General features: G+C 35.1%; 2 protein-coding genes across 8 annotated transcripts; both read left to right on the top strand.

Moving 5' to 3' along the window:
- Positions 1–19,930: 19,930 nt before the first annotated feature.
- Positions 19,931–98,837, top strand: LOC124354102. Of its 7 annotated transcripts, XM_046804311.1 has the most exons (9): positions 19,931–20,073; positions 20,475–20,563; positions 36,484–36,557; positions 51,313–51,440; positions 68,577–68,848; positions 69,764–69,946; positions 79,010–79,094; positions 83,100–83,150; positions 94,776–98,837. In XM_046804311.1, exons 5-9 carry the CDS (start codon positions 68,600–68,602, stop codon positions 95,285–95,287), a joined length of 1,080 nt encoding a protein of 359 aa, XP_046660267.1. In that variant the 5' UTR covers positions 19,931–20,073; positions 20,475–20,563; positions 36,484–36,557; positions 51,313–51,440; positions 68,577–68,599; the 3' UTR covers positions 95,288–98,837. The 7 variants fall into 7 exon arrangements, with proteins under 7 accessions (XP_046660267.1, XP_046660268.1, XP_046660271.1 ...); XM_046804312.1 differs by lacking the exon at positions 20,475–20,563; XM_046804315.1 differs by lacking the exon at positions 36,484–36,557 and having other exon boundaries at positions 94,782–98,837.
- Positions 44,291–45,586, top strand: LOC124355664. Its single transcript, XM_046806825.1, has one exon. The coding sequence runs from the start codon at positions 44,291–44,293 to the stop codon at positions 45,584–45,586; it is 1,296 nt and encodes a 431-aa protein (XP_046662781.1).
- Positions 98,838–109,794: the final 10,957 nt, after the last annotated feature.

Here is a 109,794-nt window from a genome sequence, read left to right as displayed (position 1 = left end):
AGTCTAGACATTTAGGCGTGCATGCTTTGACTGTAGAGGCTGGTACATAGCTGCTTCTTCTTCCAAGGAGACATGCCTGAGATTAATGCCCAAAATCCTTACTCCCGGCAGGAGACAGCCTCTACCCCCAACCTTAACCATCCTGTCACTCCGGAAACAGTACAAAGGTCCTTTAAGGACTAGGTGTAATTTCTCAGATTCTTGTCCTAAGAGAACAAAACAATGGTTTGTGGCAGAATGCATGAATCTCCAGCATGTAAAAGAAAACGTATGATAGACTCGAATTCTTGACAAAAGAAAACTAGAGAATTTCCACAATTTCAAAGTGAAGACACTAATGACCCTTCACAGTGTAAAACATTTCTGAAACTAAGTAAAGCTACAGTTACAAATCTTTACTGCAATGAGAGACATATTGCGAGCTTGGCCGTTTGGACAGTCACCGTACCGCATTTCCCACTCACCATGTGGTGTTGCCAATTGTATCAGTTGATTCTCAGTATCAGCCGATGTGATGGTTGTTTACATCCATTTTGTTTTTCTGCGTTAGATTATTCAGCTTTTTTATTAGATTGCTATTTTTTGTTTATGTTGTGTAAACTCTTGTTAATTTAATTCGTGAAGGTAAACTCGGGAAGAAATAAACAGCAGAGATATTATTTTATTATTATTTTAAGTTATTATTTTTTATATCTAAATTAGCATTACATTATATGAAATCTAACTGCTCTTATAGATTGTGTTTGCTACTTTTTGATTGAACCTACCTAGACCTGGATTGGACATATCATTTTATATATTCATTGTAGAAGTGAATAAACGAATAAATGAATTTATTTCCCATAAGTACAAGGCAGCAATAGTATAAGTATATGGTTGTATGATGTATTTTCTTCCATGTTAAATCTCTATAAATGAGTTTATTTTACTAAACATAGGGTTTAGTAGATTGTTCCAAAAAAGTCAACATTCTTGCGCTTTTTAATTAAAATAATCATAAATATTAGAACATCGTGACAGTTCAAAAAGGTCTATGTTGGTGTTTGTGTGTTCACACATTATCTCGAGAACCGTTTCACAAACAGTAGAGAGAATTAGCGCCAATGGTGGTCCATTGGAGATCCTATTCATTATGTCAAAGTAGATTAGAACCCCCAGAATTAATGCTTTTTTGACCAAATGAGGCTTCTACGCATATACAGGGTCAGGCGACCACCTGCCCGCAATTTATAGCAGCCGTACCAAGAAACCTCTCTTCTTCGATTTAGCGAAACCCACCAGTAATCTAAGTTCCCTGAAGGCATCCTTACAAGAATCTCTGAAATTCAATTTCAAATGATTCGGACAGCTTTCTTTTGACTTACCCTTTCGAATTTGTATTTAGAACAGCTGCACCATAACCTCAAGCCATATGTCAGATGGGGATACACAAGGCCAAAGTAGGCTGTTCTTATTATATCTACAGAGCAGAATTTGGCAAGGTTTCGTAAGATATAAATGCTTGAAGAAACCTTAGAACAAATTCTTTCAGTGTGATTGTCCCAGCTCAGCCCTCGATTTAGATGCTTCCCTAGATACTTGATACAATCAGTTTCCTCTAGGAGGCATTATCCAACATCACGGCTACGAGGTTCTCGGGTTCTCGTTGCCGGAGGTAAAAGTAGATTGCTTTTGAATTGGAACTGTTCACTCAGTTTGATTCTGAAAAATACTGAATACATAAATTCAGGGCTAAAAATGAATTGATTTCTAATTTGTGTTATGTTTTGGCTCTAATGTACAGAGTTGTACCATTAGAACATCAAACCATTTATCCTGTAAGGATCGACGAGTTCAACCTGTTGACGTACACAAGGAATAGGACCGGTCCAAGGATAGATCCCTGTGGGAAACTGTAAGTCGTTTGAACCTTCCCTGACAGTACATTCGTACTCTGCACACATTGCCTTCTATTCCTGAGTTAAGACGAGAGCCATTCGAGTGGCAGGCCTCAAACACCATATGTTAACTGGTACAGCAATGTTTCATGGTGTACACAGTCAAATGCTTCAGATAAGTAAATAAAGAGAATTTTCATTTCATTTCATTTTTTTCATTTCATAAGTCGGGAAATATACTTAGCACAATATATTCTCTCTTTTCCAAGCCATCAAAAACTGTATTGATTAGATATGTGACCGCATCAATTGTAGATTTGTTGTTTTTCTAAAACCATATGGTTTAGAACAAGGAATGTTTAAACGATCAAGGAATTGTTCGAATCTAGTCAGAAACATCTTTTCAAAAGCTTTGCTCATGACTGGGAGGATTAAAATAGAACAATAGTTGCTTGCAGAGCAATGATCGTCTTTTTTAAATAACTGCGACTTTTGCTATCTTTAAGAGGGATGGAAAAGTGCTTTGCGAGAAAGACAGGTTGTCAAATTTGTGAGTGGAGTCATAATTTGCTTAAAGCAATGTTTGAGCAGCCACACAGAGATGCCGTTAATGCCACATGATTGTTTTGGTTTGAGTCCTTGTACCACGCGGACCATTTCGTCCTCGCCCACAGGAGACAGCATCTTGGATGAGACCGGTCCATCAATGACACTTCCCTTCGGGTGGGGCCTTTGAAATTTGAATCAGAGGACGCAACAGATGAGAAAAATTTATTGAACTCCGTTGCCACTTCTGACTTGTCTGTCAGTGATCAATTCGTTCTGAATTTTGAGATTTGGAATTTTTTAAATTTATGAACCATTGAGTTGCGTTGTTCCATTTAAATAATGCCTCACACAATTATGGAAACATTATCGCAGTTTTGTAATTTGGTTTCAATTTCATGTACTTTTGAATTGTTCATTCTCAATCCGGACATAAACTGAATGATATAATTTCAACCGTTTTCTTAAGACAATAATTCCCTTGGTCATCCAAGTTTCCAAGTTTTTGGTTTTGCAAGTTTCTGTTCTTTGAAAATTGTGAAAGGATAGGTTACATTTAAGCGAAAAATAAAACTCTCATGAAATGCGGTGAAAGTTTCATCCACACTTTCGAAATGATTAAAAAACAACCATAACTCTTCACTTAAAAATATATGTAAAAGGGCAATGTATTTCGAGCTTTTGTCTCTTTTAATTTTTGGCGGGGAGGTTGTTTTTTTCTGGTGGGAAGTGACTGAGAACGGTCTCTTGCGCAAAGTGATCAGAGATAGCAGCGTCGAGCACAGAGACTGCGGTGTTTGTGATTTTGTTATGACGTTGTCGATGGCTTTGCTCGATGTGGCGGTTACTCTTGTAGGCGTACTTACTTGCCAATTTAGACCGAAAGAATTTAGAATATCGCGAAGCCGCTGGATTAGAGGCTCAGTGTGTGTAAAATAGCAATGTTAAAGTCGCCAGTTATCATAAATATAAATTTAAAAAATTCACGTTTTTCAAAATTTTCAAAGAAAATGTCTACACCCATTTGGAGAACGATATAAGCCAAATATTATACATTTTTTCATGTGAATTTTATTGATTTTTTATTCCATCCACTTGCGAAAAGTAATTCACAACTGAAATCCATCCCAAATGAATGGAATTCTAGATAAGATTTTACACAAATTGCCAAACCGCCCCCTTTGAAACGGGCTCATTCAAAAGGTGTTGCCAATTTGTAGTTATGCAGTCTTTTATGTTTTAACTCAGTTCATCATTGCGTGTACAATATTTCAATTTTTAATGTAAATCCTAAAATATACCATACCCTATGTAGTTACTATAAATTAGTCTGGTGGTCATATGAATAGTATGTTAATAAAAATGGTGAGGACAAAATGGTCTAACAACTCAAGTATAAATTTGCAGCGAAAGTAAACTTAATTTAATACACTTAGGAATGTAAATCTAAACGTTTTTAAACACAAAACAAATTTATTAATTAGAACTATTATTAATAACTTTACTTATAACTATCTAAAAAAGCCAAAATGCCCAAAAATCAGATAACTTAAAAGTAAACTTATTAGTAGTATACTATGGCCGTTTCTGGGACAAAGCACCTGAGACCGGTTCTGGGACAAACTATGTGAGACCGAATCTGGGACAGAATTGTTAGAGAGCGGTTCAGCAACTAAGAGTGTGAGAGTAAGTGGTCACCACCGCGCCGCGCGAATCACCACGCATGTCATCGCTGTCCCGTCACCACCACCGCGCAGACACCACGCGTTGTTACTGTAAGTATACAAGCAATCGGCACGCACCCCGTCATCGCCGCGCCGCGCGACTGCTGAACCGTCACCGCCACTGCGCCGTGTGAGACACCGCGTGTTGTTTCTATAAGTATACAAACAATCGGCACGCGCCTCGTCACTGTCCAGTCACCGCCGCACCGCGCGAGACACCGCACCTTATAAATTACTAGTTTGGTATACTGTAAGTGTATTGTGGATAGTTTCTAGAATTAATGAATCAGAAAAGTCGGAAAGAAATCCTGCTTCGAGCATTAGAGGTTCATAAACCCGTGGTTAAGCGATTCCCTAAGAGAAAATTTGTAACTTTGGGTATTGATGATTTGTGGGTTGCAGACCTTGTTGTAATGATTAGGTTTTCAAAGGAAAATGATGGATTCAGATACATACTTAATGTAATTGATACGTTTTCAAAATATGCGTGGTCAGAACCAGTAAAAACTAAAGGCTCACAAGAGGTTACTAAATCATTTGGTAAAATATTAAGAAGAGCGAAATCGGTTGGTCACAAACCCCCGGACATTCTTCACACGGATAAAGGACGAGAATTTGTTAATAAGGAATTTAGAGAGTTTTTACACAAAAATCAAATAAAGTTATACCATACTGAAAATGAGCGAAAAGTGCCATTATAGAGCGTTTCCATAGAACTCTCAATGAAAAAATGAAAGTGCACTTTGAAATTCAAAACTCTTTTAGATTTTTGTCACATTTACAGAAGCTTCTACGTCAATACAACAGTAAATTTCATAGCACTATAAAGATGAGCCCATCAGAAGTGAATTCAAGCAATGATCAAACTTTAAGAAACATGTACGCAAACACTGGACGATGTCTAGTATTCAGACCCAGACTTTCGGTTGGAGACCGCGTAAGAATTACTATAAAGAAAGATGTATTTGCAAATAAATACCGCAGAAATTGGACAAGAGAAATTTTTCGTGGCTGTCAACAAAACTTGCCCTGTTACCTACAAAATCGCAGACCAGTCTGGTGAGGAAATAATAGGATCGTTTTATGAAAAAGAGTTACAAAAAACTATGTTATAGTTCAGAGTCAAATGTATTAATAATGCTCTCATCCTTCCTTCCATTCATCCCACTCACCCACCCTCTTCCTACTCCTCTTCCTTTTAGAGTCAAATGTATTAATAATGCTCTCATCCTTCCTTCCACTCATCCCACTCACCCACCCTCTTCCTACTCCTCTTCCTATTCTCATCCATCCATACCTCATCCTTTTCCATCGTCAATCGCCCATACAATAAGAGAGTAACCAGCTCTATAATAATGGCGTTTTCTACTGCAAGCAAGCAAACAGCATTTCTCAATGCTACGGATGGTCTTCGAAGATCATCAGTCAAGAAATGTCCGAATTGTGGAGCAGAGGTTACTGCATCTAACCTATCCCGCCACCAAAAAACAAAGAAGTGTATGTCAGCGTCAAATCCACCAGCTCATGCTTCTTCCAACGGGTTCAATGAAATACCTCCTTCGATGAAATAAGTATGTTCAAGGTGTGGTGCTGAAGTCAGGAATTCCTCCATGTCCCGCCACAAAAAAAAAACAAAGAAATGCATGTCCACGTTAGACAGACTAACTCTGGATTTTGATATGTCTATGTTGGATACCTACGCTGAGGCTGTGAGTGACAATCAATTCCAGAACGTGATTGCTGATTTTGATATGTCTATCTTGCCAGAGTCCTATTCAAATATCAGACCTGAAGAACAAAACACGATTGCTGATTTTGATATGTCTATGTTGCCAGAGTCCTATTCAAATCTCAGACCTGAAGAACAAAACGCGATTGCTGATTTTGATTTGTCTATGTTGTCAGAGTCCTATTCAAATCTCAGACCTGAAGAAAAAACCCCGATTGCTGATTTTGATTTGTCTATGTTAGACACTCCAGATTTCTATTCCAAAATTAGAACTATAATTGGTCCATCTACAGCTGACGCTCCAAAGTTTGAACCACCAGTAAAAAGGATACACCCCGATTCATCGAAAATTAAATCAATACTTGGTCCACCACCATTTGAAGTTCCGGATAAGTCAGACTATTCACTGCATATACCATATAGTCCTGTATACAATTCACCACTACATTTCTCAGAGAGTCTAACATACAACGTGCTTAGTCCGACCGATGTACGTGCTCAAAAAAACCCAGAAGAAACCATGTCCAAAATGCAGTAAGGAAATAACGGTTTCCAACATGGCTCGGCACCAAAAATCTCAGAAATGTGCCAGCAACCAGCGTGGTATGACATATAACGAACGTCTGAAAAATATGGAAATCAAACCAGCTCCTAAAAGTAAAATGTGTTGGATTTGTAAAACACCAATAGAGTCATCCAACTGGAACCGTCACAAACAATCGAATCCCCATATCCGTTTGTCAGCACTTCATGAAGGTCCTCGATACAGGAGTGAAATATTACCCATTACGAGATAGACACTAAGACTGCCGGCACCTACTCCAGGCATCAACATGCTGGTAAAGAAATACTCAAAACGCCCAAGGGAAGTCAAACAAGTATCGAAGGTCAATACAAACGACATAGCTCTTGAAGCGATGATTCGAAAACCGACTAGACCACAAAAGATTCCTACAGGTGTGGAAAAGATTATTAGTGAGACACCGACTAGTACAATTAATAGTGAGAATTTGATTAGTCCTACCATGGAAGAGAGACAGCTTCTGTCTGAAACAGAATCACCTTCAACACCTCATCTGATTCCGGTACGTACTCCAGAGGAGTCACAGACAATACTTGATAAAATATCAGAAGTCCAGTCGGCATTCACGGGAAGATTGAAAACGTATGTGATTATGAACAAACGTGGGATCAAAGATCCAAAAATGTTTCTAGAGATATGAAAACCACTCGTTGTTGAAAAACTTCAGGAAGCTGTAAAAGAAAAAAATCTTAAGGTAAACATGGTTTATCATGCTGAATTCAAGAAAATAATAAACGATGTGGAGGTGACTCAAGTCATGAACTTTAAAACAAAAAATGAAATTCTTTACTCGACAACGTCTCTGTCTGACTATTATAACTCAGCAAAACTTAAGATGTTGGTTGAGATGGAGGAGTTTGAGGCAAAAGGTTCTCAATGATCACTAAAAAGCGTGAAAGACTTGGAGATCAGAGTCAACCGATACGTTCCTTTTCACGGATCCAGCTATGTGGTTCTACCAAAACAGATTCAATCCAAAAAGGCTGTTATTAATGTAAAAAAAACGAAGATCAGAAATGTTTATGTGGTCTATTCTGGCAGCTTTACATCCAGTTAAGGTTCATCCAGAAAGAATCAACAATTACCAACCTTTCAAACGAGAGCTGCTACATGCACTAGCAACGTGCGAATGCCCCATGAAACTTGACGATATAGCAAAGTTTGAAAGACGTAGTGGAATTTCTGTTAATGTTTATGCTTATGATGACAAGTTCGATATATTCCCGCTGAGAATAACTGATAACGAGATGGAAAAACATGTTAATCTACTGTTTATCAGAGTAAAAGTAAACACTCACTACTGCTGGATCAAAGATATGTCCCGATTGGTTAGTTCACAGATCTCACGAAAGGGACATAAGATATAGATATGCAATAGGTGTTTGCAACACTTTACGAGAGAGGATTTACTCATCAAGCATAGTGAAGACCATAGGCGTAGCGTGACCTAATAATTTGGGGGGGCACGGGGTCTCCGGGGGGGGGGGGGGTGGTCCCGTGGAAACTTTTTTGAAAAACTACCACTTAAGAACTAAAGTAAAGTATATGTGTATTTTTGTTAAACATTGGTTTTTAATCAATTTTTACTATATTGATGGATTGTAAAAAGACTCAATTTCAAATTATACAAGTTTATTCTATTCTAGACATAACTGCAAGGACATTTATAACACAAAAACAAAATTTGTGTACAAGACAAAGTTTTAAGGTGAACAGAACTACAGTAATGGTTTTTCAACGAACCAACTTTCGTTACTTCTAATGAAGCATTAGCCTCCTATCGGCTAGATTTGAAAAAATAATCTGTCAACTAACAGATCTAGTTTTTTTATCTTTCATGTATTCAGACGTCAATTCTTGCTCAATAGACATCAGGGCAAGCCCACTTAAGCGGTCTTCTGTCATGGTGCTTCGAAGAAATGTCTTTAGCCTTCGTAGTGTAGAAAACGATCTTTTCTGCGCTTGCTGTTGTGATAGGCCACGAAAGTGATATTTCTAGTAGCTGCCAAACATCAGGTGCACTGGCTTGAAGATCATTCTCAATAAAAAAATCAGCCAACTCTTGGAACGTTATTCTTGTGGTTGCTTTGTCTGTTTTGACAAAATTGTTCTTTGCATAACAGTGAAAAAACTTAAGATGTACAGAGAAACTTAAAGACAAGTTAAAAAAATTTTGGATTGCCATAACAGCGTTGTTGTCAATTTCGGTCCAATTAAATAGTAACTGGGCAATGCAGTTGATTTTATCATAATCGTTCTTGGAAAAACGAGATTGCAGGTTTACAATTACTGTGTCTAAAGCAGCAAAGTAAATGCCAGTCTTGAAACATCTGTTCAGGTTCAGGTTCAGGTGATTGATGAAATGCAGCATCTGAAGAGCTACTACTAGCTTCAAGTTTTTTCGGAATCTTCCGTTTGCGTGGTAGTAAAGGCCTTTCAACTGACAAACCTTTCATACCATATTTGTTACACTGTTTTTTCTGACTCATTCCACATCTGAATAAAGCCATCATCATTTCTGTCCAGATTTAAACAGTCAATGACTGATTCAACTTTTGCAAAAACCTTAGAAATGTCAAGAGATTCACTCTGCAGTTCTTTGGAGAGTATATCAGTTCTGACTCAAACGCTGTGCAATAGTTTTAAACTGAATACAAATTCAAATGTGCTGATTTGTTTGGCTAGACCATCAGCTTCGGCTGCAATTTTACGATTTGATACATCGTTTGCAATAACTTCCAAAGTTTTCGTACACTTCAGGGAGCTGCTCTAGAATTACATGGATTGCTTTGTGTCGAACTGTCCATCTAGTTCGAGACAAGCTCACCAGTCTTTTCATTTTTTGTTTCTCCGCTTTGCTTACATATTGATTCAAATATTGAAAACCTGTTAGCTGATGCATTAATTAAGTTATACAGGTGATTTACTATGGATAAGCAATTCCGAAGCTGTCTTATTTCTTCACAAAATCTCTGAACAGCCAGATCAAGCAAGTGGGCATTGGCAGTGTGTGTACAAAGCTTTAGGCTCTTCTTCTTGGAACCTTGAGGCAACACCTTTGAATTTGCCGCTCATGTTACTAGCTCCATCATATGCCTGGCCGTGCATTTTATTTAAGCTTATACCCAACTGCTGCAGATACTGTTTAATAGTGTGATGTAAATTTTCACCAGTAGTGTCTGACACATCAACGAAGCCCAAAAACCTTTCATTGATTTTAATGTGTCCATCTATTTTAGTAATGTATCGAATGCAAATGCTAAGCTGTTCACGGGTTGAAAATATCCGTAGTTTCATCACAAATAATTGAGTAGGCCAAAGCCTCACTCACCTCTTGGACAATTTGTTGAAGCATTTCACTTTTTATGCAATCTATTATCTCATTTTTGTACCTGGGCACTTTTGTATGAATGGACTGGGGATTTCATTAATGTTTGGATTCCTTCCTCCATTTGAGTAGATCTCAGTTGTAGCAGTTCTATAAAGTTCCCCCTGTAAATGAAGCAGTACTCTCATCATGTCCTCTTAAGGCAAGATTCTGTTTTCCAAGGAATAGGATGTTTTCAATTATGAATTTTAAAATACCTCCTATTCATCTCAACCATTTTAGTTATGTGCCGAGGACAACGAATCTGCTACCGTGCTTCCTGCTTTTTTATACTCATTGAGAAACTGTTTAGATTTTTGATGCATTTCACTATTCTCATGTTTCCTGAATTTTTTCCAAAGCTTTCTTCCAATTGTTCATGCCCAGTTTAGTGAATGACTCCTCCCCGCGACCAGACTTATGTTGACAAAATAGTCGGCATGGGTAACAAAAAGCAGCGTCTTTAATGGGGCAATATATTCGACCCAATTAACTTCACTGTACCAGGATTCTTTGAACTGCCTCGATTTGGATTGAATCTTGCTTACCTTAAAAACAATCAACAGGCTGAAATGCTCCTTTTGCAATATCTGCACTTTGTACTCCCAATGAAGGATCTCTACTTTCGCCCTGGAATGTAGCATCACGATCTGGGCGTAAACAAGATGGCGATTCATCACCAACGCTACCTCCAGTGCTACTTCCCGCTAAATGTCTATCTTCATTTACACTTTCACTTGAATTTCCAAGTTTTTTAAAGAATGTTAGTACAGAGGACTGTTTCTTAGACATGATAACAAACGAACATCCGCAAAAATTACACAAACAATAGCAGCTCAGCTAGTAACAATAAGCTTATTGAACGAATAAAACGTGGCGACCACCTACACAACACATCACACGCGCACTGAGCTGGTATGATATCCCTCCGCCAGGCGTCGTCAATGCTCGGAGGCCCTCGGCCGGCGTCGGCTGGGCTCGGGTGCAATTCGATCGGCTGCTCCAGCTCGGGCGCAACCGGCCAGAGTCGGCTCACCGGCACTTGTAAATTTTAGTTGTAACACGCGCATACTTTACACACACAGAATCAAATTAGATGCATACAGAAAAATAGACTAACGGGGGATCTATATTAGTTATTCATTCGTAACTTTTAGTGTATAACATATACGTAATTTAAAGATAATTTAAATTATTTTTTTTCTTTTTTTGCATAATGTTGGGGGGGCACGTGCCCCCCGGCCCCCCGGCCTGACGCCACTGGTTGAAGACTGTAACACACACGATGCTGTGAAATTGGAACTACCAGAGCCAGGAACTGTAATTAGATTTAAAGATTTCAATTGCTCAATGAGAGTGCCCTTTGTGTATTACGCAGACTTTGAATGCTGTCTAGCACCCATTTCAACATGTCAACCATGTAAAGTGGATTCTAATGGTAATCATCAGTCGTTCACTATTAAATATCAGAAACATAATGCCATTTCCTTCTGTATGTATGGGGTGTCAGAGGACGGCTTTTCCAAACCACCAATTAAATACTTTGCAGACGATGCTGCACATGTATTTGTAAAATCATTGATGGAGGAGTCGATAAAGTTTAATGAACTTTACAAGAGTGAAGCAATAGTCCCCATGCAGTTGATTACAAAAGAGCAACAGCAAATGTTTGAATCTACTACTACGTGTCATATCTGTGGAAATTATCTTGGTGATGATCGTGTTAGAGACCATAACCATTTGACGGGTTTGTTTAGAGGAGCAGCTCACAACAAGTGTAACATCAATTTCAAAAAACCTAGGTTCATTCCTGTTTTCATTCATAATTTGGCAGGTTACGACACTGATCTATTCATTAAAGCGTTTGGTAAGGTCAAAAATCGCATATCATTGATACCCAACAACGAGGAGCGGTACATTTCCTCTACGGTCAGTGTGGAAGGTGGAATTGAACTACGATTCATCGATTCATTTAAGTTCATGTCACAAAGTCTTGATAGGTTGGCAAAGAATCTGACTACATCTCAATTCAAACACATCTCAACATATTACAACGGTAAGGACCTCAATTTATTGCTACGAAAAGGAGTGTACCCTTACGACTACATGGACAGTATAGAAAAATATAGTGAAACATCACTACCTAGTCAAGAAGAATTTTACAATAGACTGAATAAACAACACATAACAAATAATGAAGATTACAAATATGCGTGCGATGTATGGACCGCCTTTAACATTCAGAACATGAAAGAATATACAATGCTATATAACGAAACCGATGTCTTGCTGCTTGCAGATGTTATGGAAAACTTCAGGGATGTATGTCTCAATACATACAAATTATATCCTGCATGGTATTTCACAGCACCTGGGTTGGCTTGGAACGCAATGCTAAAAATTACAAAAGTCGAACTGTCCCTATTGACTGACATCGATATGGTACTCATGGTTGAAAAGGGTATTCGTGGTGGTATTTCACAGTGTTCTCATCGATATGCAAAGGCAAACAACCCCTACATGAAAGACTACGACAAATCGAAACCAAACATTTACCTCATGTACTTGGATGCAAACAACCTATATGGGTGGGCAATTTCTGTAAAACTACCGTATGCAAACTTTCAGTGGAGCAGTACAGACATCGATGTAATGAAAGTTAGTGACGATTCACCCACAGGCTACATATTAGAAGTTGATTTGGAATATCCTGAAGAACTACACGACGTAAACTCTGATCTACCTCTCGCTCCAGAACGTAGAGTCCCACCAAGATCGAAAATGGCAAAGCTTCTGACAACTCTCTACAGCAAAGAAAAGTATGTCGCACACTACAAAAATTTAAAGCTTTATTTGAGTCTGGATATGAAAGTGGTACTTTCATCAAAGGACGACAAGCGTTTCGTACTCGAAGACAACATCCGAACCCTAGCATGGGGTCATTATAGAATATGCGAAAACTGTTAAATTTTAAATGTATGTAAGAGAACATACTATGGAAATTCAAGTATATTGCAAAGATAAATTCGAAGACCAATTTTTAGCTAGACCGTTACGGTGTCTTATTGTAGGACCGTCTGGGAGTGATAAAACGAACTTGTTATTGAATTTCATTTACAACAAAGATGGAGTTCCGTTCAAGAATCTATACGTGTTTAGTCGTTCAATAGAACAACCTGCATATGTAGATCTGCGTGAACAATACAGTAGATTAGAAAAACACCTTAGAAGACACATAGCGTTTTTCTATTCGTCCTGTCAAGATCTTATTTTTATCGATGACTGCAAACCAAACTCACTTGTGGTATTCGATGACTGCCTCCTAGAAGAGCAAACTAAAATCAAAGACTATTTCATTAGAGGACGTCATAAAGGGATTTCTTGTGCTGAGTCAGAGCTATGGTCGGGTTGATATGCAGGTCATACGAAACAATGTTAATCTGTTGTGTCTGTTTACAATGAACAAGTACTATATAAAGAGAGTGTTCCAGGACTTTGTAGGTTATGACATGACTTTAAACCAATTTGAGGCTCTCTGCTTTGAGTGCTGGAAAACACCTCATGGATTCATATCTATTAATACAACAGCTAAACCACAAAAAAAGGAAATACATGTGCAATTTAAAAAAGAAACTAAATGTCGAATAATACTTAGTTGTAAAACGTTATAGCAAACGTGATTTGACGTTCTCCAAACGTAATTTGACGTTCTAGTATAAACGTAATTTGACATTCCAGTATAAACGTAATTTGACGTTCCAGTATAAACGTTATTTGACGTTCCAGTGTAAACGTTATTTGACGTTCCAGTATAAACGTTATTTGACGTTCCAGTGTAAACGTGTTTAGAAATTTTTGAAGAATAACTCTGAATCTATTACTATAAGTATACAACATGGCAAACAAACTAGATGCAAAAGAAGCAAGGCGACTTGAAAAAATTCAGAGTGTCTTGGCTGCAAAGTTCAAACGTGCTGAACAGGATGAATTAAAAAACTTCTCAAACAAAAAATACTATATCTTCAAATGCTAATGAGACGTCTGCCAATCGTAACATATCAATAACACATGATCGACCGCTCACTGTTTCTAAAGCTAGAAAGTTGGACGAGTTAAACCGGAAATTACAAAGTGAGTTTGCTCAGACCCATTTCAGAGGGTTAGAAGATGTTCGTGAAAATGAGAAAAAGTACGAACCAATCACCAGGGCCATTAGGGAACAACAACATAGAGAATTGGAAACACAAAAGATACGTAGTCAAAACCGTATGAAACAGTTGGTAAGATTTCAGCCTCAAGCATCAGATCGTCGAACGTTTGAGGATGTAGATTACGATGATGAGCCAGAAGTACAACCTCAAGAGCAATCGATGAAACAGTTGATGGATTCTAAAGTAGTAACACTTGGTTCTCTAGGAGCCCGATACCTTCCAAAATCCAACGACAAACAGTTTGGTATTTGGTACGATGAAAATCTAGAGCAGCCGATGATCGGTTCCGAACCGATTACATTTGATTATGATGATATTATATTAATCAGCTCTCAAAAGAAATACAAAGGGACTAAGGGTCTTTGGAGATTGTTGACGAAAAACAATATAGTAGAGAAGGATCTGTACACCGATGAAGACTGGAACTCTTACAAGGACATATTGTTGAGGACAAACTCGCTTTTCCAAAGAAACAATCCCAAAAGTAGTCGTCCCAAATCAAGTCAAGGACTAAAGTGGAAACATATGATAAAACCTATTTGGGATGAGTTGGTGAATGGAAAAGTGGCAACAATTGGTTCAGGGTTAAAGGTTTACAATGAAAATCCGGTCGAATATAGGTACATCAAGAACTTCAAAGACCTCATTGACACGTTACACTACATTCAAGCTCAGGAAGAAGCTGGAAACAACAACTTTCATAATGAAAAACTGTCTATGGTTGATTTCCTTCACGATGAAATGGAAGACCTAATAGCTACACCTAAAGGGTTGAAGTACCTAGTCAGATGTTTGTCTGTTTTGCCTGGACATGTTATAGAAGGTAAAGGGCTTTTGAACGACATCATCAACAAGTTACCATTCGAGTTACATGCGCCCAAGAACTGGAATCTTGATACGTACAACTACTGTGGACCCGGCACTCTGCTTGACATGAGACTTGCTAGGGGAGATAAGGGAATAAATCCCCTCGATGAAGCTTGTAAGAAGCATGATATATGGTATAGGGATCATAAAAACACAGAAGACAGGTGGGAGGCGGACAAAATATTACAAAAGAAAGCTTGGGAGAGGGTTACCTCAGATGATGCTGACTTGAATGAGCGTATGGTCGGCCTAGCAAAAACAGGAGGAATGTGGTTGAAACGTAAACTCGGTATGGGGTTAGGAACTTCAGGATGTATCTACCCATCAGATATATAAAGCAATGAAAGCAAATATTTTTTACCATATATATAAGAGAGAATATATTAGAGCAGTGATCAGTGGTAAAACCAGTGATGGAGAAACTGTATATTGAATTTTCGAGCGGTATAGCAAGACGTGAGTATAGAACTGTAATGCCAGTTTCAGAGCTCAACTTTAATGCACCTAACAACAATACAACATTCAAACTGGATCATGGAGACGCATTTTATGATTCACGCATAATGTACCACATTCAAGGAAAGTATGTGAAAAAACTGATGGATCTGATTATCAAACTAATTCTACCGTCAAACTGGTAGACAACTTCGCGGCCTTCTTGTTTTCAAGAATAGAGCTGAGGAAACACAATACATTGATCGACACAGTAGAACTCCCCGGCATCACCAGCACTACAAAGGGGATTGTTAGTTACAGTAACACTGAAAAACAAACACTCTCAAGTAGTGGTTTCTCACCATCGTTTACAGGAGGTGGGAAGTTTGAGGCACTTGGTACACTTGGGCATTTAGGATTAGGGATCTTTGACCACCTACGTTACCCGATGTACAAAGGAGGTTTTGAAATCACATTTACTAGGAATGAAGATAATGATGCGTTGTTTCACTGGAAAGGGGCAGGATCCACAGCAACGGATCCTGGCGAGGGGAAAATTGTGATAGAGTCGTTTGTGTTACGAGTCCCCATAGTCGATTATACCAGCACTTCCAAAATCCAGTTAATTGATGGTTTGAAACATTTGAGTGACAAGGATGATGACAAGTCTACAACTTCGGTTCATCGTTCAGCTTCGATATTACAAGTGTTTACAGAAATGTGTACAATCCTAGATTTGTTATAATTGCACTTCACACAAACAGAACAAACACTCAGACAAAAGATCCTAGTAGATTTGACAGCTGCAACATCAAAAATGTGTCTGTGAAAATTAATAGAGAAAGTTACCCTCAGGAATTGCAGAATTTTGATATTACTAATGGTATATACAGGATCATGTACGATCAGTACCTAGAGTTCCGAAAAATAAACTTCGGAGACAATAACGTGTTAGTAAACCTGAAAGAATTTATTGATAACTAACCTTTGGTTGTAATTGACACACATCTACATCAACCAACAACAGACAGATCTCGAAGTGACATTCGGATTGAATTAGATTTTGTAAAGGCTATTGCATCTCCACAGGGGAGCAGCGGCACCACAGCATATGTTGTTGTTGTATCTGAGGCACATTTCTCATATGACATTACTCGAAACATAATCAAATTTCTGTAAAAACAAATAAAAAAAAACAAACAACAACAAAAAAGTAAAATAAAAATGTTTTATTTTTTTCATTAGTAGGGGCAATTATTGTTTTCATGTCAGTGTTTTGTATATAAGAAAGCGTATAGAATGGAAAGTCAGCATAATTATACAGTTCGGCTATCCGAAGCTCAAAAATGTAAGCTTCGTACAGCGTACAAAAGACGGAAATCTACAGTAATCAGATTATCTAATGAACAGCTGTCTCACGGAAGTGATCGTATACTTCTTTCTGGAGAGCAACACAAAGCCGTTTTTAGAGCTGTTAAGAACAAATAAGGTTTACAATTGCTTCTAAGTTACAACCAACTCGTATCTAATAAACAAGGAGGGTTTTTGAAGGAAATTATGGAAATGGTGGATTCGTCAGTTCCTGGAGGTAAACGCTTTATCTCTCCATTAATAAGAAGAAAAATGGCTCCTTTACTGAGAGAAAAATTTATACCTTGGTTAAAGAGTTAGTCGGTGAGGAGTTGGACACCATTATTGAAAAAAACCCTACGGGTAGAGGGTTGAAACGATGTATTGGTCGGAAGCTTGATGCATTGTTGTCTGTGAATAAAAAAAGATCTTCCCGCTGTCTCTTGGTGAAATAGAAAAATTAGCAGATATATTAAACATTAATGGGTTTAAAGGTGTTTTCATGCGACAGTTACTTCCAGACAAACCTACAAATATTGAAAGTGGTATTGTAAATCTTGGTGACCTTTCATCTGGTGGTACTCACTGGACGTGTTATGTGAAACGTGGTGAAAATAAATTCTATTTTGATTCATACGGCGATGTCAATCCTCCAATAGAAGTAGTCAAGTACTTGGGGCCAAAAGGGTTGGTTTATAACTCAGAGCGTATTCAGGGGTTTGACGACCCTCCTATCTGTGGACATATGTGCCTGGAGGTTCTACGACGAGATTCAGCTGGTGAGGACTGGGAACATATTCTTCGTAATATAAGAAACAATAAAAATGCATGGAAACCGTGGTTTTATTTTCAACAGATTTGGAGACGAAATTGAAATTGGGTCAATACCAACTCAACCCAATTCAGACCCTTCTCCTGACGAGATAATTGAGCTTGCAAGTGATGTATCAAAAGTCTCACAAGATTTATCCGAAGTCAAGAAACTATTGGAATCGCATTCTGTAAAATCGGAAAAAATAATAAATGCGACCGAGATTGTCCCCACTAGTACCGTAAATGGTGAAAAGATATGGGGCAGCTTCCTACTGAAAAACCACCAGAGAATTGGTCAAGTGAGCAAAGCAGTGGAGCCATATGATGTGGTTGTCAAAGTTCAATTGAGTGAATTAGAAGGCAAGATATACATCATGCAGAAAAAATTCAACAACGAATTAAAAAATATATGGAAAGAGGTTTTGAAGACTTCCATGATGGAAGTAACTTCATCTAAAACTTGTATAGAATTATAAGTATATAAAAACTGCCACCATGCTATGACTCAAACTAACTGGAACTGAGTCTGTACTGACTCTCCATCTAGAACACCCCATCCACTTGGATCCAAACGCAGAGTATTATATGGCTCTTGTTGGATTTTACTCTGAGAACAACATATACAACTTGTTGCAACATGCAAGTCTATTTTTGGGACTTGGAAATACATTTCATTCCGAAACCACTGATATTTCAATGCGGTTACTGGGCCATTGAACAACTTGAAAAGAGTTTCAGAGATTACATAAAATCGTTGAATCTTAGTGTAAATTCTGACGATTTCAAGATCTTTAAAGATGGTGACAAAATATCAATTAATTCTCCAATTAAATTCTACTTGGATAAAACCGTTAGTGATCTCTTATGGTTTTGAAAAAAACTGATGCAACAAACTTACAAAAAGAATCGTCTTACTTTAACGCAAATGAAAATGTAATTGCATCGAATCCACCGAATCTCAGAGCCGTTGATGTCATCGAGATACACTGCAATATTGTCAACAACAGTCTTGTCAATCATGATGTTCACTCTCACAAACATTTGGAGACAGCAATCCTCTACTCCTTTTCCCCTAATGTACCACACGGCTACAAAATATCTCAATCACCTCAAGAAAAACACTACATAACTCTTCGGAGCGGTTTACGAAAGATTCAACAGATCACAATCACACTTGTAGACCAAAACAACCAACTGCTCCAGAACAACCATGTAAACAACATCGTCTATTTAGATCTGATCAGTAAATCACAAACACATACATACTCACAATTGTGGTAAATAAACACACGCGTGGTGTCTGCGCGGTGGCGGTGACGGGACAGCGATGACATGCGTGGTGATTCGCGCGGCGCGGTGGTGACCACCCACTCTCACACTCTTAGTCGCTGAACCGCTCTCTATATAACAATTCTGTCCCAGACTCGGTCTCACATGGTTTGTCCCAGAACCGGTCTCAGGTGCTTTGTCTCAGAAACGGCCATAGTATACTACTCTTATTTAAGAATAAAAAGAACAGTTGAAAGTAGTTGGAAGTTGACGAAACTTTTAAAACATTCGCCCCAAACATTTTGGCTAGTGTACTAACAAGCGACAACTGACGAATAAGCAATGATCTGAATGTAGACAAATCTCAGCTTGCCCATTGTTGGGCGTTTCCTTTGAAATATACTATTCACCAGTCATTACACCAACTATACAGTCGTACCGTATTTCAACAAAAAGTAGTTATTGTGCTAATACATCTCGTTAGTCGAATTAACAGATAGTTTTGAATAGCCAGCTAAACGACTAAATTTAATTCGATTACTACGTACATCACCAAGTCATAGTGTTGGAAGAATCGATATTAAAAAGAATCGAATACAGTGGATTCAAAAACACCCTTGTATTCGAATTCTTTTTCTAACAGACAAGTCTAGACTTGTCTTACTTCCTTCCCGTATCCATTGTTTCTTGGATATTTAGAATTGACCGGCCAAAAAAGTGGGAAAATCTTTTGCCTTTTTGTGCTTTCTGCAAACATGTTATACCCACGATTTATGAACTCAATAAAAAATATATTTGTTGACTTGCTACTTCAGTCCCGCCTGAAAGATTATTTTGTACTGCAGGATTTGTCACCAATGAACATAGAAATAGGTTGAAGCCAAAAACCTCAATCATATTTTGTTTTTACACAACATCATGATTCATTTTTGTCTTTTTTGCTTACAAATGTTTTATATATATATATATATATATATATATATATATATATATATATATATATATATATAAAACTCTCCAATGAATACTGTAGGTTTGATTTTGATTCTCCCAGAGAAATTGTACTTATTTCAAAAGTATTCGAATTCATTTTCAGGTATTCGAATATGTGAATACTCGGGCTGTATTCGAATACTGTATTCGATTATCCTATCAGCATCACTACTGACAGTCAGTGACAGCGTGAGAACGTAGTTATTGTGAAATGAAAGTATTCTCTTCAGTACAGTGAATTTTGTCTGCAATCTGCATCAGTAGTACTCTCATTAAATCTTCATTTATCTGTTTCATAAAGAAATACAGGTATTTTATAACTTTACGTAGACTACTTTGAAGTGAAATCAAGAGTCTATGAATAAGATCATAAATATATAGGTTATCGTAGATCTAATAATGGATATTTACTATCCACATTACCGAAAACAATTATCAATTTCTAAGTAATATATTTTCATTTCCAGAAAGAATTTTCAGGCTGTCACAAACCATATTTTGTTCAACAGTTGATAACATGTTTTAAATTATGTTAGGGCTGTATACCAAATAGTGGGGTAGGGTAAGATAAGGAGACCCGTTTTTTTTAACAACCGATATTACTTAATTATAACTTTCTATATAACCAACTGATACTGATATTTGATCAATAACTAACTTGTATCAACTATAAACATTTTTTCATTTGCTAAACGTATTTTCTTTTGTAGATAATAACAGAGAGTTGAAAGCTTGTGGAGGACTGTGAAACGAAGTTAAAAAAGTGGCACATCAGCCGACCTGCTTACAGATTATCTCTGTGAGTATTTGTACAGAAGAGAAGTTCAGTTTTTAGAGAAGAGTTTCAACAACTTCTCGAAAGCGGTTAATCATTGCTACCCAGGAGAAAATGGCTTCATTATAATAAGCGGCCACCAACACAATCGAATGATGATTATTGAATGATTCCAATCATTGATATTCATGACCATCAAAGCAACTGAAAGCAAAATGTCAGACCAAATAACATAATAGATATTTCGGTACTTTGGGATTATACCGACCACCCCAGTATGAAGAACACAAAAATATAAATTTATAGAAACAAACATGATAGAATGAAAAAACAACTCTTTAGTTAGAAAATTACAAACTTACAACGATTATCAATCGTTAACGGGTCAGATTCTGTTATATGCCCCCAACGCTTAAACTTTTTTCAATGAACTTAAATCGTTATAAAACGATGTAGTTGAGTAACAGAACTAACATTCCATCAATCAACAAGCATTTTCAGGTATTGTTGTCGCTGTTATCTTATCTTTCTCAAGAATCCCGATTACGGCAGGCCGCGCGGCATCACATAATTATTTAAGTTTTGTTGCAAGGTACATAATTGCCTTTCCATTACAATTCAATTTATATTTCTGATCAGCCCCTCTAGAATTTGATATTTTACTGATAGGTACTATCTCGAGAGATGTTTTTCTTTCATTAACATCAGCGCGGGGCAGCACCAAAGGTGCTGTTGAAGCCCGCGCTAATGGCCGGAGGCACTCGCATTTTGGGTGGCGGAGTGTGATCAAGAATAAAAACAAGTTTTGTGTGTTTTTTTCAATAAAGAGCTTAGTTTTTGTTTGGTAATGTTTGTTTTTGTTGAATTTTGTGTTTGGAGAAATGTAGGGATAAAACACGGAAGTATAACAAAGCGACGCACCAGCTGAAAGGGCGGTGAGACTCGGCAATCACGTTATCTACTAGACCGCTCGACTTTGACCTCTTTCTGAGGATGGGGAGGGGTTTGCGATTACTAAGACAATTCCGGTACTTTGGGATTATACCGACCACACCAGTATGAAGAACACAAAAATATAAATTTATAGAAACAAACATGATAGAACGAAAAAACAACTCTGTAATTACAAACTTACAAGCATTTCCAGGTATTGTTGTCACTGTTATCTTATCTTTCTCGAGAATACCGATTACGGCAGGTCGCGCGGCATCACATGATTTGCACGGTACATAATTGCCTTTCCATTACAATTCAATTTATATTTCTGATCAGCCCCTCTAGAATTTGATATTTTACTGATAGGTACTATCTCGAGGGATGTTTTTCTTTCGTCGACATCAGCGCGGGCTTCAGCAGCACCATCGGTGGCACTCGCATTTTGGGTGGCGGAATGTGATCAAGAATAAAAACCAGTTTTGAGTGTTTTTTCAATAAAGAGTTTAGTTTTAGTTTGGTAATGTTTGTTTTTGTTGAATTTTTGTGTTTGGAGAAATGTAGAGGTATAACACGGAAGTACAACAAAGCGACGCGATTCTGCAATCACGTTATCTACTAGACCGCTCGACTTTGACCTCTGTCTGAGGATGGGGAGGGGTTTGTGATACTAAGACAATTCTTGTTTTATATTGACGAAATATTGTTTTACGCTAATCTAGTAATCAGTAGAAGCAAAATGTCAAATAACGATTCATGTCTGGTTGTGGTCGATATAATCCCAAAATACCGATATTTCAAAGAATAATATGGTTTTGCTAGTTTTAAATCTTAAGAAATTCATGTGTAAATGTTAATATAATTTACAAATTAAAATATGATATACAACAAAACAATAACATTAACTTACCTTATGTATTTTCAAGGATAAATGTGACTGCATGTGAAACAAAGGAGATACGTACGGCACTGTTCTTACCGCCATTAGTTAATAACGAAACACATGATTTTAGTTTTAAATGTACTTCCAAACACAATTTTACTTTGAATAATTTTGAGAGATAATGTGGAACTGAATTAAATGTTATGCCTTTAAAATTGTATTATGGTGAAGCTATACTTTTACATGTAAAATAAATGTATTTGTTTCAGATTGCGTAAAATAACTAATCAATCAATCAGTCAATTAGTTTTATTATCGTAATATATATTTACATGCATAGCATTGTCAAGTTCACATGTTAAAATAACACATGGGTAGGGTACAATAAGCGGACCCGGTTTTTTATATCGAAGAATGTAATCATCGATAACTAATATTCGCATCTCAAATCCTAGACTATCAAGTGATTTAAATGTATCTATAGTTTTCAATAACAATCATACGGTATGTTTTAAATTAAAATATGAATTTAATATTTACAGTAATCAAACAAATTATTATAACCAAAATTAGGCAAACTGAAGACGACCATATTTGCTCCTCTCACAGTTGCAGTTGTTTCTTTCCCACAAATTTCACATAATGGGTTTTTCGATATGAGTCGAACATGTTGAAGCAATGAAAAACACGTCTTACCATCTTTCAAAGCAATGCTGTGTAGTTTCTTTTTTAATTGACTGCCATTTTTAATAACCAAATGTTATTTATGTAAAATTGAAATATTACCCTATGTGTATTATTTAAAATTGTTTACAGATGTTGATAAAGATTATTTAAGTTAAGTGTTCAAAGAATTAATCAGTATCGATTGATAATATCGATGGTTATGATTAAGTAATTTCGTTTGCCAATTTTAGTATAAAAAAACCGGGTCCGCTTATCGTACCCTTCCCCTATTGTATTATGGTGAAGCTATACTTTTACATGTAAAATAAATGTATTTGTTTCAGATTGCGTAAAGTAACTAATCAATCAATTAGTCAATTAGTTTTATTGTCGTAATACATATTTACATGCATGGCATTGTCAAGTTCACATGTTTAAAACAAAACACATCATCTGCCATAGTCTGTATAACTAGGCTATAATACTGAATTTTGGTTGCGGTTGCAATATATTATAAATTCCTTAGTATCGTATATACTTAGTTCTATCAGCACTAATTTTAACTTCCGTTTAAATTTGTTATCATCTAGACATTTTATTTCTTCGGGTAACAAGTTATATATTTTTTTTTTCCCCAATTCAAAAGTTCATTTAATGGTTGTTTGAAAATTACATTGCCTAATTCTTAGAAAGTGCCTCTGTCTGATAAAAGTCATGAACTGAGCTATTTGTGAGAATACAATCTAAACTTGCTCTTATTATACAATAGCAGCTACATTAAGTACAATGAAGGAACAGTCAGAAAACCAAGACTTTTATATAAAGGTTTACAATGAGTTCTATAACTAACATTACAAATAATCCTTAAAACCTTCTTTTGTAAAATTAAAAGTTTTCTTACATTAATATCACAGCCCCAGACAATTGAAGGAAACAGGATTTTTCCGGACATTTGCCATCGTTCAGTGAAACAAGAAAACAGTAACACTACGTTTCGAGATCTGCATTCTGATCTCTTCTTCAGGTAAAGAACTAACCTAATACATAATTACAAACTAGGTTAAAATAAACAAATCTTACTAAAGCGTTGTGGCACGCCTAAGTCAGGAATCACAACCTACATGTTGTTTGTCAACTTCACTAACTCTAAAGACATGCACTTAATATAAAACTATACCAAACACCAATCATTAAAACTAAACTACGGAATACAGGTCACAATACGTCTTCACTCGTCTACTAACCACCTACGACTGACCAGAGGGACTAGCCAATGGTAATCGTGACGGCTGGCTAAAACAAGATTAGTTCTCGTGATTCACCTTGCAGGGAATTGTCTAAAGTCCTCTTGGACATCTTAACGCCATTGGTAGGAAAAACTGACTCTTTCATCAAAAATTCCAGGGATTTCGTAGAGAAGTCAAAATCCCTAAAGTTGACTGAAACTGACAAACTGGTAAGTTTTGATGTCGAAAGTCTATTTACAAATGTACCAGTTCCAGAAACTCTCGGAATTATTAAATCACGTCTCAAAGAAGACCAAACATTAAAGGATAGAACTAAACTTCCCGTGCCAGTAATTATGGAACTGTTAGAACTATGCACTCAATGCAATTATTTTGAGTTAGAGGGTAAAATTTACCGTCAAGATGAGGGGATGGCAATGGGTTCTTCACTGTCTCCTATTTTCGCCAATATCTTTATGGAGGAATTCGAGCGAAAAGCTTTGGCTTCAGCTCAGTTCAAACCGAAGATTTGGTGGAGGTATGTGGATGATACCTTTGTTATTTTTTCTCATGGAGACATTGAATTAAATAATTTTTTGAATCACATTAATAGTATTTCTCCTTCCATCCGCCTCACAATGGAAGTGGAAGTCCAAAACAAGCTTCCCTTTTTGGATGTGTGTGTATTAAGAGATAGTAGGGATGTCCTTAAGACAACTGTTTTTCGAAAGATAACACACACAGGAAAATATTTAAATTATCATTCCAACCATCAAAAATCTGTCAAAGAAGGAGTAGCCTACTCGTTGTTTGATAGAGCAAAGAGCTTGTGCTCAGATAAAGATGGACTAAAAGAAGAATTTAAGAAAATTGAATCGGATCTCAGAAGCAATGGATACCCTCAATTAGTAATTAATAAGTGCAAACGAACCAGAAGAATCATTCCTGAGTCAGAAAAACAGAATTTTGATAAATTTGCGTTTGTCAATCCCTTATGTGCCGGGATTATCGGAGAAAATTAGAAGAGTAGGTAGAAAGTACAACATTAGAACCGCGTTTAAAACACACAACACTCTTAGACAAAGTCTCGTAAAAACAAAACCAAAAAATGGCACACAGGATTCCAAAAACTGTGTTTACAGTATAAAATGTAGCTGCAATAGGGAATACATAGGCGAGACAAAAAGACCACTAAACGTAAGGATAAAAGAACACAAAGAAAACACGAGAAAGGGTTTCACAGAAAAGTAAAAAATTGCACACCATTGTTGGTCCGAAGACCATCATATGAATTGGGATGAAGCCCACATAATACATCGGGAACCAGATTTCTTCAAAAGGAAATTAATTGAAGCAACATACATTAAATTGGCAGACCAACCAATCAGTCAACCATCAGTCGAGATTAGGCCGCTTTGGTTGCCAATTCTAAAAAATGAACTAAAGAGAAAACCAAAAGTATCAAACGGATCGGATATTTGTAATAAACCAATGCGGAGTCACAATATGGTTTTAAGAAGTTCATCTCGCATGAACCAATAATAACGAAAGGGCCCATTCCTGTCCCCCTTCCCTTGTATTTCTGCCATCTTGTTTTAGCCAGCCGTCAAGATTACCATTGGCTAGTCCCTCTGGTCAGTCGTAGGTGGTTAGTAGACGAGTGAAGACGTATTGTGACCTGTATTCCGTAGTTTAGTTTTAATGATTGGTGTTTGGTATAGTTTTGTATTAAGTGCATGTCTTTAGAGTTAGTGAAGTTGACAAACAACATGTAGGTTGTGATTCCTGACTTAGGCGTGCCACAACGCTTTAGTAAGATTTGTTTATTTTAACCTAGTTTGTAATTATGTATTAGGTTAGTTCTTTACCTGAAGAAGAGATCAGATTGCAGATCTCGAAACGTAGTGTTACTGTTTTCTTGTTTCACTGAACGATGGCAAATGTCCGGAAAAATCCTGTTTCCTTCAAAATCCTTCCATCGTCAAAAATAGCCTTCAAACAAAGAGCCCAGACAATTATTCCATTTGATAAACAGCTTTGTATACAAGGTGTCCAAAAAGTCCCGGGTCGGTTAAATATTTTTCAAAATATTTAAAATAGAGCTACAAAACCTTACATAAAGTTACTGGATATAAAAATCTATTTTATCACATATTCAGTGATCCGCTACTTCCTTAGGGGGGCGGCCCACTAGGAGTCAGAAGAAAATCTTAAATGTAAGCATAGGTTGATATGCATATTAACCCTTTGAGTGCCACGGTGACGAAATTTCGTCACCAATGATAAATGCGAGAAATGCCACGGTGACGACTTTTCGCCACACCAGTTGTATATGCGAGAAATGCCATGGTGACGAATCTTCGCCACCAACTATTTTAAGATCCTTTGTTTATATTTTTTCGGTATTTTTATGTTTCGACGTAATAAATTGTATTTCCAATAATATGCCTTTTAATTTTCTGTGGTGTTTGGAAACAAAAAATCCAATCCAGAAGAGAATCTAAAAAAAAACAATGTCCTCCACACAGCGCTGCCGACAGCTGACTAGCTGAGTAGCGTGGCAGACGACGAATGCAGAACCGCGTGCTAGTGTGTTGTTTCTTTTTGAAACATTGTTGCTTGAATTCTAAATAGCGTAATTATTACGTTTTGTGTGCTACAATCGTTTGAATTGTGCGTGTAGTGTTTATTATTAGTGTGTAAAACACTTAAGTAGTTTTCAAATGCTGAATAATGGATCCTGAGAACCTTAGATCAAGTGAGGAGGACAGAGAACTTGATGGTGATGTATCTGATGGTAATTTATTAACCTCAGAAGACGATCTTAGTGATTTATTTAGTGATGATAGTGATGCCGATCCATTGTATGAGCCACAAAAAAATGTACATACAGGTCAATCCTCAGAGAGTGACTTTGATGTTTCTAGACCTAGGCCTAGTACGTCAGGAACACAGGTTAGGCCTAGACCTAACTTAAGTAGAAATCATTGATAGGAGTGTGTTATCCCAGTACCTCTGAATCGGATGATGATGCCGACGGGCCTACAGACAATGATATTTGGCTTAGTATAAAACGAAGAGAGCCGCAGTAACTTCACTCATGATTTTTTTCTTATGTTGAATCTCCAGGACCTAGACATTGCCCACCTGTTGACTCTAAGCCATTGACTATTTTACACTATTTTTTTACAGAAACACTTTTGACTATGTTTTGTGGTTGAAACCAACAGGTATGCTAACCAGACCAATTTCGTCTTTTGCAGACAATGACTCACCTGGTAGTCGTAGGCACAGCTGGATCCCCGTGAACATTTTGGAAATGAAGGCTTTTATTGCTGCTGTTTTAAATATGGGCCTGATTAGGAAACCAACTATCCCCTCTTATTGGTCAACTAGTGACTCACAAGCATGGACCAAACCATGGTTTAGTAAGATGTTCACGACGAAATAGATTTCAAAATTTTGCTTAGTTTTCTTTCACATTGTTGACAATGAAAAACTACCTAAAGCCAACCAACCAGGTTACGACCCCACTCAACAGTTCAAACCCTTAATTGAGCACTGTAATAGGCTATTTAAATTCTTTTATACAGCCCATGAACAGTTGTCAGTCGACGAAATCTCTAATTGGGACGAAAAGTCAAACCGGAATCACACAATACCTCCCCAATAAGCACCACCATAGGTGGGGAATAAAGTTATGGGTGTTGTGTGACTCTGTATCTAATTACTGCATGAGCTTATTTTGCTATCAGGGTAAGAAGAACACATCTCCATCTGATGAGGTAAAGAAAAATGGTCTTGGCTATTCGGTTGTCACTTTTTCTTCTTCTTCGTGCTTGTAATTATTTACAGAAAGGGTTTCATGTTTTTACAGACAATTTTTTTCTAGTATTCCCGCTGGTCAAAAATTGTATGAGGAATAAACCTTTTTTACTGGCACAGTAAGGAAGAATAAAAAAAGGCTTGCCTGATGGAATCAAAGAAAAGTTTCAAGTTGGCCAGAAGAAGTACTACCATCAAGGAAACATAGTGACACTGGCCTATAGACAACAAGCATCACAAAAAAAAACCAGTTTGTTTTGCTGTCCTCAAAAGCTGAGATAAAAGATATTGTACATACCAAAAGGAGGCATGGCAGGGGTAACAGTTGAAAACAAAACCATCCATCATACTAGATTACAATAAGCACATGGGTGGGATAGACACATTCGACATGATCCTCTATTCTTACCTTGACGAAAGACGAACAGTTAAGTATTGGAAAAAGGTTGTTTTTTAATCTTTTTGCAAGAATGGTAATAAATTCCTACATTATATATAGGGAAAAATTGTGTCCAAAACAACAGGAAACCTCTTTCTAGATACCAGTATACTGTGCAAATCATTGAAAGTATTTCTGATGAATGGGTAGCACAGCAAGGTAAAACTGTAAATGTAGAGGGTGACAAAAAGAAAAATGGGATTAGAAAAATTGCCCGGAAAAAAAAAGAAAAAGACTTGTTTTGTATGTACAATGAGGGGGCCTGATTTCAAAACAGGAAGGAAGAGGTCTAGAACAGTTTTGCACCATCATGTGGGGAAGGCTGTCATGGCACCTGCTTCCCAAAGCACAAATGCAAGTGAAGTGAAGACAAACTGTTGTGAATAGTGTATATAAATAATTGTATATAAACATTTAGTGAAGATTTTTGAACTGAAATTTTCATTCTTTCATTCTTGAGCATAAGAAATACTGTATGTGGTGAGTAAATTTTATAAGTTTTCTTTTAGATTACACACAAATGTATATGATGAGGCTATGTGTGTATTTTTTCCAAACTGTTTTGGTCTAAAAATAAAATTTTTTTTTTGTCCCGGTTTTGAACATAACACTATGAAATTTTGCACATTTTTTATTAGTAATATTTCCTTAGAAAAGAAAGTGTTTTCCATAGTAAAAAATTTTTTTATTTGTGAAAACTGCAATAAAAACTTTAAAAAAATGTTAAAAAAGAAAAATTTTTTGTTTTGTGTTGAAAAAATATATATATATATATATATATATATATATATATATATATAAAAATAAACTGTAAGAAAATTTACTAATAAAAGAATAGCCCAATTAAAACCAAGCATTTTGATCTACAGCATGATAAGTTTTCTATTGATATAAAATCCTGTTAAAAAAATGTTTTACTAAGTTGCTACACAACTGGGATTTCCGGGTCTGGCATTTTTAGACATACCCCTGAATATAACATCTGTTGCAAAAGTTCCATAACTCAATATATGGTCTTGGCACTCAAAGGGTTAAATAAAAGGTCTTTATTAGTAGAGTACAGAGCCGCATACCCGACCTCAAACGGATAACTGAGTCAAAAATGACAGCCATTCAAAGATGGCTTGAGTTTGCAACTTAGGTTAATGTAAAAAATACACTGATGAGCTTTTTGATTTTAACTTTACTAACCCAAAACTGTTTACAATTAATTGTTGTTGTAGAATAATAAATTTCATTATTTGCAATGATTTAGGCATTAGAAGATTACTACTTACAGAGAGCCTTTTCACAACAGATGCTCGAAGTGTCCGCCTTCTGTTGTTTGACAGTGAGCTAATCGGTGATAAAAGGCCTCCACAGCGTGTTGTAGTCCTGTTTCCTCATGTTCCAAACAACCACTTTCTTCTAAGATCCTGTTCCTCAATTCTTCCAAATCCCATGGTTTTCTTTTATACACCCTATCTTTAAGATAACCCCAGAAAAAGAAATCCAAAGGAGTTAAGTCGGGGGAACGAGTGGGCCATTCAATCCTTCCGATCCATCTTTGAGGGAACATAACATTTAAGTAATCCCTTACAATATTCCTGTAGTGGGGGGGTGCTTCGTCTTGTTGAAACCAGATTTGAGCCAAGTTTTCACCAACAATATTTCGAAGAGCTGGTATTATACGGTTTCTGAGCATGTCAAGGTAGGAAACTCCGTCTAAATTTCCGTTGATAAAAAACGGCCCCACAATTCTTCCACGTAATATGCCGGCCCAGACATTCAACTTTTGTGGGTGTTGCGTGTGACCTTCTATCATCCAGTGCTTATTACTATCAGTCCAGTAACGGCAGTTGTGTTTGTTTACATTGCCATTTAACATGAATGTAGCCTCGGCTGAAAATACAATGCCATTTAGAAGGATTTGATTTGTATCTAACTTGGTCATCATAATCTCACAAAATTCAAGACGCCTGTCAAAATCGTCTTCGTTTAGTTCTTGATGCAATGTAAATTTGTATGGCTCAAAACCACTTTTATGCAAAGTGTTTTGAACAGAGCTTTTGGACATATCATGATCGCCTGCAGCCGATCTGAGCGTTTCATGAGGATTCTCAATGAATGACTGAAGAACTTCCACACTCGAATCCTGATCGGTTGCACTTGGTGGACGACCACTTCTAGGAAGATCAGAGACAGTTCCATGAGTTACAAAACGGTCTATTGTTCACGTAACTGTTGATTTTGATATTGGGTTTCGGTTTGGAAATGAGTCGTTGAATAGGTGTTGAACTTCACTGTGAGACCGTGTTAAATCCCCCCAACCACGCATCATTAATATGGTAACTCTCTCACGTTCACTAAGTGCCATAAAAAAAGACAATATAAAACTAAGTTGAAACAAATTAAGAGTAAAAAGCTGTTATGGTCTGTCTTTACTAACGAGTAGAATGCCACTAATAACATCTAACTAAAGCAAAGAATGGTTACTGCCTGCGGGAATACCCACTATCAGTCACAAATAACTTTCTCTTTTAGGTTTATCTGGCTCATTAATTTTACTTGTTTGTTTTATTTCCGATCCCTCTCAGAAATAATGAAACTTATTATTCTACAACAACAATTAATTTTAAACAGTTTTGGGTTAGTAAAGTTAAAATCAAAAAGCTCATCAGTGTATTTTATACATTAACCTAAGTTGCAAACTCAAGCCATCTTTGAACGGCTGTCATTTTTGACTCGGTTATCCGTTTGAGGTCGGGTTTGCGGCTCTGTACTCTACTAATAAAAACCTTTTATTTGATATGCATATCAACCTATGCTTACATTATGATTTTCTTCCGACTCCTAGTGGGCCGCCCTCCTGAGGAAGTAGCGGATCACTTAATATGTGATAAAATAGATTTTTATGTCCAGTAACTTTGTGTAAGGTTTTGTAGCTCTATTTTAAATGTTTTGAAAAATATTTAACCGACCCGGGACTTTTTGAACACTTTGTATATGCATAATAAACTGTAATTAATACATCTAAACTAACAGATAATTTAAATCTTCTAATCATAAAGGTACTTTTTGAAATCTTTTTACATACATTCACAATATGAGAATCCCATTTCATATTTGATTGAAATAACACACCCAGAAATGTAACTTCATTGTTACTTAAGCTAAACTATATTTAAACAACGTTTGAGCGACATAGTTCTTACTGTTATTTTAGCCAACCTGTAATGGTATTTCTGCAGGTACAGTTGCCGTCAAAAGTACATTAATTAATTAAATAGTTATAGTTTGTTTGATTTAAACTAAAATAGTACATGATTTTTAATTATATTTATAATACCAAATATAGAATGTTCAATCTTCTCAAGATTGTTTTTAGATACGTCATGTTTGTTCTTAATTTTCATGTGATTTTCACCTTTAATTCTAGTTTTCATCTCATCAATACAAAGTGGACAACTCAGATTTAAAGGAGCAAGGTCATTATGTTGTAACCAATTTAAACATTGCTCAGTGTTTATAAAAACATTTTGAACCAATATCTGCATATTCATCACCATTGTTCTTGTCGTAGTCACTAACCTTCTCCTACATAAACGAAATAACAGCTGGTAATGATGTTACTAGCAACATCTGATAATGACATCACTAGCCTAAATAAAGAAAGCTGTCAATGATTAATTATGAATATCTATAGGTCAAATGTCATATTCGATAGTATTGATACTTTAAATCGGTAATCATAATCCGATTGTGTTGGTTGCCACTTATTATACTGTGTCCGAGAATACATAAATAATTACGCATATTTTTTATTTCCTGTTATAAATTTTTTTAACTTATCATTTTATTATTATTTATGAGTTTTTCCTATTTCCATTCTAATTGTTGGTTTGATCATTAGAGCTCATTTAGTATTCATGAGATTATCACTATGTGCATTATATTAGTTATTTTAATTTAAAAATATGATTGTGATTATGACTATAGATATGTTTATAAATTTGTATTTGGTAAATGAATATTAAGTATCAATGATTATACTAATCAATACAAAAAAAACCGGGTCCGCTTATTGTACTCTACCCCAAATAGTCTGGCTGCAGTATAATAAGCGGCCACCACCGCAATAGGACAGACTTAAGGTGCCCTACACTTGTCATACAGTTGTTTTTAATCGAATGGTTCGATTTTTTTTATCCAAAGGAATAATTCAATATTACAATTTATTCAACTTAGAATATGATTTCAACTTATTAGTTATATTAAATTTAATGTAGCCTACAGCAAGAAGTAACTAATATTTTGAGACTTGGAAAATTGCGATGAATATGAGGAAAACGTGTGAGATATTCTTAAAAGTGACGAGATTTGTTAAAGTGACTTCAACATGTGGGTTTGGCTTCTGGTAAACCCATTGGGAGAAATCTTTCCTCCATTTCACACATTGATATCAAGCTTGGCAAATTATAAATATTGTAAGGTTTCTTTGATGTCTTAAGTCTAGGCCATAGTTGATTATGTTGTTTTGTAAATTTACATTTTTTAAATTGTAATGTACGAGATTCTTCTTGTTACGGTAATTTATTATAACTCTTATTGTGTACGATTTTTACATATCGAAGTTGGATAATATATTGTATTGTGTGTTAAAAACAAGTGAATAAGGAGCTGAACAATCATTAAAGTCTCTCCCGACCTTCAAATCAATTAGAGATATCTAAACTATTGAATATAAAAACATTTAACCTCTAGAGAGAGATATTCATAATTAATAATTGCCAGCTGTTTTTCTTTAACGTAATAACAATATTTTTTAATACAATCTTTAAAGCAATACTGTCATTCGGTTGGACATTATTGTTCCAAATTAATTCAAACAAAGTTAAATCGTGCATGGTATTTGAGTAATGGATGCTAGAGATGGGAAATACTGCTATTGTCAATAACCTATTACCTATTGTCAATAAGGTATTACTTCTAGCAACTTGTTAACAGCCGATCCACTCTCGGTATTAACATCATACAATTAATGAACGGATGTTTTGAAGTTGCAAGTAAACATATAAAATCTACAAGTGTGGGTCTATTTACACATAATATACAAAAATGCAATTGACTCACAACAATGTAATATTCAAACTGGTAGATTAATAAAATTATAAACTGAGAATTTCAAATTTTCACTATACAATATAATTATTATTATTAATATAATTATGTTTTATATCCTGAGGCCACTATTAGTTCAACAGTTTTTCTCACTCAGGACCCAAAAATATTATATTACTAAAATTAACAGACTTTATTTGACTTACTGAGAAAATAACGTATCATTATGAGGATCGATTCTTGGAAGGGATGTCGACGAAAAGGTGACCACTCAGTTCCCATCTACTATTTGTTATTAAGCTGTAGATAGGTACAATAAATGAAAACTAAATATAAAGATAAGATAAGATAAAATGTTGTGGTTGTGAGTCTGGAAAAGCCATAACTGTTGATGGAACAGGCAGTGGACATCCTATCATTGCCACATATGAAAATAATAACAAACTTGTTGCTAATCACCCAACAGAATATCGCAAACTATGTTGGAATATCTAAGGAACATGTTGGTTCCATTATTTAACAATTAGGATGCTGGAAAATCTGCACAATGGGTGCCACGCCGTTTAACAGATGAGAATAAACGGCGCTGAATGGAATGCTGTCAGTAACTTTTGCAGCACTACCATAATGAAAGAGATGACTTTCTTTTGAATATCGTGATGTGGGATGAGTCATGGGTGCGCACCATTATTATCCAGAAGAGAAAAGACAAAGCACTGAATATCGACATTTGGGTTCTCCTGCGACAAAAAAGTTCAAAACACAACCATCTACAAAAAGTCATCCTTTTGACTGTGTTTTGGGATGCTCATCGAATTTACGTGACCAAGTTGGGATATGGAACAAGGTGCGAGAGTAAATTCGTCTCAATACAAAGAAACTCTAAAACACCTCCGACGTCGAGTTTGTCGTGTTAGAGGCAGCGTCGAGCCAATAATCTTGCAAGGTGACAACGGTCGATTTTTAGGGCCTTTCTTGTATATTGGACAAATTCTGAAAAGTTTTAGCTCTTCTGGGAGATAACCATCATTCAGGCATTTGTTAATGCCTAAGGTTACAGGAGTTATTATTGTATGGTAGATATTTTTTATCATATTTTTGGACATATTGAAAATGTCTTTACTGTCAGAGTTTTTTAGTCCCTTTATAGCTTTAGAAGTGTCATCAACAGAGACTTGTGTAAAGTAAAAGTTATTACTTTCTATTTGATAGTTACAAGTTAGGGTCAAACTGTCTGTGTTGGTAACTGCCCTGTGCAATAGCCTTCACTGTCAGTTGGATTACCTGTTGGCGTCCATTACACGATCGCAGCGTGTTATCCCTAATACCACAATTAGTTTTGAAAGTTATTTACATATTTTATTGTGGATTACGTGAGCACTTAAAATATTAGGAAATTAATTTATTCCTTTTTAACTTTGTGATCGTATTTTTCAGAATGAGAGTAAGAGTTAGTTGTATAATCATGTGTTATTTTTAAATTGAGAAAAGCTATTTTTATGTGATCGGAAGTTACCTCGTGTATGTAGTAGATAGTATGTACATACAAAATTAGGAAGTTATGGCTATATTAGTTTTGCTTATTTATTAAACTTGTGTTTGTTTTTTTACAGTATTGATCTGTTTACAGAAATTGTGATTCAATTTGTTTGCGTTATCTTCAAATTTAATTTTATCCACGCCGGTAATGATATTAGCGTTGTTAGCTTATTGGAATTGTCCTTCTGAATAAAACATTGCAAGGGCTTCAAGAAGAGCAAATGACAATTAATGAAGCTATACAACATAAGTGGAACTATTTTTCTCATACAGAGTAATATTTAATTATTCTACGGGTCAAGTGGTGTTATAATCAAGAGTCAACCTTGTATAGGTTGCTGCTGATGTCAGCCATTACGTCATATTTGGGTAGGCACTGATGGTGACATAAAAAATATCCCTCAAAGTTATATCTATCACTAAAAGTACAAATTTTAGATGGTCTGAGCACTATGCCTCTGGCCATTACTGCTAGCTAGGAAATGCAACTTAAAAAAACAAACAAATATTGTAAATTTACCTAACCATAACTTCCTACTATCCTGCAAGAAAAGTAATTCCACTTTTAATTTTCAAAATTTCATTATTTGTCATTTTCATTCTTTGAATCCTTATTGTTTTGTTCAGGAGGACGATAGCATTAGGTTAATGATGTGAAACTTGTCTTTTGCCACTCCGGCCGTTAGGTTCACAATTACCAGGCTAGTTATTTCTTGTTTGACACTGCACATCTTATTTGGCTATTAAAAAAATGGTAGGTGTGAAATTATCAGCTGGAATGGCAAAAGACGAGTTTCATGTAATTAATCTTTTGCTATCGTCTCCTTGAACAAAACAATATAAGATTTCAATGGGTGTAAATGACAAATAACAAAGTTATAGAACATTAAAAATGGAACTTCTTTTCTCGTGTAGAGTAATATATCCTTGTTCTACATCTGTGTTGGGCATCACGTGGTCATTGGTTACTGCTGACGTTAGCTGTTTGCACCATTTTTGGTTATGTAAAATACCTACAATGCTGAAATCAGAGTAGTTTGACCCAAATAAAGTACGTTTTTGTTAATTTTGAAGTTTTTAGAGTAAAAGTTCATATTGGATTTTGACACAAGTGCCTCCAACCATCAGTGCAGACTACAGCAGCATCTTTAATCACATATTCTTTGAGAACAGTATATCGAGTCAATGCTTATAGTTTAATACATAGATTTATGAGTCATGAGATATATCAAATAAAACATATTTGATTGTCAAGAAATTTCTTATTGGTGTAGTAAGGATTGTCTTGTAGCCATATATTTAACTTTGTCAAGGGTGCCTTGGTTGGTTCCAGTTTGAGATGGTCTGGTATGCGGTTGAAGCATGCTGCTCCCTTGTATGAGGGTGTCTTACAAAACGGCTGAGGTGGTGAGTTAGGAATGTGAAATCTGCAGCATGACGAGTATTGTACCGGTGCATGCCTATATGCCTGAGCTGTGCTGACAGCATGTAGAATCACTTTTTGAATGTGAAATTTTACTAATGTGAGGATTTTTATCTCTTTTGAAGGCATCTCAACGGCTTTCTTGTAGGGCGATATTTGCAAGGCATCTGATTATCTTTTTTGTTGTACCACAATTTTCTCTAGACTAGTATTGTGCCTCCCCAGGTTGTGATTCCATACTTTATACAACTCAAATAAGGCAAATTATGCTGTTTTTGCTGATTCCAGGCCACTTATTTGTTTTGATCTCCTTATGACATAAATGCATGATACATAGACTGCCTAGGAGAAGGTAAAATCTATTTATTCAATAAAAGTTTTACATCATATTTATATTCTTTTGTTACGTTATTGTAATGGACGAACAAGTAAAAGCGATATTGGTCTATAGTTGGAACATCTTTCTTTTCACCCTTTTTAAAGAGTGGTCTTACTATAGACAGTTTTAGTTCTTCTGGAAAAATCCCTGTCTCAAAAGATGCATTTATTACACCTGCCAATGGAGCAGAAATCTCAGACAGACTGTTTAATGACATAGGTTGGGTTTAATGTCATCCCACCCAACCGAATTGAATTTGTATTGTTAAGGCTCATTATAATTCGATGAACTTCAGTTTGGAACAAAAACATTGTTGGATACATTTTTCCATTTCTTCACCAAAAGTTTTGCAAAGGTTAAATTATCTGCTTTTAAATTTTTGGCTGCACAATTTTCTTCTTTACTATCAAATTTGCATTTTCTTGCTGTTTACTGACCAGTTTGCCTGTTTCACGGTGAACAACCTGCCACACAGCCTAGATGTATTTCTCGCTCCTGATATGTACCTGTCGTTTAGCATCCTCTTAGCAGTAATGATTACCTTTTTTTAATAGCCTTTTGAGTTCAAATGATACTTTAATTCCTACAGTCATCTAAGAGGCTGTGTTCAGTTTATGTTTCTTTCGTTGCGGTTTTAGAGGAATGAAGACTCAGTAAAAATGAACATTTAAAGTTATTGAAAAAAATCAGCACAATTTTGTAATTTGAAATTAAGTTGAGATATAAATATTTTAACATTTTATTTGTTAAAAATTCTCTTGAATTGAGTTTTCTTAAAGGGATTGCTTAAACCCTATAACGGTACCCGAAAGAAACAACATTTTGTGATGTGATAAACTGGGTTCAAGGGTATTTTTCTGGACTGGAACAAAATTAGTTATTATGTTATCAATTCCAGTTCCAACATTTTTGCAGTGGTTTTTATAAAACTTATACTTATCCCAGAAGATGTAATTCAATTCTTAAATTTGATAGAATCTTTATTGTATGGTAAAATGTCTATATTGAAATCCGCAGCTATAATAAAGTATTTATTTTTTAGTTTTGAATAAAAAAATATAAGCATTTCCTCTAGTTTAAAAAAATTCAGTATGTTTCTGAAATATATCGCTACCGCATTCATTGCATTGGGTTTGAGTAAATCTGATTTTTTTACAGGACAGTTTTTACAGTGAACCTTTTCATTAGCAGGTCTTGCTTAAGGTACAGATGGTTCAATTCCTGTGATTCCTTTTATTGTTTGTTTCAAAGAAATGGATAGACTGTCAATAGTTGCTTGTTTCAATAAATGTGGAGTTACTGTTTTCTGAGTTCAGTAATAAAAGCTCTTCTGGTCAACATTTTATTAGTGTTTGATCAAAAGATAATCTGAGTATTTATTATTCCTACATTCAACAATTCACAGAACACAGTAAGGGACATACCCTCAGAAAAAGTCACACACAATCGGTTTCGCAGCTATAATGTAACTATAGTCAATAGTCAATAGTCAAAAATTCTTTATTTACATCAGCATAAAGAAGTGTAATGGCGTCAAAATTTACAATGAATTAAAATCCAGGTCTCTTGCTTTACAATGTACTGTTTACAGAGTCAAAAAATTCTGTCATGGTGTAAAAGGGTCTTTCCATGAGCCAGTCTTGAAGGCTTTTCTTCATCTCATTCCCTCCAAGATTTTTCAGGTTGAGAGGTAGGGTGTTGAAGATTTTTCTTCCCATGTAGGATGGTTTCCTGCTGTACCGTGTAGTATGGTGTCCAGGAAGGAGGTAGTCAGTTGCTCTCCGGGTGTTGTGGGAGTGAGTATCCTTAGCTCTTGGTAACTCCATTTCAACTGTCTGGACAACTACAGAGTAGATGTACAGTGCTATGACAGTCATGAGTTTTAAAGTCTTAAAAGCTTCTCTGCAGCTTTCAAGTGGTCTCAGATCTGCCAGTGTCCTTATTGCCTTTTTTTGGAGGAGTAAGATCTTGCTAAGATTATGGGCAGATGTTCCTCCCCATACTGATATACCATACCTTATATGGGATTCAAAAACAGCATGGTAAGTTGTCTTTGCCGCTTGCAGTCCTCCTATCCACTTAATTCTTCTTACTGCGTAGATTCCAGATCCAAGCTTTTTGGTCAAACTGTTAATATGATCAGTCCAGGTAAGATCACCATCAATCACTATGCCTAATAGTTTTGATTGTTTTTCTATTGTGATGTTTTGGACGTTAGGCACTTGATCTTGTCTTCTGCTAAAATTAATTTGGGTGGTCTTTGTTGGGTTAATTGCCAGGTCATTTTTCAGGCAGTACTGCAGAGTTTTGTTTGTTGATGTGACAATGTCTGCATGCAGGCCCAGTGTGGAGTCATTTTTTATAAGAAGGGTTGTATCATCTGCATACATAATAGTTTTTACATTGTCAGTGTTGATATAATGTGAAAAATCATTAGTAAAAAGTACAAACAAAAATGGACCCAATACTGAGCCCTGTGGGACTCCTCTATTCACTGGAGCTGTTTTGGATCTGTAAGTACAGCTTTGTCCATTTGCAGTTTTCTTTACTTCAACAATATGCTTGCGTCCCTCGAGATAGCTAGCCACCCAGTCATTTGCTCTGCCTTGAATTCCTAGTGCGGACAGTTTCTTAAGAATCAGCTCATGCCCCAAGCAGTCAAAAGCCTTACTGTAGTCTAATAGGACTGCTGATACATAATTATTGTCTTCAAGTTGGTCGATGACGTATTCAGTAAGGCTTGTGATGGCACTGATTGTAGATTTTCCTCTGAGGAAGCCGTGCTGACTTTTTGTTATTAGGTCATAGTGTTCAAGGTGGACCAGCATTCTTGAAAGTGCAATCTTCTCTATGATCTTTGAAAAGGTGGAGATCAGTGAAATTGGGCGATAGTTTTCTGCTTTGGTTGTGGAGCCTTTTTTGTGTTTAGGGTAAATTTTGGAGAGTTTCAAACCAGATGGAAATTGGCCAAGATTAAATGATTTATTTATTATGCTTACAAGTGGGGCTGCTAAATGTGTTGCACAGTGTTTTACTACTTTCGATGGAATTTCATCAACACCACAAGAGAGTTTGAATTTCAGTGACTGAATAACTCTTAGTACTTCACTGGATTATAATGCTGGACTTGCTTATTTTGCTTATTGTCAATCAATGTTATTGGTTGGTATTATAGCTTGGGGTGGTGCCTATAAATCAGTATTAGAACCTATAAATGTTGTCCAAAGAGCCATTCTTAAGACTGCCCTGTGTAAAGGTAACCGTTATGCATCATCTGCACTTTTTAATGATATGGGAGTTTTGGGGGTCAGGCAGCTATATGTAAAAACATTGGTTTTGTATATGTATAAAAACAATAACACAATTTTTAAACGAACTAACCATAGGTACGGAACTAGGATTTCGGTTTCAGTAAATATTTTAACAGATAGATTAACTAAAAGCTTTACATTAACTAATTCTCATTATATAATGCAAATTTTGATTAGAAATTTACCGAGACCATTATTTTATTTTTTTATTTTTTATTTATTACAAACTGTGTACATTATCATAGAGAAAAGTACATGAGTCATATTAATATGTGTCTTCCTCCTTGAAGTTGGGGCTTGTTGTCCCGTCCCCGTCATGGTGCGTAGATCTCATTGTCTTGTAGGGGTTCTCTTCTCCAGTTCTCAAATTCTTCTATGGAGTAGAAGGGTCTTTCTAGGAGCCATTTGACTAGCAAGTTCCGCATCTCCTTGGTACAGTTAGTGTTTTTTTATTTTTTCGGGCAGGATGTTCAAGAATTTGGTCCCTTTATAAGTTGGCTGCCTTTCAAAGAGTGCCAATCTGTGTTGTGGTAGGGTATAGTGGCTGGCTGTTCTTGTGTTGTGAGTGTGCACATTGTAACCTCTTTCAAGTTCTTGCTTGATGGCATACATTACTGTTTCTATTATGTATAGAGAAATGACAGTTAGTATTTTATTTTGCTTGAAAGCTCTGCGACAGTGGTCTCTTGGATTGAGTCCAGCCAGTATACGGACTGCTTTCTTTTTGTAGAATTAAGACTCTTTGCATGTTTGATTTTGAGGTGGCACCCCATACTGCTATCCCATATCTTAAGTGTGCTTCGAGAAGTGCGAAGTAGGCTGTCCTGACTGTGTCATCACCACTTATTTGTTTCAACCTTCTTAGTACGTATAGAGCTGAGCTCAGCTTCCCACATAGCTCGTTTACGTGAGGTGTCCATGATAATTTGTTGTCAATGGTTATACCTAGGTACTTAGCCTCTTCAGCCCTCAAGAGTTCTGGCAGTGGGACTACTTCATCTTTTCTTCGTCCAAAGATAATCTGTTGGCTTTTCTTCCTGTTGAGGACAAGGTCATTTTGTTGACAGTATTTTTCTGTTTTGTTAAATACATCAAAAGACTCAGCTTCCAGACGGTCAGGTTCACAGTTTCTGTTCAAGAGCACAGTGTCATCTGCATACATCAGTGTTTTATAGAGTTCGTCTAAGAAGGAAGGGAAGTCACTGACAAATAGAATATACAGGATAGGTCCTAAGACCGATCCTTGCGGGACTCCTCTTTGTACGCTTTGGTGGTTTGAAATTATTGTTTGGGTTGTCCCATTACAGGTTGTTCTGATTGCTACAGCTTGGGTTCTGTGTTTTAGGTAGCTTGCAAACCACGTCAGTGATGTTCCCTTTATTCCCAGTTGTTGTAATTTTCTGATTAGCATTTCATGGCTTATGCTGTCAAAAGCTTTACTAAAGTCAAGAAACACTGCTGTTGCTGTGTCCCCAGCTTCTATTGCTTGTATCAGATATTCAACCAGGTTTATTGTGGCAGTAGTTGTTGAGCGGCCTTTTATGAAACCATGTTGATCCTCTGGTAGTAGGCTGTTTCTGATGAGGTGGTCCAGCAATCTGACTAGCACAATTTTTTCAATTACCTTGGAAAAAGTTGAGAGCAGCGATATTGGTCTATAGTTTTCTTCTTTTGTTTTACTGCCCTGTTTGTGTTTAGGGTATATTTTAGCTTGTTTTAGTTTTGTGGGAAAAATGCCTTGAGAGAGAGATTTGTTTATTATATGTACTAGTGGCTTTGTCATTTCCAGTTCACACATTTTTAATATTTTTAACTGATTTTTATAATATAAAAATTGGAATATTTAAGAAGCTACTGGTTAATTGGCTCACGGATTTGGGAGGGGAGGCAACGGAGAACGTTATTGCATCCAATTACAGATAGGATTTTCTTTTTCTTTTACTTCAAGCTCATGTCTGTTACTAGCCTATGCCCCGTTACCTTACTTACTTTTTTTAGCTCTATTGTAATGGGAGCTAGGTTTATGTATTTATGTATGTACGTGAGTGTGTTAAGTGTGCTACATATCTGAGTTATATATGATTAAAACTTATCGGCAATGTGGGTCGACCTATCTTTTCAACGACTCGTGCCCACGCACAGGCTTGCCTATGTGGGTACTTTTTTCCTATATTTTAAGTAATGTTAATGTTTTATTCATACTTGAAAATTACTATAGTATATATTACTCTATTATGGAACTGTAATTTCTTTATTTGGAAATAAATAAGGTTTTGAATTGAATTGATTCAGTAGGAGTTAGATTTAGTGGTTCACCTTGATATAAGGTGAAGGCATTTCCAGTTAGGGGGAGTATGTTATTGTTTTGAATCTTGTTACAGGATTTTTCAAGTGTTGTGTCTGCAATCTGTGAGAAGTAGAGGTTTAGATGTTCGGCTATAAGATATGGATTGTTTTCTATCTTGCCATCTATTTCTAAACTCGATAAAGAACTGCATGATAGTTTGTTTTGTTTTTCTGAATTGATAATCTCCCAAAGAGCTTTGGACTTGTTGTTTGATTGAGCTATATGTTCAGCGGCACTGTTGCGTTTAAGGGTTCTAAGTTTAATGTCATACGCTTTCTTTTTTGAAATCATTGTTATCCTGTCGCTTTCATTCCCCGTCATTTCATACTTATAGTGTGCTCTAAGGAAGTCATCTTTCATCATCATAACTTCTTCATCATAGTAGATCTTAAGCTTAGATTTACGTTTTGTTCTAGTTCTTTTCTTTGGGCAAGCATGATCCAGTGTTCTAGCCATTATGGTTTGAAATGATTTGAAGGCTTCTTCTGCATCAAGGGCATTGTGAACGGAATCCCAGTTTTCTAATGCAAGTGTAGCTTTCAAGTTTTCAAGGTTTCTCCTACTGTAGATTCTTTTGAATGAGCTTCTATTTTCATGAGTACGTTTTAATCCTAGATGGAAGCTACATGATTGTCCTAAATGGTCAGATATTCCTGTTTCAGTAATTGAAAAGCTTACTTTATCCTCTGATAGGTTTGTACATATACAGTCAATGGATGATCTTGAGTTGTGAGTTATTCGAGTTGCCGGCAGTGGAAGACGTCGGATTCCGTAAGTCAGTAAATCCTCTTCAAACAGTGTGTTGTCAGTATTTTCAGTAAGTCTGTCAAAGTTAACATCACCCATTAAGACTAGGGATTTATTTTCAGCTTGAATGGATGAGAGAACAGAAGAGATGGTGTTCATTGCCAATCTTGCTTGCCCTCCTGGTGGTCGGTAGATTCCAAGCACATATATTGTGTGTGATTTAATAATAAATTTTGCTAATGCAGCTTCACATACAAGTTCTAGACAGTGTTCTGATATGTTAATCTCTTCTGCCTCAATGTTTGCTGTATCTTTGATGTAAATGGCCACTCCACCTAATTTGTGATCTTCCCGACAAAACTTTGTAACCAATGAATAACCATCAAATTTTGTTAGTAACAGGTTGTTAGTATTTAATCCATGTTCAGTTATTATTAAAATGGTTGGGTTATCAGTATTTAAAATGTGGTTAAGCCTATCTACTTTCTTAGATAGTCCTCTTACATTTTGATGGTAAATTATGAAGTCGTTTTGTACTGTTTTTTTAGTAGGTTGGAGTTCAGAAAAATTCGGGGATTGTGCCTGGTCTGGTTTATTTTCTTCTTGGTGTGAGTGTTGTCTAAAAAAAGAGAGGGATGTTTGGTTTGATGGCTGTAGATATTTCTAACGAAAAACTGTTCATAAGTTTCATTTTCTCCTAGCTTTTGGGATGTCACTGGTGGGCACCTCTTCACTTTTAAATAAGAACCAGTAATTCTCCACCAGAACGTTAGGGGTCTGGCAAACAAAATTGACCATGTTAACCACCTGATTCAAACAACAAAGCCAGACATCATAATCCTAACAGAGCATGGTTTAAATAGAGATGAACTGAGCATGACAAATCTGATTCATTACACTCTCCTGACCCACTTTAGCAGAGTAGACCATAAAATGGGTGGTGTTGCAATATACGCTAAAGACTGCTTAGCTGAACATATTGCTCCCATTGATGTGCTAAATAAGTGCAAAGAACTAAACTTGGAAGCATCAATGATAAAACTAAACAAAGGAAACAGCAAACTGTTCTTGCTTGGACTATACAGACAACCAAAGGCTAATTTAGATGAAGCCTTGGAAAGGCTTTCTACAATAATAGAAGAAACAGCAGCCTACAAGTATCCATTGATCATCATGGGTGACATTAATGTTGATATTCTAAAGACTGACACCAACACAGCTAAATTAAATGAAGCACTGGCCAATTTTGACATTGAGAGACTATCTATACCTCCTACCAGAGTGACAAACACCACTTCAACTTCAATTGACTGTGTCTGTGCAAATCACTACACAAAAGATTTGGATGTTGAGGTAATACATACTGGCATATCTGACCATAAGGCCCAAATATGCAACCTCAAAATTTCACTGCCAAACTCAACTCAACCAGGTCAGATCATCCGACACTTCCGTGAGGAGAATATTTATCACCTGAAGTACCTCCTAGCAGAAAATAGCTGGCTCAAAGTTCACAATGCCATAAATGTTGACCAAGCCTATGAAAGTTTCTCCAAATCACTGACTGCAACTATAGAGATGGCTTGCCCAAAAAAGAAACGAAGACCAAGAAAGAAGAAAAACTTAGATATGTATGACAATAAAGACGCACTTTTACTGAAGCAAGCCTACCTGCAAGCTCTCTCTAAATTTGAACTGACAGGAGATATTGAAGACAAAGCAATCTGCACTGATGCAAAGAAAAGGTACGATCTAAAACTAAAATCCCTGTGCAAACAAGCAACTGTAGAATACATAGAAAAATCTGTTAACAAACCAAAAGCTATGTGGGATACAATAAATAAGGAACGAAAGAAGCAAGGACAAAGGGAGCCACAGATACAGCTGAAAGTGGACGGAAAGTTACTGGACGAGCCACTTGAAGTGGCAGAACAACTAAACAACTATTTCATAAAAGCTGCTGATGAAGCACTAAAAAAGAGTGACGTGACAAGAACTGCCAGAGCTAACCCTATCACATTCACATGTGACAAATATCTTTCAGAGCTGTCATTCACCAATCCTGAAGAAGTATCAAAAGTAATTAAAACATTTAAACCGAAGTGGTCTGCGGGACTGGATGAGGTTCCCTCACAACTTGTAAAAATCTGCTTTAAAGAACTAATAACTCCATTAACCAGCATAATTAATAGATCATTTCAAGAAGGACAATTTCCCAAGTGCTCTTAAATGTGCAAAAGTCTATCCTAAATACAAAAAAGGCTCTGCAACAGATCTAACTAACTATCGACCCATATCTCTAGTTTCCACTTTCTCTAAAGTAATTGAGAAGGTGGTCCTAGCACGATTAATGGATCATCTCGAAGCTAACAGCCTGTTAACTGAGAAGCAGCATGGGTTTGTAAAGGGGAAATCGACCACAACAGCAATAATCAGCCTCATGAAGAGTGTAATTGATCAGCTTGAAGACAAGAAACCGGTTACAGGAATACTTCTTGACTTCAGTAAGGCTTTCGATTCCCTAGGGCATGATCTTATCCTCTTAAAACTTGAAGCTCTAAGCATACATGGGACAGCAAAATCTTGGTTCCAATCATACTTGAGTGGACGCTCTCAAGTAGTTGAAATAAAGTCTACATCCAACAACATGGTACAATTTGTAAAATCCAGTCCCAAAGAAATAACAAGAGGAGTACCTCAGGGCTCTGTTTTGGGACCAGTCCTTTTTATTTTATTCATCAATGACATGCCACAACATCTTGGTAATCTGAGCACCTGTTTAATGTATGCTGATGATATTACTCTTGTAGTTAGCGGTGAATCAGCTGCTAGTTTAAAGGAAAACTCTTCCCAAAGTTTGAATAAGGCCTATCAATATTGCAGGGAAAACGACTTGGTTGCAAACACTACAAAAACCAAGCAGATAATTTTTGGAAGGAGAAGTGTCACACTAGGTATAGACAATGTAGTACAAGAAGAGAAAGTAAAACTGCTAGGAATGACGATTGATGCAAAGCTCACTTGGACCCCCCACATCGACAACTTGTGCAAAATAGTTTCCTCTGGCCTATACGCTGTGCAAAGACTTAAACAAATAGCTGATATCAAAACTGCCAAAACAGCATATTTTGGACTAATTGAGTCACATATTAGATATGGTCTAATTATTTGGGGTGGAACCTCAATCTGTACCATGGAACGAGTGTTGATCCTGCAGAAACGAGCTGTGAGGATACTTGCAGATCTGCAGCCACTACAGTCTTGCTGTACATCTTTTAAAGAGCTGGGAATAATGACAGTGGTCAACCTCTACATACGAGAAGTGATCATGTATGCCGAAAATCAAGATCCACCTCGTAACAGCAACGTCCACAGCTACCCCACCAGGAATGCTTCATACTTTGCAACACCACAACATCGGCTCACTCTATCCGAGAGACAACCCCTCTACATTGGCTGCAGACTCCACAACCATCTTCCAGATCAACTGAGAAGAATAAGAGGACAGAACCTGAAGAGAGAGCTCAGCAAATGGTTGGCGGAACGGCCTTTCTACAGCATAGCCGAGTTTTTCAATGACAATTGAACAATTGTATTTTGTGAAATATTTTGCATTGACTTAAGTATATTTTAACCTCTGACAAGCAATTGTTAACAAACTTCTTGTTATTCTGTACTTTTTGGAAAACAGTATTGACGCCTTTGTATTTCTCTACGATATAACAAATAAAGAGATTGATTGATTGATTGATTGAGTAATGGGGCTAGTTTTCTCTGGCGGTGTTTCAATCAGTTTTTCTGTCAGGGTTTGGCTGATTCCCCCAGTTAATCCAATTGCCTGAGAAGTTGTCGGATGGCTGGAATCCTCTGTCAGTGTCGGATGGCTGGATTCCTCTGTCAGTGTCGGATGGCTGGATTCCTCTGTCAGCGTTGTTGTAGACAGTTTTTCTTTCGGGGTTTCACTGATTCCCCCAGTCAATCCAGTTGTCAAGTGGTAGAGATCCTCTGTCAATGGTCTTGGTTTACTTTTTGCTACCTGTTGGGAAACATTTAACAAATTTTCTTTTTTACCAAAATGTTTAGGTTTTTTAATGCTGGTATAAGATTGGCTCTTTGGTTTTTGCTTGTCTTTATTTGTTTTACTGCAGACAGGGCAAGGGACCATTTTAATCTTATGCTGTTCCGGGTTGGGATTGTTTTTGAGCTTATCAGCTAGTTCCCTTACTGTGTGCTCCATTTCTTCTTGCCTCTTTCTTAGCTGTGCTACTTCCAAGAGGAGTGGTGTGGTCAAAGTAGTTAGTAAGATATCCATCGAATGTTTGAGTTTCCGAAGTGTCATAGCATTTTGGTGTTGGGGTCTCATTAGCTATTTCTTGTAGATGATGTTTTTCATCGTTCAGTTTTAAAAGGGATTTCTCCAAAATGCTTATCTTTTCTGAGTACTGTAAAATAAGGTGGCCTTGAGTTTGATCGTGTTCTTCAAAGATGTTTTGTAGTTCTACTTGTTGCAGTTTACTTTTTTCCAGTTGTAGAAGAGTGTCCTGCAGTTTTACCTGGAGAGCCTCGATTTTATTGATATATTTTTCCTCATTAGCTAGCAGATCTTCCAATTTAGCTTCCATACTAGCCAGGTTTGCTTTTAGGATAGAGTTATGGGATTGTATGTTCTGGTAGTCTTGCTTAAGTTGGTAATTTTCCAGCAACAGAGCATTTCCAGCCTCTGCAGCTAAAGTCAATGACGTTTCCAGGTCACGTTCTTGCGTTTCGTGTTCTTTTAATTTTGATTTCACCTCCTCAAGCTCTGGTATCTGACTGGTTTTCTTTGGTGAAGGAGCATCTTCCTCTACAGAGGGGTTATCAAGAGTCTTAACTGTTGTGCATTTAGTACAAGTCCATAATTTAACATCTGACTTGGTCATTTTTGTAAGTTTTCTCTCAGGTATATTGACACATGCAGCATGGTACCACAGTAGGCAGTGGCCTGTGCACTTTATACCAGCGTATTTGACTCCAATACCACACTCACCGCAGGGAAAGTTTGTTGGTGCCATTATATAAAAAGGATAGTCCAGTTTATATTAGGGGGAAAAGAAGTTATTACTACTATAAATTAATAAATGGTAAATTATAGCCAAGATTTCACTGTGAATTTTAATTATAGGATTGCAAGCTCTTGATAATTATTGTTGTTTATAATACTGCAGTACATGAGTTCTACTGTTTTTTATTCTAGATTTGGCAGACTTCTAGTGGTCAGGGTAAAAATATGTCAAATCAATAAAGGAAGCTGTTTTTTATACTAGATTTGGCAGACTTCTAGTGGTCAGAATTAGTCAGAGGTTGAAAATAAATGTGTTTGATTTATGGGTAATCAACTCCTTGTCAGCCAGATAGAAGCAGTACAGTGTTAGTTGTACTGCAGTCAGCTAAAAGGTGTTGTCGTAGCATAAGCACTGCTGATGCGGTATCTGGGTCAGCGGCCTTGTTACATATGGTGTAGCACTGCTGACACGGTATCTGGGTCAGCAGCCTTGTCACATATGGTGTAGCGCCTGTGAGGTTGTCTTGATGGTATTAAGATAACAGTGACGTGTTTAGTCGCTTATGTGTTGGCAATTTCTGCGACGTCACAGTCAACCTTTTGTTTTATTATTACTACTGCGATCTTGTTAAGGATAAAATTAAATGTAGTTTATTACAATGAAGTTGCTATAAGAAGAAGTTATTTTGTTCTTGAAAGTGAATTACTGACTACAAGATTGGCAGTGTCAGTTGCTTGTGTAATTTTTTTTTTTTAAGTTGTTTCTTGATGATAATATAATGTTGATTACTTACAAGTGTTCCAAGGTAAGATTTATGTGCAAGTAATAATAATTTGTTGGGGTATTACCACTTTAAAACACTACTTTCTTGGGAGACACTTCACTAGAGACTGTAGTCAGTCAGCCATTTTGTTTTTCGTGCCTAACTAACCACCCCTCCACAACGTCTGTGTGTATCCCCAACCCCAAGTAAATTATTGCTTTGCATTCAGACTAGTGACCTTGGCAAACAGCTGACCCCCCATAAATCTAGCCATTATATACTAAAATTTTTAGATTCAACCTAACAGCGGGACTGATCCCAGGTTAAGGACTAGTTCGTTTGTTGTACAGTATTGTTTGGTAGTGTTTCTGATGAGTGATTTCAGTGATCTATGTACCAGTGTGAAAGCTGTACCTTCACCATACATTTACTGTATTGCAGGAGTTCAGTAACTTGCTTGGCAGGTCGTTTGTCTGTAGAAGCCTTGGGGAACTCCTCAACATACTCTGACGATTTCTGACTTGATTTTTTGTTTGGTGTTGTTACTTATGTACTGTGTCTCAATGAGCTGTTTCTTGTCACGTAGATAACTGTGAAATAATTTTTCTGTTGTCCCTGTGACATGTAGAGCTCTTAATTTGATAAGTAATCTGCTATGACTGACAGTCAAAAGCTTTATTAAAGCCTAGAAATAAGGCTTTTTACTTTCTTTCCCGCTTCTAGTTTGTTAATTATGTGTGCTGTGAATTTTATCAGAGCAGTGGCAGTTGACCTTCCTTTTAGAAACTAATGCTATTGGTTTGTGAGTACAGTGGAGTCCCGCTAATCCGAACACGTGTAATCCGAACGTCGGTTAATCCGAACAGGTCCAGGAGGAATTATTTATAACGATAATGAAGAGTTATAGGAACTAATTACTTAAAAAATGAGAATGGGTGCATCATTTCGTACATAAACAAAGAAAACTTTAATTAAATAGACATACAATATTTTATTAAGACAAATTGTGTACGGTAAAGTACATAAATAATGAAGTTAAATACAGTACCAAATTGAAACTTATAGGTTAAGTATGAGTTAAATTACTGTATTAAGAAGTGAAATCAAACAAAAATTGGACGTACAGTACTGATATTATTATTGAGTACAATATTAATTGTTAAAAGACATAAATTCAGTTATTGTCTTCTGTCGCATTGAGGAGTCTATTGGATGACGCGTAGTTTCGTACAACTATTGAACGCGTGGACCCGTACAATATCCAGTACGCTCACATTGCTTAACAATAGAACTCTCACACTAAATACGGTAAATGTGCTTAGTATTCGCAAACACGTTTATTTGTCAAGAAATACAATGCAACAGTCAGAAAACATGTTTTAATAAACAATGTTGATAATTCTATAACAAAATAGACCCATCTCAAGTTTAAAACCGTATTTTTCTGTAATTCTGGCTAATCCGAACAATCACATAATCCGAATAGGGCTCGGTCCTAATTAGGTCGAATTAACGGGACTCTACTGTAGTTTGTTTTTCCGTAGGTGAAGGAGAAGTTTTCAAGAACTACTTTTTCTATTATTTTTAGAAAGTCGAGATGTGGGAAATTGTGTCCACCTTGTGCTGGTGGTTTCGCCATTTTTATATTTTGGATGGTCAAAGTCAAAATCTTTTATTGTCATCCAATTATATATATATATATATATATATATATATATATATATATATATATATATATATATATATATATGGCATTGAAAAAGGTCAAATCAATATTATTTATCTATTATAATAGTTGACTTAAGATTTACTATAAAAAGTACCTGCTTACAGTGTAAACAATATTAAATATCAGATATACTATTTAAGTATTTGATATATTAGAGTATCACTATTTTACATATTGGGCAGTTGGGCATAATACTCTACTGTAACATCCTGAACAGAATAAAAATGTTCTAAGTCTCCTCCAACAAAAACAGATCCGACTCTGACCTAAGCTCTGGAGGAATGGCATTAAACAATTTTATTGCAAAGTAATATGCTTGGTTTTTTTAAAAAAATCCTCAGGAATCAGAATTTTTCACTCCAAAAATCACCTAATAAATTTTTTGCATACGAAAAAATTTTGTTTTGTTTTTTTGTTTCAGCACCCCAAATACAATTGTATATGACAAATACAGATATAGACAGCCAAAATATGCTGTGAGGAGGACATTCTCATCAAGAAACTGTGCAAGCCTCTTAATAACAAATATACTGCTGTTTAACTTACCAGGTACCTTATTGATATGTTTTGAGAAATCAACGTGAGAATCAATCATAATTTCAGGAAATTAGTGGCAATGGCTGAATCAATTTTGTCCTCGCCTACAAATAATCTGAAAGCATTTCCATCGGAATTCCTCATCCTAAAGGCAACTCCTTTGTTGAAAAATCGTGATATTGGGTTAAATTTTGGTGAATGTTTAAGTGTGTGTCTAAACCTGTGGAATGAATGTGGGAGCAAATGGTAATATAATTTTATTTTATTATTGATTCTATTTATCTCTCCCTGATTATTAACACTTGTAGTCTATTTGTAAAAATTGTAAAACTGCAATAAAGAAAATTTTAATTTTTTATCTCTAAATGCTTTTTAATAGATTTTTTCTTAAATTAGGATAAAATTATGGAAAAATGTATTATTTAATATATGTTGAAGTATTGAATAAGTGTTGGTAACATTTATTTACAGTAATATTGTATCAGTAGACAGCAACATACTAGAAAATTTAAACTAGAACCTAATTTGTTACAAGGTAGGTCAGTCCATTGTTCTATATCTTTCTTGAGATATCCAGTGCAAAACAGGCACTCACACAGATATATACAGTCAGAAGAATTTTACTAGAACATTTTTTGATAAGCTAAGCAAACTACACAACATTTCTAGTTAATACCTGAATTCATTCTAGAGATATCACCCTGAGTTATAGGCCTTCCTAATGTTTAACTAAATTCCATGGAGGAACATACACGATCATCAAACTCTATCTTGTCTATATTCCTATAGCATATACATGGGGTATTCACAGCACCCCAGTAATGTAAAATGAGGGAAATTTTGGCTTAGAGGTTGGCAGTCCTGCTGACCTTGTACCTTCCCATTACATTACTGTCTTTGTGCTCAGCTGCTACTCAATAGTTGTTGAGGTTATGTTTTGACGTTGTTGTGAATATTGTCCCTTGGGGTGCTGTCAACACTCCACATAATTATGCGTTCATACAGTTTTGATTTTGTTATAATAAATGATTATTTGAAATATTTATATTGTAAATAATGATAATTTATAGAAATAGGCCATGAACAACCTGCACCAACAGAGAATATACAAATTATTGGTTGAACCTAGTAATGAAAATGAAGTGAATGATTCATCTGATGGAGAAAAAGAATTATGAACAAAATCAACCAGTTCATAACAGTGAATCTGAACAGTCAGACAGTGAAGAAAAGGAACATCCAATACCTGACAACAATGAAGAATATTGTGAATATTTTGTAGGTAAAGACAAAACTACTAAGTGGCATAAGTTTCCTTCAAATCAGAACACTCGCACAAGAAATCAAAATATTCTTATTCACTTACCAGATACAATGCCTTCTGCAAAGAACGCCAATTGAATGTTCTGATTGATAACATAGAATAACAGATCAAAATGTTATCAACATTTATATAGCTAAAGTTCAGCCTAACTACATGAATCAAAGACTTACTGATAAAAATCAAATACAATGAATAATTGGTCTATTGTTTGCTGGTTCCTTTTGTGGCGGCAAACAGTTTTTTTTAGATCTCTGAGAATATATAGAGTTATTTTCTACAGCAATGTCTCTAAACAGATTTTTGTTTATCTTACACTGTTTGAGATTTAATACTATCAATGACTACAATAGCCGCAAAAAACTAGACAACTTGGTCCCAGTTTGAGTATTTTTCAATAAATTTATTGTAAATTGTGAAAGTATTTTTTTATTATCAGAATACTGTACAGTTGATGAACAATTAGCTGCTGTTTTAAACAATATATTCCCAGCAAACCAGCACGATATGGTTTGAAAATTCATACTCTGTTATGCAAAGACATGATATACTTTGAATATGGAGATATATCCTGCTAAACAGTCTGTTGGACTTTATAAATTATTAAAGTCTGCCAAAGATGTTTTCAGATTAATTTAACCTTTACCTGATAGTGGTAGGAATATTACCACTAACAATTGGTACAGTAGTGCGCCACTGACTTCAAAATAAAAAGTTTAGCTTTGTGGGTATGCTTAGAAAGAATAGAGAGAGAGAGAATATCTTTATTTTACAATCTTCAAGATTGAAAATGGTGTCACTTAATATAATACATTTGTAATGGTAATTTCAGTCCAGAACTTGCTTTACATAGTAAAATTTGGCCAGTCCAGAAATTCACTTATGGTGTAGAACGGTTGTTGGAGCCACCAAGCTTGAAGTTTTTTCTTAAAGATAATTGGGTCAGCTCTCTTGATTGTGTCAGGCTTTGATTGAAAGCGACTACTGTGGTGAATCGGCAGAGCAAAGTCTGTGGCATTCCTGGTTTGGTAGGTGTGAGTGTCCATGTGGCGCTGCAGTTGTCTTGAGGATGTCAGTATTCCCATTTCTTTAAAAGCACTCCTGCAGCTGTCTCTCCAGTCAAGATCAGCCAGTATTCTTATAACCTTTTTTTGAATGATGAGAACACGCTCCAGATTGCCACTTGCCGTAGCGCCCCACAAGACAAATGCCATATCTGAGATAGGGCTCGAGCAGAGAGTTGTAAGCTGTTTTCACTGTATCCTCTGTGCCGACGTGCTTGATTCTTCTAACTGCAAAGATGGCACTACTCAGTCTGCCGCACAGTTTATCAACATGGTCCATCCACGATATTCTGTTGTCGACCACAACACCAAGATGCTCCACTGAATTTACAGAGTCAAGGTTGGGGAATCCTGACAATTGTTCTTTCAAGCTGCCAAGAGTCATTGCTTTCGTCTTTGATTCGTTATAAACAAGGTCGTTCACTGCACAGGACTCAACAGCAACACTCAATGCGATGTATGACTGTACTTCAAGTGCCTATCTATTCTTTCCAAAAATAAAAAAAACCGTATCATCGGCATACATTATAGTGTTACTGTAGGGTTTCATGTATGCTGGAAAGTCAGATGTAAAGAGGACAAACAGAACAGGCCCTAGGGCAGAACCCTGTAGTACACCTCTCTTTACAGGGAGTCTATTGGATCTATACGAGACCTTTATTCCTTTCATGCTCTGCTCAAGTTCAACCAGTTGGTCTCGATCCTTCAAATAGTTTGCAAACTATGACAAAGCAGTTTTCCTAAAGCCCAAGTATTCAAGCTTAGTCAGTATCATTGCATGATCCAAGTAATCAAAGACCTTTTTTAAGTCCAAGTAGAAACCTATGACGCTTTCACCCTCCTCGATCTTATTTATCATGTGTTCTACAAGATCTATGAGTGCAGTTGTAGTAGACTTTTGCTGGGTGAATCCATGTTGCCTTGATAAAAGTAAGTTATTTGCCTCCAGATGGACCGATATTCTTGCCAGTATTATTTTCTCTTATCAACTTGGATAATGTAGGCACCAACGAAATGGCTCTGTAGTTTTCTAACTTATGTCTCCTGCCCTTCTTATGTAGGGGTACAATTTTAGAGGTCTTCATTTTACTCAGAAATAGACCCTGGCCAAGGCTGAGATTGCAAACATGTAACAATAGAGTCAATAATTCATAACGGCAGTACTTCAGCATCACTGAAGAGAAATCGTCCAGGCTAGCAGATGTCTTGCTTTTCATTGAAGAGATAATCCCAAGTAGCTCTTTCCCAGATGTTGTCGCCCATGTTGACGTGGGACTCTCCACCTCCCAGTCTTTGAACTGAAAGCGATGTCCACCCTCTCCTGGATTCACCTTCAATGTCTCCTCTGCAATAGTGGTAAAGTAGGAGTTAAATTGGTTGGCAATATCAACAGGTTCAGTCAACTATAAATCTCCAAACTCTAGGCGTCTAATGTCCGCCAGCTCAGCTTTGCCTTTCCTCTCACTATTGATCACTCTCCAAACTGCTTTGGACATGTTGTCAGAATCAGCAATAAAAGCAGCACATGCCTCTTTCCTGAGGGTCCTAAGTTTTAAGTCATACAATTTCTTTAATTCAGATGATTTTTTTTTTCGTCCACTTAGTGTATAAGTATCTAGTGCAGTAAGAAATTGTTTCTTGAGGTGACTTGCTTCAGCATCGAACATATGCTTTACTGAGACGTTTGGTCTCTGTCGGAGTTTCCTTAATGGACAAGTAGTGTTAAGAGCTAGGGTGATAATCATTAAAAATACACCATATGCTCTGTTCAAGTTGTTACATTCCAAGACATCTTTCCAGGACTGCAACGAGAGGAAGATCCTTAGATTTTCCAAGGAGTTACTATTTATGCATCTGCCTGTTGATGAAATTTTAAGCGTCCTCTTCATCTTGAAATTTAATGTACATAGTTGCCCAGTGTGATTTTAGATTCTGGTATTAGTGATTTGGATATTTACATAATTTTATGCTCAGCAGAAATACAGAAGATGTCTATGAGGTGCTGCTGGTGTTAGTGAATCGTGTAGGAGGGAGATCCAACCTATGGATGTTGTAGGTCGCCAGAAGTTCCACAAGCTGTCTTCCTCCAGGAGATGGGATGATGGAATCTACGTTGAAGTCTCCCATGACAATAATAATATTATCCTGAGATATCCACATGTTGAGCACTGAGGAAAGAGTACACAGCGCAGTAGTATAAGATTGTTTGTCATTTTTTGGTGGACGGTAAATTCCTAGTTGGTAAATAGTTTCCATCTAATTAAGTTTGATTGTGACTGCTGATACCTCACATATTAAAGGAATGCTTATATTTTTAATATTCAACAATTCTATTTCATTCTCCAAGCTGATGTGTTTATAAATAGCCACTCCACCCTTTAGGATATTCTGACGACAAAAATGTACCGTTATTATAGCACATATATTTTAAATTTATATGGAGCAAATACTTTATAAATTAAACAACTTTTCGGAAATACTTGCTTTATTCCGAAATTTAAGTTCACCCAAAAGTTTACAAAGTTTACAAACTTTTGATTCAATTTTCTTCAAAATTCACTCAATCGAACAAATCTAATTAAGAGTCTGATTAAAAGGTATTAAAATTAAAATTAAACTAAAATGTATACTTCTCCAAAAATGGTTTAAATTAACAAAACAAAATAAAAGTTCTCTTCTCAAAATACTCAAAATTAATATAACACAAAACTTGATATTTACTTTATGACCAAAATTTAATTCACAATACTTCAAAAAATTGAATTAAATTTTCAGACGGGAAACTTTAGAAATTTTAATTGCAGTATTATAAAATAAAAGGTTATTAACTATACGCTGGTACGGGACTTACTACTTTGAAGATTACGGAGAGGCAGATCGCAAAATAAAACGCACTAAAAATTTAAATACTTGAAATTGAATTTACCCGCGATAAATAATTACTCTAAATCCCAACTATTGGGTTAGAGAAAGAAAACTTCAGCTTCGGACCGGTTAACACCTTCTCGTCGTGCTTCAAGACTTGACTGACTTACTTCTGTCCCTCTCCAGGCTTGCCGGGTCGGAACGTAGACCGATCAGCTGATTAACCGGTTCAAACTAAACAAACAATGTCCACGCACCGCGTCTAGTTAAACAGGAGCCTACTTCCTACCGCGATTCAGCATAAAGAATTAGAACTATGGTACATATTTTCCCTAGCCCGAAGCTGCAATCACGGTAGGAACCTAAACCTTTAAACACTCATCCCGGACTAAGTACAATAATATCCCTCCACATGCACACTTTTAAATAACAATTCTTTTGTACTTATCAATACGTGGAGGCTGTGATGTGTAGTCCGAGGGGTGATGTGGTTAGGAGTGTCCGACGTCCAGTGTGGCTCCCCAGGTAGCCATCGCAGAGGGATGTGGTAGGTGAGGAGTCGAGGCAGGTAGCTTCTCCAATGATTGTGCGGCCGGTGCAGTGCGGCGGCCTCGTTGATCTCGTGGTTGGCTGGCTCTGGTTCGCTAATAGCACTGCTACCTGCCTCCTCCAATCTAATAACAATTTCAGCCAGCGAGGCATTGAGCTCTTGGAGGACATTCCTTTTACAAAATATTCCCCTCCGTATAATTGTATGGCTGTCAGTCTTTCACGGTGTTCTTATTGTACGCCTGCGCCAGTGTCACGAATTGTAAACCATTACCAGATGTTGTTAATTACAATACAATCAATTTACAGGGATTACAATGGCACAAATAATCAATTGTTTACACACAATAAAACCTCATATAGTGATAAAAAAACAATATTACCCTGTCCTTCTACATTTGAAGGAACAGGGAAGAAATATCACTATCAATACAACTCATTGTATACCAAAAAATATTACCCTGTCCTTCTCTATTGGAAGGAACAGGGGACAACAACACCACAACATTACCAAAATTACCCCTGTCCTTCTACATTTGAAGGAACAGGGAAGAAAATATATCTCATGATATATCACAATACATCAGAATACATCTGTGTATTTACTTTCATACACCATTTAATGCCATTCAATTGTCCCTGAAAATTACATGGTTTACAACCACATTCCTATCACACACACTTACACTGGCATTTTATATTATGATTTCTCATCTTAGCCATACAATTGCTGAAATAAAAAACGTCATCACATCACCCTTTTATATTCCAATATTTATTTGTATTATTATAATAAACTACTGGACTCTCATACTTAACTTGTTTTGTGTTTTGGGCCAAATTAATACATAAGTATATAATCAATTCTTGAAGTTAATTTAGAAATAAATTATATTGTCATTTTATTGTTTTTAGACCCATCTTCAATTCCTTTTCAACAATATAATTGTCCCTGAAATATAAAACATACTGACCTTTTGCGCGGGGGCGGGGAGTTAATGTTTATTGAGTTCTAAAATTTCACATTTTGTATTTAAATTTTAATTTAGAAATTGTACCTTATTATTTGTTAATACTTTATGCACCTAAAAAAAAAAAAGAAAACAAGCTATCTTTATTTTAAAACAAAAAACACATTTTACCAGGATCAATATTTTCCTTGTTATTTCCGATAAGCATTTCACATGAAAATATTCAATCATATTGCCCAGTCCTATCTTTACTGCCGTGTCATAAACTCTTTTCACTTATCGGGCCCACTTAGTTTTCACTTATCAGAGTCACTTCGCTTTCACTTATCGGGTTTCACTTGTAATTAAACTTTACGATACGGACTCTTACTGAACAAATACTTTTACAAGGGGCCGAGTTATTCCAGCTTGATTACATCCGGACCTTTTTACAATTTTACACAGGACGCTCTCAACAATATTCCTATCTCCTGCCCTCATTGTTCTTGAACCTTTCATAACAGCAATATCTTGCAATATCTTGTTTTCAATATAGCTGTTTTGGGATAATGTTCCTGTAGCTATTGTACAAAAATAAATAAATAAATAAATAACCATAATTATTTTATAACCCCCTTTCGGTTACTAGCACTGGCCCTTATATTTAACTTCCGAAGGGACCTCGACATTTTTCTAAAATTCTAACGGTGTCGCTTTCAGAAGCATTTCCGCCCATAAAATTTTATTTCAAATATAATTCCTTTTTGAGCAACAGATCCACATGCGCTAGCTCCATTTTTATTTTAAAATAATTTTTTCCTTAAAATAAATCAAATATTCCAAACTCACAATATTATTCTAAGTCCTAAGTCTTACTCACTACACAAAAATTATGCAGGTTTATACACAATGTTCAAGTTCATACAAGTCTTATACAAGTTACACCACACTTTCATGAATTATACAAGTTTATACCAGTTTACAAGTTCTTTCCTGTAAATAACCTGTTGTACAAGTTTATGCTCAAAAAGAAATAGCAGATTCGCGCAAATTATGTACGTTATTATAGCACATATATTTTAAATTTATATGGAGCAAATACTTTATAAATTAAACAACTTTTCGGAAATACTTGTTTTATTTCCGAAATTTAAGTTCACCCAAAAGTTTACAAAGTTTACAAACTTTTGATTCAATTTTCTTCAAAATTCACTCAATCGAACAAATCTAATTAAGAGTCTGATTAAAAGGTATTAAAATTAAAATTAAACTAAAATGTATACTTCTCCAAAAATGGTTTAAATTAACAAAAAACAAAATAAAAGTTCTCTTCTCAAAAAATACTCAAAATTAATATAACACAAAACTTGATATTTACTTTATGACCAAAATTTAATTCACAATACTTCAAAAAATTGAATTAAATTTTCAGACGGGAAACTTTAGAAATTTTAATTTACAGTATTATTAAATAAAAGATATTAACTATACGCTGGTACGGGACTTACTACTTTGAAGATTACGGAGGCAGATCGCAAAATAAAACGCACTAAAAAATGTAAATACTTGAAATTGAATTTACCCGCGATAAATAATTACTCTAAATCCCAACTATTGGGTTAGAGAAAGAAAACTTCAGCTATCGACCGGTTACACCTTCTCGTCGTGGCTTCAAGACTTGACTGACTTACTTCTGTCCCCTCTCCAGGCTTGCCGGGTCGGAATGTAGACCGATCAGCTGATTACCGGTTCAACTAAACAAACAATGTCCACGCACCGCGTCTAGTTAAACAGGAGCCAACTTCCTACCGCGATTCAGCGTAAAGAATTAGAACTATGGTACATATTTTCCCTAGCCCGAAGCTGCAATCACGGTAGGAACCTAAACCTTTAAACACTCATCCCGGACTAAGTACAAATAATATCCCTCCACATGCACACTTTTAAATAACAATTCTTTTGTAGTTATCACTACGTGGAGGCTGTGATGTGTAGTCCGAGGGGTGATGTGGTAGGAGTGTCCGACGTCCAGTGTGGCTCCCCAGGTAGCCATCGCAAGAGGATGTGGTAGGTGAGGAGTCGAGGCAGGTAGCTTCTCCAATGATTGTGCGGCCGGTGCAGTGCGGCGGCCTCGTTGATCTCGTGGTTGGCTGGCTCTGGTTCGCTAATAGCACTGCTACCTGCTCCTCCAATCTAATAACAATTTCAGCCAGCGAGGCATTGAGCTCTTGGAGGACATTCCTTTTACAAAATATTCCCTCCGTATAATTGTATGGCTGTCAGTCTTTCACGGTGTTCTTATTGTACGCCCTGCGCCAGTGTCACGAATGTAAAACCATTACCAGATGTTGTTAATTACAATACAATCAATTTACAGGGATTACAATGGCACAATAATCAATTGTTTACACACAATAAACCTCATATAGTGATAAAAAAACAATATTACCCTGTCCTTCTACATTTGAAGGAACAGGGAAGAAATATCACTATCAATACAACTCATTGTATACCAAAAAAATATTACCCTGTCCTTCTCTATTGGAAGGAACAGGGGACAACAACACCACAACATTACCAAAATTTACCCTGTCCTTCTACATTTGAAGGAACAGGGAAGAAATATATCTCCATGATATAATCACAATACATCAGAATACATCTGTGTATTTACTTTCATACACCATTTATGCCATTCATTGTCCCTGAAAATTACATGGTTTACAACCACATTCCTATCACACACTTACACTGGCATTTTATATTATGATCTTCTCATCTTAGCCATACAATTGCTGAAATAAAAACGTCATCACATCACCCTTTTATATTCCAATATTTATTTGTATTAATTATAATAAACTACTGGACTCTCATACTTAACTTGTTTTGTGTTTTGGGCCAAATTAATACATAAGTATATAATCAATTCTTGAAGTTAATTTAGAAATAAATTATATTGTCATTTTTATTGTTTTTAGACCCATCTTCAATTCCCTTTTCAACAATATAATTGTCCTGAAAATAAAACATACTGACCTTTGCGCGGGGAGTTAATGTTTATTGAGTTCTAAAATTTCACATTTTGTATTTAAATTTTAATTTAGAAATTGTACCTTATTATTTGTTAATACTTTATGCACCTAAAAAAAAAAGAAAACAAGCTATCTTTATTTTAAAACAAAAAACACATTTTACCAGGATCAATATTTCCTTGTTATTTCCGATAAGCATTTCACATGAAAATATTCAATCATATTGCCCAGTCCTATCTTTACTGCCGTGTCATAAACTCTTTCACTTATCGGGCCCCACTTAGTTTTCACTTATCAGAGTCACTTTCGCTTTCACTTATCGGGTTCACTTGTAAATTAAACTTTACGATACGGACTCTTCTGAACAAATACTTTTACAAGGGGCCGAGTAATTCCAGCTTGATTACATCCGGACCTTTTTACAATTTACACAGGACGCTCTCTCAACAATATTCCTATCTCCTGCCCTCATTGTTCTTGAACCTTTCATAACAGCAATATCTTGCAATATCTTGTTTTCAATATAGCTGTTTTGGGATAATGTTCCTGTAGCTATTGTACAAAAATAAATAAATAAATAAATAACCATAATTATTTTATAACCCCTTCCGGTTACTAGCACTGGCCCTTATATTTAACTTCGAAGGGACCTCGACATTTTTCTAAAATTCTAACGGTGTCGCTTTCAGAAGCATTTCCGCCCATAAAATTTTATTTCAAATATAATTCCTTTTTGAGCAACAGATCCACATGCGCTAGCTCCATTTTTATTTTAAAATAATTTTCTTAAAATAAATCAAATATTCCAAACTCACAATATTATTCTAAGTCCTAAGTCTTACTCACTACACAAAATTATGCAGGTTTATACACAATGTTCAAGTTCATACAAGTCTTATACAAGTTACACACACTTTCATGAATTATACAAGTTTATACCAGTTTACAAGTTCTTTCCTGTAAATAACCTGTTGTACAAGTTTATGCTCAAAAAGAAATAGCAGATTCGCGCAAATTATGTACCGTTATTATAGCACATATTATTTTAAATTTATATGGAGCAAATACTTTATAAATTAAACAACTTTTCGGAAATACTTGCTTTATTCCGAAATTTAAGTTCACCCAAAAGTTTACAAAGTTTACAAACTTTTGATTCAATTTTTCTTCAAAATTCACTCAATCGAACAAATCTAATTAAGAAGTCTGATTAAAAGGTATTAAATTAAATTAAACTAAAATGTATACTTCTCCAAAAATGGTTTAAATTAACAAAACAAAATAAAAGTTCTCTTCTCAAAATACTCAAAATTTAATATAACACAAAACTTGATATTTACTTTATGACCAAAATTTAATTCACAATACTTCAAAAAAAATTGAATTAAAATTTTTCAGACGGGAAACTTTAGAAATTTTAATTTACAGTAATTATTAAATAAAAGATATTAAACTATACGCTGGTACGGGACTTACTACTTTGAAGATTACGGAGGCAAGATCGCAAAATAAAACGCACTAAAAATTTAAATACTTGAAATTGAATTTACCCGCGATAAATAATTACTCTAAATCCCAACTATTGGGTTAGAGAAAGAAAGAAAACTTCAGCTTCGACCGGTACACCTTCTCGTCGTGGCTTCAAGACTTGACTGACTTACTTCTGTCCCTCTCCCAGGCTTGCCGGGTCGGAACTTAGACCGATCAGCTGATTACCGGTTCAACTAAACAAACAATGTCCACGCACCGCGTCTAGTTAACAGGAGCCTACTTCCTACCCGCGATTCAGCATAAAGAATTAGAACTATGGTACAAAAAAGATGAAAACCAAACTGTAGTCACTAAGCCCAGTGGTTTAGCCATCTCAATATTGTTCTGGCCATGTTCAGTAACAAATTAGTAAATCAGGGGACATTGCGTGAAAGCATTATGGTTGAGTCGTCTGTCAATCTTATTTTTTATTCTATCTGTGTTTTGATGGAAGATTGTAAGCCCATTTCTGTCTGTCTGTTTTAAATTTTGTGAACAGCCTCTCGAGTACTATGCAAGTTCAGAGGTTTCACAACCTGTCTCAATAAACCCTTTGTTCCAAAGGATTTGTAAATATAAGTCAAAGGTTACAGAGAAAACATGACAATTTTTCTGATGTCCCTAAAAAGAAAAGAATAATTAGCTTATATATAGGTATGCATCCTTAATCATGTAACATTGATGAAAGCACTGGAGATGATTTCAAACCTGAAATCATATAATTTTTTTAACATGACGAAAGCCGGAGTCGACACTGTGGACAAAATGTGTGCTAACTTGTAGTGTTGCTCGTAAATGCAACCGTGTGTTTTTTTATTGTATTTTTTTAGAGTCCTTGACATTGCTGGATGGAATTAATTCATTTGTTATGTATACAACAAACAGTACAGACAATGCTATGAAAAGGTTGAATTTGTTCGGAATGTTGTTACTTCCTTGACAAATTTACAAAATCAGATGAAGGGCCATCACAAAAAACCTACCAAGGGAAATAAGACCAAAGCAGCTAAAGTGGCTAAGATGGAACCAGGCCCACCCTCTTGCTGCCAATGTCCGAGCATGTGGAAGATGTACATTATTTCCAAGAAAATCAGACAACAAAAACTAAATTTTTTTTTTATGTGTTTATAATCAGTTTATGTGCTTGAACCACATGGAAAATAATTTGTGAAAAATGTTAGGAGATCAAAAACCAGCAGAGCTCTTCACAAGCGGGGAAGATGTAGCTATAATAATTAACTCAGAATAAAATTATTCCTCGTGTGAAAATTTCCTATTTTGCATTTAAAAAGAAAAAATAGGTAATTTTCACGGTACTAAAACTATTGGTAAATCGAAAAATAACATTGCAATAGGGTGTGGTGCTAGCAACATTCCAGATCTGTATTAATGTGACTTTTAGACACGTACAGGGTGAGGCAGTGAAACGGCACGATTTCGATAGTGGTTGTAGGGCGCGGAGGGGGGTTGCGAGAGTGGGGGAAGTGACCTTGGGCGTCTAGAGTGGTGGAAGTTTCAGTAGCCATGGAGCGTTGGTCGAGTGCGCAACGTGCATATGCCGTAAAGGCATATTACAAAAACGCGGATAGTGTGGTTGGTGCTCAACGCGCCTTTCGTCGTGAATTCAACCTGCCGCCACGGGCTCCCGTGCCATCAAGGAAAGCCATTCTCCTTTGGGTTAAAACCTTTGAAGATACTGCTAGCACAACAAAGAAAAGAGGCGGCAGCACAAAAACAATCCGGACACCCGAGAACATTAATCGTGTGCGCGAAGCGTTGGGACGAAGTCCGCGAAAATCCGCGAGACGGCACAGCGCCGAACTTGGTCTCAGCAATCGATCAGTAAGACGGATTTTGAAGAGTGACCTTCACTATCATCCATACAAAATTCAGGTAGTGCAAGCCCTTAAACCAATTGACTACAATAACCGTATACGCTTTTGCCAGTCAATGCTTAACGTTATTGAACGAAATGAAGAAAGAGTGCATAACTTATGGATGAGTGATGAAGCCCACTTTCATCTTAGTGGGTACGTAAATAAGCAAAACTTCAGATATTGGTCCTCAGATAACCCGCAAGAACTTCATGAAAAACCTCTCCATTCTGAAAAAGTAACAGTCTGGTGCGCAATGTCATCTCGTGGAATCGTGGGGCCCTATTTTTTTGAAGATGAAGATGGCAAACACAGTGACGGTAAACTCTGGACGTTATGCTGACATGTTGACCATTTTTGGTCTGCCTGGAATTGATCGACATGATCCAGATGCTGAAACACTCTTCCAGCAAGATGGTGCAACAAGCCATACTGCTAATGTCTCAATGGAATTGCTCAGACTTGCATTTCCACGACGTCTAATCAGCAGGAATGACGATTTCCCCTGGCCTGCCCGTTCACCAGATCTGACGGCACCAGACTTTTTTCTTTGGGGCTACCTCAAGTGCAAAGTCTTCCAGGAAAATCCACCAAGAACAAAAGAAGACCTGAAGGAGCGAATTCGACAGGAAATTAACAACATTCCAGTACAGATGCTACGAAACGTCATGGGACAATTTCATCTCAGGCTTAGACAATGTGTGCAAAACCAAGGACGACACCTCACTGACACCATATTTAAAAAATGATTGTTTTTAAGTTAAATCTTTAATTTCCACTCTTGTACTTGAGATCCATGTTCAACCATTATGATTTTACTTGTAAATAAATCTTTGGTGGTTTTACAAAATCGTGCCGTTTCACTGCCTCACCCTGTATGTGTTGTAGGGATATACAAATAAATTATTTCAATTTTGGTCCGTTAAAATGTAATAATTTTAAATCATCTCACTGTTTATGATAATTAAAACGTCTTATGTCTCTGGTTTTTGCCTTGTACATGTTTTAGATTATCATTTATATTTTTATTATATATGTTGTTTTTATACTTTATATAAACTATATGTGTACTGATAATTATGTAAAGATGCTTTTGATATGAAAAGTAACAAATAAACCCAGAAACTCAGTACTGAAGAACCAAACCGAATGTAATGAAAGTCTTACCAGCCAGTACAACAAAGGAACCTCAGTACATGTTGAAATGTAAAATGATTTACTCTGTTTATTTAAAACATTTTATTTATGATTTTCTTGTTAACTGCCATCATGGTTACCCAAAAGACAAATGTAAAAATGCTTGTTTTATGGTTAGCCAAAACTCAACGGAGTCACATATAAAAATAATAAAATAAGTTTTATGCAAAATTTCATAATTAGGTAAGTTTGTTCCAAGATATAATTTGGACAGACTGGCGGATGGATATAAATGAATTTTCCAGCCCCTCAAGTCAATCAATCAATAATATCTTTATTCAAGACATACATAAAATGTACATGAATGCGTCATTCTTAATAAATAAATTAAAGGTGATGTTATATTAGTTGCACATATATACAATCCTTTTAATGTGGATTATTTTCAAAATTTTAACATAGTTGAAAATAGGTTTAAAATTATTTAAATCGTTTTTATTACCAAATCATAATTAATTCCACTAGACTTCAAAAATCAAAATCAAAATACATGGCTCTGGGAGTAAAACTCTTCAAAGTTATAACATGATAAAACAATTAAAAACTGTTTTAATTTATTTTTGAATTTAACACTACTGTTTTCATTCCTGATGCTACCTGGCAGGTTCACCATAAACTTAATTCCCATATAAGTTGGGCTTTGCTTAAATTTTTCCTTATTATGTTGTTTGATTAAAGTTTTTTTTTGTTTCTAGTATTATAATCATGAACATGTAGTTGTGGTAATTTAGTCTCATTATACTTTACATATAATACTGTTCTATATATATATATATATATATATATATATATATATATATATATATATATATATATATATAAAGAGAGAGAGAGGGGGGGGGAGAGGGAGGGGGAGGGGGAGAGAGGGGGAGGGAGGGGAGAGAGAGAGAGAGAGGGGGAGAGAGGGAGAGAGAGAGAGAGAGAGATGAGATGGTTGGCCGAAGCCCAGCGGTCCCTCCTCCACCCCTGGTTTAAGTCGGAGACTTATTCACCAGGCCGCTTTCCTGAGTTCCTCTTGAGCCTTCCTCTTGATTACTCTTGGTCAAATCTAGGAAGGCGCCAACAATGTTGTATCCCTCATCTAAGTTCTCTAAAATGTGTTCAATATAATTTATTAATGCTGTTAATGTGGATCTATTTTTCCTGTATCCATGTTGATCAATGTCAAGTAATTTATTGTTTTCAGAATAGTCAACTAATTAAATCAGCACACACTTTTCAAATATTTTAGATAAGGATGGTTGAATAGCCAATGGTCTGTAGTTAAGAGGATCAGTACAATCCCCTTTTTATTTACTGGTATTACTTTTGAAACTTTTAATTGAGAAGGATATATTCCAGTTATGAGTGATGCATTAATTACGTGTAAAAGAGGTTTAATTAGTGGTAATTTCGCTTCCTTAACAATTTTCATGGGTATGTCATCATACCCTGCTGACCACTTAGGTTTTATTGAATCAATTATCTTATGTAGAGTCTTATCATCAATTGTGTTACAAATAAATCTGAATTCTGTTACTTGCTGTAATCAAATCCTCTGTTTGAACATCATTTTTACTTAGATTAGGGATAACATAAGTATCAACCATTTCAAAAAAATTTTTATTAAAAATATTTGCAACTTTGTATGGATCCTCTATAAGAATACCATCCTTTTTAATTACATAACAATTTTTTGAGATATTTCTTATGTGCTTTCATAGTTTTTTTAAGATTTATATTACTCTTATCTTTCCTATACTGCTGATGCATGTCAATAAGCTTATCATGCTCATTAACAATTTCATCATCTACCCACTCTTTATTTTGGTTTCCTTTTGTAATTTTAATCAGAGGAAAATGAAATCAAAATAATACTTGAGCAAGTTGTAAAAATAAAGAAACTTATCTTCAACAGAACTTTGGTAAAGTTTGGTCCAGTCTTGCCTCTCCAAGTCGTCCTTAAACAAGTCAATTTTATCTTTTCCATACTTTCTATCCATTACTGTTTTTTTTTTTTTTTTTTTTTTTTTTTTTTTTTTTTTTTTTTTTTATGACCTCTTTTATTATATTAATGTTTACTATTTTTAAAAAAGTTGTGCATCATCTCCTCATCTCCCCTCGAAATGTGCACAATGCTAAATACATCTAATACCAAAAAATAAAAAAATCTGACAGTAGGTGATATAAAAATCTGGTGTTATTTATTAGTATTTAGTATTATTATTTATTATAATCTAGGTTAATTTATTAACTATTTAATTGCATAGTTACAAAATAACCATCAAGCTCACCAAATAACAATAAAATCACATAGTAAGAGTATTCAATTAATCCTCAGTAAGTAACAACATTCAGACACAACATATTTGTAAATTGTTGATTTATTCACCTTTTTCCCAGTTAAGCACAATGGCAACCTTCAGTTTTATTTTAGACTGACCGGTTTAAACCATTTTCTAGAAGCTTCATAGTCTTTCCTATAGGATTAAAAATCCAATATTTTTTAGTTTGACTACTAGGTAACATGGTAATGCCTAAAGATTTAGCACCTAAACCAGCCATAGTGGCAAACTGGCACTCTCCTTGTTCATACAAAAAAGTCAACAACCTGTAAAATTTAACCAAAGCCATTAAAAATTACTTTAGTTGTCAAAATGCCAAAATATACTTAAATATCTAGTTTCATAAACTGTATGTCTTATCCTAGTGGCAATTGGTTGTTACATGTATATAAAATGGTTTATTTAAGGTGTCAAAGTAATCTAATGTGTAATTTTTCAGAAAGTCATCATTAGATTTTGATAATGGAAGACTTTTTGAAAACGCTTGATAAAGGAATTATATTTGGACACGTCAAGGGGAGTGATTTCCAGACTCTTGAGACTGAGAGACTAAAGCAAGAGGAAAAACTCAAAGAAGAATTTAAAAAAATAGAAAAATTAAGGAAAGTAGAATTGGAAGAAAAGGAGTTACAAGAACTTGAAGATCACTTGTTGGCTTTAGAAGAACAGAAGTTTGACCTTGAATTCAAACGCAATCATTGCCTAATACAGGTAATATATAATAAGATTATATTTTCAGATGTAGATGTTTAAATTTTTATTTTATTTTTCAGAACCATCTTTAATACATTTAATTTAAATAATTTTCTAAATATAAAATTTAACAAAGAATAGTGCCAGCAATAAGGAAACTTAATTTAATTAACTAATTACAGTAAATACTTTGTAGTATATGTCAAAATAAACATGTTTTTTCTTTCCTGTGAATAATTTTAAATGTGTGCACTTACATTTAAATCAGTGACATTATCTTCATTCATCATAAACTGTTTGTATGTATTCAATAAACAAACAGCCACTACACAAACAACAAACTACAGCTGACATGATTTAGTGAGAAATGGCATTTAGGTTTGTTGGCACTGTTAGAACCTTTGGACAAACACCAAGTGCATTCTGTTGTAGATTGTAGAAACTATATTGGATATGAATGTTGCGTTTAGCTCCAGTTCACATTCCGCTTAGTGCAATGTCTGAAATCTGACACTGCTTCAAACTTGACTCCTGGAATCTGGAGTCATGTCCGTCTGAAGAGATCCAAAAGTTAGTGACAAAGAAGCTCAAAACGAACTCTTCAACATCAGACTCACATAGAGTACAAAATCAAGTATAATCTAGGTGAAGAGGTGTTCAGATTGTCTAATCAGGTGCACAGTTGAATGTATTGAATACTTCTGTCACATAGGTGTCTTAGCACTGTTTTAGCACTTGGACATAGGATATTTAACAGCAAATAAACATAAATTATAAAAATGGCATTCCAGGAACATCCAGTGCTCTTGAGATACTTTTGTTCAACACTTGAGAGCATCACTATTATGTTTTATATGAATTATTTAAATTTCATATAAAAATACATTTTAATCAGGGCAGTGAATATCTTTGTAATGTAGTTTTTGTCTCTAGAATACCTCGCATAAGTCTGTCGGCCGAGGAGGTATGATGAGACAGCTGATAAAAGAAAAGGAATTGATTGGCAATACGATAAAAGGACGTGGTCGTTACTCTAAAAGTCAATGCCAACAGATGGCTCAGAATCCAATATTCAAGAAAGAAGAAATGGTCAGAAACTTCATCCGTCAGGGACCTGTAAGTAATATTGATTATTGGTTAAGATTTAATATATTTTTATATTACATGAGATCAGGTATCATCTATATGAAATGTACAACTAAAATTTTGTTTATCAACTAAAAATACTGATGCGAACATTGTACATATATGACAAATAAATTTATCTCCCATCATGAAGGCAATTCCTGTTCTCCAAGTTAATGGACAGCAGCTTGGTTGATCGAGTTTATTGCTGTAACCCTCTGAAAAAATATGAGAGGACACTTGTTAGTAATATGTGTATTGTTATAGAGACCACTCCACAATGATAACTTCGGTCAAATTGTTTGTTTCTGTTTCAACTTCTATATATTGCATTGGCTAACATCTGATAATGGGGGCAGCATACTTTTTCATAATCTTTTAGATTATAATGGACATTACATAAAAAATACAAATAAAAAGAGACAAAGAAAATAGGTATAATTGGTTAATGGATATGTAGTACATTCATCATTTGTCTTCTAGTTACACAATTTCTCAATTGGACACAGTAACCTGTGTATTTTTGACCTTTTGTGGTAGGGTATTATGAAATTTTTCTCACAAATTTTTGTGAAGGCTTAACTGTATCATCTCCCCGATAAAGGCAGAAATTCATAAGTGTGTAACTGATGAATTATGGTTATCTATCAAGAACAGGTACTTATTATTTAAAAGATTGTTGGTGATGAATTGTAAATAAACCATAAAAGTTAATACACCTGATGAGACAATGAGAATGTCTCTTTACCTAGATTACACTATATTTTTATATAATGTAGTCTAGGTAACCCTGATGTTGAAACTATGTAAAGAGTTTGTTTTGAGCTCTTTATTACCTACTTGTTTATCTCTTCAGACATGATTGTAGATGTCAAGTCTGTGACAGTGTCAAATTGCAAATGCTGCACCAAGAGGAAGACGGATTGGAGTTAAACTCAACATTCACAGCATTATTTTGACCTAGATAAACAATATTTAGGCTCTACTGATATGCAAATACCATTTTATATCACACTGACTACAACCATGAATTCTCCCCACAATCATCAGATCGCTACAAAAAAGAAAAAGTAATATTTTATACATTATGCCAACCAGAAATATTAACACATTCGAGTCTATGCTCGAGCCAGACTCGAGCGCCATTGTTTAATCACCCGGCCGGCGCTCGAGCTCGAGCGTGACTCGAGCACAGCTTTGCCGATTGATAGACGGAGTTGCCCGAGTGATATTCGAGTGCCGTCTGTTGCATTAGAAAGCCAGCTTTGTTGGTTAGTTTAGAAAAATTCCGCTAGGCGCTACTACGTCATACCCGCTTGAGGCTTTTGTTTAGCGACTGACGTGGCCTGGCGCGTCGTCAGTCTGTCTACGACAACAATCATGGAGAGGCGCGCATTTCAAAAAAACAATGGAAGAGGGCAGTATATTAGCTGAATTAGAGTTAGATACGGGCTCTGATATTGTTGATGACACCGATGATGATCCGGATTTCAGCAGGTTCTACTGCATGGACTGTAATGTGGCACTCTGTGTACCTGACTGTTTCGAAGAGTATCACACTAAAAAGGATTTTGTGTGATTTTTTTTTAGCATTTGAAATTTTTTTGGCAATTAAAATTATGTTTAAATATGTATATAGTAAATGCCTTTAAACAAAATGAAATTACTTGTTTTATTTATTCAAAAGTTAGTTTTCAAGTAACACAAGACATGCGGGAGTTTTTATTTTTCTTCAAAAAAGGTAAGTTTTGAAATTTAAAAAAAAATTAATTCGATTTTATAGGAATAAAGTTTTACATATCAATTTAAAGAGGAAAGATAGAACTTTCAAGAAAATATAATATCATAGACATAATATTAAACAGTTTTCTAAAAAACAAGTTTGAAAACCCATTAATTTATGCAGACCAGGCTATAAAAACAGCAAATAGCGAGCCAGACTCCAATGTGTTAACCCTTACCGAGCCAATGACGTTACTAGACGTCATGCCTAAACTAGCGCTTAAAGCCAACGACGTCCACTGACGCAAAATCAATTTTTTATTTTAATATTATTTAAAAGCATTTCTGGGTAACAAACTTAGTAAAAACTGTTAAACAAGGTTTATCTAAACAAGAGACAACCGTTCGTGTCTATTTTGAAGGTCACGGCTCTTGTTCGATCGACAAAATAGCGGGCGCGGCCGGACGTTCATAGTCTCCCGCAGAGCCAACTACATCTACTGACGCGCGCTCAGTCAGCCTGTAGTTTTCCATGAGGTTAGATGTTTATTCGCCCTTCCATTTCCGATCCGCGTATTTATCTTTTCAATTTTGATGTTAATCAATATTTTTGATCAATGTGCAGTGTAGTTTATGTATTATTATCGTGATGTAGGGCTTTAATGTCAAGTTTATTTTTTAGTTCATTGCTTTTATTTAATTTGTATCAAATCAAATCAAAGAGAACTTTATTCATATACATCAAGTACAGAATATGTGTCAATATGTATGTAAAAATTTTATCTAGTTTAAAACATGGATAAAGATAAAAATGTCATGTCCAGTTTAAAAATTCCTCGATGGAGTAAAACGTCCTGTCAGCAAGCCATGCACTGAGATTCCTCTTCAACGCTGACTCTCTTGTTATGCTCTTGAGGTGTCTTGGTAGGAGATTGTAAAATTTTGCACCTGTTTAAGATGGCTTCTTGGTAGTCATGGTGAGTCGATGAGGTTGTAAGACGAAGTCTGTCACATTGCGGGTTCCATATGAATGAATTTCGCCCAGTCTATTGTAATCAGTGTTAAATACATGTAGAATGGTTTGTTGTATGTAAAGAGCCACCTCTGTCTGAATTCCAAGGTCTTTGAAAGCACTTCTGCATGAGTCAAGATGATTTAGACCTGCCAATATTCTTACCGCTTTCTTTTGAAGTTTTAGAACTTTAGTCATATTTCCTATACTTGACCCTCCCCATATTATCAAACCATACCTCACAACAGACTCAAATAGGGCAAAATATGTGACCCTGGCCGTTGACAGATCTGCAACAGACCTTATTCTTTTTACAACATACAGGGCAGTACTCAGTTTCCTGCACACCATGTCCACATGAGGGGTCCAGGACAGATGTTGGTCAATGATCACTCCCAGGTATTTGGTCTCGTCCTCTACTTCCACCATTGGCAACCCCTCGGTTAAGTTTGCAGCTCTTGTAAACAGGATTTGTTTAGTTTTGCTGTCATTTAGTGCAAGATCGTTCTCCTGACAATATTGTTTTGCCATATTGAAAGCAATGAAGGCCTGACAATCTAAATCATTAGGGCCTTTTTCAGCAAGTATAAGAGCTGTGTCATCAGCGTACATTGTGGTGTGGGCTTGCTCCTTTAGGTAATCTGGGAGGTCATTTGTTACCAATACATACAAGGCTGGACACAGTACTGAGCCTTGAGGGACCCCTCTTGTTATATTGAGGGGTTTTGACCTAGCATGGTAAACTGTGTTATTAGCTGTATATTTCAGCTCTACTAGTTGAGTCCTGTTCTTCAAATAACTATTGAACCTGTTTATTGCATTGCCTTGGATTCCTAAAGTCATCAGCTTAGTAAGAAGTAAATTATGTCCCAGTGTGTCGAAAGCTTTACTTAGATCCAAGAAAATAGCAGATGCTATTTTTCCAGTTTCAATTTGGTCAATTACATTCTCGAAGAAGTCAGTGATAGCTGTGGTTGTAGATTTAGAGGATAAAAATCCGTGCTGATGTTTACTGAGCAAATTATTGTCCATGAGGTGGGTTATTAATCTTGTTAAAGAAATTTTTTCAAATATCTTGGAGATGGTTGATACAAGAGATATTGGTCTAAAGTGGCCAGCTTCTGTGCTTTGTGGTTGTTTCTTAATAGGGATTATTTTGGCAATCTTGAGGTCAGCTGGAAAAATACCCTGAGCTAAGGACTTGTTCATAATATCAGAGGCAGTGTAATTTCATCAACACAGTGCTTAAGTAAGATAGATGAGACATCATCTATGCCTGCTGATGGCTTTGATTTCATTGCCATGATGGTTTTCTTAACTTCTGCCTGTGTAGTGCTATGAATAACAAATTCAGGTGCATTGGTAGTGCATTGAGGCTTCCTTGAGATATCTGAAGTTTGACCTGCTTCTTTTAGTGTTATCTCAGCTATAGTTGTAAAATAAATATTTAGGTGCTCAGCTATTTCGAATGGATTGTTTAATTTGTTGCCATTGACTGTCAATTCAAGTGGAGTTTCCTGTTTCTTCTTATGGCGTTCATTATTAATTGTGTCCCAGACTGCTTTTGACCTGTTTTCTGAGTTGCTTATGCGGTCTACTATTGCTTGCCTTTTTAGATATTTCAGTCTCATATCATAGACTTTTTTCTTTTCTGCTGTTTGGGTTTTAGCAGCTACGCAACCTGTGGTTTCTTCTCTATTTAAGGCTTCTAAAAACTCGGTCTTCAGTCTTTGAGCTTCTGGATCATTAAAGTGACAAGCTCTTGCATTACGCTTTGCTTTGGTTTTTTTATAAAGACATGTTAGGTTCATTGCAAAGTTAAGTATTTGGCTAAAATTTCTAAAAGCAGTGTCCACAGCTGGTGCATTAAGCACTAATTCCCAGTTAAGTCCCTTTAAGTAGTCACTCAGTTATTAAGATGTCTTCTAATTGAATAAGTTGTGGGAACAGGTGATTTCTTCAGATTCGTTGAACACAGCTGTGCGTTGTGATCCGAAAGCCCTGTGGTCAAGACATCTACTGTGACTTCTGGTAAAGGGATGTTGGAGCAGACACAGTCAATTGATGTTGATGTAGTGCTGGTTACTCTGGTAGGTGGCAGTGATAATCTCCTAACACCATATTGTGCAAGAGCGTCATTAAGTTTCAAACAGAGACTGTCTTGAACTAGGTTGTCCACGTTTATGTCGCCAATTATAATGCTTTGTTGAAAGGGGATTGTGTTCAAGATCTCTGTTAAGTGATCGATTGCCTCATCCAAGTTCCCAGATGGTGGTCTATAAACACCCAACACATAGATGCTCTTTTGGCCTTCTTTGATTTTGATAAGTTGGGTCTCACATATCATCTCTAGTGCTGGGATTGTATCAATCCTGTCCACTTTATTTCCCAGATTTAAGTGTTTATATATGGCTACACCTCCTTTTTGATGATGAATCCTAGAGAAACTTCCTACCAGTTCATAGTTAGGAATGTTGGTATTTTCAAGAGCATCATGTTTTAGTCCGTGCTCCGTTAGCACAACAATACTAGGGAGAATTCGTCTAACAAGTGGTTTAGTCTGTTCACTTTATTTGAGATGGAGTTGATGTTCTGATGTAATATAGTCAGTTTACTTGTGTCATTAAATTTCTCCCCTGTGTTTCTATGCAGTACATATATAAATTTTTACTATATTCTTTATATTTTCTCTAAATACAAATTACTATATGCTTGTTTTTTGTAAAATATAAGAATAATTGTGTTCAACTATTGTTAATTTTATATATGAACACATAGAATGTCAAAATTAAATTTTTTCAGTGAAATTATGATTTTACCATTTTTTGGCTGTAAATTAACAATAAAGAGTGAAAAAAAATATTTTGTCATTTTTTTACCTCTTATGTTATAAGAATTATTGTATGTATGTGGGATTTTTTTTATTTTTAAGGTGTATGGCTCTTAGGAGTAGTTTTGGTTATTTATTTGTGGCTCGCTAAGGGTTAAATATGTCACAACCTGTTTAGTGCTGCTACCTAGGAGACATTACAAATAAATAGTAAAAGTTTCATGGTGAGACTGTCTCATCACTGTTGATTGTAGCATCATTAATACTTGTGGTTCACTCTCATCATAGCATGTTAGTAGGTTAAAGAGAAACCGTGGCCTTAATAATTTAAATTAAACAAAAATCTAAAAACAAAAGAGCAATATTTTTTTTATTTTAAGAAAGTGTTATAAGTATACTACCAATAATTGTAACTAGGCACACTGAAAGAGAAATACGTATTTTATTCATGGGCTGTTTCTTTTTATATTATTACTACAAGTCTATGGTATTTTAGTTCAATTAAATATGTTGTAAAATTGTCATCTCCAAAGTTTATTTAATACCTAACTTCAAATTTAAAAGAAACAAAACCGATATATAAGATTTACTCAAAATTGTTTTGTTCATTTTAGAAATGCAAAGTTTATATAGATTAACACCTTCACTGCGACATAAGTCATGTACTGACTTTAGGATAGTGGGAATAGTAGTGGTGTGTATGTCTGCTGCAGTCAATGTGTTAAAAAATATATTTATATGCATTTGTATATAAACAATGTAAAAATGTAACACAAATAATTTCATCTCCCTATTCTGTATAATACCTAACTCACAATCTATCAAAACACAAATTCAATACATGTATTTTATTCTACAGGTTTTGCTAATTTCTTAAATATACTGTATATATGGCTTTTTTATTTATTTATATTTTAATAAGGGATGAGTCCAAATCTATCTACAAAGTCCTAAAAGGACCTTTACACCTCCAGTTCTGGTCCTACCAAAAGGCTTTCAGAGACTACCTGCTGTTCCATTCTCGGAAAGAAATTTTTTATGGCTTGGCACCCAGCATACTGTAGTTTTTCTTTGTCAGTTCTATTTTTGGATTCCTGCATTCCCATATTATCTCATTGTCAGGGTAATGCATACTAACATCTGAAGACTCTAGCCATTTAGATGCTGTATTTTCTACTTTTGGCTACCACACAAAAGCTGCATATGTGACCATTGGTTTTATTATGGCTCCATAGATCTAATATATCATCTTGAGTTTTAGTCCCCATTTATATCCAAAAAGTCTTTTACAAGCACCAACAGCTTTTATTGCTTTGGATATTTTCAATGTGAGGATTCAATGTGAGCTTATTGTTTAGAACAACTCCTATATACTTAGCCACATTGGAATACACTATTATAGCATCTTCCAGAAAAGGTTTAGCTAGGTCAAAGTACATGTTTTCATGGGTTTCCCAGACCCTCTCCATGACATCAGTGGTTTATAATGTTAAGGGCTTCTTGAGTGAGTGCTCCAAAGCACCTTTATTTCTTCTCTTGACCATAACCTCTAGGTCACCAGCAGAATATTGTAGTTTTATTTACGTAATAAAATACATGTAAACATATTATTTGTAAATTGATAAAAAATACTTAAGATCCGGTTTATAATTTTTTAGGTGTTTTCCTTTATTGTCATACTAACAAGGTAGGAATATGACACTAAGGCTTTGCTGAGGTTGCATGCAAAATTTCAACGTTACAGCTTATTTCATTCTCTTTTGGACAGATAGACAGTCAGATAATCATACAAAAAATAAATTTTTACATACCCAGGTATACAAAATAAAAATTATATCAGCATACTGATTGATAGGCTTTAATGACACTCAGCCAAATTTCATGGTTGGACATGCACCATCGTAAAATTCATCCTTGTCTATGTAGAAATGAAATTTCATGCAAAATTTAAACATTACAGATGACATGTTTTTCTTGAGATATCTTGCCACATGATACATTCACATTTTTGTCCCTTAAGTTAGCTTTTATAACAGAGTGTTTAAATAATAAAGTCCAGTCATCTTAAAAGGGATTATCAATGCAACAGTGTGCTGAAATCAAATTATGTTGCCTACTTTTAACATTGACTTTCAACCTTGTTTTTTTTTTCCTTTTTACTGTATGAATAAAAGTCACATGTTGAAACCACATGTATGAAGGTATGCACTATCATAGAACTCATTGTTGCCTTTATTGAAATGAAGCTTTATGCAAAATTTCTAGTCTATTGAACAGTTTGTTTTCAAGGGCAGATAGACAGACAAATAGACGAACATTTTTCAAATTCCTCAAAGGACAGTCTTCGCTGACACTCAGTCAATTAATTATATAATGTTAATAAGTTGTATAAAAATTATTCAACAAATAATAACAATACTAGCTCAGAATAAATCCTTCGGTATTTATTTTTGAACAGAACGAGAAAATAAATTTTCTGAAATGGGTACACCAATAATAGCTTTATATTCATCAGCCACCACCACAGCACCCTTAATGAAAATAAAAGGAAACTACAATATTTTTTAACTTTGTAACTATATTAGTTTTATCATAAGTGGATAATATTTACTCCTTCAAAAGGTATATAATACCTATGATTACTAGTTTGAGGGTTAAAAATAGATGAGGGAATCAGAAACACCAGTGGCTGGCAGGGTTAGATCATCATCATCATCAGAATGGAATTATGGAAGTTTTGTTTTACAACTTTTGAATGAGCCACATTTATTTTATTTTTCTAAAATGCATGTTAAGTTTATGAATTGTTATTTATTTATTAAATCCATTGAGATGCCTTTGGTTTTCTGGAAATCAATTTATGTCCCAGGATACTTTTTTTTTTTATTATAGTTTATTTATACTTTGAGTAAATGATAATAACACTCAAACTCCATGTAAAGATACGTGATAAAGATATATACACGTACTGTAGAATAACATAACATGGACACCTAGGGCTGAAAGTGTTATATTGCAATACTAGACTAGTTAACGATAATGTTACTTAGCCATAATAGACTAACCAAATTACACAATGTTAAAGGGCAATATTGGACTAGATAAAGTACACAATGTTAATAATAATCCCAGCCCTGCATGAAGATTCTTGGTAATTATATTTACACTCCTTGTAGTGTTTTATTGTACGCCTGGGGCTAAAAGTGTTAATGATCTAACATTTAAAACTGTATTGTGTATGCCATAAATATATCTTTTATTCCTTTTTCAACTGCGAATAGTATTCCTAAAAATACAGAAGTTGTAGATAAAAATATGTTCATAAGTACATAAAAAATTGTTTAAAGTTGGATTTACAGGTCTAAATTAATTTTCATATCCATTAATTGTCGCTCCGTAGAAGAATAATATCAAATTTAATGTAGCTCCTAAAGGGTTAAAAAATTGTCATATGACATCTATATTCATTTTGTGGTTTTTTTATGCACAGTTTAGAGGAGAGGCCTTGCAGAGTAACAACTACCAGATGCAGGTCTGGCAGGAAAAGCCTTTCACACAAGTTTCTTCCTCTTCGTGTAAGTTGCTTAATAATAGCTTCTTTTGTAAACATACTTATGTTTTAAGATAATGGGAAACGCCAGTGCAGCAGAAAAGACAGTTGAGGGTGTGGTCTAAAGTCAACCAGAGATATATCCCACCAAACAAAAAACAAAGAGCCAGGGACATTCTTAATCTTTAAATTTATATAATTAAATAAATATGAGAGCTGCTCTTAATCAGATGCTATACCAGGTGTCTTAAAAGATCCAACAACCCCCCCCCCCCATCCCACTTAACTTATTAACAGAGATGAAGTGATTTACTTTGTAGGTTTTATAGGTAGGTTAAAATTTTAAAGTAGAAACCCCTAGCAAACAATCTCATTTTAAAGGTAATAAAAAAAGAAGAAGAATGGCACAAACTAGAAGTCTCTAATGTTGCTAATCAAATTCAGTAGCTAATTAAAGTTAGATTTGTTTAATAAAATCCCATCACTTGTCGATTCATTTTGTAATGAAAAATGGTAAAAGTCTTGAAATCTCTCCTAACTTTCATTCAGTTGAGATGCTCAAAATGGCTACCATGTACTACTCCTTGACAAAAATAAAGCTGGATTCAAAACTCACATTTTGTAAGATTTCACTTGTGATGACGTGGCAGGCTCATAATAGTAATAATAGTATTTCATTATTTTCCAGCTAGCAGAAAATTACTTAAGGATATCCTGTGTTTACAGTATGTTTACGTTTACTAAAACACGTCTATAAAGACTGTGAAAATAAGCTAAATTTAACCAAATATATTAACAAATTTTAATAAATATTTTAAAACATGAACATATAACCTTTTTACCAATCATTAAAAGGAATTGACTTTAAATAAATATTTGTATTTATTTCTGTCAACAATGACAAGTTACTTCCAAAAAAGACTATAATACATATCAAAGTAATTATATTATACCATAGCATATTCATGGAAATTATAATAATGGAAATTTAATAACACTTAAACTTAAGAGAATTAAAAAGATTCAAATATGTAAGAAATTCTTGGATACATTATGTAATGAAATTTAAACTGGCACAATGAGAGCATTTTTGCCAGATGTGAAGCAATATGGAAACAAGGAAAATGGATTCTTCCTCTATTGGCCTGATCCCAGCCGTCTTCTCTTCTGGTCTCAGGTTTAAATTGCTTTAGTTTTTTATTCCTTCAACCTTATCAGTCATTGTAGAGCACAGATACTTAGTAACTATCTTACCTTTTTAACCGCCGTGCCCGAGATATGCTGTGCAACTGCAGTTATTTTGAACAACCGTCACTCCCAAGTATACTCGTTTTCATATTATCGGCCGTTTTATGTTTGCTGTATTACCTGTTATATTATGTTACTCTGTGTTCTATTATGTTTGAGATGTCTAGAAGATAAGTATCCAGTTAGTAGTGCAATCTTGTGGACATTACTCAAACTTCAATATCCATAAAAAAACTCTCTTCAATATCTTGGTTGAGGCCAGCTTTATATCGTACACGAGGTCGGGAATATTTTACGAGGTATTTTCCGATGTTTGTTCATAGATAGTTGTGTGAGAGTGGTAATATGTTGTAATTATTTGATAAATTGATATGATTTGAGATGTTTCTAAACATTGTTAATATTTACTCTATTTATTAAACTTTAAATAACCTGTTTGAGAAAAAATACTCTGTGCTGGGGGGTCTTAGTATGTAACTAAGTCCGGTAGCGAGGCGGTTAAAGGGTTGAATGTTATGGAACACTTTAGTTTATATTAATAGGCAGTAATATACATTATGATATTATTTTAAGATTGTTCAAGTACATACAAGGCCTGGTTAGAAAATACTAAAAGCAACAAAGTAGTGTGATATTTGTATTAATTCATGAAATTTGCCACAAAAGCCCATTCTTTATTGAAAGTAGTATAGATAAATGTTTATAAGATACTCAAGTTTTTGAGGGGTTAAAAGAGGTGTGAAAAGACATTGAAATTGGCTCACATCTAGGATAACTCTCAACGTCAATAAAATAAGAAAACATTGAAAAGTTTGGAGATTTAATCCTAAAAGACCATCAGTCAGGTATTTGTACAGTTGCTGAGATTGTAAGAAAAAGTTCAGCTGTTGTGTAATAAATAAAATCATAGTTTTTTTATGAAAGCAGAAAAATTGGTGTTGGTTTACTATCTGTTGAATGAAATTAGCTATCCACGAGTCTGAAATATATCAAGAATTTAATTGTGTAAACAATGTTTCAATGCTGGTGAGAGCCAGAAAACCCATACATTTGTTAGTTAAATCGTAGTTCCTTCATTAGGGCAATGAAGGATTAGTTTTGATACAGTTAACCCTAGAACTGGTAATCGCCGCATATGCGGCTCATTTGGTCTCCCAGAATTGGCATCGCCCCATATGCGGTCCATTTGCACTGTTTTGTTTTCATGACTCGTGAACGTGTAATTATTATCCAATCACGTTTTATCTCACACCAATGTAAAGAAGAAGAATCAATATACATATTGATACCGGTTTTGTCAGTCTTTGCTTTTATGTTGCATTCTCTTTGTTCATTGCAAAATGTCATTCCGCTTCCGCAGATTGACGTTAGATGAACTTTCTGCGATGTTTCCGCAAATCTCCAGATCCCTGATACACGAAACAATCACAGAAACTCTTGGATATCGGAAATTGTCTGTGAGATGGGTCCCAAAACAGCTGACAGAACAGCACAAGTTGAATCGAGTGCAGAGCTACAAAGAGTTTTTGTAACGCTACGAACTTGAAGGCGATGATTTTCTCTACTCTATTCTTACTGGAGACGAATCTTTCGTTACCCACTACACTATGAAACTAAGAGGCAGTCTAAACAGTTTTCACCTCATTATAAATTTCAACCGGAGCTTTTCCCTTCACAACGAGGTAGCGAATGACGGCGCGAATTTCGCACTTGGCGGGAGATACGATGGAAATTTTTCACAAGATAGGGTACTGCGTCAAGGATTTTCAACACACTAACCTCGAATTGGTCTTATTTTGAAGGGGAGGAGTCAAGCTACACAGCAGTGTTGCTAACATGTCGAAAAAGTATTCCCTACAGCTGTGAGAGTACCAGTACACGTACTTTCTGGACGTGCCTCGTAGAATAAAATACGGTACGGATATTTTTATAAACTACTATAAGTATAATTTTTTGCATTTAAAATGTAACAAACTATAATGTCCGAAATAAGTATAAAATTTAGAGCAAAATATATATCTCAGATTTCTTACTTGATACACAGGAACTTTGCTAGGCAATGGAATATTTTGGTAAAAAAGTTCAAACAAACTTTTTTGAAAGTAAAACAAAATGTTTGTGTTTTTTTTATTTATCTTATTTCTTTAGGCATATTTAGATTCTGTAGTCTTTTCTGAAAAAATCATGTATAATATGTTACATTTGGAGTAAGTTAATTGGCATAAATACTTGTCTAAAACCCCATTACATATTGATCTAAAATACTGTGGCATTTCAGGAACAACCATTGCCAGTTCTAGGGTTAAAACCGTGAAATAAAAAGCGACTAAGGCAATGAACATGCTTCAAACACTGCTTAGACAATTAGAAAACTCATCAGGAACAGTGTAAGGATCATAGAGAGAATATATTAAAGGGAGTGTTAAAGTTGTGAAGAAGTAAAAATAAAGCATGTAATAGCCTTTATCCGGTTATTTTTAGCCAGACCTTGTATGATTGGATATTGTACTATGTTTGAGCCCATTATCTGGTAAGTAGATTTTTTTTAAACAGGCTGTACTTTCGCTAAAAATGTTTTATGGTGCTTTTGAACACCACATTTTGTTTTTTAAATTGAGTTACAAAAGAATCGTAATCAACATTGAGTTAATACTTGGTTTGAAGGTTTATTGTAATGTTACTGGTTTGCTGTAAGTTAAAACAACCTAATAGAAATTCTTTCTTTTGTATTCAGAGTAATAAACAAAATAAAATGGTACGAGTTAATGGTTTACTTTTTCAGCCACAGATTCTTCTGAGCAGTTTGAAGATGCCCAGAACAGCTTAAGTTCAGGTCAGTATTCTTCACAACCTTTTAGTTTGAAAAAGTTAAAAACTAGAACCATAATAAATTATGAGTTTGTACTTGGTTTGAAAGTTTATTTTAATATTAGTAAAGGTTTGCTGTTTCTTAAAACATCCTAATATAAATTCTTCTCTTTGTATCCAGAGTAATAAACAAATTGACAGCTGACAATCACTTAAAATGCCCACAAACAATGGAACCAAAAGATCCAAAAGAAATTAATATTTAACAAACACTAATGAAATAGAGTTAATTCAAATTAGAAAGGGGATTTCTACTGTAAATCATAAATATTCTGAGATATTAAACAAAATAATTTTTTTTATAAATAAAAGTAATTCATCAGAAATTAGTTTTAGCAATATAAACCTGCTTTAGGTAAAATGAATCAAGAATCAAGAATCTGTTTATTGTCGTCCCACAATATTTACAATGCATTGACAAAGTCATTTTGTTATACATTTACACAGTATAACAAGATAGTATAAAATAAAATACATACTAGACACTTATGGTTAAAAGTACAAGTCAAAAGGAAATAAAATCTAAAAGGCTAAATGTCGTCTATACTACACAGAAGCATTTCATCTATACTATAAAAGGCTTTTTTCTTTTAACCACTTAATTACAAAACATTTTTAAAGTTTTTACAGGTAACATCCTTAGCAGACATAGGCAGCTTGTTAAACAGTTTGATACCAATATAAGAGTATGCGTGCTGAGTTTTTGTTAGTCTAGCGTGCTTTAGGTCAATAAGGTCTCGTTGTCTAGTGCAGTAGTCATGCTTAGAGCGTCTAAGTTTAAATAAATCTAGATTTTCCTTAACATACATTAAGCTTTGCAAGATATAAATGGAAGGAACAGTGAGTATACTAATGCTTTATAAATAGTGGCTTACAAGAGTCAGTGACATTAAAATTAAACATTATGCGCAAAGCTTTCTTTTGGCATGAGAAGACCTCCTTAGACCCCACCTGAATTTCCCCAAAGAAAAGTTCCATACAAAAGATGTGAGTGGAATAATGCAAAGTATGCTTTCATTAATAGACTACAGCTTGTACAGGTTTTAAGTTTTTTTAGTAAAAATATAACTCTAGACAACCGAGCACAAAGAGCATCTGTGTGATGTTTCCAGGTAAGCTTAGAGTCTAAGTTAATTCCAAGTAGCTTAACTGACTTAGTTACAGAACTGGTGCTTAGGCTAAAGATGATGTTTTCTGTCTTATCTTCATTCACACATAGGCCATTGGCAGAAACCAGAGGTTGGACCTTTCTTCTCATATATGTGATCATGGCTGCATTGATTTCAGGATTTAAGTTAGAGCACATTAACGTAGTGTCATCAGCATAAAGTACACATTTATTAGGAACAAAATTTGGAAAATCGTTAATAAAGACAGTGAATAAGAAGGGACCCAGGACAGAGCCCTGGGGAACCCGCTTACCACCTGCTTAAGATCCGACCTCTGTTCGCCTATTTTAACAAACTGGTATCGCTGTGATATATAAGAAGTTATAAGTGATAATTCGTTACCTTCAACTCCATAGTACTTTAGTTTCTTAATAAGTTCTTGGTGAGGCACAGTATCAAAAGCCTTGCTTAAGTCCAATAGCAAAGTGTTAACTTCTTCTTTATTTTCAAAAACTATTAATAATATATGAGACAACGCTCTCAACAGCCTTAATAGTAGATAAGCTTTGCCTAAAACCAAACTGTGCAGATAAAAGCAGGTGGTTTAAATTCAAAAATAATACTCAATTTGACACTTAATAATATATTTCAACCCAACTTAGATAAGACAGGTACCAAGCAATAGGTCTGTAGTTATTTACATTATTTTTATCACCTTTCTTATAAATAGGGACAGTGACTGTTACTTTTAGGCACTGTGGGAAGAGTCCAGCGTTGAACATCCAGTTTACAAGAAAAGTAAAAGGATACAAAATTTCACAAATTATTTTTTTAATTACAAAATTGGAGAGTCCAAAGACATCCTCAGCTCTTGAGTTACTAAGCCTAGTGGTTGTCTTAAGAATATCAAGTAGGATTTACAGTGTGCCATTTTAAAGATGGTGCCTTAGGTCCATTTATGCCAGACGACTCTATCATATCACTGGAACTAGCTGTATTTAAGCCTAAATTAACATTTGTACTATTTACATGACTAGAAATATTTTACAAAATAGTTGTTAAATTCATTAACAGAGATAGGAGGTAGCGTTTGAGAGCATTTTTTTTGAAGCACGCCCTGTTTCTGTATTAATTACTCTCCAAGACTGCTTTGCATAGGTTTATGCGACTGTATATGAATTCATCATTGGCGTTCTTTTTTGCTAAGATTATCTGGTTCCGATATAACTTCTTAATTCTCCTATGGTTTTCTAATAGGTCAGGATTAATTTTACATTTTTCATAACTTACATCAAGTAGTATCTTAATTTTAGCTAACAGAGGTGTATACCAACATTTGGGCTTTAGTACCTTAATTGCCAAGATTATTTCCTAACTTAGTCTTCAAAGGACAGCAGTCATTAAAGTTGTGAGACACAACTTCCATAAAGTTGTTAAAAGCTACATCAAGATCATCTCCAGCAATTGCCTCTGTCCAGTCAGTGTTGCTTAGTCTATATTTTAATTCATTAATACTAACATCATTTAATACTCTGTGAGTATAGTTTGATTTTACAGACATATTAGCAGGCGAGGAAGAGAGACATCAGCATTCGTGCAGACTAATTTAAATGTTAAAAGCAGACCCAGGTGGTCAGAAATATGAGCCTGTACTGTTTTACAACTATACATTGAGGGGTGAAGGTTTGAGACAAAATTATCTAAGCATGAATTTCCTCTAGTAGGTAAATGGTTTGAGGCAAAAAACAGTCGTAGGACTTGAGGGTGTTGATAAATTTAGTTTTTGAAGAGCTGCATCTATTGAGATCAACATTTAGGTCTCCCGCAATAACAATCTTAAAATTTCGATACTTAGCATTGTTGTTAACAAAATCAAGAAGCTGAGACAACTTATATACAAAACCATCTAAAGATGAATCAGGGGTACGATATACAGCTATGACTAAACAATTTTATAGTACCAAAGGCTATCATTACAGATTCAAACAGTTTAGGTTCACAAAATAGAGTCAATATTTACAACCGAAAAAGGGTGTGGAAAGGCTTCCTTTACAAAAATTGCAGCTCACACCGTATGAAGATGTCCTGCAGAAGCTATCAGCCAAGATGAAATTATCTTGGTAACATATAGATTAATCTCGTCTTTGGTACACCAATGTTCATTCACACAAGTATGTCGCAAATGGTACTGCTGTTAAATATGTTAAGTAAGTTCAATTTATTCCTTATAGACTGGATATTAATGTGGGCTAAGTGAAGTATAGTTTTCACAAGGTCCATTAGGCCCAAGTTGGGAAGCACTTAAAATAGGCTTTTGGCAATATAACTTGCACTGACGATAATAGTCCTATGTACCCGGTTCCTTTGCAGTCCCGGGTTCCAAAAAAGACATACCAGGAGCACTCTTACTAGAATATCTAAAGCGTGACACATAAATACCTGCAGGCCAGACATCCTGGTTGAACACATTCTCCCAAAGTGGCAGAGGGACTCCAATTTTAAAGGAGCTGTAGCCTGGAAACCTATTTTTTAGTTTAATTACTTCATAACTACCAATGACAGTATCGTTTAGGTACTGTTTCAGATCTTCACATTGAACATTTTCACCAAAATCTAGACGCAAAAAATGTGTCTGTATTTCTCCACAGCCTCAGTCTTTCATTATTAACAGAAGCCCTACCTGTCAAAAACATGGGCTTTTTATTTTTATTTGTCATCGTATTAGGTAAACTATGTTGAGTTTTCGTATTAGGCCTAGGCCTATTACGCCTTTTGTGGGTAACCTTAACAAAACCCACTGTTATTGTTCAATTCTCCACTTCCTATATTATTCCCTTGTTCCAAGTCCAACGTTTCCGATGTCACGTCACCGCCGACAAAGTTACATACTGGAACTTGAACTTCAGAGTTGGTCGGTGACTCACAGTCCTCCGAATTAGTTGTAACTACTTTATTTTCAAAGCCGTTGCTGACCGCAGACTTTTTTTTCCCATTTTCAATCATGATGTTTTTTCGTGCTACAGAACTGATTGGCAGCACTGATGAAACGTTTCTGCCACTAAAAAAAAGATGTCCGACTGTCAGATTTATTAGCTACTGAAATCAAATCAAGACTATCTTTAATTTCTTGGTTAGAATTAGCATAAGAAACTATCATTGCCATTTAAAATCATAGGACACAAGTTAGTGTTCTTGTGTGTAGATTTCAAAACACTAGAATAAGAAATTGTATTATCATTGCCGATTAAAACATCGCCAATTGCCTCAGTGTGGTTACTCACGGATAGATGATAACCTGGCATTTTCTGCCTCCACAATGTCCAAAACGATTGCATAGATCACGTTGGTTTTGCGTTAAATCAAGAATTTGGTCGGTTAGAATTTTTATATGTGAGATACAATCACACGTGAGCACTATAGTCTTCTTTAATAAAAGGTTTGGCAGCGGTAAGACACTTTGCAACGGCACTGTTATCTTCAGGATCCACCCTACAAACTGTCACATAGAAAATTAGACTTTTCACCTTTAGAAAATGAAAAAATCTTTCTTCTCTTTCCCCGCACATGCAAAATGGAACCACTTAAGACACCTCCCCTCACACATAACTCCTCCAGAATGACTTGTAACATTTTTCGGACAAGCTCCACATAACGGATTCTTATTAGACGGCGCCATCTTAGAATCTTCTCCTGTCCAATGTATGCCCAATAAATTGCCAAAACTTTAACATTTTTATGTCGTAAATAATATTAATGTTGTTACTGTTGCATTGGCTTGAATCAGATGAAGGTTTCTTTTATATAGTCCCTGTAGATTTGCCTATGGAAGTTTGAGAAAAAAATGGAGGATCTGGTACTTACGTTAAAAAGGGAATTTATTTCACTGTCATAAATGTTGACCAGTTTAATAATAATAATATGGAATCGCAAAAAGTACATGTTCTTCTGCAAATTTAATATGTTAGTTTGTTTAATTTTAAACATATATATATATATATATATATATATATATATATATATATATATATATATATAAAATACAATAACTGAATCGTAAAAACTAAGGGCTTTTTATAGTAATTTATGAACGATTAAAATTAAATTAAATGTGTAATTAAGATTTTGCTTATTTGTTATGACAATATTAATCTAACCATTTGTCCATAACCACTATATACAACTTGAGTATTGAATGTTTACGATCAGCAAGGTATCGTGTTTGTTTACACACACAATACAGAAGACTTATCAGCTGTGCTAAGCAATATCAGATGATATACAGGGTGAGTCAGAAATATGGTAAAATATTTTAAGACGTGATAGTAGAGCTAAAAATAAGAAAAAAATGTAGGTCCGAAAACGCTCCATTAGTGAGTAATGGCTGGCGAAAGATTTCGCTTTGTTTTCAGTTCATCTTGTAAGATTAAGTGATTCTGAAATGTTTTGTTCTTATTTTTTAACTCAAATAAGGTGGATTTATAAGGAAAATCACATGAAAAATCAAATAAAACCACTCTAGAGGTTGTAGTGTCAACAGTTTTTGAGAAAAAGTATGAAATTTTACTAAAATCTAATAACAAAAATACCGTCTTAAATGTTTTATGTCCAATAACATTGTTAAATGACCAATAAACAAATTATTTTTCTTAATACAGATTGTAGAGAATTTAATTCTGAAAACAACCATAGTAAGCAAAGGTAACTAAATGTGTAAAAAATTTATGAAATTGACTCCTCACGTATTACACTACACAGCAAACTTTTGCTGTTTTATATGGAATGAGTATCTGATTGGTAACAGCTGGTAATAATTAATCATTTAAACAACAGCTGTTTAAACATTTTTAAATAATAAATAATCAGCTGGGCATTTATTATTAGATGACATATGTCACCTCTTTGTTGAACAAAACAACAAACTGTAAAGATACTGAGTGTTTTTTAAGTATTTTAAGCAGTTATTTTCATCCATTATTAGTAATTTTGTGTTGTGTGTTTCATTTATTAAAAATGGAAGGTATTATTCATGCGTATTCAAACTCTGAATTAGCAGGCATGCATTTAATGTATGGTTTGGAACGCTGCAATAGTACTGCAGCAAGACGTCTGTATCAAGAGAACTTTCCCAACCGCAGGTGTCCAAGCGCAAGATTTTTTGCCACTATTCATCAACACCTATCTGAAACAGGTTCTTTGAAGTCTTCGGAGCATAGTAATGCAGGCATCACCCGATCATGTAAGACTGTTGAGTTAGAAGAGTTTGTTCTCTTAATTAAATTTCTGATTATCCTGAAAAGAGCACTATAGAATTGTTACTACAGTTCAATGTCAGCCATCTAGTATTCAGAGAATACTACACGAGTACCAGTTACACCCATACCACTTCCAGCATGTCCAAACTCTTTTGCCACAAGACTACGCTCCCCGTTTTGGTTTTTGTCGATGGCTTTTGGGAAAATGTTCTGATCAAAACTTATTAAATACAATTTTGTTTACCGATGGGGCTCACTTTACAAGAACAGCTATTATTAACTTCCATAACAACTACACTTGGGCAGACAGAAATCCTCATGCTATTAAATCGCCCACAACATCAGTTTTCAGTAAATGTTTGGGCTGGAATCTTAGCAGATCATTTAGTCGTATTCGTTCTTCCTCCCAGGCTTAATGGCGTGGTGTACTTGAACATTTTAAGAGACGAGCTACCTTACCTGCTTGATGATGTACCTCTGCATTTGCGCCAAAACATGTGGTTTATGCACGGGGCACCTGTGAACTACTCTCTGGCTGTTCGTGGACACCTAAATGAGAGTTTCACAAATCAATGGATAGGCCGAAGTGGACCAGTTTCATGGCCAGCAAGATCACCGGACTTAAATTTTTGGACTTTTACCTTTGGGGACATTTAAAAACATTAGCTTACCAATAGATACCATTGAAGAACTCCGATTAAACATTTCTAATGAAATAGAAACCATTAAGCAGACACCTGGAGTTTTTGAACGGGTCCGAAACTCGATGAGAAGACGCCTGAAATGCATTTTGAACAACGGAGGTCATTTTGAGCATCACCTTTAATCTTTCGGTGAGACTTAAAGCGATTGTAGATATGTATATTGTATTTAAAAATAAAATTTAGAACTAAAAATATGTTTGTTTTTCACCAGCTGTTACCAATCAGATACTCATTCCTTATAAAACAGCAAAAGTTTGCTGTGTAGTGTAATACGTGAGGAGTCAATTTCATAACTTTTTTACACATTTAGTTAACTTTGCTTATTATGGTTGTTTTCAGAATTAAATTCTCTACAATCTGTATCAAGAAAAACAATTTGTTTATTGGTCATTTAACAATGTTATTGGACATCAAACATTTAAGACGGGAATTTTGTTATTAGATTTTTTTCAAATTTCATACTTTTTCTCAAAAACTGTTAACACTACAACCTCTAGAGTGGTTTTATTTGATTTTTCATGTGATTTTCCTTATAAATCCACCTTATTTTAATTAAAAAGTAAGAACAAAACATTTCAGAATCACTTAATTTCACCAGGTGAACTGAAAAAAAGTGAAATCTTTCGCCAGCCATTACTCACTAATGGAGCGTTTTCGGACCTACCTTTATATAACATTTTTTTCTTATTTTTAGCTCTACTATCACGTCTTAAAATATTTTACCATATTTCTGACTCACCCTGTATATTATCTGGTTGGCCAGACATTGCAATATAAAGCAAGGATGTTAAAGCAATAATATTACACATCACAAGTTACAAAATTCAACCTAGTAACAATGAAAAATATGCCAAAATTAACATATCAGTATAATATGTTTTCTTTAACAGCTTAAAATATATGTCAACATCTATTTCAGAGTTTTCTCATTGATTTCATCAATATTCAAAACATTTTGATATTGGATCCAGTTAGTAGTGCAATCTTGTGGACATAACTCAAACTTCAGTATCCAAAAAAAAAAAACTCTTCAATATCTTGGTTGAGGCCAGCTTTATATGAATATCGGCAGGAGATTTGAATATCGATCTGTTAGCCGATAATAATGATACCTTAGAGCTGTATAACTTAACTAAAACTTTTGGTTTACACATAACGATTAAGGATGTTACCCAGGCCAAATCTATCTTCAAATGCGACAAGTAGGGGCTCCTGTTTGGACAATATTGTTACATCCTTACATCCTGATAGATGGAATGCTTCCGTTTTGCACACAGGTGTGTCTGATCACAACGCCATCATTTTCAGTACACCAATGAACGTGACTTCAGACAATCTTAAGTTAAAGAAACTTGTTAGGCCTATCAATCCTCAGAACTCTAAGCTATTTCTAACTTACCTTAATAGTATAAATTGGTTTAGCTATATATAATAGTAAGGATGACTTAAACAATAAGTTCAATAAGTTCTTTGATTTGTTGTTATGGGCGGTAAACAGCGCAATGCCTATGAAAACTGTTGGGATAACCAACAGAAATAGTAAATCTAACAACAAATGGTACAATGAGGACTTAAGAATATTAAAGGTCCAACTTGACAATGCTTACTATTTATTCTGCAACACTAACTGTAACAGTCTAAAGAAAATTATATTTGCTCTTAAGAGAACGTACAAGGCAGAAATTAAAAAAAGCCAAACTTAATCATAATTAACAACATAATTGACAGTTCAAACAATAAATCAAAAGCTGCATGGTCTGTCATAAATCAGCTTAGAAATGTTAACAGTAAGCCTCCCAATATTAACGCTAATTTAACGCCTGAGATGCTTTTTAACAGTTTTTTTCTTACCAGTGTAGAACAAAATTTGTAATAGCATACCAACTGATGTAAATAAGCCTAATCATAGTGTTTTTCTTGACAATAGTGAGAACTGTGCAACAGGAAACAATTCAGTAGGGTTATTCACTCTTAGAAGTTTTACAGTAGAAGAAGTCTACCTAGCCATAAACCAACTGAATAATAGCACTTGTCTTGATATATATGGCACCAATGCAGCAATACTGATGTTATCAGCTAGGTCTATTTGTGAAGTACTAACATATCTTTTCAACTTGTGTATTAAGCAGCGGTATTTTATCCTGACAAACTAAAAAGTAAGTAAGGTCATTCCAATACACAAAAGAGGGCCTAGGGATGATTGTGCCAACTATAGGCCAATATCCATTGTTCCGACGCTGTCAAAGGTCTTGGAACGTCTCATTCATGAACAACTTTCCTCCTTCTTGGAATCAAATAAGTTATTGTCCAAGAATCAGTACGGCTTTAGACCTAACCATAGCACTGTTTGAAGCTACTCAGGATTTGATCTTGAATTGTTTTGAAGGACTGGAGAACAACCTGAACGTTCTTTTCAGATCATTTGATATGTCCAAGGCCTTTGACACAGTGTCGCATCATATTTTACTGGATAAGATGTATTTTTATTCTATTGACAACAGTGTAGTGCAGTTCTTAAGATCTTATTTGAACAATCGATGGCAATCCGTATTCCTAAATGGCTCTTACTCAAAACAGTTAAGTGTAAAACAAGGTGTCCCACAAGGGTCCATTTTGGGACCCTTGCTTTTCATACTCTATGTTAATGACCTGCCGTACAACCTAAATGCTCATTCAGTAAAATCATTTCTATTTGCTGACGATTTGGCAGTGTGTGTCCCAGGGTAACAGTGCAGAAAATGTGGGTTACATAATCGACAAACCAAAATTAAAAACCATTCATGACTGGTGTAATGCAAATAAGTTAAGCCTTAATGACGGGAAAACTCAGGACCTTGCTTTCAGCCTTAGCAATCGGGGGGAAGTAACCCACTCAAAATTCTTGGGGTTCACAGTCCAGAGCAATCTTAAATGGCATCAGCAAATTGACAGTCTTGCGAACAAATTTCAAAAGGCATTTTCATGATCAGAGCACTTAAAGGCAGTGTCTCTGTTGGTGTTCTGCTCTGTGTTTACTATGGCCACATACATAGCTACCTCTCTTATGGAACTTCAATCTGGGCAAACCATGGATATGTACAGAAGCTTTTTGTGCTGCAAAAAAAAGCAATCCGTCTGATTTGTGATGCACACTGGCAGGCCCACTGTAAAGAGCTCTTCATTAGGTTAGGTGTCCTTTCATTGCCTTCTATGTATATATTTAGCACACTCTTGTTTGTTAAGAGGAACTTGGCACTTTTGCCTGCAATGTCTGAGGTCCATAACTATGCAACTAGAAACAAAAATAAACTTATAAGTGAACGATGCAGATACTCTGGCAACTCAGAAGAGTTTTCTATACCAAGGCATAAAAATGTTTAATGTTTTGCCGGAAGGTATTAAAGAGCTGCCACTCACTAGATTTAGACAAAAACTAAAGAACTTTCTAGTTGCAAACCTGCTTATACGATGTAACAGAATTTTTACGAAGTTGTTAACTCTTTAAGTTAGGTTAAGTAAACCTTTTAAGTTGACTTTGTTATACATGTGAACATGTTTACAACAAATAAATATTTGATTTGATTTGATTTATATCGTACATGAGTTTGGGAATATTTTACGAGGTGTTTTGAGTTATACTTAGTAACTGGTAAAGGTATTTTACTAGTTACACTTGTGTAACTAGTTTTAAAAAAACGTTTAGATAACACTGTACTACTCACAGAACGGTTCCATCATAAAACTTGAGCTCAGACGAGCTGCCACGGAACCGTCATGTGATGTAAGACCAATTGGTCAAATTTATATGGATATGACTAGGCGTGGGCATGAGCAGTACCGGTTTGCGTGCAATGCATATCTGGACTGTTAAAAAGTTATTGTAAAAATCTGGTACAGTCAAAAAAAGTAGCTTGTGAAAAGTTTATTAATGGGGCTCTTAACAAATGTAAGGCTGCTTGGAATATTATCTCTCAAGAACAACAATAAGTCCATGCACAAGGTACTTTACTTGACCCTGATCTAATAAACGATTATTTTGTTCACTGTATAAATGAGTTGAGTGACAATATTCCAACCTTTTAGTTTGAAAAAGTTAAAAACAAGAACCATAAACAATATTTTATTGTTCTGGCACTAAACCAATTAAGTTAATCAAAATTGTGTTTCCAAATTTAATAATTACTGATTATTACTAGCTTTCGAATTAGGTTTTGAAACGCATAATAGATTATATTAAAGAGCCATTAGCGTATATTATTAACAAATGTCTAGTGCATTGATACTTCTCTGATTTATTAAAAATTTCAAAAATTACTCCAGTTCTTAAGAAACTAGACACAAAATTACTATTTTAAAACCCATAACTTCCTATCTGATTCACAATTTGGCTTTAGAACTGGTCGGTCACTCTACAACTAATGGAGTGATAGATATAGTGGGTAATTAATTGATTGACAATGTCTATTTCTTAGAGATCAATGGCAGTAAAATTATTCATTCTTGATTCTTGAGTAAAAAGGCATGAGTTGATTGTTTACTTTTTCAGCAACAGATTCTTCTGAGCAGTTTGAAGTTGCACAGAAAAGCTCAAGTTCTCCACAACCCCTTAAGGACCCACAAAGTGCAAGTAGTAGTGTGGAAAGCTTCAAATCTGCCAACCCTCTGAAGTCTTCAACTACTCCACCACTTTACACATTCAAGGAGATATGTCCCCCCTTGGAAAAAACATTCCCAGACCTACTGTGCAAAGATGACTTCCCACCACTGCCTGTATCCAGCAATCAAAGGAAGCCTAGAAAAACACGCATTGCTGCGAAATTTTCTAATATGTATTTAAATGAGGAGGTTCAAAGTCCAACTGAGGACAGATTGTCAATATTGACCTCCTCTGCTCCCCGACTGATTCCCACCGTGCTTCCCGAGTCCAAATTTGTCTCCATCAATGATCTCCGCCCTTCTCAGCGCATTATCAGTTCCAACCTCCTCAAACCCAGTGACATTCAGAAAAGTTCCCAATTTGGTACCAACTTGAATGAAAATAATCTTCCTGTCTTATAACATAATTTTATACTTCACTGGTCTTTTCAGCTATATGACATATACTGCGTTATGAAATACTGTATGATTCATCACTTCAGTATTGATACGTTTTAGGTATATGTAAAATTATTTTATTCAGTTAATGTTATATTTTTTTTATATAAAATGACAACTGCAGCCTGATTTGTAGATGGATAAAAATTATACCCTAAAATGACTGTTTTTTCTCAAGAATTAAAGAAACTACATTTACCATCTATGTAATTTTAAAAAGTAATGAATTTTAAAAGTGTGTTTTTAATGTTCTTTTTAGATTACATTGTTTAGGTACAAATTTACTTCTGGGTTTCATTTTGGCTTTTGAGTTTTGGTCAACTGAGTGTATTTCTATATTCATTCACGTGATCAGAATATGTTTTCTCTTGACTTATGCTTTCTTTATAATTTACATTAGTGTTTCAGTTACTCTTACACATTATTAAACTTAATAAGTGCTAAACTTTTGACTTTTTACAAAAATGTAAATAAGCTTTGTATTTTATTGTGATATTACAGAATTGTATTATTTATCTACTTAAAATGTAATAGATATATCTGAAAATGTGAAACATGTCAAAGATGTATTTTTGTATAATGTGTATACTTAACCAATATTCTGTTTTTATAAAATATTTCAATATGAAAACATAGCACTAACATATCTTGAAAAGTTTCCAAACGTAAGAATAAACCGCTCACTTAACATTAGCGAGTAATGACAAATATTTACTTTATAACCTTGTAATCAAACTGTGATTTTACAAGGTCTGATTTATATGGAAGTAATTTAATAATGATACTGGTCATTTATTGTGATTTAGTAATTGTATGATATTTTAGATTAATATTGCAATGAAATTATTATAATATTTCAGAGTTTTAAGTTAAGAGTATTTGATTTAAGGCTTAATAAAATATCTATGCTTATTATCGAAACATGTCTTTGTAGAGGTTAGTAACAGTGAGAGTTGAGATTACGCACAATAGTTATGGTTACCATATAAATCATAATATTAAAACAGTCTTATAAATCCAATTTTAAGATGTGTCGAATACCATTCAAATTTTATAGAATTTGTTGTTTCTTTCCATTTTAGACCACTCTAAAATTGAATTAGTATGAAACCCAATTACTGTTCATTATGTATATGGAACCTTTTGTTCAAACTACAGTTAAAATTGGTTAATTGAATTGAATCCTGTTTTCTATATTTTTATCACACAGCACATGGATAATGAAAGAAAACCAAATATGTGGGATTATGTTCTTTCTTTGGCTCGTAGGCAATTTTAAAATTTTATGTGACTTTAATATGGTGGTGGCTGATCAGTAATGCTTTCAAAGTTATCTCTCTAGTAAATATTAGGTTAACTTATAAGACAGACTTGTGTTAAAGATACAAAGATCAATTAAAAGTGTGTTATATATCAATATGATCTGTTATTTTGGTCTGGTGTTCACGTACAAGATGACTGAGACTAGTTTTCCATCGCAGTTGAAACAAAGAGGTAATTGTGTTTCTTGTCACAGATTGATCCCAAGATTGTTTCCCGATTGAAATTCATCAGTGATTGATACATTTTTTTAGGAAAAAATCATGAAACACAAACATGCAGGGTCACCACTTCCATGAAAGTTTAAAAATTGGGCGAAGACCAGAAAGCTTAAACTGACTTTTTTTGAATTCACAAGGTGTGATTATGGCTGAATACTTACCATGTGGTTAAACCGTCAATCCTAATGCTTACTGTGAGACACTGGGGAAGCTAAAATCTAGGATTACACGAATTTGAACCAGAGTGCTCAAAATTCTTATTGCATCACAATAATCCACAACACCATTGCGCCTTCAAACATGTGGAAAGATTGAGCGCTTGGCAACGAACCCCTCTCACTCACCGTATCCAGATTTAGAATCCATGTGACTTCTGGTTCATCCTACAATTAAAAAGAAACATAAAGTGAATTTGATATTATTCTGATGATGATGAAATTATTAAAATCACGAGTAAAAAACTGGCTCAAAGGTAAAAATGTAGAATTTTTCTCAATGGAATGCCAAAAATGATTCATTGCTGGTGTAAATAGAACTGAATGGTGATTATATAGAAAAATAAGTGTAGATCTTTGATATGCTGTCAAGCTTAATTTTGCAGATTAGTTTTTTTTATTGTGTCCATCCTAACCGACTTTAGGACTTTGAAAGCATAACTTATCAGCCGCCTCTTGTATTATTTATTACATATGTTAGCTAAATGATACTCAAATTTGTGACAATGTGTATTTTATTCTTTAAATTTTAAATTCCATATGGTGGTACAATTTGGAAATTTTCTTCTTAAATCAGTCTGAATGCCTAAGCATATATTTTGGAATACTTAATAAAGAGTTTAAAAAAATTCCTATGTGCAATAAAAATTCAAGTAATGAAACTGTTTAATTTTTTATAGTTAGCTACTTGAAATCTTATCAGTATATTTTACTACTACATGGATCAAATAGCACTAGTTGCCTAATTATTAGATTATATTTACATTTTATACACAGGGATAACAAACAAGAGAGATGGTATTTTATAAATATTCTGCTTTTGGAAGGAAGAGTGGTGAATCTTGGAATAGAAGTTAGCTGTGCACTTCAGGCCCCAGATTTTTATTTCCATATTATTATTTTTCTCTGTGATTGCACAGATTATAATGTTGCAAAAAGAGTAGAATCATTGCAATAAATACATAAACAACACATGTCATGCAGGCTAGGACTCGTTACAGATATAGTGCATGTATATTCTGAAAATCGCAGCAAGAATTACTGATTTTCTGTATCTATGGGTAATGCTAATTGCTGGTTTTACGGCTTGCTTATTTTGTTGAATTGATAGTTTTTAGGTTTTCTATGGTATTTTGTATACATTGGGTTGTTATGAAAGGAAAGGGAATTATTAGTTTTGTAGTGAAGGCCTTGCTAAGTTCTTGCATCTCATCTTAAGAAAGCTGCTGGTCATCACTAAATGCACTTGTTTTTGCTGCATGATAATAGAGTTACGGCTTACAAAATTATATTGGAGAAGTTATCCATGACATTATTACTTTTTGGTATGTAATCTAACATTTTCATAAAAAATAACTGCCTTCTTGGTGACTGTGAAATATTTCCGACGCGTATAAATATATAATATGTTGAAAGTAAATGTGTGATTGGACTTTTCATTACACATTCAACTTGTAATCAAAATTATTTAGTGTAGAGTATACGTCAGGACTATACTTTACACATTTATGTGAGTGCCACTAGGTAGCCACCATTATTTATGACAAGTGGAAACCATACAATTGCAAAAACTTCAATTTAATGTGGTCAGAATATCGTTCTTTATTTTTTTTTCTGTCCTTTTTAAAAGTTTAATTTGTATCTTTTTGTCTGAATATTCAATATATTTTGTTGGTTGTAGACATAAATGTACAAGGGTCATCAGGAAAGTAAAGTCCGATTTCTTATAAAAAATAAATATCAACAAATTTTTTTAAATCTTGCTTTATTGGATTCCTGACATCTTTCTTTATTTTTCAACATAGTTTTCTATATTTTTTATAAATTTCTATAAGTGTCTGAATTTCGATTTAATAGAAGTCTGCCACCTATGGATAACCAATACACCAGACAGCAGTGGGTAACTGATTCTTTCACCTTTTCATCACTATTGAAGTGCCTATCTCAGATTGCACTTCTTTAGTGTTTCCCCAAACTCCTTTGGGGAACAAAACAAGGAACGTCACTCTGCGCCAAGTTTGGACTGTAAGGCAGTTGGTGGGGTGCACAAAAGGCCCTTGAGGCTTAAGTGCATGGCAGTAGGCCGCCCTATAGAAGAAGAAGAATGCGGTTGGTCAATCTGTTCCCAACCAAATGATCTGTTGAGATTTTGAATTTGGTTGGTACAGAGGGTTCTGGCGTTGTCATGCAACTAGAAAACTCCTGATGTCAATAGGTCACCTCGCTTATTCTGTATTGCATGCCCAAGTTTAGTCTGAGTATCCCAATAAGCGGTTGCATTTATTGAAACTCGATTAACAATATTCCATGTCTATCCCAAAACATGGCCGCCATAACCTTGCGTGTTGAGATTAATTGTTTTGCCTTGGCTTTAATCAGTGACATCGTGTGTTGCCATTTCATTTCTAGGGTTATGTAAGAAACCCATGTTTCATCATCTGTGGCAATATTCTCTAAAAATATATCGCCTTCCTCATGAAATCAGACCAAAAACCCAAGAGAACAACCTATTATTCTCAGGTTGTGTTCATCAGTAAGCAGCCTGGGAACCCAGTGTGAGCACAGTTTGCTAAATTTCAAATGTTCAGAGACAATTTTGTTGGCAATGTTGTTTTACTTACCGTGGAAAATCTCAATGCTAATGATGAAATGGTAAATCACTGATCTTCATAATCTTTTCATCAAAAACATTGGCTAAATCTTTCGTGATCACTGATGGCCACTCAGATTGCAGTTCATCATGGGCATTTTCCTGTCCATTTTTGAAATCTCTCACCCACTTCCACACTTTGTTGTCACTCATTGTATTAATATCTGTCTATGAATATCCTAAATGGACCTTACTTTCTGGATGACCCTTGTATTACATTTCACATATTTTATAATTGCATAATATTTGCCATAATTGGAACTGGAAAAAGTAAAATTCTTTAAGAACAAAAAGTGGTGTAGACAAATTAAAAAATGACTTTATAAAAATGTAATCAAAATATTTAACACTATTTGTACTCATTAATTGTTGTTCAAAGCATGGTTTTTTTTAAAATGAAAATTTCTATTACTGGACATATATTTTCATATACAAAAATTTTCTCTTATACTATGAATATGATGGATTACAAGCGGAGTAGACAGACATTCATTGGTCTGACACGCTCTATAACCTGACCACATCGGCAGCAATATATCTCATGGAGCGAGAGGGAGAGAGAAAGAGCCAGTCTTGAAGTGGTGATGGTGAGGATTGGAGTGGGTTCATCATCACTGGCAGTTGTGAGTAATGTTTACAGGATTACACAACAGACTATTTATGATATTTTGAAAAATAAAGATAGGATTTTAAAATTTATAAAAGTCATTGCAACTAATACTGGATAAAAGGAGAAAATCCAAAAGTAGAAGCTGTTTACGCTTGTTTTAATTAATAAAGGGACACCACCCACCCATTTATAGTACTCTCTTAAGGAAAAGACTACTTTGGTTTTTTTTTTCAAACCATTTTAGCACGTTTTAGTCTGTTTTTTTTCCCCCCCTTTGGGCGGCCTACTGCCATGCACTTAAGCCTCAAGGGCTTTTTGCGCACCCCGGAAACACACCATGAGGCCCACCAGTCTACAACTTCAGCAGTTCCACAAACCGCCGAAAACAACCTATCAAGTCCTCCTGGGAAAATTCACCACCCCTGTCCAAACTACAAAAAAAAAAAAAAAAAAAAAAAAAAAAAAAAAAAAAAAAAAAAAAAAAAAAAAAAAAGGAAAAGACTACATTGTTTGTTTTTCAAACCATTTTAGCACGTTTTAGTCTTACCTAATAGGTTGTTTAACAATTTTATAATGATACTTCAGTAATCCATAATTTTCTATAATCCAACAGAGTTCTAGTCCCGTATGTATCATATTATTGAGATCCTATTGTAGATCTTGAAATGGCTTAACCTATAGAGTGTTTATGACTGAATGAATAGTCTCAAAACAGCCATCACAGAACAGTTCCATGATGATTAAAATTATTTTGTAACATTTAATCCTACCTTATATTAATAGTATTTATACAAAGAATAATTCAAAAACTATTGTACACTACATATATGCAGTGCTTGATTTCTAGAACTAGAGGTGGCAGAAGTGTAACCTCCCAGGGACCTAGGAGTATGGAAAAGAAATTAGGATCTAAGACCATCCCAAATTATCTTTATAGTATGATACTATGAAGTCTTGTGATTTGAGAAATTAAAAACAATATTAATATTGATCAAATGAAAAAACTCAGGGTTGTTTGTGAATGCCAAAATTTGTGGATGTGTTAGGTGAGATTTATTGTGTTATTAAAGTTTTAAGGCTTTATAACAATATTATTTCCTGTGCAACATTCTTAAAAAAATTACTTAACCATAAAAGGGCATATTTAATATATATATATAGTTGATAACAATTTATGTACTTCAGCTAGGCTTCAAAACCTTACGGTTTTATTTTCTTGTCACTGTCTCATCCCTGGTCTAATAACTCGAAGACTGCAAGGGTTGTATAAATCATCATCCACAGTTGTTACAGCAGTGTCCCATTCCAACTGGGTCAAAAAAGGAATTGATTAGTTTGGAATACCATTCCTCGTGAAAGTATCTGTGGAATGATCTAAGCACTCCACATTTCAACAGGTAGTTTTGAACTTATGGATAATCCAAATGTTACTGCCTCAACTGCATGGGTGAATGCTACTCAACTATGTTTGGTTTGTTCATGTTTTAGCTAATAATTGTTTTCTGACAAGAGTATGGGCAACAAATAGACAAGACATATTCATAGAGAACAGTACATTGTGTCAAACAAGAGTGTACAGATTACATTTTAGTTTAGTTTTTTTTTTCTGTGTAGAAAAATTTATCTTGTAGCCAATGGGTTAGTTTTGTCTTGAAGTGCTGTTGTAGCTCCTTTTAGAGTTTCTTCGGAAGGTGGCTCAAGTAGAGTGCACCTTTATAGGATGGCTTTTTAATAAGCCGAGGTAATGAGGTCGCAGAGTAAAGTTTAAAGCATTCTGGGTATTGTGATGATGCATGTCTCAGTGTCTTGAAGCTGTAGTAGCGCATTAGTCTCGTGCAATGGTGAGAGATCACTGTGTTCAGCTGCAGTGAAGGTGTTAAAGGCATCTCTTGGGAACTAAGATCTGATAGGCAACTAATTAATCTCTTTTGTTGTATGAGGACTTGCCCAGTATGGTGTTAGTTGTCCCTCTCCCATGCCACTATACAATATTTGAGATGAGACTTGAATAGGGCGAAGTAGGCAGTTTTAGTTGTTTCTATGCTAGAGGATGTTTTGCGTTTAAGGGAGTCTTATTTTTTTGTCAGTATGAGTTACTGAGGAGAAATAGATTTCATAGTTGAATTTGAAGTTGGAGAGTTGGCTGTATGTGAATAATTTGTGTTAAGGGGAGCACTTCGCCCTATCTTCGTAATGTTAACATAGGTACACTTATCTCAAGAACTACTTGAGGTATCTTCATAATTCTTTTTTTCATTTAAAGAGGGCTTCTAGGGGAACACGTGGAACCAAAAAAAAAATTTTTTTTGGCATATACCCTAAAAGTTATATATTTTTGTTTTAACGCTTGTCAAAAACCTATATAAATATGTGTATATGTATGTATATAAATATTGAACTCAGTGAAATGTGATGTTTTTAGTGGTTCCACATATGTAAAACAGTGCTACAAACATACAAAAAAAATTTCATATTCCTACCATTTGTAGTTTTTGAGAAAAATGTACTTTTGTATTGAAAACCGCAACTTTCGGAAAAACACAAAAAACGGAAAAAAAAATACTGCTTTATTACCTTTTTCAGTACATTCCAGGTGCATAGGCTGGCTGATCTCCTTCCTGCTCCTCATTATTCATCCTCCAGACTTCTTTTTAGTAAGTTTTTCTTCTGTCTAATTTTTTTCTCTATATCTTCTTGAGCTTTCTCTGCCTTCCAAATTCGCCGCCGCCGGTCAAGCTTTTTCATTGCTGTAATAAAATGCTGCCCTGGTGACACTCCTATTTTCTTGAAATACTTTGGCATTTGCCAATGTAGCCATCATTAAAAGCTGTAACAGCTTCATATATGCCAAATTTCAAAGTTTTAATCTCCACAAATGTTCTTTTAGGTATGTAGGTCCAAATGACATTGTTGAGGGACTCATTGGGATTTTTGAGTTTTTCCCTTAGTACATTTGCCCAGTAGAGTTGGATTGGCTAGATCTTGAAAATAGGTTTAATAAATGTCATTAGGTTTTCAGGCAAGTGAAAATGGCTGCCATGATCATAGTTTTCATTGGATTTTACGGCTTTGCGGTACTTACACCAGGTTTCTTCATCATCTGGACATAGTCCATGTTGAGGCCTTTCATTAGAAGACATCACATGGAAAAAAACTCTGCCCAAATGGCTTTTTTCATGTCTTCAACAGAGTTTGTGTTGCGTCTAATTGCCAATCCGTAGTATTTTTTGGAGCTGAATAATGGCAGAATCTGTTAGCTTGTTCTTGCCGCCAAGTCGTGAGCCGTCAGGGAGTGTTTTAGTCTTAGCTTTTAGATTTTTTAATCTCGATCCCATCCGTTTCTGGACATTGGCCTATGCATTCTATCTTTGTTATGGCAGTATCACCATAGGGCTTGGCTTCGCATACACTGGAGTACGCCTTGCTGTCTCCATCACCAAGGTATTCAATGGTAACGAGCCTCATACAATGCCTGCGAGCGCTGAAAAATTGCGACTGCTCCAGCAACTTCCATGGCTCCACTAGAACCTTCAAAGTTTGCGATACAGCCATCACCATGCGTGTTGTTTAGTCTATTAGTGCATCTGCAATATTTAGATAAAAATCTCGATGTCTAGGACCTTACCGGTTGATAAAGATGTCACTGATACCACTCCATTTAGTGAAAGGTGACCCCGCTTCTGCCATGAGCCATCAGCAGCTATAGCGAGGTCTCTGCAACCATCATTATCCGATACAGCTTCTTGCACAGCACTTTGCATTGACTTCTTACACACTAAACTCAGCAATTGAACCCAAGTAATGCTCATGTTCATGATATCTCAAAGGCGGAGGTGTAAGATTCATAAAAGCGCAAATTTTCTCCGCAGCCACTCTAACCTTTGCCTATGTTACGCATAGCATAAACCAAACGAAGATTTAGGTCATAAAAAATGGTGTTAGGCCTATCAGACTTTGCTTCATTCTGATTAGTGTTAGGCCTGACTAATTCAGAGTTTGTCACAGTAATAGTGTTTTCACAATCAGAACAGCTGACTATAATTTTTGATGCTAGGCCTACAATGTGTGTTTTACTTTGTAAACAAGTTGGCCATGGCAATTTTTACACACTGAAACGTTACTAAGAGCCTCATTCAACAATCCTATATAACTATACAGTTTTCAGACTCATCATTTTCATTCAATTGGTACTGTTTCAAAAAAAGGACTGACCTTCTTAGAAGATGCACTTTGAGGTCTTGGCCTATCCACATTTGGAGTATTGGTACCTTCGATTGTTACTTGATCCTGAGAAACTAGGCCTAGGACTAGTTGGAGGGTTATGTTGATTTCCTTTGAAAACGCGTTTCTTGAAAGCAGGCTTTGAACGTGGCATTATAAAATTCACTACACTTATAAACAAAAAATACTCAGAACTCTCCACTAAACTCACAAAAAACCATAATCATTTACGTAATTTTCACTCTCTAAAACAGAAATGTCAGTAACCAAAACATGTATGCTACCTAGGTTATAAGCAATGGTTATAAAACAGATGTTTTGTTGGTTAGTGTAAGTTGTTGACATAACAAACTGTCACTGCCAACCAAATCATGAACATGACTGCAACGAAGTAGTACTATAACAGCACCATTCAAAGTGTGACTGCTACAGGCCCGAAACTGCCTGCTGGCCTATTTAAAAAAAAATATTTCGGACACTTCTAGTCATCATAAAAAAAATTTAATACCACCATTGTTATCGGGAAATTCCAAACTTTAATAAAAAAAAAAAAAAAAAAAAATTTGTAATTTTTGAGATTTTTTACGAAGTGCTCCCCTTAATGTTGCTGGCTTGGAGAGTTATTCAGCTGCTGTGGCAATAAAGTTGTTGAAACAGTTTGCTACTGTTCTTTCTTCAGTTTGTTGTGTGTTGTGATGGTTCTTTTATTATCTTGTTGTTTATTTCATTCTTCTTTATCCTCAGCTTTACCTTAGCGTAATGCTTTCCCTAGTCCTTGTACATATGCATCTTTTAAAACTTAGTGCACTCAGAATCCCAGTGTGTGATTTATTTGTGACTAATGCAGGCAGGTTTCGTCTAGTGTTGATTGGAGGATGTTGTGAAAGTTGCTATAAGTTTGGTCAACTTCTGCAGAAATTACTGTATTCCAGTTTGGTTCTTCAGGGTTTTTTTAATAGATTTATGGTTTATGATTCTTGCACACTAATTTATGTTTGTTAGTTTATTTTTCTGTAATGGTCTGAGCTTGAGCTGTATAAGTTCTTTCAACTTGTTATTGTAATAGCTGTGAGGTTGTCATTATTTATGTCACCCATGAAAACTATCTTCCTCTTTGTCCCCAGCACAATTTCATCAGCACAATTTGGTCTGATAAAATGCAATTACGGGGTTCATGTGTACATTTGGTCGGCTATACAAGGTGTAGCTAGAAATTAACCAGATTAATATTGGTGATGGTACCACAGAACGAAAGCAATAAGACTGAATATTGTAAGGCTGATCACGTGAATCACCCTCCCACTTCTCCTCTAGTTTCATTTGATTCTCATACTTATTCCGCTCATAGCACCAATTAACCTTTTGTCTTTGCATCGGAAACATGTTGAGTATCCAGAAAGAACAGCGTGTGAAAATCTAATTCTTTTTCAAACTTAGAAAATCTGCAAGTGAAACATTTTTAATGTTACAAGTGTATGATGACAACTGTTTATCATGAACACAAGTGTTAAAAAGTGTTTTAAATTATTTAATGACACAATCAAAATTCAAGTCCGTGTATATTGTGCTTTTAATACCAAAGGGATTGTGCACATTGATTGGGTACCAGAGGGGGAGACAGTGAATCAGAATTACTACATTAACGTCCTAACTACCCTACGTGAGCGTGTACGAAGAAAACAATGATTGATGGAAAAACAAGTCATGAATCCTTCACCAGGACAATGCTTCGGCAGTGAAGACGTTTTTGGCCAAACACAACATCCCCTTTCAAATCGTTCATCCTACTCACTTGACGTGGCTCCCTGTGATTTTTTTCCCCTTAAAGTCAAGCCAGCTTTGAAAGAACGAGATTTGAGACTGTTGAAGCAGTAAAAGAAAATGCGGCAAAAGTTATGGACAGGGTTATGGAAAATATCTGCAGCATTGTTACACACAGTGGAAAATTCACATGGAGCGGTGTAGAGAATGAGGAGGGGCAACAAATTGTAAATATATGTAAGTAAACTTTGTTTTCAGCCTCAATCCAGTTATTTTCTAGCTACACCACATATTAGTTCCAATCCCACTTGTGCTGGCTAGTTTTATTAGTTTTTTTTTTTTTTTTTTTGGGTACCTAGTACACCTCCTTTTATGTGGTTTTTCTTGTGACACCACCAATGAGAGAATACCCTTCTACACGCATACTATCTAGATTCTCTTCATCAGCACCATGTTCTGATACTATTATAAAATCTGGTGAATGGTAGCTTAAATAATAAGCGAGTCTGACCAATTTATTGCGAAGCCAGTTTCTATTTTGATGTATTAAGGTAATGCTGTAGAGTTCAGAGTTTCTATGGGGTTTTTTAGCATGTTTCTTGCTTTTTGAGATTTAAGTTGAGATTAGTGCAGAATGTTTGGCTTTATGTTTTTTATGGGAAACTGGGTTGTGACTGAAGATGGGATTGTATGGCTTCTCCAGTATGGACATTATGTGCTATGATACAATTTTCAGTAGTCAGTAGATAGTTATTTTCTATTAATCTAGTTGGTTTAGCTTAGATATCTGCTGAGAAATTAGCTAGGTCCTCTAGAGTAACACGGTTTGCTTTTTTATCCAGCCACTTATTCTGTTATTTATGTCTGGCATTATACAGAGGAAAGTTTTAGCGTGTCTTGTTATTGCAACCAGGCAGTGGGGCAATGTGTTGTGTCTTCCATGTCTTGGAAGTATTGATTACTACGTTTTCTGCTTTCCTGTCGTGTTATTCATGAATAGTTGATATTTTGAAGCCCAGATTTATTACTTCATATTTTTCCGATTGTCTAAATAGAAGACATGTCCTTGTCAAGTCGTTGTTTAAGGTCATTGGAAGGTAACAAAATTTTTCCTGACATTTGCCATCATTCAGTGAAATAAAAAATCAGTAACACTTCGCTTCGTGATCTGCAATCTGATCTCTTCTTCAGGTGGAGAGTATCTTCATTAGAGCTGTGTAAGATTTGTAGGCTTAGTTCTCCTTCATTCTGACTTGTTGTCTTCATTCCATGGCTCTATTACATGCATAGAAGGGCTGTGGTAGTTCTTGTCCATCTGTAGGATGTACCAAGTACTTGATGAAATGGTTGCTATTTCTTAGATTTTGTAATATTTGACTTTGTGTTCTGCTATTCTATTAATGTATGGAATTTGATTGGTGTCGGCGACAACAGGAGGACAAGAAGAAGGCGACATTGGGATATTCAGTGATGAGTTAGTTGCCTTGTATAAGTTGTCCATGTAATACAGAGTTGTCACTTTACTCGTGGTATGCAACATGATGTTGGTCAGACTGTAGCACAGGGGCCTAAGTTTGACACTAAAGAACTATGCCTTATGGTATGTAAACGAGGTGATGGATTATCTACGAGCTATTGAGACTCAGTTGGTACGTGAACCTCCTGTTTTAAGTGAGTTGCTGATATTTAGATATTCAGTTATTAAGGTCTACTCTGTCTCAAGGCCAGTAACATCATCTTGTTGAGTATGATCACTTGATCCATCTCAGATAGTGGAGGAGTTGAGACCCAAAAATCTCATTTGCATGATGGGACAGGGATATATGAACTTCGGTGTGCGACATAAAAAGACCACCAGAGTTGTAAGGGCTGTACGGAGTAAGAAATCTGGTGACCTGTGGAAACCGGTTGTGTTTATCAGTGTTTAGTAACGTGAGTGGTACCAGTGATCATTTTATCATTCCTTTGATTTCCATTTGTATTTATGTTGATGGAAATGTAAAAAAATTGGATGTTTTAATTTGTTTTAGACAACCTTGCAGACATGAAGTTATTATTTTTTTCATTAATTTGTCTAAAAGTAAAAATAAAATATTTAGTTCTGAAGTAAACTTATTTAATACGGCCCAATTTCACACAGGATCTAAAGAGACACTACTTTGTCCTTAAGTTTCCTCTTCAAGATCTTTAATATAAAATAATACAACACAAATTGGGGCTTGGATAAAAACATTATTTACAAAACAAAAACACATTCAAAGTTATCAATAGTTAACCAAAATATTATATCAAAGACTTAATTTACACTTGGTGTAAATTAGATTGGGAATACAGGGTTTCACTCTTGTCAAGTGACTCTAGTCCATTATCTAACTTCAGTGAAGTGGTAGGAATAAGAAAAAGCATATTGAATTGTTTTAGTCTTAGTGTGTTGATAATGTTTATAGTTTTATTATGGATGTGCTAAGGAATAGAACATGTGCATGTATATATTTTGGTATTGATGTATATTATTTGCATTGTTTTTTTCTGTATTGTTAAAAAAAGTTTTAGGAGTGGAATTGTGAAAGTTATATTTTGAGTATAAATTTGGTGTAATGTAATTATATGTGGTACTAAAATTTTGACTGCCAGGATAAAATTAAAACCTTAAAAAATTCACTAAGTTTTATATAATGAAATTTATTTGTATGTGCATTACAATCCTAAGCAAATTTTAAACCTCTCATCATGAGGGCTCAAGTCCACAGAGCCACATCCTTATCAGACAATGAGAAGTTCATCTAGTTTAGTGGGCGTATTTGCAACGGATATTGTCACTTGACAATCAAAAGTTTAATAGATTTTATTTATTGGAACGTAGTTATAAAACTAATAAAGCTTAATGACTTAATGAAAAGTTTGTTATTTTTTGTCTAAAAAATATGCTTGTTATAAGTGTTGTATAATATTGTTGCTATTAAGTTTTAAGAATATTGGTTCACTAAGTTTAATTATTTTAAATAACTCAAGAAGCATTTTTTAATGCTATTTTTACGTTATATTTTAGAATGTTTTTCATATATGTGATAACTACTTTGTCACACTTTGGACAGTTATCTTTGTTTAACAGAATGTGAAAAATGATTGTACCAATTATAATTTTGTTGTTTTCAATGGTTTAAGTGCATTATAGAGAGCTGGAACTAAATCTTTGTATTGTAACTAAATTTCACATTTATATTTCACTGTCAACTCACACTCTCCACCTTGAGCTAGTTGAGTGGGGTACATATTTTTAATTTTTAAAGATTTTAGACACAGCTCTTTACGACAACTTACCTGAAGATGGAAAAATATAAAACAAATATAGCAGCTAGCCCTAACAATGTTTTCTGTTCTGGAGGAGTTATTTTAAAAGTCTATGATTCTGAAATCACAAAAAATAACCCAATTAAAACCTGATTGCATCACTTTAAACTGACACTCATTCA

The sequence above is a fragment of the Homalodisca vitripennis genome, chromosome 2 (assembly GCF_021130785.1).
Source record: "Homalodisca vitripennis isolate AUS2020 chromosome 2, UT_GWSS_2.1, whole genome shotgun sequence".
NCBI lineage: Eukaryota > Metazoa > Arthropoda > Insecta > Hemiptera > Cicadellidae > Homalodisca > Homalodisca vitripennis.
This window is presented reverse-complemented; position numbering and strand designations above follow the sequence as displayed.

Bases quoted from the DNA above. Each gene is read 5' to 3' on its own strand.
- LOC124354102 (XM_046804314.1), top strand. From the start codon at position 68,600: ATGGAAGACTTTTTGAAAACGCTTGATAAAGGAATTATATTTGGACAC. The intron at 68,849-69,763 runs GTAATATATAAT...TTTTGTCTCTAG, and splicing joins GCAATCATTGCCTAATACAG to AATACCTCGCATAAGTCTGT. The intron at 79,095-83,099 runs GTAAGTTGCTTA...TTACTTTTTCAG, and splicing joins ACAAGTTTCTTCCTCTTCGT to CCACAGATTCTTCTGAGCAG.
- LOC124355664 (XM_046806825.1), top strand. From the start codon at position 44,291: ATGGGTGGTGTTGCAATATACGCTAAAGACTGCTTAGCTGAACATATT.